Genomic DNA, 144,179 nt, shown 5'->3' on the forward strand with positions numbered 1-144,179 from the left:
ATTGTCAAATTGGCACATTTCAATGACAAGCAACATGTGTGGTCGTGAAGTGGTAAATTTAAAGATACTGGCTGCAGCGTCTCCGAGGATTATTCTTTCAACACCCGTCTTGCGCGTAAACGTCTCTATGAATGCCGTAAAAGTAATAAACACAGATTTAAACTACGATATGACAGGCCAATCTCCGAGGAAAAGTTATATTCGACCCCGCCAGTAATAACGTAACTGAGGTCAAACCCTAGCAACCACATAAACAGTAAAACAGCTTCATCCCTTACACTTATCATTCTTGTACACAAACATCTGTAGTACAATCACAAAGCGCGATGCATTGTGTAACTTGATAGAATCATGCAGCGCTAATATAGTCCTAATAACTGAAACCTGGCTTATACCTACAATTAGCGACACTGAGATTTTACCCTCGCTTCCTAAATTTGATATATTTCGAATGGATCGTAGTGACGTTAGGAGTGGCGGAGTCCTTATTACTACAGATTATTTAATATGTTGTTCTCGAGTAAACATTTTAAGCTCCTTAGAAACGATCTGGCTATTTTGTGACGCATCCTATCCACGTCTTTTGATAGCTATCTGTTATCACCCTCCAAATCATGACTCTTCTTTCAATTGCTTGTTTCATGACGCCTTGAGCAGAAAAACAACTCTCTATCCCAATACTCCAATTTTACCTTTCGGCGACTTCAACTTTACTTCTATCATATTGTCATGTAGTGGTGACGAGGTCGACGACACAAATGAAGGGGCGATGACTGCACTAAAGAAACTTTTTATTTGGGCTGACTTGCGCCCGCAAAAGAACTAAGCAACTCGGCGACGGCGATAGCAACAAACGCGCTCGTCGATCGTCGGACAAAGAATGCCCGTCAACTCGGCAACGCTCAATTTAAAGGCTGCACAGAACAATCTAGATAACGTCGCAAACAGCTACCAGCGCGGGCTGGAACATTGTGGAAAGACACCCAAGTGGCCGGAACCTTCGAGACAGCTCTCGGTGCATCTTGCGCTACAACAAAATTGATAAAGGTGTGACTCGCGACATCGAGCATTAACAAACAAAGACTACGGAACTGATACGCGGTCCAGAATCAGAGTGATAAGCCTGTATGCCGGCGGCTGTTAAAAAATAACAAATACAGTTTTGAAGGTTTCGCGGCATTACTCCCTCCTTAAAAAAAAAAACATCGCCTCGATGTTCCAAAACAAAGAAACATAAACATAAACACTGCAAAGTTTAAACACCACAGATTCTTTAACGCGCGTAATATGGCTTCAGTAGTACAACATGGACAATTTCTGGGCGTGCGCAGCGCCGTTGTGATGCTGACGTTCCGTCGGGAATGACTTCATAGTCCAGTGGTCCGACGCGGCGAAGGATTTTGTATGGCCCAAAGTATCGACGCAACAACTTTTCACTTAATCCGCGTCGGCGAATTGGTGTCCAAACCCACACTTGGTCTCCTGGATTGTACTCTGCATGGCGTCGTCGTAAATTGTATCGTCGACTGTCGGTGCGCTGTTGGTCTTTAATACGCAGCCGTGCGAGTCGTCGGGCTTCCTCTGCACGCTGCAGGTAGGCGGCGACGTCAAGGTTGTCTTCGCTGGTTACGTACGGCAGCATTGCGTCGAGCGTCGTCGTGGGCTCCCTGCCGTACACAAGCTTAAACGGGGCGCTCTGGTCGTCTCCTGGACTGCCGTGTTATACGCGAAGATCACGTACGGCAAGATGGTGTCCCAGGTCTTGTGTTCAGCGTCGACGTACATAGCGATCATGTCCGCGACCGTTTTGTTCAGGCGCTCCGTGAGGCCATTGGTCTTGGGATGGTATGCAGTTGTTCGTCGATGGCTTGTGTGACTGTATTCCAGGATGGCTTGCGTCAACTCTGCCGTAAACGCCGTTCCCCTGTCTGTGATGAGCACTTCTGGGGCGCCGTGTCGCAAGAGAATTTGTTCGACAAAAAATTTGGCGACTTCTGCCGTGCGGTACCATTTGGTAGTGCTCTTGCTTCGGCGTAACGGGTAAGGTAGTCAGTGGCCACGATGATCCACTTGTTACCCATAGACGAAGATGGAAAGGGGCCGAGGAGATCCATCCTAATTTGCTGAAAGGGCAGGATTGGGGGCGGAATCGGGTTTAGTAGTCCTGCTGGTCTGATCGGTGGCGTCTTGCGTCGCTGGCACTCACGACACGTCTTCACGTAGTGGGCAACGTTGGCAGGCAGTCGCGGCCAGTAATACTTCTCTTGGATTCTACGCAACGTGCGCGCAAATCCGAGGTGGCCTGCTGTGGGCTCATCGTGCAACGCCTGTAGAATTTCTTGCCGAAGGGTTTTAGGCACTACGAGAAGCTGCGCGGTCTTGTTGGGTGCGAAGTTCTTCACGCGGAGGCCATTGCTTAACGTGAAGGATAATAAATGTCGCCTGAACACACCAGGAGGGGAAGCGGTTTTCCTTCCAAGTAATCGGCTAGCGCTTTCAGCTCAGGGTCTGATCGCTGTTGTTCTGCGAAACTGCTGGCGCTTACCGGTCCCAAAAAGGCGTCGTCGTCATCGTCCTTCGGGGGAGCATCGACGGGAGCGCGGGATAAGCAGTCTGCGTCGGAATGCTTTCGGCCCGACTTATAGACTACAGTCATGTCAAATTCTTGAAGTCGTAGGCTCCATCTGGCAAGGCGGCCGGAAGGATCTTTCAAATTAGCCAGCCAGCAGAGCGCGTGATGGTCGCTTACCACCTTGAATGGTCGGCCGTATAGGTATGGACGAAACTTAGAAGTGGCCCAGATGATTGCAAGGCGCTCCTTCTCGGTCGTCGAGTAAGTGAATTCGGCTTTTGTGAGTGACCTGCTAGCGTAGGCGATTACTTTCTCCTGTCCGGCACTCTTCTGGACGAGAACGGCTCCTAGGCCCACACTGCTCGCGTCGGTGTGAATTTCGGTCTCGGCGTTTTCATCAAAGTGGCAAAGTACGGGAGGGCATTGCAGGCGGCGCTTGAGTTCGTCAAAGGCTTCTCCTTGCGGCGCTTCCCATTTAAAAGGTACGTCAGCCTTTGTAAGCTGCGTCAACGGTTCGGCGATCCGCGAAAAGTTTCTGACAAATCGTCGATAATAAGCGCACAGCCCAAGGAATCGGCGCACAGCTTTCTTGTCGGTAGGCGGTGGGAATTGTGCGATTGCAGCTGTTTTCTCCGGGTCTGGGCGAATACCGTCCTTGCTAACAATGTGACCTAGGAACCGGAGTTCTTCGTAGGCGAAGTGACACTTCTCTGCTTTTAGCGTTAGTCCCGATGACTTGATGGCTTCCAAAACTGTCTGTAGTCGTTTTAGGTGGTCTTCAAAGCTTGACGAAAAGACAACAACGTCGTCCAAATATACCAAACAAATTTGCCACTTCAACCCTGCCAGGACTGTGTCCATTACTCGTTGAAACGTGGCTGGTGCGGAGAAGAGGCCAAATGGCATCACCTTGAACTCATAAAGGCCGTCCGGTGTGATGAATGCGGTCTTCTCGCGATCTCTTTCGTCGACCTCAATTTGCCAATATCCGCTCTTCAGGTCCATCGATGAGAAGTACCTTGCATTGCAGAGTCGGTCGAGAGTGTCGTCGATGCGGGGAAGTGGGTAGACATCCTTCTTCGTTATGCTATTCAAGCGGCGGTAATCAACGCAGAAGCGACGTGTGCTGTCTTTCTTCTTGACCAAAACGACTGGTGCCGCCCAGGGGCTGTTCGATGGCTGGATTACGTCATCACGCAGCATTTCCTCAACTTGATCGCGAATGGCCTGCCGTTCTCGCGGCGATACACGATAAGGGCTTTGGCGCAGAGGTCGGTCGTGTTCGTCAGTTATAATGCGGTGCTTGGCCAGTGGTGTTTGTCGTACCTTCGATGATGACGAGAAGCACTCCCTGTAGTTTCGAAGAAGACTGCGAATCTGTTTTTTCCTGCTGTGGGTCAATACTGGGTTGATGTCAAATGTGGGCTGACGGAATTGGTCCGGTGCGTCTTCCACTGGTTGGTCGTGGAGGGCGAATACGTCTTTGAGGTCCTCTAATTCGTCGAGAAAAGCGATGGTCGTGCCCTTGTTTAGATGCCAGTATTCTTCAGTGAAGTTTGTTACCAGCACCTGAGCTTGTCCTCTCCGGAATTTAGCGATGCCTCTTGCAATGCCGATACCTCGTTCCAAGAGCAATTGGATATTTCCTTCGACGATGCCTTCAGCGGTTTCAATGCCTGTGCTACCTACGCTGACGGCGACGCTTGATCGGGGCGGCACGGTCAATTCTCCGTCGAGGACGTTTAGAGCGACCTGTTGCGTCGAAGTCGTCGTAGCAGGTAAGGCTTTGTCTGCAGAGAGCTTGATGAGCTTGGATCGGAGGTCGATGATAGTCCTATTTTTATTTAGGAAGTCCATGCCTAAAATCACGTCGCGGGAGCACTGCTGCAAGACCACAAAGCTGGTGGGGTAAGTACGAGGACGTTTAGAGCGACCTGTTGCGTCGAAGTCGTCGTAGCAGGTATGGCTTTGTCTGCAGAGAGCTTGATAAGCTTGGATCGGAGGTCGATGATAGCCCTATTTTCATTTAGGAAGTCCATGCCTAAAATCACGTCGCGGGAGCACTGCTGCAAGACCACAAAGCTGGTGGGGTAAGTACGCCCATTTACGGTTATTCTTGCAGTACACCGTCCCGATGGAGTTATCAAGTTGCCACCTGCGGTGCGAATCAGCGGGCCATCCCAAGCGGTGGTAACTTTTCTTAGCTGAGAGGCTAACGGTCCACTAATGACTGAATAGCCAGCTCCGGTGTCTACTAGGGCAGTGACTCTGCGACCGTCGATATCAACTTCAAGGTCACTTGTTCGCGTCCTCGCGTTGCACGTGGGCCTTAGTGTCAGATCTCGGCTGCGTCGTTTCTTCAGGTCATGGCCGGGGCATACCGTTGTTACTTCGCTGGGCGGTGGTGTCTGCTTGCACTCTGGTCGTGTTGTCGTCGATGTCGTCGTGTGGAGCGGCGATGAAATGGTTGCGTCGTCGTTAGTGGTCGTCGGCGGCGGAGGATCTTCGACTTTTCGCCGTTGAGCAACCTCACCTCCAAAGGTTGCTGCCTTCAGTTTCCCCTACGGGGGCTTGGGGACCTTTCGCGCACACTACCATCATAGTTACGTCCTGGCGACGCAAAGCGGGCCCTCTACGGTGATGGAAACCTGAATCGACGGCTTGGTGGCGCAATCTCACCGCTACGCACATAGTTGTCGATTTCTTGCGGTCGTTCACCTGGGCGTGGTCGTGGAGCGTCGACTGCAAATCCGCGGAGACCGATTCGTCGGTATGGGCAGTGCCGCAGAATGTGGCCGACCTCACCGCAGTGGAAGCATAATGGCCGGTTGTTCGCTGTCCTCCATGCGTCGCACTTCCTGGTGTTTGGGGGTCGTTGGTAGGCTTGGCGGGTGGGGGCCAAGGGGCGGTTTTCAGGAACAGGACGGTAGCGGCGAGGGCTGGGAAAGTCATCACGTCGGGGCAGAGGGCGACGTAATGCACCAACGTAGTTCATCGCTGTTGCTTCTTGTGCTGGAACAGTCGCAGCCGTCGCTTCAGGAATGCCCAGCGCCTGCTGAACTTCTTCACGGACGACGTCCGCGAGCGTCGCCACCTGGGTTTTTTTTTTATTGTTTTTTGGTGCGCTACAGGAAAATAGGCAGACACTGCTTGAACCCATAGCCAGCGGCTAGTAAAGGGTCCAATGGAAAAAGTTCATAGGTTGCAGGCACCCAATCGTCAAAGTTAGAGACATCAGAAGTAGTAACTTTACAATAAACATAACAAAGTTAGTTATCGCTTATACATTCGTAAAACTACCAATGAAGAGAAGAAAATATAAACTAAAACCTCACAAATCAAACAAAAGCGCGTAGAACTTATACAAGAAATAAAGCAAAGAAAGATGAATGCATAATGTCACCACACTATAACAATACATAATGTCACATGTCGCGGAGAAATAACGCATCAGATACAATACAGGTATACGTAGAGGTTACATGGGTAATACCAGGCGAACAATGTAAGGTTACAGTAGGCAAATGCAAGTATGGACTCAAAGTGTTTCATTCATTTTAAGGTAGTATTCTTTTATTGCAATGGAAAAATTCTTGGCAAGCTTTACGTCACAGGGTAGAGAATTCCAGATTTTGACGCCCGTAAACTGCAGCATACGCTCACCATAAACGTTTCTTTTTATGGGTAAATTAAAATTTCCGTAAGTGTGGCTTCGGGTTGTACGTGACGGGATGTTAAATATAGATATATCGAAGGGGAGGTTGTTACTTACTATTTTGTGGATACATTCAGCAGTGTTTTTCTGACGAAGCAGGTCAAAAGGCAGCACGCGTAGTTTAATAAATAGTGGTTTGCTGGGTCTAGAGTAGTCTGAAAACGAGATTATTCTAAGTGCTCGCTTTTGTGAACGTCTAATGGGTTCTAGGTAAGTATTGTACGTCCAACCGCACGACTCAATGCAGTATGACAGGTGAGTATGTACTAATGTGAAGTAAAGGACTCTCAGAATATTGACATCAAAATATTGGCGAAATTGATGAAGAGCATAGCAACCCGATGCAATCTTCGTGCAAATGGAGTCAATCTGATGTTGCCAATGTAAATGGTTATCTAGGGTCACTCCAAGGTACGTAAAGACAGTGGTTGGTTCAAGCTGGGTCTGACTGATAGTTAATCTAATATCACTCGAGTCCAGTGATTTTTTCCGTGAATGGAACAGTATGTATTTAGTTTTCTTAGTGTTCAATGTTAATTTGTTCGCGAGATACCAGTCTGCAATTTTTTTCAATTCTGTGTTTGCGATGCTTTCTAGTTCGGCAGTATGACAAGCAGTAACGATAATGGCAGTGTCATCGGCATACATGAGAGCACTGGCTGAGGATAATACCTGAGGAAAATCGTTGACGTAAAGTGAGAAAAGTAACGGACCGAGAGTTGAACCTTGCGGTACTCCTGTGTATAAGCACCGCACATTTGATGTTAGGTTATTCATTGAGACAACTTGTTTGCGATCAGTAAGGTAACTAGAAAAAAAGTCAAGCACCCTATCACGAAATCCATATATTCTTAATTTATTAAGCATGATGCCGTGGTTTACTGTCTCGAAGGCTTTTCTTATGTCCAGAAATATAACAGCGGCCAGCTCATTGTTATCTAATGCACTGTTAATTGCCTGGGTGAGTGTAATGACTGCTGAGCTAGTAGAGTGCTTTGGGCGAAATCCATGTTGCTGGGGGCAGATAATATTGTATTTCTCAAGAAAAAGGAGAATACGTTTGGACAGAATTTTTTCAAATATGTTATTAATAACGCTAAGTACGGAAATAGGCCTGTAACTAGAGGGGTCAGAAGGGTCACCATCTTTAAATACAGGGGTAACTCGGGCTACCTTTAAGGGTGATGGGTATGTGTAATTCAGCAGGGAATGATTGAACAGCCGGCATAGTATGGGCGCTAAGATATCAATGTTTTCCTTAATAAGCTTTGCAGGAATGCCGTCCAAGCCTGCTGCCTTGTTTGTTTTCAACTCCATGACAACAGACAACACCTCATTGATTTCAACTTCGTGCAGAGCGAAAGAATTAACAACTGACGCTGGAAGATTATTGTCTGCACTGGCATCAGGAAGCTTTGCAGCTAGATCTGGACCGACACTTGTGAAAAATGTATTGAATTCATCAACAGTTTTTTCAGTGATATTAGAGGGAAGTGTGGGATATCTTTTCAAGTTTTGCGTGACCTCATTGATAACTTCCCACATTTTTTTTGGATTTCCAGCAGAACCTTGAATTCGGCTAGTAAAATATTCTTTTTTTCGGGCTCTCATTAAGGACACAGATTTATTACGCACGCATTTGTACTGATACAGATAGTATTCGTTGCCTTTATGATGTAGCCATTTATGATACCAATAGTCCTTTCTTCTTAATATGTTCAATATTTCTTCGGTCATCCAGGGACAAATTGGTTTATGACGCTGGGAAGACGCTACACTTTGGCTGCTGCAATTTATAAGGTCAACCAGAGCGCTAATCAAGTTAGAGAACTCTATATTGACATCTTCATGATATATTAAGTCAGTATTGAGTAATAACAATTTGTTACGGAATAATTCATAATTTAACTTGGTTGTATTTCTTGGTTTCATACCTTTTACTTTTGTAGGTGTGTCTACCTTAACGAAAATTGGCAAGTGGTCCGAAATTGGTGTTTGGTAGACGCCAGCATGTACACCGGTGTCAATATTTGTCAGTGCATGATCAATAGATGTTGCCGAAAGGGTGGTTATGCGTGTCGGAGAAGCAGTCAAGTTGCGGAAGTTGTATGATTGAAGAAGGTATGTGTAATCTGGGGCACTCGTGGAGCTAGTATCAATATTCATGTCACCAACGATAATAACTCGGTTTTTGTAGCTTTTAGTTAAACAGGACAAGATTGATTCCAGTTTATCAAAAAAATCGGCAAGATTTGAATTCGGAGGTCGGTAGACTACGCCCACTATAAGTCCGCATTCAAGTTTCACAAATAAGGCTTCAAGTTCGGGTGAACAACAAGAGACTGATGATAAGATAGTGTAGTGAAGGCTTTCTGTCACGAATAATGCCACACCGCCACCGCGAAACTGCGTGTCCCGTGGGCGTGATATTGTTGCATAGCCGGGAATTGATATATGTTCATGTTTCTTGAGCCACGTTTCAGTGGTCGCTATGATTTCAAAAAACTCCCCATTGCTGACGATAAAAGAATTTAAAGAGTTCAAGTTTCTGTTTATGCTGCGAACGTTACTGTGAAGTACAGATATGCCTTTCCTGGAAGCCATCATGAGCTAGAGTCGGTGTAGCTAGCATCGTTTAGTAGCTGTTCGCCAGAAACATTGGCTATTCTTTCCAGATCTGCTTCACAGGTAACGTGGACTACTTTCGATTTTTCGGCTTTCCTCATTAATATTTTTCCGTCGGAGACCCAAGCAAACTTCCAGCCTTTAGCGCGTTTAGTTTGAATTGCTTTTCCCAGCAGTATCTTATTTTCTGGGCATAGGTGTTCGTTGACGAATATAGGATCTGTTCCTTCAAATCCAAGCATCGATGTGTTCAGTCGCGTTTTTTTTTGCCGCCAGCAAAAATCTATCTCGGTTAGCCCGTGAGGCAAACCGTACAACAACATTTGGTGGCCCTTTGGCTTTTGTAGGCACACGATGTGCGATTTCAATGTCATGGCTGGATAGTTCTGTGCACAAACATGAAGCGACTGCCTCAACAACCTTATTAAGGTCCTCATTTTCAACGACAGGTATGCCCTTCAGTTCGAGATTGCTCTTTCTACTGTACTGCTTCAGTTCGATCAGTTGTTTTTTGGTGTCGCTGAGTTCGTTACTTAGTTTTCGGTTTTCTTTCTGGCACTCAAGGCTCAGTTGTTTTGCATTTTCAAGTTCTTTACGGAGTGTCTTTACTTCGGCCCTGAATTCTTCAAAGTTCTCGTTGATGTAGTTCATTCCTGTTTTGACCGATGTGAGTTCTTCCTGTATAGCTGTGTTTGATGACTGCAGCTTCTTTACCTCATTCTTTAATTCTGTCATAACTTCCACGAATCTGGAAGTCATATCAGTCAAAACTCTGACTATTTCTTTTATACTACTTGGTGTTTTTTCGGCAAGTGTCTGTGCAAATTCGGTTAAAACATCCCTGGTTTTGCTTCCCATCGTTGCAGAGTGTACCGCTTACAGCATGTGCGAGAGTACAACACTGGCAAATTCAGAGCAGCCCAGCAGCCATAAACTACAAAAACAGAACAGATAATAACTTTGTTTTCCTACCTGCAACAAGCGAGGGCAGCGATTTAGCAGAAGTGGTAGCCACGGCTGCCGGTACCGCTCTGAATGTGCCTTGGTCGATGATCCATGGCTCTATATAGGTGAAGGTGACGCCTCCAGACGTTGGGCCGCCGCAGTAGAAAGGAACGTGTCTTGATGACGACGTCCGTGGCGCATGCGCGTAGCTCCTGATGTCCTTGCTGTTGACGACCGTTTCTTATCGGATGCCTGCAACAAGCGAGGGCAGCGATTTAGCAGAAGTGGTAGCCACGGCTGCCGGTACCGCTCTGAATGTGCCTTGGTCGATGATCCATGGCTTTATATAGGTGAAGGTGACGCCTCCAGACGTTGGGCCGCCGCAGTAGAAAGGCACGTGTCTTGATGACGACGTCCGTTGCGCATGCGCGTAGCTCCTGATGTCCTTGCTGTTGACGACCGTTTCTTATCGGATGCCTGCAACAAGCGAGGGCAGCGATTTAGCAGAAGTGGTAGCCACGGCTGCCGGTACCGCTGTTGTGATGATGGCAGCATTCGGCGGAGCTCCTCTCGCACGATCTCCCGGATTAGGTCCCGAAGGTTTTCTCCGCTTGCAGGTGTGCTGGGGTAGTGGCATGAGTAGTTTGGTTGAAGTGGTCGCTCGTAGTGGCGCATCCGGGTATCCAACGTCTTCTCGATGGTCGATGCTTCACTCTCAAATTCTTCCACAGTTTTCGGCGGGTTCCGGACAAGCCCCGCAAAAAGCGATTCTTTAATGCCTCGCATTAAGAATTTCACTCTGTCATCTTCGGTCATGTTAGGGTCGGCGCGGCGAAACAGGCGTTTCATCTCCTCTACGTAGGCAAGGACGGGCTCGTTTGGTAGTTGAATTCTTGATTGGAGGAGGGCCTGAGCTCTTTCTTTTCGAACAGAACTTGTAAAGGCCATCAAGAACTGTGCTTTGAATATCTCCCAATCCTTGAAAGAAGTCTCGTGATTTTCAAACCAAATTCGGGCATGTCCTTGAAGAACAAAGTAGGCCTGCCTGAGTTTCGCAGCGTCGTTCCAGCCGTTGAAATCTGCCACACGGTCGAAAAGGTCCATCCAATCTCCCGCATCTTTATCCGGTAGTCCATGGAAGCAGGGGGGCTCACGGGGTTGGACGAAAACAACCGGTGCTGTAAGCTGGGCCATTGTCAGCGTCGATGCCTTCCGAAATCGAATGGAGTCAGGCAGCAGACCGTGCTCGGGCTGTAGGCCTTGAAGTCGGCGGCTGGCTCGGTGACCTGTAGGCTGGTCTTCCAGGGCGACAGGAACACGGCTTGGTCTTCGCTTGAAGGATCAAAGGCAGCACCTCCACCAGATGTCACGTAGTGGTGACGAGGTCGACGACACAAATGAAGGGGCGATGATTGCACTAAAGAAACTGTTTATTTGGGCTGACTTGCGCCCGCAAAAGAGCTAAGCAACTCGGCGGTGGCGATAGCAACAAACGCGCTCGTCGGTCGTCGGACAAAGAATGCCCGTCAACTCGGCAACGCTCAATTTAAAGGCTGCACAGAACAATCTAGATAACGTCGCAAACAGCTACCAGCGCGGGATGGAACATTGTGGAAAGACATGCAAGTGGCCGGAACCTTCGAGACAGATCTCGGTGCATCTTGCGCTACAACAAAACTGATAAAGGCGTGACTCGCGACATCGAGCATTAACAAACAAAGATTACGGAACTGATACGCGGTCCAGAATCAGAGTGATAAGCCTGTATGCCGGCGGCTGTTAAAAAATAACAAATAAAGTTTTGAAGGTTTCGCGGCAATATGGTCTGATCTTTCTTCCACGCTTTCAAAAAGTAACCCTGCTAGTGAATTTGTTCACACCAGTCTTATTTTCAGGCTAGATGTAATCATTGACCAACCCACTCGAATCCCTGATCATTCCGGTAATATCCTAGACCTCGTGCTGACGTCATAACCAGATAGCTTTTCAACCATCACTTATCTAGAAGATTTTAGCGATCATTTGGCCATTCATGCTGCCTTCTCTTGTCATGTACAAAACAGCAAAAAGATAAAAAAACAATTACCCTTTACGATAAAGGTGATTACGCAGGCTTCAACCTTGACCTCGCGACTATTCTTGACAAGTTCACATCTGGTTTTTTATACCGCTCTCTCGAAGATAACTGGTTACTTTTCAAGTCCAAAGTTCAACGTCTAATTACCATATATGCTCCGACTAGCGCCACAACTGAGCGCCCTGGTTCCCCATGGTATACCAAAACACTGAAAGGACTATGCAACAAGAAGAAACGATTATTTCGTGCAGCAAAAACTATCGGCACAGCCCAGTCCTGGAATAAATATAACACTGCAGCTGCTAAGTATGATTACGAGGTAGCCAGAACTAAGAAACATTTCTTCTCCATCCCCTTGCCTGTTATGGCAAGGTGGTGGAGCGCTTTTGAAAACTATAAGCCCCCCTATTTCAAACATATAACTGGTTACTTTTCAAGTCCAAAGTTCAGCGTCTAATTACCATATATGCTCCGACTAGCACCACAACTGAGCGCCCTGGTTCCCCATGGTATACCAAAACACTGAAAGGACTATGCAACAAGAAGAAATGATTATTTCGTGCAGCAAGAACTATCGGCACAGCCGAGTCCTGGAATAAATATCACACTGCAGCTGCTAAGTATGATTACGAGGTAGCCAGAACTAAGAAACATTTCTTCTCCATCCCCTTGCCTGTTATGGCAAGGTGGTGGAGCGCTTTTGAAAACTATAAGCCCCCCTACTTCAAACATATTTTCTCTCACTGATAATTCAGGAGTCACTCTTTTCGAATCCGACGTTCCAGGTATTCTAAATGACACATTTTGCTCCGTACTCACACAGGAACACTTCGACAACCTCCCTGAAGCCCCTTACTTTCCCCATCCGCATATGAAAAGTGTCATCTTTGAGCCACACGGCATTGCTAAAATCATACATGTACTAAACAATTCATCAGCAGGTATGGACGCTATCAACGCAAAAATTGTAAAGATCGACAAAGACCATTGTAGTGTAATGTTATCCTTAATTTTCCAGCAGTCGCTTTCTTTGTGCTCATTACCACGTGACTGGCGGGTAGGCAAGGTCATTTCAGTTTTCAAGAAAGGTAGCCGATCTTCACCCCCGAACTACAGGCCAATCTCATTAACCAGTGTTTGTTGTAAAACCATGGAACATATAATGTATTCGCACACTGCCCAGTTTTTATCATCAAATAAATTCTTTCATCCTAATCAGCATGGCTTCTTTAAAGGTCGTTTCTGTGACACACAGCTTGCTCTTTTTCTTCACGATATACATGCATGCCTTGATCGCAACATTCTTACAGATTTTATATTCCTTGATTTTGAGAAAGCATTTGAAAGTCCCTCATAGACGCCTAATACTTAAACTGTCACGCCTAAATCTGCATCTTTCGGTTCTGGATTGGATTCATGCATTCCTAACTGGTCGCTATCAATTCGTCCATGTTAATTCACACTCGTTCATTTGGGCTTCGGCATGGGAGAGAATAAGTCGAACCAATCTTTTCCTTTCTGCCCAGAAGGGAGGTCTAGGGATTGTGCATTTATTTATGCGCCAGGTTGTATCGTGCTTTATTTATCTACGCGACCAAAACAATCCATTTCTCCGGACAGTGATTCAAGTCAGGCTCAGTAGACTCCTCCCAAGGTTCGTGGTGTCGCCATGTCAAAATATGGGCGGTGCCGTGACTGGATATCTGCGTGAAGTTATGCTTGCTTATAGGTTGTTAAATGTGCTTTTCTCTCATGAATATCTGTGCAATGTCACCAAGAAGAAACTCTATAGAGACCTCACTGACATCATGCTTCCCCAGCCATTGTACCGTTTGCCATACCGTGAAGGCCCCGGACAAGACGTCCTTAAAAGAGTTAAAAGAATGCCGGTAATATCTTCAGTCAAAACTGTTTTCTTTAAATTGCACACTAACACGCTACCCGTTAAGACATGGCTTCATAGCAAAGGCATCTTCGTACCCTGAACTACCAATTGTTTTTTATGCAAAAAACCTGAAACAATAGAGCATGTTTTTCTTGACTGCTGGCACCCAATATTTCACTGGGATGTTTTACAGTGCACGCTTAAGAAACAGTTACCACTCGATCCATATGGAATAAGGTTCTTGGCGATAGAAACATCACAGGATATACCATATAATTTGATTATGCTTCTGGGCCTGCACTCAATATGGAAAACGAGGATGCAATTTGAACATGCATGCTGATCTTGTCGTGCGTCCTGTTCGCGAGCATTTTGTTGAAAGTGTCGTTTCACTAAGAGAGTGTTACCGAGCACTCCCTGATCCACCAGAATGGATTACCTTGCTTGATGTTTTGGTGTCGATGAGAGAATTTTAATCCGTGTTTGCCGAAGCCTGGCTTACGCGTTTTATGCAATGTATTTCTGATTTCACTTTCAAATGTGAAAGTCGGCAATAAAGAAAAAAAGAAAAGCCGAGGTGGCGCAGCGGCTAAGGCGCTCGACTATTGTGCCGAAGGACGCGGGATTAAATCCCGGCGTCGGGGGCTGCGGTTCGCTGGAGGTGACACGGAGTGGCGTCCGTGTGCTGTGCGATGTCAGTGCATGTTAAAGAACCGCAGGTGGTCTAAATTTTTGGAGTCCTCCACTACGGCGTCTCTCATAGCCTTAGTTGCTTTGGTGCGTTAAACCCCACAGACCAAACCAAACCAAACTCGTCATCTCTCTCTCCTGTCTTGTCTGGCTTTCCGCAGAGTACCGTTTCAGGTCCTCTTCTCTTTCTTATCTATATAAATGATTTACCCTTGAACATCAGGTCTAACGGTCGACTATTTGAAAATGATTGCGTTATCTATCGCCCAATAAACACTCCGACTGACATCAGCATTCCTGAAGCACATCTTGTTCGCATCGAGGAATGGTGCAGAGTTTGGCTTATGTCACTAAATAGTACTAAAACATTTCTTCTCTTTTTTCATCGCAGGCGTAGTAGCCACCAGGATAATACTTACACAATAGCCTTTAATCCTATATTACTAATTGACACCTATAAATACCTTGGTATCTACTTAGGTAAAGATTTAACCTCGTCACATAACATACATCATGTTACTAATTCAGCAAATCAAGTTCTAGGGTATTTATGGCATAACCTTCAATTAGCCCCTCGTTCCATAAATCTACTTGCTTACCGAAATTTTATCGGTCCAAAACTTGAATTTGCATGTGCCGCGTATGATCCTTGCTATGCTAACCGTGGTGATAACCACGCTCGAATCTGTCCAGAGCCGTGCAGCAAGATTCATTTGTTCTGACTACTCTTATCAGTAGTAAGGTTGAAAATTGGGCGAGTTGAATATGGTTCATTTTGCACAATGACAAACAGTGTCCTTCTTCTCTTAGTCCGTGTGTTTTTTGCGCTATATTCAAAGTGTACTTTTATCACACTAGCGTTTCTGCACTAAAATCTAAGCTCCACCTTCCCACACTGGCCTGTTGTCGCAAAATTGCCCGTCTTTCCCTGTATCACAGATTTTATCATAGCTTCATATACAATGTCAGCACCATTACACGCGCTCGTAGAATATCCCGCAACTCCCACCCTAATGCAGTCTACCCTGAGCAATCTCGCACTGTAACATATCAGCAGTATTTTTTCATCAGAACAGCCAACGACTAGAATGACCTCCCTCCGAAGTAGCAACCATCATCAATCCACTTCACTTCAAATCTGCCATCGAAGATCATCTGTATCCACAATATTATTTTGTCAGCCCACCCCTTATGTAATGTCCTTTGTGTACCTTTGAGGAATAATAAATAAATAAATAAATAAATAAATAAATAAATAAATAAATAAATAAATAAATAAATAAATAAATAAATAAATAAATAAATAAATAAATAAATAAATAAATAAATAAATAAATAAATAAATAAATAAATAAATAAATGGAAGACAACTGCTACCACACTTCTGAAGTTTACCGGCAGCTCGCAAGCCAGCGAAAGCTGTGAAGCAACCACACACAGACTGTTGCTGAAGTATTGCCGTCTGCCGCTTGGTTACATTTTTCAGAAGCATTCCGCTCAGTTTGGCCGGCGGGTGACGAATGACAGATGCACAGAGGTAAAAGCAAGTTGAATCGACGCCGAAATTGCTTACGTGTGGTGTAAGCCACTAATAGCTCGAACTATTTTGGCGGAACATCCCTGTCGACATTCTGTTTTGGTGTATCAGCTGCGAGTAACATTTTAGCGTGAACACATTCAGACAAAATACAAGCTGAAATGCTCTGGTGAGGCGCCACCTTGCGCCTGCTTCGGAGAGCGTGCTCTAGCCGTGCACAGCGCAGATGGAGCCACGGTCGAAACGCGAGAGGATAAGCGTCGACGCCGGAGGAGAATAGAGGAGATGACGTTAATTTTAGTTTACCGGATATGCCCGCACGGGTATTCTATTTTCTTCTTCCCCTTGTATGCCTGTCACTATTCTCATTTCAATTCTTAGCACACGAATAAACACTAGCCCGTATTTCAACGCCTGCGGTTTATGAGTTTTTGGGCGAGTGTAAAGATTTGCATTTCCGCTGCCGAACTAAGGATGATGTTGTGATCAAGGATAGGATGCGAATAGCAGCTTTTTGAAGTTGTTAGAGGTGGGACTCGGCTGCCGCTGGACCCACGGCCGCACCGACGCCCGCTCCACCCAGAAAGAAGTGCAGCTGAGTAAAGGAGTTTGGAATAGAAGGATGAAAACATTGTTAATTTACTTTGCTAGGAGGAGTACAGAAGAACTACGAAAAACTGACGATGCCCGCGCACAGACACTGTTTGGAAGGGTTAATGTTCCCCAGGTTCCCTAGATGAAGGGCAGGCTAGTCGTCGAGGACGTGATCTTATCACCTTAATGTCACTCACATTAACACAGTTTCACTCTCGCACACTCGCCCCCTCAAAAGTTCACACTTGAGGGTGAGGAGGAAGCCATTGTGGCGGTGTAGAGACAGCACACGAGGAGCGAGGTATTTGCCGGCGTCTCATTGTCTGGGACACACCTGCGTCGATCGGGTCGCCCCGTGCTGATGGCAAGACGAATTGAAGAAGCATAGTCAGAGACGACACCGTCTGTCACTCCGCTCAACTTCTCAGAAGAGATGTCCGCGTGGCCGCCTTGAGGGTACCGACTCATGCTGGAGACACCGGTAGACACTTGAACCTTTTGTTCCCAATGGCCCCGCAGTTGACCGCTATCGCTGACCGCCACAACAACCCCGCGTTCCTTTCCGGCTTTCTTTTGTGATGGCCACTCCAAGCGGCGTCTCGCCGTTGCCGTTCTTGACTATTCACCTCTTTTGGTCGGGACTTCTTGTCTTGATGGTAGAAAGCGGCAGCTCCCGCATCGACTCGATGTCACCATCCTTAACAGCTCCTCCGTGGCCGGAGAAAATCTCGATCGACTAGTGGTCGCAATCACCTGCCGCAGAGAGATGGGCTCGCGTTCGTCTGGTGGCCTGTCTTGAAGAGATCGTCTTTCCAGGCAACAACACCCAAAGCCAACCAACACCAACAAAGGAAAGCATAGGTGAAGGAAGAGGAGGAAGATGAGGAGGAAAGGCAGGGAGGTTAACCCGTAAAAGAAACAGGTTTGCTAACCTGCACTGGGGGAAAAGGGTGAGTGGATATAAAAGTTGTGAGAGATGGATGGGTGAAGTTAGTAGAGTTACATCACAGACACACATAGCGTATTGCACAGACACTCTCTTTCCTCACTGTCAACAATGCGGCCTATTGACTCGTCGCACCCACAGTTTGTACATGCGGGGCTGTTTGCCATGCCTATCATAAAAGAATACGAGTTTGTGAATGCTACACCAACCCACAGGCGGTGCAGCAAAGTTTCTTCGCATCGGGGTAGGCCAGGTGGAAGCTGGAGCTTCAGGTCAGGGTCCAGAGATTTTAAGCGGCAGTTCGAAAACTAGGCAGAATTCCACAAGGCGAGTGCGTTTTCCCGCGCAAGTGCGTGAAGCCAGCCCGCTGCGTCTGCCCTGGAAAAGGGAATCAACACACAATCGCCGTCTTGGTGGGCTGTTCGTGCGACCTCGTCCGCCCGAAGATTGCCCGCTATGCCGCTGTGTCCTGGAAGCCATTAGAAGATGATGTCATGTCCTCCATTAATTGCATAGTGATGGATTTGTCGTATTTACGCAACGAGTTGTTCATGGGCTCCACGGCGAAGAGCCGCTTTTAAGGCTTGCAGGGCTGCTTTTGAATCTGTGAAAATAGACTACCGCTGCTGACTTATATGCCTAATTGCGACACGAAGAGCGGTTAGCTTTGCAGCTGTTGAAGAAGCCTGGTGAATTGTCCTAACTTTTTTTTCAGTATTAATTGAGGGTATGACCATGAAGCCTGAAGAACTCACGTCATTCACTGAACCATCGGTGTAGACGTGCAAACTATTTGCATGGTGCTCATAGAAGTATTGAAGAGTGAGTTCTGTTCGCGATAGCTCAACCTTCTTCCGGATGCCGCGTATTGAAATAAGCACGTGTGGTTTATGTAGGCTCTATACTGGACAGGACGGTCTAGATGCGGGTGTAAACTGTAAACGTGGGAAAGTTTTTTCCTTGAGAATGCAGCATTTTGGTTACTACGGCTACCTGCAGTTGTTCGAGACAGCAAATTTGGAGCCTGACCCTCAGTCTGCTTCAATCTCGCACTGGCTTTAGCTCTTTCACGCTTAGAGTGTTTCTTCCGCTTTTCGCCAAAAAAAAAATCGGTTTCCTGAGGATTTTGACACACACGGCGTAAACACTCTTCCTCCTGTACCGAAATGGCATCTATGTTCTCGCAGCGCAGCGTCATCGCTTCTGAATCGCCTGGCTGAACTTCACACTTTGAACATCCCGTCTTCACCTTATGTCGGCACTTGTATACATGTAAATCTGTCCCGCCGGGGTGGCGCAGTGGTTACGGTGCTCGACTACTGTTCCCAAGGACGCGGGATCGAATTCCGGCCTCGGCGGCAGTTTTTAGATGGAGGCGAAATGCAAGGCGCCTGTGTGCTGTGCGATGTCAGTGCACGTTAAAGAACCCCAGGTGGTCGAAATTTCCGGAATCCTCCACTACGGCGTCTCTCATAGCCTCAGTTGCTTTGGGATGTTAAACCCCTCAAACCAAACCAAACACCGACATCTGCTGCCCAGTCCTCCACAACCAGCTGCTCTGGCTTCTGTAGCTCAACTAGTAATGGCCTTTCGCTGTCAGCGTCCGTATGGCTCAAATTCGGCACACTCCTGCTCAGAATTCCGCGATTGTCTCACATTTTCTAGTTGTTACTTCTGCCAACTTAGTGCCTTCAGAAGACAATTGCCCATCACTCTTTCTGGGCTTAGCCTCTAAACAATCTGCACGCGTCGCACGATCAGAATTTATTCTCCCTTGTTTCTAACACGTAGTGCGGGTGTTTTCTTTGGGTTTCAAAACAACCCCACCCTTCCTATCAGGGAGAGTTAACACTGCTAACTCGAGAGAGGGGGCTTTGTTGTCATCCGCTGCCGGTAGTGGCGCTCTTTTCCCTTTTCGTGGCTGAGTGCCTTTCACGTGCACCTCGTGTTCGTTAACAAACCCCCCGGGATTCTCATAGGCACTGCAGGTACACTGCTCTCTCGGTCCCCGAACAACGTTCTCACTGTCCTCGCAGCTAAGGGAATACTCTAGAGCAACTACCCAACAAAGGATCCCTACCTCAAGCTCCTGAGGGTTGCTTTGGGCCGTTTGCACATATCCTGGCTGCCTTTTAGCTCGTCTGGTTGCCCTGTGTCACAAATCATCTGCTGGCCCTGCTCCAGACTGCCCTGTATACCCTTTTCAAGAGCAACATCAACTTCATGTTCGAGACCTGTACTTTTGGGCCCCTCTACCCGCTCTTTTCTTTCACCGCGCCTGATGGATGCTCGCTAAAGATTCTTTCTCACGTTTTCGCGCTTATCCAACTCGGTCTCGCATGCCGCTTTTCTTTGGACAGGAGTCACACTTTCCCATTTTACAGCTTTCTCTTCGCTGGACACTTGCATGAGGTCCCCTATCCTATCAACGCTCCTACGCAGCTGAGCCATGGTCTCTCTCATCTCAGCGGCCTCTATATTAGGAATTCTCGTTTTTATTTTTCATCAGTTCCAATTAGACGCTTTTTTCTTAATTGCAGCTTCGCAATTTGGCAAATCGGCGACAGTCGGAAGCGGAGCGGGTATCAGCTGAAAAGAAGTCGAATCGCGCTTACCTCTAGCATATAAGTGCGTCCTGCAATTATGGTGCTAAATTTTTAATTCGAAGTGCCGCAGCTGAGCAGTAGTTCTTATCCAGTAGCCGTTCATCCGTTCAACAGATTGATCATGACTAACTTCTTGTATCCCTGTTTCATGGCACTCTACTTTCTCGCCATTCCCGCCCTCTGAGGTTACAGATCTCTCATTTTGGACTGCCCTTCGCTTCATCTCAAGTCTGAGATAAGCACCTCTAATTCATGGTCTAGCCTTTCCATTTCTTTTCGGTGCTTCGCTAACATTGCTCTCTTGTTCTTTCTTTGCTGCTAGACTGCGCTCTATTTCTTCCTCTTCTTTTTCTTTTCGCTCCTCTTCCTCTTTCTCACGATCAGCTTTGAGGAGTCCCCATGAAAAGCCCCAATGAAAGAATCCCCATGAAAAGAATTCTTCATCCCCAGTTTGCAAGAGAGCTTTACAAATATCAGATTTCTCCATCTGATCATCAACTTCCGATCTCATTTCCTCGCACTTCACCAGCAAATCCGCCTCCGGCCATCTCATAAGATCCATGGTTGCTGCTCTGAGTTTTGACTTCGCTGACACACTGTTGTTGTGAGCTTATCACACGCATCTCACTTAACAACTTCCCTTGATTCCCAGAAGTTCAAATAAATAACCCAAAATTTGAAGCCAGGTGAATATCAAGCAAAAGCCAAGAACTGACCCGCAGAAGCAGTACCAGGTCACATGGTCGATCCCACCGCTGCCACCAGTTGTTAGAGGTCGGACTCGGGTGCCGCTGGACCCTCGACCGCACCGACGCCCGCTCCACCCAGGAAGAAGTGCCGCTGAGCGAAGGAGTTGGGAGTTGAAGGACGAAAATTGGGTTTATTTACATTTTTAGTGGTAGGGATGAACTCCGGAGAACGCATGATGCCCGCACACACATATAGTTTTAAAGAGTCCGTGTTCCCCAGGTTCCCTAGGTGAAGGGCGGGCTCGTCGTCGAGGGAGTGTCCTTATCGCTTTTAATGTCACACGCATTAACGCACTTTCACTCTTGCAGACCCGCCTCCTCGAAATTTAGACTTGAAGGTGAGGAGGAAGCCGTTGTTGTGGTGTAGAGGGCAGCACACGAGGAACTCGCTGAATGCCGGCATCTTATAGTCTGGGACACACATGCGTTGATCGGTGTCTGTCGGCGTCCCATTGTCGGGGGCACCCCTGCGTCGAATGCGCCACCGCACGCCGTCGGCAAGACGAATTGGAGAAGCTTAGTGCATATGACAAGCGAGGAGCTCGGCGACTATTGGCGCCTTTTGATCTGGGCTACCCTGCCGGCGTTGAAAGGGCGCCGCGCGCTGTCGGCCAGATGAAGGGGATGACCGCGTGGCCGCCGTGAGGGGGACGTCGGGATTTACTTGAACCTTTTTGTTTCCCGATGGCCCGACTTGGACTGCTGTCGCCTACCGGCCGAACACCACGCGTTCCTTTACGGCGAAGAATTCTTGTCTCGATGGTTGAAAGCGGCAGCTCTCGCGCCCGTCTCGTTGTCGCCATCCTTAACACGCTCGATTTACAGAACAGACGATCACTTTCATGCCATACGAAATCTAAAGGCTGTCACTAATAATTAAAAAGTTCAACTCTGGTATACTGCCAGCAACCGAAATAGTCCAACAAAGGTATGGAGAAGCGCATACAAACAACTCGAACGAAGGGTCGGGGCTGGTTTAAGTTGTGGCCCGATGGAAAGCAGCGGCGGTCGATCGAATTAAAAGTAAACTCAACAAGCAGTAACAAACCCCAGGGTGCTGGGGAGGTGGCGCTGGTGAAGAAGTCGCAAAGTAATAAGCCTGGTCGGGGATGGGCTGCTTCTTTATTTTATTCATTTGTTTCTTCGTACCTCATACGCCCAAAGAGCTTTGGGTAAGGGGGCATATCAAAATGAACATGCAGAAATAATAAACTGCTACAGCAATACAGTGCATGAGCTACAAAGCAAATACAGTCAAAAATCGATTTAATGAAACCCAATATAACGAAAGTCCCGATTTAACGAAGATATCGTTATTCCCCCTCAGATGCGCATAGGATCCAATGCTTTCACTAACTCGAAATAACGAAATCAATTCCATAATCTGTCCCGATTTAACGAACTTTTTGTCGAAAAGTGAAGGTGGGAATGGGCTATGTTTGGTCTAGTTTGTAGTTAGCACACCAAAATCTATTGCTTGCGAGCCCATGGTAACAGAAGGGGGACATTCGTCCCGCTTTTTATTAAACCGCGCGAAGTAAAACGAGAGTTGTAGTGTTGAACTGAATTCACCAGATGGTACCGGCGATACAAAAATAAAAAAGAAAACACCTCATGTCACATCCCATGGGGCGGTGTTGCAATTCGGTGCTTTTTGTGGCGTGCTTCATGTGGTTTGTTCGCTAATGCGCTTCTGCGAATATTTTCCCGTGCCTTTGAGTGCATGCATCTCACAAACTTAGGTTATTAGGCCTACATTGCTACGTATCTCTTCAGACCTACGAGAAATCGATGCGGTCATTGCTCACAAAGCGCACGCATGCAAAGGGTACCCACTTCTTTGGTGGAAAATAAACTTGTAGTCCTCTCGAACTCTTCTTGATGAGTAACAGTTTTTGTTTCTTGTGCGCTACCGGCGCCGGTCATTTTTGCTGGCCGCATTTCATTCTGGGGGCATTAAGGATTCGCAAGTGTGATGCCGCAGTAGCTTTTGGATACCGCCGCACTTCATATTCAAATACACCAAATTATAGGACCGAGAAATGCCTCACCCGATTTAACGAAGTTCTCGATTTACCGAAATAATTCACCGCTGCCCTCAGCTTCACTAAATGGAGTTTAACCTGTATCCGAAAGGATCGCAAAGTTGGTGCACAACATGTTGAAATGAAACAGAACACGAAAGTAGGAAAATTAAAACGAATGAAACGACCAGGCAAAACAGAGCTAAGCAGCTGCCAAAAAAACAGTGGGGCATCTGAACAACTGAATCTGATGCATCATTTGAAACAACAATAAAATGATAAATTATTTATTTCGCACCGATTGCCTAGTTTTGAGACCACAATGGGCTTGGATGAACAAGTGCACGAAAATTGGGGGAAAAGTTAAAAACCACAACAGAAGCAACAGTCTCACTCGTCCAAAGCAACATGGTGATGCACATGGTGACAATTCTAAGTTTTAAGTAAGCCAGGCAGCATGGAGCCACTGCCATCATCCTCCATGGGGACTTGGATGCTTGCAAAATAGCAAGCTAAAAATCACATCACCCCGCCCAACGGTTTTCTCCATGACATGACACGACAGCCCCAATTAATACGCTCTCCTGTGTATCGACTGGGGGCTTACACGCCGAGAATAACATATCAAAGTAGTCCTACGCATAAAAATGTGCGGAAAGCGTGAAAGCAATGGAATATTTGCGCGAAAAGTTAAAAAGAAAAGTTAAGGAATATAGCGAAAGGAAGGAAGCAATGTAACAAAGCATGAATAAAAATATACGGAACACATCAGCTATGCCTTCAAGGGTACGACGGGGTAGCGTTAAAAATTCCTGTCAACGACTCCCTTTGCGATGTCTCGTTCGTATACAGGTACTTCCGACGTGCTTATTAACCAATATCTCGCACAATTTTATTTATGCACCTAATTATACTCCGGGCCCGAAGGTAGGACAGAGGCGAGTGGGATGAAATATATTGCTTATAACACAGCACAACAGAAAAAAACTATTGGTCTTGAGGTGGCTAAAGAACAAAGCAACAAACGCACTTGTTAAATCGAAAAAGTGAAAGTATGTGCAAAGAGAAGAAGTGAAAACTTAGATTACATAAAGGTATTAAAGCCGGTAATGGAGACCCCGAAATGTGTAAAAACTAGAAGGGTCCTATTGATGGCAGTAGTTATCATGAATGCCAGCTATGATTCCAGTCAGAGATAGGGCGCACAATAGGACACGAAAGAGAAGGTGTCCTTCAGCGTGAAGCCTCTCGCCGCGGAGGGCGCACAAGAACGGCAGCGAATTATATATTATTAGAGCATATAGAAACGGAGATGGCAGAAATGTCAGGGCTGAGCGCAGTAGGCGGACAATGCGCACTGAACATGACGACCATGAATTAACTGTTAGCGTAGTGCCTGTAGGCCCCTTTCGAACTCCTGGTAATTTTCTCGACACACTTAGCCTCATAGACATGCCACTTGCAACCTACACCTGGTGGTGTCGCAGAGAAACGGCGACACCATCATGTGCAGGTTGCAAGAAGCAGGTCTAATGATCTGCGTTGTCTCTCAAAAGCAGTAACTCACAATAAGCTGTATGGGAAAGCAACTTTCATACAGTGGCCTGCAGAAGAGTGGCGGGATGGGCTTCAAAAGTCAGTCCACATTCTGTAGACGCTGTGGTCAACATAAGCGTGTGTGGCGTCCGTTCAAACGCGGGTATAACCGGTCACTGTTGCCGTTAAAATAAACGGCGGGTAAATGTCGACTAGTCAATGCCAAAAAAAACAAAGTATGGTTTGCAACACATCGTAATCTTAAGAATTTAGTAGTGCCTTGCTTCTCGTCCTGTCTGACTTGACAAACATAGTATCAAATACGGAGGGAATATTCACTTGAACTGCAGACATGCATGGGCTGAATGTTGATTTCTTATGATTTTTTTTTCTGTTGCTTAGCGAGCTGGCTATAGTTTTGCTAAGTTCGGCAACCTACATATGCTAATGCGTGTTGTAGCATGATTGATCTCGCTTGTGCCAAGGTACCTTGTGTCAGAGTATACAAAGAGCTTGCTCAGCAGTTATCACTCCTCAGTCAGTATTAAGGGCGCCATCAGGAGGAACAGCTGAGGTGCTATGAAATCGACACTGGACATTTGATATCCTCCGTTCAAGGCGCGCCGTACCGCGGTGGCTGATAACCTTACAACATGGCTGCAGCTCCGGTCACAAAGCGCGGGGTGTGAGCGACCTTGGGGAGCGCTAAGCAAGGCGTTACATGCCACGGCCGCTTAACAGGGCTGACTTTAACCCCATCGGGAATATCAGAGAAATTTTAGAACAGCTTGCTTTACGGCGCTTTTGCAGATGCGCCGCAGATGAGCTGTGGACTGGTCTCAAGGGAGAAAAAAAAGCACTGCGCCGATGTCCGGAGCTAGTGGTGGCGCTATACTACTCAATGCCATGACTACTGAGCCGACGGGAAGTCGACGGCAAAGTCACGCCGCACTAACAACACTTTTATAGGAGGCAAGTATGCTTTTTATCTGCTTTCGTGAAAAATTGATAAGTGACGCAGTAAATGCATTGGAACAACGCATAAGCGCTTCCGCGACATTTTGCTAATTACCTTTACGTTCAATGCGTTTATCCTGTTTTATTTCACGTTTTATTTATTTATGTTCATGTTATTTTATTTACGTTTTATTGTTGTTTTGGTGGATTTCTCTTTATTGATCAATAATATTATTACTATCATCAGTAATTATATTAATTTACATGGCCAAATAACGAAATTAGTTTACATGAAAGGAAGGGCGTTGGATCTGTTACACTTTTTATGTAGGCCCCAGACTGTCGTGGCTTCACTTTTTGCGTCCGCTGTTTGGCCTCACCAGCATAGCCTATTAATCCCTTAGCATTAATAAACTATCATAAAACTCAGATCTGAAGGGAAAGTTAGTACTCTATGCACAAAAAGTTTCGACTGGCTACTGCTCAATGAACCTGGAACCAGACCAAGGTAAAACTGCGATGTGCGCACTCGCAATCAGTACAATAGGGCATGAGAAGCCAGCGTCGCGCATATGGGCCAGAAAGTACTAGCGCACAGGCAGGAGATGATCGATGCAGAGAAGCGAGATGAGAACATGTCATGATCTGAAATGCTTACGTGTCACAAAACCGAGGAATGAATGAACCGATCGGAACGAGGAGCACGACATTCGAGCATGGAGGTGGCAGCTGATTGACTTCTAGTTCTTACTGCATTGCGTCTCCTTTGATCACCTGCGCTATGCTTGTGGCGTCTTCTACCGCGACACCTTGTACTCCTGAACCGCGTAACGCTTCTTCATCCACCGACCTCCAGATATTTATGGTGTAAAACCTCTTGAGGGTGTCCAGCTGTTCAGCCCGCTCCTTTCTCATACTGCTTCTCCCATTGCCTGAACCTTCGCCATTTTTCGCACACTTCGCAGTTGGATGAGAGAATTTATGGGCAATATGAGCAGCCCCTCAAGATTGCTGACAAGCAAAGGTATGAGCAGTTTGGATTCCTGATTGGAGCCCTCGACTATTGTATGAAAGGTCATTTCCATACACAGAGAACAGCCGACTTCATGTGCGACTAGGCCGGTGTGCATTTCGTTAAGGTGGGCGCTACGTTCAGTAGTGCGGCCTCGGATTTCTGTGTCCCTGGCAGGTAGGACACAAGACGCAACACGTCCTAGCTAGTTATATACAGATCATGCATGGGAAGCCTCGTCATTTCAATTAAGATCCGAGCCAACCACGTTGGACTTCGGCGCCAGGACGGCAGTGGGTGCCTCATCTTCATTGTCATCGGAGGTGTATAAGTGAGGTATTTACTGAGCAGGGCAGAGGGCTGGTTGCGGACTGTCACGGCAATGCGACATGGTGGCAGCATGCCATCCACGGTCGCGTGTCCGCTGCTACACTGTTCGCTTACACCTATCAAGCATGCGTCTTGTAGCCATACGCGGCACAGCGGTTGCAACATGCCATGGTACAGGAAGCACCGAGATCGCCCTTTGCGTCGCACTTGGTGCATACCAGTTGCATTCGGTGATGCTCCAGCATCGCACGCTGCCCAGCGACGGTGGTAATGTGTGATGCCTCCAGAATTTAGCGATTGAAGAGCTTCGATTCTACACGCCTATAGCTGCTCCTCTAGAAAACTGGTTAGGTAAGAGCGCGGACTTCGCCGAACAGACAGCGACAGTGACCGCGTCATCGCTCGCTGCCGATGGTAGACGAAAAATTGTCATGAAAACCGCTGGAGCAGCTATTTGCATCAACAGTGCTAGTCTTGCAGCTACGAGAATTCTCACTCCGCTGGTATTTTAGTTTCGTACGCCACCTATAATAAATCGACCAGGATCTTTGCTGCGCCGAGGGGCCGCAGCTACACTATCCCCCTAGAGTAAAACCGCTTTGAGCGCGCCGATCAAGTCGTCCGCCAGCACACATTCTGGTAGAGTAAACTGAAAGAATCTCGCGTTCGTAGGCCTACGAACTGCATGAGAGGATGCATGTTTCAGGTTGCTCTGGCACCCCTGATCGAAGCGCATCTCCTGGGCTTAGATAGCTGGTAGCAGGACGCGCTGTATCCGAGGTCCACCGATATGGGTGTCACTGGAGAGTTTTTGCTGCCTGCGATAGTAGTAGGCGTTCTGGCTGTTGACTAACTACACTTGGAACGCCTCTACTCTCAACAACACTCAGTTTATAGTCGACATGTAAACATTTATATAAAGACTTCAAATTCACCTATAGTTGGATTTGAAACAGTACAGAAGCAGTCGCCTGTGACTGTAATCGACCAAGATAAATCTCTGCGCATCTTTTGCTGTGATGTTGATAAGGCCCATTCCAGATGAATGAAGCGCAAAAAAAAAACTAATGACACAGCGGCACTGGTATTGTACAGTCAATCTACCTGTGGGTCATAATCCTACTGCAGCAGGTTGTCGCAGGTTAGGAAGAGACAGATGGCATGCGCTGTCACCACCATCGTCGAAAGCTAGTAAGCGCTGAGCGTGGGCAAAGCGAGTCCACTCATACAAACCTTAAGCTTCAGTAGATATTTCTCATAATGGCCTTTGTAGCACAGCGTAAACAGATATCCCATATTGGCCTCGAGATCAAGCACAGTCGCCACCTAGCGGCATAGCGGCGAACCCTACCCTGTGTGGATGCGTGTTCGCGTCGCGTGCCAGCCCGCAGTGCTGTATGCGCGTACGTGCGGCGTGTACAAGAATGCTTTTTGTTTTTTGCACAGTTCCTGTGCGCTTTTGCTTACCTATCTGTCCTTTTGCAAGCGACATGTGATGAGGCTATTACCCCACGCTAGATTAAAAACAACTTCTCTATATCGAGTATGTCACGCTGGAGACGACATAATCAGTCGTGGTCTTCGGCTCTTGAGATTCTTTGACAAGCGCGGTGTTTCAAACGAAGTGCTGCTGTCGTTAGGCCGCGTCAAAGCAAAAGAGGTTGCTGCGGTCAGTACAACCTAAAGGGACAAAACACTAGAGCACTGTTACGGCACAATAACGCACGCGTCGTACACAAAAGTTTTACTGGGTACTATTATCGCTTCATTCACGGAATTTCAAGCACTGTGGTGCCATCTAGTGGCAAAACCTGAAATCATGTCTCTCGCTGTGCGAAAGGAGGGGTGGTGTTTATATAAGGACCCAGTGGATAGAGCGCAAAATATAATGAATTATGACAAGCACTCGTAGAAGAAAAAAGAACACTGTGCTCTTGCAATTTTGCTGACATGTAGTCACGTGTTGTAATACACCGAAAGTGATAAGGTTTCTCCGCTAGATAGACCCTCAGTGGTTTTTATGTGATTTCCAATATCAAAATTAAAATTGTAAAGCCTCTTTTCTTTGATATTGTAGTGATCTATCTGTACTATATGAGAGAAGGTCTTTTCATCTCCACCATAATCTCTTAGAATATTTTGACCAATGTTCTGTCCCTTTAATGCAAACGCTCGAAAATCGTATATTTCCGTTTCTGTTTGGAATACCGCAACTACTCAAACATGCGACTGCAGACTGCTGCATAGCAAAATCCAGTTTAAACAAGCCACTCTGTGCCTTCTGTATCCACAATCAAGTTGTCTGAGTGCATTTTGTTTTTGCTTTTAAACATCTGTCGCGTTGTCTCAGTGGTAGAGCACTCGTTTGCTGATTTCGAGAACGGTGGGTCCAATCCCGGCCGATTTAAATGGCGCTCCTGGGCTGTGGGGTTTGACTACACGTTTAAACAATCCCACGTGATCAACGACACCGAGGCCTGCCCCTACATCATCTGTCATATAGCCGATGTCGCATGGTGCGTTAAACCCACATAGGCATTTCATTTCTTTTTTTTTTCTGTTGAAAGTTTCTGGGCATCCGTAACAGTGGTAATGAGTACATTTCGCTTTAGAGAAATGCTCGAACGTTTGAGAACCAAATCTTCCCAGCACTTGTTAGACTAAATATTACATAATACACATAGATCAATGTACACTGGTAACCCTTTGATTCATTAAAATCTATTTTCGTCTGTGCTGTCTTTCGAGCAGCTGGTTGTTTCTGATCAGGGGAATAAAATAGCTTCATACGGGCTTTTCTATCGCTGTTTAGTTTGGGAATAAATGCATATTTATAGTCGCATGATAAGATAAACTCGATTTCTTGCAGGATAGTTTTATATCCGGCGCCTGTTTTTGAAGTAAACGGCATAACCAACCCAAGTCACTTCTCAACAATAATGACAATGATAAAGAAATCTCCGCCGTCAAGCCAATCCCTAACATTACATAGACTTCATGGCAGCCGTAAGAAAATATACACGTGCGTTCCAACCCTAGGGGCGATCTGCACACGGCACTAGGATCCTTAACAGCCACACCGTTTCATATGTCTGTTGCTACGCTCGAATTCTAGCACTGAAATTGTATCTAGCCCACCGACTCGCCTGCGATATCGCACACAAGCCTCTTGCAAACATCTAGCCTTTTTCAACAATATGAAAGGTAATCGCTTTTACAATGTGCACTAGTATTGCGGAGGGATAATATGTCAGTGGAAGCTCCGTTGATGCACACCACCGGCGCGCTTTGTCCATGACAAGACTGAAGGATCAAGCGCCAGCGAACAGCTGTTACACCCTCGCCTTGACACTTGGTACACAGTGGCGAGGCTCAAAAGCAAGCGCACCTGTCGTACCTCTCCGAAGGGAATCTCATGGCGTGTCGTCATAGCCACACCTCACCTCTGATGGCTGGAGATCACATTTGCGACTCCAGATGCTCTTGAGAGTGCCAGTGCGAATATTCGCTCTTCCGCTCTACTAAACCCCAATGTGGCAACGTACGGAGGGCTTTCAAGCCACAATCCCTCCTCTCTTTACAGCCTGTGAGCTACCGCCGAATCCCTAACTGCCCCGAACCATACACACAAGTAGATAAATACCTTTACACATGGGCAGTGTATATTTTCATGTGGTAGTGACCATGGTCGTCACCCTCAAAAGAACTAAGCTATACGACGTCGGCGATAGCAGGAAGCCTGTTCGTCGGTAGTCGAAGTATGAATGCCCGTTGGACTCGTCAGTGACCAATTCAAGGTCTGCGAAGAAGCCTCTTAATAAAGAAGCAAAGGGGACCAGAGTAACCTGCAACGTTGTGGAACCGAGGGCGAGTACCTGGAATCATTCCAGATACATAACATACATAAGATACGTACAGGTAGCGATATAGCCGCGACTCGCGACAACGAGCATAAACAAAGAGTAACAAATTGTTTCGTGTGCTAAAGTCACAGTTATAAAGAGCGCGTAGCGGGGCTGTTGGAAAAGACAGGCAATAATGCTTTCAATAGTCCCCGGCAGTATCATTCTTCTACTTTTATTAATCACTTTTCCCCTTACTAGAGTACCTCCGTAGCGTCGGACGTGTGAGAGTATCAAATGGCCGCTGCGCAACAAGCTCGCCCACTACACTGCGGCTTAACGAAAGGAACAAGGTTATTTCCTCTCTTTCTGAAGTACCTACAAGCAAGAGAACCATGTGGGCGAGCGGAGATGGTTGCTTCGGAGCATTCCCTAATCTAGTTCACATTGCATGCCCTACCTTTATCCTTTATTGCCAGTCATCTTCCTCCCTCATCAATGTTTGCACTCGTATATTTTCGCAGTGAGATGCAGCACGTGAAGCCCTCACGATAAGGCTGAGCATGTCTCATAAGGGCTTACTCTCTTTGAAGTGTCGATAATATTTCTGTAATGTTTGCAAGCGTTCCGCAAAGACGACATGCTTGAGCATGTCATTGATTCTGTTTTGATACAGAACAATTACGGAATCAATGCTAGCAATGCAGTACGAAACATTGATAGTTTATTGCTTTACAAACCACTACTTTCGTCCCACAACCGAAATCTTCGTAAAGTCCTTTTCTCTTTATTGATGCTGGGCGTTGTCGTGAGGCTTCTTTCAGGCCATCTATTTCAACTGTTTCATGTTCCACGTCAGAGACTTGTTTTCGTATCCTTGCGGAATCCGTCCATTTGGCAGCCTGTCGCACAAACAGCCATAACCCTCTTGACAATAGCAACCGCAGCCGTTCGGGCATCCTTTGTGAAGTGTAGCGTAGTTGCACTGTTGAGACAATAGTAATCTCGTTTTATGCAATGTGAAAAAGGACGACACTTAGTAGTTCTTAAGTCGTGACGCTAAATTGCTGCATAAATTTCTCAATAAAAACTTTTTCAGTACTTCTTAGCAAACTACGTTTTTCCAGTTATAACTTCTTCAAAGAATTGCTAACTATAGTTACTGACCAGTTTAGTGCCATGAAATTGAACAGCTGCCTCCAAAATCTATTAAAGCTAAATTTTCATTACCTACCTAGTGCAAAAATGTTGCCACCTTGTAGGTTTCTAAATTTACAGGGGTGCGCTTAAGCATTCTTGCCTGCAGAAATGCGAAGCGAAAGTATTGCGAGTTCTCTCACGTCAACAAGCGCATTCGACCAATATTATACGCTTGCAGACCTCGCCCGCGCTAGCCCCGGTGGCTTAGGAGTATAAAGTAATTCATCATCATCCGCTAGACTATACCCCCCGCAGGCTGAATGCAACTACCATATTCCTCCAGTTAACCCGGCCCTATGCTAGCTGCATCCACTTGACATCTGCGAACTTCTAAACCTCATCCCCCCACCTAACATTCTGTTACCCCCTGCTATTCTTTCCTTCCCTTGGAAATCAATTCGTTGCCCTTTTTGACCATCGATTATCCTCTCTTCTCGCAACGTCCCCTGCCCATGCCCATTTCTTCTTCGAGATTTTTTCTAGAATGTGATTAACCTAATCTGGAACCCTCCCAAAATCTACCAACAAATGCACTCAAATCAGTTAAAAAGTGCGTCATCCGCTTCGATAATTCTAACTATTTGTATGCCATCAGCGTTTCATCTCGGAATATTTTCTCTCTCGAAAACCTCGAAACTTACCGCCGCATCGAAAGCGTTTGTTTGCTTCACAGGTTTTTTTCAACGCAGTCTGAATCAAACGCCTTACATTATTTGTCCGACATGTATACCTCACCGCACTGCACATCCGTTTCAGACTTCCTGGCCCTTTCTCATACTGCAACATTTTCAAGCTCCTTTTTCCTCGCACTTCTGTGGACAGGAATGCCCGACCCACCAACTTCGCCGCTTCCAGGTGCCCAACATTAATCTTATATGCTCTAACACATTCTATCTTAAGGCGATGGCGTGTATTTATTATTGTTTTATATATTAGCCCTTCCCTTATATAAATACTCTAAAAGGGGTCATTAAGGGGAATCAACTGAAGTAAGCTAAGTGAAGAAATGAAAGCATACTCTGCACTATTCTTATCTGTTAACATTACACCTGCCGTTTTCCGTTCCATAGCTTTCTCCGTTGTTATCAACTTAAGTATAACCTTCTTCGTTAGCTTCCACGTTTCAACCCCATAGGTGAGTACAGGTACGAAACTGTTATACACTTTCCTCTTTAGTGAGACCGGTAAGCTGCTAGTAATAATCTCTGAGTACTTGCCAAATGCACTCCATCCTGGGTTTTTTCGTTTAGTTATATCCTTTATTGGTCCGGACCTTCCGTTGCGACCTGTGCTAAGTGGATATATTCGCCTACCATATCCAGTACTTTGCTAAGTATTATAACCTACCATTCCTTGTCTACTTCTGTCCACATGGTGTGCACATATCCCACACAGGACGCCAGCTCGAGCACTCTAGAATTCTGGGAGGCCGGTCGTACCAAATCCGACAGCTAGGGCAGACGGAAGTGATGAACTTCTCTCCTGGCGTTCATTGACTGCATGGTGTCTCAGTAAACTTTCTTATCTCTCTTCCTTCAAATAATTCACTACGTAACACTTTACATCCAGTATTCCTACATAGCGTTCGCGACTTTTGTATGGGATTAGCATTTTGAGCCTATGCGTCGCCATAACCGGTTGCAGGCTGTCAGCGCTGGTACCCTTGGTCTAGTTGACCTGTACGTCCGTCAGATAGTTTCTGGATTCATATTTTCTTCACTAAAGTGGGGACAAGCAATTAATCAAGAACTACCGCCCTATTTCACTCACATAGACTACTTATAAGCTACTTGAACACATAATATACAACCACATATCAAAGTTTCTCGAAGCTAATAAATTCTTTACTAAGTATCAACATGGATTCAGGAAGGATTACTCAACTTGTACACAGCAAAAACTATTCATGATTTCGCCTCGTCAATTAACAACTGAACGCAGATTGATGCCGTATTTATGGATTTCTCGAAAGCTTTTGATAAGGTAACTCGCGAAAGGTTAATTTAAAATCTGCACACAATACTTCATAACAAACAATTAGTAAAATAATTTTCAGCCTACCTTTCAAACAGAAAACAGTTCGCATTTTTTTACGATCATTCTTCTAACAGGGTTACATTTAACTCTGGCGTCCCTCAGGGCTCAGTTCTTAGGCCGCTGTTGTTTTTAATATATAATAATGACATGGTTGTTAGCATTCCTATGAAAATTAGACTTTACGCTGATGATTGTGTTATTTATACAGAGATAAGAAGTGTCTCCGATCAACTACTACGTAATAGTGCGTTGTAAACTGTTTTCGCATGATGTGAAGCATGGCAAATGTCCATTAACGTAAAAAAAACTGTACTAATGAGAATCCTTCACAAAAAGAAAGTCTTACCCTTAAATTATAGTATTAATAGCATGATACTGACAAAAGTAACAGAATACAAATATCTAGGGCTCTGGAACACAAATAATCTTAGTCGGAATAAACATACCCAGGTAGCACAAAGTGGGCTATGAAGGGTGGTGGGCCCGATGTAGGCCCCGCGATGGTCCTACTATGGACCGATTTGGGCAGCCGCTTTGGAGGAACATTTTTTTTTTATTTCAGTTGGCCCCTCAGATAATGACATATGACCAATGCGGGTTCTATAGCGCTAGCCGCCCTTGGGCTTGCCCACATTATTCTCATAGGTGTCCGATGCAGGAAATTGACGGAAAGCCCAAGTCCAAGTTTTCCCAATAAATATTTATGCACATATATAAGTAATTATTTTATACCTGTTTGCACTTTCTAAACAGCCACAATATTAAATTTTACAATAATTCATAACATTCATCTAGCCGAAATGACTTCATGTACAACTTGTTCAGGCTATGGAGATGTGTGTTCTGAACAGTAATATTGTGCTGGCAGTTGCAGGCTGTCCAAAGCAACCACATAAGAGGCAGCAGTTAGCAATCAGTTTGTTTTAGTATTTGTAGCGCAATTTGGATGAGCGCGAGAACTAAAGCCGTGTAAATTTCTAATCGACTAAACATGGCAACAACTGTTATACAAATAATCTATAATAGTAATTTAGGGCAACATCTAATGCAAATAAAGGTTGGAAACAATGATTACGCAATTGCACGCACGCCTTCTAGCCCCATTACGGCCGATGTGGGACCTACAGCGGCTTTGTGTGGGCAGCCCCAATTGGGCTGGATGTTGGTTTTCAACCTTAAGCTCACTTGCTGTTGCACGTGCCTTCAAATTCCCCACAAGGGACCAATTTTGGTATCATGCGGGCTCTCCCGCCTTCAAGCCCCATTACAGCCCATGTGGGATGTAAAGCAGTTTTATGTGGGCAGCCCCAATTGGGCTGGACGTTGTTTTTGAACCAAGAGCCCACCTGCTGTTGCACGGGCCTTCAAAGTCCCCACAAAGGACCGATTTTGGTACCAAGCGGGCACGCCCGCCTTCCAGCCCCATTACAGCCTATGTGGGACCTAAAGCGGTTTAACTAAGGCTGCCTCATTTGGGCTTCACGAGGGCTTGCCCAAATTGAGCCCTTATTCATATTTCATCTGCCCTCAAGTAACCTAAAAGGGGCCGATTGGGGCAGCGTGTGGGTATGTCCGTTTTCTTGCCCCACTACGGCCGATGTTGGTCCCACAAAGATTTAATGGGGACGGCCTCATTTCGGATCTATGAAGGCTTTCCCATAAAAAGCCTACATTTAGGTTGGATTGCCCTCAAATATCCGGCAAGGGACCCTTGTGGTCTGGATGCAGGAATGTGCTCTGCATTAGCCCAATAAACGCCGCTATGGGACCCATGCAGGAGGAGCAGGGGCAAGCCCAAATGGGGCTTGCCCACGTTTGCCCCATCGGGGACCGATACAGGTTTTATGATGGTTGCCCCAGCCCCACTTGCCTGCATCGGACCTGCTGGGGCCCCACATTCTGTGCTACCTGGGTATTGCTATTATAACGTGTAACGCTTTTTGAAAACTATTTTTCTTGATACGGGCATAGCGGTTGTCTACCCCATCTGTACGCCTACTTGCTTACAAATGCATTGTTACCTTAGAATATGCTGCTATTATTTGGGATCCGTTCACACAAATTAACATGAATAAATTAAAGAAGGTTCAAAACAGGATGGCCCGATATATAAATAACAATTACCGACGCACATCAGTAACACATCTTATAATTCAAGCTGGCCTTCTGACAATAACTGATTGAAAATTTCTTGCACGACTTAAATTTATATAGCAATTAATTAAGAGACACTAGAAAACTGAACTCACAGATTCGCTTGTTTTTTCGTCCGGGTATGCAACCCGACAACGAAACCAGCTAACTTTAACTCCTTTTTACGTTCGAAATAACTGATTCAAATACTCATTGCTTCCACGAACTATTTCCGACTGGAATAACTTCCCTAACAATGAAGTGCTGCAGAAGTCGCTGACGTTGTCCTCGCAACATATCGCCTAGGTTTTTTTATTGCATTTGTTATTTCACTGCTGTGTTGTATATGTTTAATTATTGTGTTCCTAATGATGCAAAAAAGGTTCTACTTGCACTCTTATTTTTTTGCAAGTTTTGTTAAACTGCTTAGCTTTTATCCCCACCCTGCTAAAATCCCAACGCCGGGATTGCAGTATCAATAAATAAAATAAATAAATTCCTTGACGCGTCTGACCCGATAGTAAGCGCATTCTTGCAAGCCAAATTTGTTCAGGTTTTACCGAGTCTTATTCTCTCTTCTAAAATTTCTGATCGTCCCTGTTTACGGGGTGCACGGCGTGAGGTATATCTGGAGGCTCGATTCCAACTTTGTTTGTTCCCCAAGTAGTTATTTACATTGCGAGAAATCGTTTGCACATGGATTCCATTCATATTGCCGCATGCCTCTCTGAAAAGAGGACAAAGAAGAACAGAGGACAAAGAGGACGAAACTGAGTGTAGCGCGTGGAAATGTTCCGATCAGTGATCGCTACCTTGTACTCGTTACATTTTCTGGTGGAGCAGCCGGGTACGATTTCTCTTTTTGCTGAGTGCAACCCCTCAAGGGCAACCGAGAGCCACCACGGATTTGACACCGGTCCATCGCAGTTGCAGCCGCCGCCTTCGAGGTCAGTCGCCAGAGTTCGGGCCTCTTTCCTGCACGCCTGTGGCCAACATGCATAGGTCTAACACGAAAATTGCTGCTAACGGAGAGTCTTCACCCCAGTTCGTCGTCCTCCAGTCTCGAACGCCACCGTCCTTCCATGGCGAGCTTTATGAGGACGCTGAAGACTGGCTGGACCAATTCGAACGGGTCGCCAATTACAACGGCTGGGATGAGCAAAGGAAGATCTATAATGTCTACTTTGCTCTCGAAGATTCAGCGCGGACGTGGTTCGTGAACCACGAAACGACGCTATCAACATGGGACCTCTTTCGTCGCCAGCTGTTGGCGACCTACACCGCCAACGACCGAAGAGAGCGTGCGGAGTCGGCGCTGAAATCTCGTATCCAAGCCCCAAACGAGAGCATTGGAATGTTCTACGAGGACATGATCCGCCTTTTTAGGCGTTCTGATCCAAATATTTCAGAGGAGAAGAAAGTGCGCCACCTAATGCGCGGGGTGAAGCAAGAACTATTTGCTGGCCTTGCGCGCAATCCACCTGGCACGGCATCGGAGTTTCTAGCGGAGGCCACCACGATAGAACAAACACTTCGACACAGGGCTCAGCACTATAGCCGTAACGTGTCCGCCATGTCACCGGTCGCTTACGGTTCCGGCTTCAACGGTTCTGATGATGCCTTAATGGAGCTTATTCGATCTATGGTCAGAGAAGAGCAGAGACATATTCAGCTACAGGGTCTAACATCACCGTCGAGGCTTCCATCATTCGCGGAGGTCGTTCGCGAAGAAGTGAGGCAAGCCGTCCCGGAACCGTCTGTGCCTGGTGTGCAGCCACCGCCACCGAGTGTGCCAACGTACGCGGCCGTGCTTCAGCAGCATAACCTCTGTGATCCTCCAAGAGGGAACCCCACGGTGCCGCATCCAAACCAGCACCATAGTGGATACGGCTCTCCCAGAGCCAGAGTGAGCCCCCCTACTCTTGATCCACGCCCACGCCATCCTCCTCTTCTAGCCGAGGCACGATTTCGAAGGACTGACGTCTGGCGTTCTCCTGACAATCAGCCTCTTTGTTACCAATGTGGTGAGGCCGGTCACATGTTAAGGTTCTGTCCGTACCGCCGCGCCGGACTTCGTGGCTTCCATCCGCGTGCACGATGTCCTCGGAGTGGTGAACGACCACCCGAAATCGAGGAGTACCTGTCGACGCATACGAATCCTCCGGACGTCCCAAAATACGGGTCCCGCGTCATTACCTCTTCCCGTTATCGTTCTCCAAGTCCACGGCCCTCTACATACCGCACTAGCCGCTCGACGAGCCCCCGCTCCCCGAGGCTTCGGGAAAACTAGGAACAGCGACCTGCGAAGGTGAGGCCGCTGACGAGCGAAGTGCTGAACATCCTCCATCAAGTTTAGTACAAGATAACGGCTATCAGACGGCGACATGTAACGATGATCCTGAGTGCGCAGTTTCGGACATACCGATTTCTATCGACGATTGTCTCATTACAGCTTTAGTTGATACGGGGGCGGACTATTTAGTTATGAGCAGTGGGTTAGCCAGGAAATTGAAGTAAGTTTTAACCGAGTGGACTGGGCCTCAGATCCGCACTGCAGGGGGACACCTTATTACCCCGGCTGGAAGATGCGTTGAGAGAGTTGCAATTGACGGATTTGTTTATGTTTGCGACTTAGTTGTACTTACCCACTGTTCGCGAGACGTCATACTCGGGTTGGACTTCTTACAGGCTAATGGTGCGATAATTAATTTGCAAGAATCACGAGTGACATTTTCGCCGAGCCAAGCCATTGCGAGATCTAGCGTCGACGGTTCATCAACGTCCGCCTTACGTATTACAGCTGCTGACGTTACGGTCCCGCCACGGTGCAGCATTATGGTCTTGGTAGAGAGCGACTCACCATGCGACCGAGACATACTGGCAGAGACTAACGTGGGCTTGCTTCTTGAGAAAGGGATCCACGCTGCAAGAGGACTTGTTCACATACGGGACGGTTGCGCGAAGCTCTGGATTACGAATTTCGGGACCGAATTTCAGCACATTGCGAAAGGAACGGCCATCGCGTATGTTGCCGACATTATTGAGCCAGGGAACATCTGCACTCTCGCGCCGCCGTCGCCAGCCAGATGTAATGAAGCCGACATTCTATCAACTGTGGACATTAATGCCAATCTGTCGGTGGTTGAGCGGCGGCGACTCCTAGACCTCCTTCAGGAATTTGCGGGATGCTTTGCAACCTCTTCAAAAGTTAGGCGTACCCCAGTAGCCAAACACCGCATTATGGTTGACGCGGAGACCAAGGCGATTTCCCAACACCCATACCGAGTGTCGTCAACGGAACGAGAGCTATTCGAAGACAGGTGCAGGAAATGCTTACCGATGACGTGGTACAGCCGTCTACCAGACCCTGGGCTTCGCCTGTAGTGTTGGTGAAGAAAAAAGACAACACCTTGCGTTTTTGCGTCGATTATCGTAAGTCAAATCAGGTAACGAAACGGGACGTATACCCGCTCCCACGTATCGACGACGCATTGGACCGGTTACGCAATGCCAACTATTTCTCGTCTCTTGACCTCAAGAATGGTTACTGGCATATAGAAGTGGACGAAAGGACAGAGAGGAAACAGCGTTCGTCACCCCCGATGGGCTTTATGAATTTAAAGTGCTTCCTTTCGGTCTCTGTTCTGCACCAGCAACCTTCCAGCGAATGATGGACACGGTTCTCTCTAGACTGAAGTGGCAAACGTGCTTAGTGTAGGAGCGCCTTGACCGACTAGGAATGGTACTACAGGCACTGCGTTCAGCCCAACTGACGATAAAACCACAGAAATGCCATTTCGGATTCCAGGAGCTCCGCTGTCTTGGCCATGTTATTAGTTGTGAGGGCGTGAAACCAGATCCCGACAAGACTGCTGCTGTGAAAAATTTTCCGCGCCCAACCGACAAAAAGTCCGTTAGAAGGTTTTTGGGGCTTTGTGCCTATTACAGGCGTTTCGTAGAGAATTTTTCAGTGATTGCCGAGCCTCTTACGCGTCTTACCCGAGACAATGTTCCTTTTGCGTGGCAAGATTATCAAGAGGATGCATTCAACAAGTTGTGCCGGCGACTGCAGGCCGCCCCTATACTTGCCAATTTTGACGAAAACGCCGCTACGGATATCCATACCGACGCCAGTAATTTTGGACTGGGTGCCGTTCTGATTCAGTGGCAAAATGGCACTGAGAAAGTTATCGCTTACGCAAGTCGCTCTCTTTCAAAAACAGAGACAAACTACTCAACCAAGGAAAAGGAATGTCTCGCGGTAGTTTGGGCCATAACTAGGTTCCGACCCTATATTTACGGGCGACCTTTTAGGGCTGTGAGCGACCACTATTCGTTATGCTGGCTAGCCAACCTCAAAGACCGCTCTGGACGGCTTGCAAGGTGGAGCCTCCGTCTCCAAGAATACGACATTACGGTTGTATACAAGAGCGGCCGTAAGCACAGCGACGCCGACTGCTTGTCTCGTGCACCAGTTGATGCTGCCCCTCCCGACCGAGAAGACGATGACTTCCCGTTTCTTGCTGTCGTCACGACCACCGACATGGCCCAGCGTCAACGGGCTGACCCCGGTTTACGCCCGCTTATTGAGCATCTAGAAGGCCTTGATGTAGCTGTCCCACGTGCTTTCGCACGGGGTTTATCGTCCTACAGCATTCGCAATGGCGTCCTATATAAGAGAAATTTTCAGCACAACAAGGAAACCTTTCTTCTCGTTGTGCCGTCCGACCTCAGGCCAGAAATCTTGCACGCATGTCACCATGAGACTTCGGGTGGACATTTAGGAGTCACGCGAACATTAGCACGCATTCGACAAAAGTACTATTGGCCTAAGTTGCTGCCTTCAGTCCAGCACTACGTGAGAACATGCCGAGATTGCCAGCGGCGAACGACACCTCCACTGAAGCCTGCAGGGCTCCTTCAGCCGATACCTCCGCCAACAGCCCCTTTCCAGCTAGTGGGTATGGATCTTCTGGACCCTTTCCAATCGTCCGCATAAGGGCACAGATGGATAGTAGTGGCGACGGACTACTTAACGCGATACGCCGAGACACAGGCACTTTCCCGTGCAACTGCTGCAGAAGTAGCCCAGTTTTTTCTTAAGACCATCGTACTGCGCCACGGTGCCCCATCGGTTATTATCACTGACCGCGGTACAGCCTTTACGGCTGAACTAATGCAGGCTCTCTTCAGTCTTACCCGCACAAGTCATCGTAGGACTACTGCTTAACATCCGCAAACAAACGGACTGACTGAACGCCTCAATAGAACGCTTGCAGACATGATTTCCATGTATGTCGACGTTGAGCATCGCACGTGGGATGAAGCTCTTCCGTATGTAACTTTTTCATACAATACGGCTGAACAGGAAACGACGCGTCTTGCGCCATTCCAGCTAGTCTACGGTCGTCCGGTCACCACAATGTTGGACGCTATCCTACCCATAAGTCATGACGACGATGTCACCAACGCCTATGCCGACGTCGACATATTTCTACAGCGGGCCGAAGAAGCGCGCCAGCTCGCACGATGCCGTATTCAACAACAACAACATCGCGATGCCAGTCGGTACAACCTCTGATACCGAGACGTTCAGTACCAACCTGGCGATCTTGTATGGGTGTGGACACCAGTGCGCCGTCGAGGACTCTCCGAGAAACTACTTCGCCGTTACTTTGGGCCATACGAGGTCATTCGGCGTCTTAGTACCGTGACTTACGAAGGTGTTGCTCGGAGCCAACGACCTTCAACACGGCGACGCTCAAGTGCTGAAACTGTTCATGTAGTGCGGACGAAACCGTATTATGAGAGGCAGTGACCTTTGTAGCTTTGTGTTCCCTGCTTCTCCTGTGTGCATAATCTGAGGAGTCGAGTTGCCGCTTTCGAAGAGGGGGGGTAATGCCGCGTGCCTCTTTGAAAAGAGGACAAAGAGGACGAAACTGAGTGTAGCGCGTGGAACTGTTCCGATCAGTGATCGCTGCCTTGTACTCATTACAATATTCCTTTCCCTCTACTAATGCTACGTTCTTTGTATTTCGGCCTACCGGGACATGATGTACTTCAAGGATTAAGAAAAATGACTGTCTCGTGGTGTACGAGTACTTTATTTTATAAGCTATATACTGAGTCTGTCCGTTCAAACGTGGTTAGGAAAAAAGTATATTTTTGTGGCTATGGTAAATCACCGCCTTTGAGATCCTACATAAAAAACTGAACATTGTTTCCTTCACTGTACAGATACAATACTGCTCTGGGATGTTATGCGACGGACATTGAAAGAGTGGTAACATGACGCGCATTCCTTACATTACCTCACTGCACTGCCATTTGTTGATGAACTTTAGATTATAACAAGCTTTAAGTAGCGCGAGCTCATTTGCTAGGGCTATAGGTCAAAGTAGGCGCTTGCAGGTAGGCGCTTGCAAGGTAGGCGCTGGCTCGAATAGCTGGTGCTCGCGTCTCGTGCCGGTGCGCTGCCGCCAGGTCGTCTTCTTTACAATCAACCCCCCCCCCCCCCCTGAGGAAGAGGGAGCCATCCTGGCGACTTAAGGCCACAACAATACGTCTGGCTCGCAGTAGGGTTGCAATCGAGAAACGGACGGTGTCACACCCACGTCGTCGAAAATCTGGCGAAGGCGTGACGGGCTCGGCAATGCAATTGACGGGTGAGGTGCGCTCAAGGACACGGCAGCTCGGAGGAGGGGCCAGGTGATGACCAAGGCACATGTAGTCAAACAAGGGTTTGCGGAAGAAAGCGGTCGGCGGCGTGAGCAGCGTCAAAACAATTTTTCTGTCGGCCCAGGTCGGAAGACGTGAGCGAAAGGGCGAGCTTCCCGCACTCCTCAGCATATCTATAGAGGCTTCAGACACGGTGATGGCTTCAGAAAAATCGGGCCGGTAAGGAAGTATGGTGTCTGGTGGTGAAGATGGCTCACGTCCACATAATAGGAAAAAATGACAAGGGTTCAACGCTGCTGAACCAAATATTGAGCGAAATCATTAGCTGCGGGTGACCGAGCGTCCTTCTTCTCTTTTTCTTCTTCCTCAGCCCGCGTACAAAGCACCGCTTTAACCAAGCCGTAAGAACGTGAATGCCAGGGTCCTAGAAGGCTGATTCTGACATAACCGTCCCATGTGAAACGAGAGACCCAAGTTGGTAGCTCCTGCCGACCGCTTGAGTGGGTAGCCCAGCTCTCAGCCTTGTGTCACGTGGGGCGTGACGTCACAGCGTCATGTGGGTAGACGTGGCTACCGGCCGCGCTACGCTGAAGGCTCGAAACCTAGAGTAGTAATGCTTTCGCAATAAAATGGCAAGAGTCCCGTAGTGGTCTGCGTAGCGGAGTTGTATGCGTACGTGACGGAGGGTAGCAATGTGACCCGATTGGAATGGTCGGCAGCCACGTATATTGACATGTTGTCGCCTAGGTTTCGGTCGAATCTTTCAGTCAGACCATTATTCTGCGGGTGATAGGCCGTAGTAGTGCGATGGGTAAAGTTACATTGCTGCAGGAGGGACGGACCCACTTCAGATAAAAATACACAACCACCGTCGCTCAGCAGTTCCCGTTGCGCTCTGTGACGAAGGGTGAAGTGGTGGGAGGTGAAGGCAGCAACATCGCGTCCCGTAACAGCAGGTAAAGCGGCAGTTACGGCTTAGCGGGTGAGATGATCTACCGCTACAATGACCCAGCGGTTTCCGGTTGCAGTGTAAGAAAGCGGGCCGTAGAGGTCAATGGCTACTCGGTCGAAAGGCCTTGAGGGGCAAGGGAGAGGCTGGTTGGGGCGATGGAATCACGATGGCCGACTTTGCGGCGTTGACAATCAGGGCATGAGCAGACGAACTTGCAGGCGTAGGTGTACGTTCCGCGCCAGTAGAAACGCAAGCGAAGCCGAGTATCTTGAATGCTCCAGCGTGAGCGGCATGCAGCTCAGTGTGAAATGAAGAGCAGATTTCTGAACGCAAGTGTCGAAGAATGAAAAGCAGCCATTTGCGGCAGGAAGAAAGATAATTTCGGCGGTATAAGAGGCCGTCGCGAATTGTAAAATGAGCAGCCTGGCGGAGAATTGCATGAGCCGTCGAAGTGGGCGAAGGGGCCAAAAGGAAAGCGAGAAGGGAGGCGATCCATGGATCTCTGGGCTGCTCGACTGCTTTGTTGGTCAAAAATGAAGGAACTGCAGTAGTAGAGAGCGATCGAGACAGTGCGTCGGCGTTTGCTCCCTTCCAGACTGATAAACAACACGAATATCATATTCTAGAAGCCGTAAAGCCCAGCGAGCGAGGCGGCCAGTGGGATCCTTAAGGAGGACAGCCAACACAGAGTATTGTGGTTCGTAACGACATCGAAGGGTCGGCCGTACACAAAAGGGCGGAACTTCGCTATCGCTCAAACTATGGCTAGGCACTCCTTTTCAGTAACTGAGTAATTTAGCTCCGGCTTCGTCAAGGTTAGGCTCGCGTAGGCGACAGCATACTCAGCACACCCGGGTTTACGTTGCGCTAGAAAAGCACCGATACCTGTGCCGCGTGCATCAGTGTGGATCTTAGTAGGAGCATCAGGATCAAACTGCCGCAAATATACCGCAGAACACCAGCCGGAGAGGTCGTTGCTTCCATGAAGGAGGGTTGTCAATGGCGCGATAATGGAACCAAATTGCGGATGAAGCGCAGTAAAACAGACCAGAGACCTATGAAACTTCAGAGTTCCTTCATCGTGGATGGTTTTGGGAACGCAGTGAAAGCACTAAGTTTAGTTGGGTCGTGGAGCGCACCGTCCTTAGAAAGTACCTGGCCCAAAGTTGTCAGTTGTAGTGCGGCAAAGTGACATTTCTTTACATTTAGTTGCAGGCCAGGTGCAGTATGACTCCAAAACATGTTTCAATCGAGCGGGATACGTCGAGAAATCCGGTGAGAAACAATGTCGTCCAAATAGCACTAGCCCGTCTTCCACTTGAGGCCGCGCAATATGGGGCCCATCATGCACCCAAACGTGGCAGGTGCATTACACAGTCTGAACGCCATGACGTTAAATTCGTACAGTCCGTCTGGCGTCCCCAAATCTGTCTTAGCACGATCTGCATCAGCCAGCGCGGCAGACCAATATCTGGAACGGAGGTTCAAAGATGAGAAAAATTCTACTTGCAAACCGCCAAGGGCGTCGTCAATACGAGGCAAGGGATAGACGTGCTTACGGGTGATTTTGTTCAAGCGCCGATAGTTAACACAAAAGCGGATGGAGCCGTCTTTTTGGTGACGAGAACGACCCGAGAGGCCCAAGGACAGTGCGCAGGTTGAATGACGCCACGCTTAAGCATGTCGGCCGCTTAATTCGTCGACGATATGACGATCGGTCGCGGAAACGCGGTAAGGTCTATGGCGCAGGGGCGAATGGGTACTGGCGTCTGTCCGATGTGTAACAACCGATGTGCGGCATAAACTATGATGTGACAAATCACAGGAGGCACTGAACTGGTTAAGCAGGGCATGAAAATAGGTGTGTTGAGTCGGTGTAAGCTTATTGTCAATAAAGCTGTCAAAGATGTCTACTTGATATGAATCAGCAGAAGTAGAAGTAAGCGCAAAAACGGAATATGGCAAGGGTTATCATCGCAGTTGTCGCATTGCAGCATCGAGGCGAAAGGCTGGACGTGTCCCAGACAGTCGCCACGAAGAAAAGAGATGGGGCAATTGAATGGATTGATGACGGCCATGGCGCTGCAGCCCGCTGCAACAGTAAGCACGGCAAAAGGCAGGGGATGACGTCAGATGGCATCGTGGTAGCGAGGGTGAGGCTGCGTAGCTTCAGGATCAGTCCTCGCACACTCCACAAAATTATAACGAGCTTTATTGTAGGGCGAGCTCGTTTGCTAGGTAGGCGCTTGCAAGGTAGGCGCTGGCTCGAACAGCTGACGTGACAGTGGCGACGCGTGAAGCTATCGGAAGGCTTGAAGATGACAGATCATTTGGAAAGAGAATCTGATAAAACAGACATCAGAACGGCACAACAAGGTGGGTTTGAAACATCATCAGCCATAGCGAGTTTGGCGCACTGAGTAGAGGTTTCAGTCGTCGTGGCATCACAGATGGAGAAAAGCACTACTTCAGCACGATTGCAGTCGATAACGGTCTGATGATAGGATAGAAAGTCCCAGCCCAAAGGACGGTGAAATCAATGATGTAGAGAGCACCCTGAGTACGAACTCTCGCTGTACAGGCGGCGGCAGGGTAGATGAGCTGGGAATTGACAGCACGAATTGGAAAACCATATGGTGGCGTCGTCACTTTGCGCATCTGGCGGCACAATCTTTCGCTTAGCACGGACACAGCAGCCTCGGTGTCAACAACGGCAAGAACGTCGATACCTTACACGGAAACATTTATGAAATTCGGCGACGAAAAACGAGTTTAGATCTTCCATCGAAAACGAATTTTTTGCCTCTGAAAATACGATCAGTAGTTCTCCTGCGAAGGAGTTGACTGACGCTGCATGGGAGACACCGAGCGGCGACGCGGACATGTAGAGCGGCGACAAACAGACGGACGGTATTTGGGGACGATGGGCTCGGAAGTAGGGGTCCTGGTAAAATGCTGAGGAGGATCGTAAGCGTATGCTCGGTGGTCAGATTCGCGAAAAGAGGACATGACGCGGCGGCAGCAGTGACGCATCAGGTGTTCAGTGATGTCACAGGCGTAGCAAATCGCCAAGTTGTCTGGTATTTATCATGGTTGGAAACTTTGGGGGCGCAGCCGAACAGCAGGACCGGGAATGACTCGAGGGGGGGATCGAAAAGGAGGCAACATTGGCGGCGGCTGTAGGGCTATTTCAGCGTAAGTAAGCGGCGCAGCAACAGGAGGCGCTGCGATGGGAAGCACTGCAATGGGAGGCGGGAGACAAACTGACGACATGGCCTCAGAACTTTGCTCCCGGATCAGACGTTGAAGTGTTCGTACAAGATTTCATGACGGGTTCGGTACAGCGGGAAGCAGCGACAGCTGCCGGGCGACCTCCTCACGGACAAACTGCTGAATCTGGAGCATGAGAGAACTGTTGACTTCTCTCATTACGTCGAATTTATCAAGGGTCGCGGCTTGTGTTGAAGGCAACCGAGTGAAGACTCGTCCTCGGCGCAGTTCGTCATAACTCTGGCAGAGGTTGATGATCTCACTGGTAGAAGTGGGGCTTTTGGCTGCAAGCATGTGAAAGGCGTCTTCCTCAATGCCCTTAAAGCTCCACTGAAACGGCCACCTAGAAGCCACTGATAAACGTGTTCAGTGTGTAGAACAAATAATTTTGAGCACTAACCCAAAGTATAACTCCTTGGAACAAAGCCAGCGATTTATTATTAATTTTTAAAAACCGCATTTTTTTAAATTCGCGGGCAGAGAAGTCGTCGTTTGGTGGGGTCGCATTGAACTATTTCTTTAACCTGTGACGTCACGATTGAGCTGACTGGCAAGGCTTGCTAGAAGCTGCCATTCGCTGCGGCCACAGCTGCCATGACGTCACGGACACACTTCCGGCTGCTGCGAAAGTCGTCTGCTCGTGCGCTGCTCGAACTCTGTTCGGGCTGTTACACAGCTCGCCGTCCTTATCGGTTAAGCGCCCATTGCCCATCAAGCACAACAACCGAAGCGACGCAGTGATCGACGGAACGAAGCTGAATTTATAAATGTCTTATTTATATAACGTGGTTTCAGGAGTACGGGAGTGTCGTCCGACGAGGCGTCAACAGCACGGTCAAGCACCGAACGATGGCAGCACCTCCTCGACCGCCGTAAACACCGCCGCTGTGGCTTCTCCTCCCGCATACCGTATTGGCCTTGAGATCGAGCAGAGTCGCCACCTTGCGGCTCAGCGGCGAAACCTACTCAGTGTGGATGCGTTTTCGCGTCGCGTGCCAGCCCGCAGTGATTTACGCGCGCGCAAGCGGCGTGTACAGGAGTGTTTTTGTTTGTTTCGCAGTTCCTGTGAGCTTTTCCTTACCTATATGCCTCTTGCAAAATAAATATGAACAGTCTATAACCCTACGCTTCATTAAAAAATATATACTTGTCCGTATCGAGCATCTCATGCTTGGATAAGGACATCATCCATCGCGGTCTTCGGCGCTTGAGATCCTTTAACATGCAATGTCTCAAACGAAGTGGTACTGTCGTTACCGCCATGCCAAAGCAAAACAGGTCGCCGCCGTCAATAAAAGTTAATGCAAACGCTCAGAAATCGTATATTCCCATTTCTGTTTGGAATACCGCAGCTACTAAAATATATGCCACCGCAGACTGCTTCATATAGCAGAATGCAGTTTGAACAGACCACTCTATGCCTACTATGCCTTCTGTATGCAGGATATAGTTGTGTGAGTACTTTGTTGTTGTTGTTGTTTTGCTTTTCAACCTCTGTCGCGGTGTCTCAATGGTAAGGGCGCTCGACTGCTGATTTCGAGAACGGGAGATTCAATCACAATCGTTCCCAAAAGGCGCTGCTCTGCTGTGGGATTTAACTGCACAATAAACAATCCCACGTGGTAAATGTGGTGTTAATAATGAAAAAAAAAAGAAACGACACCAAAAGCAGCCTCTGCAATCATCCGTCATAGCCGATGCCGCTTTCATGCGTTAAACCCTGTCCAATATGCATTTCTTTTCCTTTATTTTTTGTTGTTGAAGGCTTCTGTGCATCCGTAAAAGTTTAGTGAGCACATTTTGCTTTAGAGAAATGCTCGAATGTTTGGGAAACATTTTCCCAGCATCTAATTCTCACCCTAAATATTACATAATACTACATTACAAATATTACATGATGTACTTTATTGGTAGCCTATTATAATCATTATAATCCCTTTTCGTCCAAGTGCTGTATTTCGAGCAAACTCGTCCTTTCTGACAAGGGGAGTAAAACAGCTTCATGCGGGCTTAAATATGAGTGTTTAGTTCGGAAATAAATACATTTTTATAGTCGCATGATAAGATGACTTCCATTTCTTTCGGAATAGTTTTATATCCGGCACCTGTTTGGAAGCTACCCTGATATTTTACTTCGCATAAGATTTAGTCACTGCTAAAGAATTAGTGATAGAGAAATTTTCAGCCTGTATATTTGCTTCCCAGAACATGACAGTGCCCATGCGCAGTTTATAACGATTTCTTCGCAGCGAGTAATTCGTAGCTTGCACCTTAACGTTACTGTAAATTAATCGCTTATTATTGTAAATTCTGTCAAATGTGTAAAAGTTCTCTCATACGGTGAAATTTATTGGCATTGCAAACGAAAATAATTACACTACTAATTTGTCGTTATATAATAAAAATACAAACATCAGAAATCCTTTATACTTTCCTCGGTTTCAGGAAATCATTTGCAGTTAGTGGCGCATGAAGTAATACACTATCACATTCTATGATAGTGGTCGCAAAAAGCATCTTGGCGAATTCAATCTACTCAGCGCTGTACACGTGAAAAATCAGCTTTCCTGTGCGGCGAGATTTCCTGTATAGTGTTTGCGTGATCTCATTTTTGGGAATACTTGTGCGTGTTTTTCTGGGCCAGAGTTGACGTGCACTCAGTCTAAAGCAACTCGTCATGCAGTGCGCTGTGAGTGCTACATTTAACCTGCTTAATCCTTGAGTCAAGTACGATATAATGAACCAGGCTTTCTCGATTCAATCTAAAGTACTGAGAAGGTCAGAGCACCAACCTTGTATCTGCGTGGGCTTGACACTAAATTAGCCGGTCTCATTCGCATCAGATACACGCAAACTGTTTAAAAGTCGATAAGAAAAACAAAGCTGTCATTAGGGAGGCCCAAGCATTAGGCGCGTCAGCGCGGAACAGCGCGAAAAACGTGTAAAGTAAACCTAGAAGACTGGTGGTTGGGTGCTGTTTTCCTAAAAACCGCTCTTCTTCTGCTGCATTGGCGAAATCCTTGGATTTTTTTTCTGCAGTACTGCAGAAATACTGCAGAAGACACGTTTTCATCGCCAACAAACTCGCCGTAAACTCGGAAGCAGACCTACGCAGCGTGCGTTTCTGCGAGCGCCGCCGGCTGCCGATCCACACTACCGGAGTGACGGTGGTGCCACCTCTAGGTCGATCTCGCGGCGAATACGAACGACAGGGCGGATCGTTAGCACCAATGTCCGAAATAAAGCGTGCTAAAATTTATTGACGTCTGGAATACTGAGCCAAATATAAAGCATGAAGCCCTCGTTAGGATCGCTGACTAGCAGCAAATTGCTGGTAAGAGCGATAGCCGTGATACAAGCAAGTTTCTGCTCAAGCCAGCTGCCGCTGGTGCATTTCGGCTCATCCGATCTGCTCGTACTAGCTCTGCGATTAATGCATCGCCAGAGTTAATCCTATAATTATTTTACTATGGCAGCATAGGATTCACAATAAGGCAGTTTCATAAGTAGAAGAGTTAAGACAGCGTTGATCAGTTCCAAAGCGCCGACCGCCACGGCTTCGAAGCGAAACAATTTAGGCATAGCGATGACTAGGGACGGTCACGCACGGCGCCAGCGTTCGCCGCGCTCGCGCGCCCCACCCCCGCGGTAATTGTGTAACGTGCCTCAGCCTGCTCGCGGCATCCCGTGCTGCAAGCGTTGCAAAGCTAAGGCCGCGCATTGTTTGACGTTCTGCTCAGCAACAAGCCGTTCAAACGATACTGCAGGCAAGACAAGGCTTCAGTACGCAGTTGGTGCGCTGTCAGCCGCAATCGAAGACGTCGGGCGGCGCCATATTCTATACACCGATCTTTAAACGTGATACAGTGGGCAAATGAATAACTTTGTGAAGCAGACCCGCTCGTACGTTTCGCGCACTCGGGCGCCGACGAGTAGCCTCCGTTAACAGATGCCGTCATAACCTCAAATAACGACGCAAACCGAGGTCGCCAAGCTCGGTTTTCGATAACCGCGGTTAGTGGTGTAACCATGGTTTGGTCGGCAGTGTAACATGGGCTAACCATGGGCTCGCGGTTACACTAACCGTCGCTGCGCGAACTGGCGAACTCCTCAGGCGTATGCGAGCGAGGACGGGTTGACGCGAGTACGCAAGCGAGCGAGCGCGCGTCAACCGGAAGTTCGTCGAAGTGACGAATTTCTGAGCGGAGCTTTGAACTCGCTTCTATTCTTAATTTTTTTTATGGCTCCCTTCGGCGTACGAGTTGAGAGGGAAAATTGGAAGGGTCACTTTTATTTGCCGATATCTCTAGTGTTACAGAAGCTAGATAGAACATTTTTGCGGGAGAATGATGGGTGGTTCAATATCTATCAGTGTTATGGCGTTCTTTACCCTTCTTGGTGACCCATTTCAGTGGACCTTTAAGTACATGCTTGATGTGCTCCGTCTCTGTGCATTGATGCATTGACGTGCCTGCATAGGTCGAAGACATCTTCGATATAACTAGTGAAGCTTTTACCGACCTGCTTGGAGCGAGAGCAAAGACGCTGCTTAGCGCGAAGTTTGCGCACGGCCGGACGCCCGAAGATGTCAATAAAGACAGTCTTGAAAGCGGACCAGGTGGCGAATTTTGAACCAAAGGTTGCCAACATCCGTCAAGTAGAAAATGACATTTGTCAGCTTCACGCCATCGTCCCAGCAGTTGTGAGAGCTCACCCGGTCGTATGAGGACAGCCAGTCCTCCGCATCATAGTCGTCTGTGACACTGCAAATGGCAGCATCTCGTTGACAAAGCGCACCTGGGAAGGTTGCGGGTGGCGGTAAAGAAGCGGTTGGTTGGATGGCGTCAGATGGCATCGTGGTAGCGAATTTAAGGCTGCGTAGCTCCAGGATCAGTCCTCGCACACTCCACCAAGATTACAACGAGCTTTATTGTAGGGCGAGCTCGTATGCTAGGGCTACGTCAAGGTAGGCGCTTGCAGGTAGACGCTTGTAAGGTAGGCGCTGGCACGAACAGCTGATGGTCGCGTCTCGTGCTCGCGAGCTGGCGCCAGGTCATTTTTTTCTTTACTAGACTTCCTTCTAATCGTGTTACACAGCATGTGGAAAACGCGCACGATTGATCAATGTTCTGAATCTGTTGTGTCTGCAGAGGGCACTTTCTATGGGATGATTATTCATTTAAACAAATTGTATGCACTAACTGAGTCATGTCTTGTCAGCTGGCGGCTAACTCCTACCAGCACCATGCTCGTGATTTTTCAATAAGAACATCGATGCCTATAACAACGAGGAGTACGAGTTAACATTGTGTTAATAAATACTGGAAATAAGGCCCAAAGCAGAGACCGCAACCATACCAGAAAGGCTGTCCAGAGCATGGGATATCGAGAAGCCAGACTAGCCCATTGCCGAAAAGTTACCAAGTGCGGAAGCACGATCGGATCAAAGTGGCAGTGGTCTATTTCCATCACCCTTCTATATGAAAGGAGCAGCCGGAGCTAGCAGCATCCCTCGACTTGTCACCGCCCTCGCACAGCATCTAGAAATGTGCCTGTCGACCATAAAGTCAGTAGAAGGGAACTACGAAAAACTGCGCTTACAGACAGGACAGAACAGAAGGGCCTGCCTATAAGCACTGTTTTTCGTCGTTTTCTCCCAACAGGAAACAACAAGGCCGACTCCGCCCTCTTTATCAAATCAGTGCTCCCACACGTGGAGTGAGCCGTGCCAATAGGTATGTCAGTTAAGAAGTCAAAAAAGAACTCGTTTCCCTCCGTTCTATCTCCGAGAATATTCGATGCCCAGTTTCGAACACACAAACCACTTCTCCCGTATCTACCATGTATGCCGCCAGATCGCGCACGCTTTCATACGTCTGTAACGGTATAACCTACAAAACCTGGTACAATTACGCTTGCAATCAGGCTGCAGTCAGTGACCACACCATCCTCTCCTGCATCTATGCACCTATATGGCAGAGCCAGAGCCTCAACTGCATCCACCACTACCGCCCTTCCGCTTGAGTACTGTAGCAACTTGGTTGTGGCATTTTGAGGCTTTCCTGCTTCTACATAACACAACCAAGTAAATTCTAGAGAACCAATAGCAGCTCTGTGTCCTTTTCCTCAATCTACATCCAGACCTCGCACCACTATTATCAAGTTCAAAGTCATACAGTGACTAAGTTCCAGCTAGACTCACTATGGAGTCAGGTGCTGAACTATTTCTATACTTGAATGTGCCACCTGAGGCATCCTTACGCCCTTCACTTCTGTTATGTCGCCCGTACTCACCATCTCGCTTCTCTGCTTTCAGAACTGGAACCTCAATATATGATCACCCATACTTAGAACAAGGCTCTCATCCGAAAATGCTATTTCCAGGCTGGACAACTTCCGTACTTCGCTCCGGATGTCTTTTGGTACTCTTGTTCTCTCCTTCGAAAGCTATGTACCACCTAGACCAGATACTAGTTGTCTTAGGTTCCGTTGTTGACGCCCCTGCAGCAAGGCCATCAGGTGCGGTCCATTTCTTACCGCTTCACTAATCTTCCGGCCCCAACCTGTGCTGTTCTACGTAGTCGCTGAAGAAACTGTTCATTCTAGCTTTTTCTAACTTTTAATCTGGCAACCTGTGTAAGATATACTCGGTCGACAAGGAGCAGCCTTACGGCAATAAACACCAGTCGTCCTTTCTAACTGAAACAATGGTGTCGTAATTTGTGCGCGTCTTTAAGTTTACACAAAATTCTGGTGCCAAAACCCGGGACTAAAAAGCTGCAACGTTCCGTAAACATCGAGGCCATCTAGCGTCGGCGAGACAACGAATCCTGAGTCATTACCGCAACGATGCTTGGAGGTGAAACCGCCTTGGACTGAAAGGTTCCAAGAACGAGGCCCAGGAAAGCCACGTCCGACGCTCTAACACGAGGCCTGGAGACGCCATACCCGAAGCCAAGCTTGGCTCTACGAGGACGATCGACACTACATCGATACAGAAATGGATCGGCTGAAGAAGAAACGAGGGGCATGAGATCCCAGGTGACAAAACTAATTTCCGAGGTGGATTCTTTGTTAGAGGCGCATGCGGACGAAAAGGCTCTGAACGTACTGTCAGCGAGGCTTAGCGCCCTCCAAACACACCTTAGCGATGTGGACGCTGCTATCGATCTACTTGTGCCTGATGAAGAAGCCGAGGAGAACTACACGCGTACAATCGCTTACAAGGACAGAATCGTCACCTATGCCGCAAAACTCAGCCAGCAAGCCGAAGCTCAGCGAGCGGCCGCCGGTCCAGGAGCGGATGCTACACGGGCCCCTCTCGACGGTAACCGGAGCGCTGCCGGTTCAAAGGTCAGGTTGCCGAAACTCGAGCTGCAGCGCTTTAGCGGCGCCACCACAGAGTGGCAGCCTTTCTGGGAGCAGTACCAGCAGGCGATCCACAGCAACGACTCCCTTTCCAACGGCGAGAAGTTTTTTATATTTGCAGTCGGCGCTCACTGGGAAGGCAGCGTCAGCGGTGGCCGGGATTCAAGCTACAGGAGCCAATTACAACACAGTCATCGAGCTTCTGAAGGAGTGTTTCGGGCGCACGGATGTGCTAATCCAGGAACACCTCACCCAACTGCTGGACTTACCGACAGTACGAAGCGAGCAGGAGGTAAGAGACCTACGTCGACTCTATGACCACATGCAGCGCAACATATCCGCTCTCAAGGCGCTTGGCGTCAAAACAGATGGCTACGGCGCAATGCTCTGCTCCGCGTTGCTGCGAATGCTGCCAAGCGACCTTGTCATAAATTATCACAAGCGTTGTTCAGCAGAAAGGCAGGAAGACATTCTTTGCATTGCAAGTCTGCAAGAATTTGTGAAAAATGAAGTGGAGATTAGGGAGAAGGCGGTGCAGGTTGGTCAACTGGAAAGCAAGAACCTTAAACCCCGATTCGAGAATGGAATGTCCAGAGTTTCAAAGGCTTCAGCGGCTTCGCTCTTTTCCGGCAGTGATATGAAACAGAATGAGCCCTGTGCATTTTGCGCCGCTAGGGATCATGTAACTAAAGAGTGCCAGACCTCGCTTTCTCTCGACGAAAAGAAAAGGGCACTGCGTCAAGCAGGTCGATGCTTCCGCTGTTCTGTTAAAGGACACACATCGAAACAATGTCGCAACAAGGGAGTCAAGTATAAGAAATGCGGCAAAAAGCATTTGACTCAGATGTGTGATCCTGCGTGGCAGCCAGCAGACAGCACATCAGCCGAACTGCATGCTGCTACAAGAAAGAAGAGCGGCAAAGCTCCCACTGTGCTGCTCCAGACTTCCCAAGTATGGGCAGAGGGACCGCAAAGAAGAACGCTAACTCGTCTTCTGTTTGACGGAGGTAGCCAGCGCAGCTTTGTGACTAAAGAGCTCTCACGCCAACTACAGTTAGAAGTTCTGAGTGAAGAAGGCATCACCATTTACCCCTTTTGGGGAGCCGGAAACGTTATTAGGCCGAAACAAAACCGTGTACGAGTTTGGTTGAGAAGTCAGTACAACCGAAAGGAGCATTCTATCGAAGCTTTAGAGATACCTGAGATCTGCTGTGATCAGTTGAGTCTTCCCGAAAAGGTGATTCAAGCAGTGCAGGCAGAGATAACGGAGCTTGCAGATGCAACCGTATCGCTAGGTCATCTAACAAAAGGCATCGGCATGCTTATTCGTTCTGATTATTATTGGAACCTCGTATCTGGCGACGTGCGGAAAATGCATTATTCATTAGTGGCACTGAAGACGGAATTCGGCTTGACATTGCAAGGTCCTATTCTTTTCAGCAGTTCGTCCGCCAGCTGTTCGTCCGTGGCTGTGCTGCGAGCCAGCGTAGGTGACGCGACTCACTGCCTTGCTGCTGACCTTAAGTCATTTTGGGAGCTCGAAAGCATGGGCATTGTCGAGCCTGTTGCCCAACAAAATGAAGACAAAGCAGTCATCCAAGCATTTGCATCATCTGTCAACCTCGTTGACAGACGCTACGACGTCGCCCTTACCGTGGAAGCAGGTCAAACTCAGCTTAGGCGATAACAAGGCAGTTGCAGAGAAGCGTTCGAACAACCTCACAAAGAAGCTAATGAGAAATGAGGATATGATGCACCAATATGATGCTGCAATACGTCAGTACCTCCATCAAGGTTTTGTCGAACGACTCCCAGCAGAGGAAGGCGCCAGCTCAGAAAACAGAATTTATTACATGCCGCATCGAGCAGTTATTAGGCCAGAGAGCCTTTCCACCAAACTCAGAGTTGTCTTTGACGCATCATCCAGCGAACCAGAATGTGCCTCTCTAAATCAGGTTCTGGATGCCGGATCTAACTTGAATCCTGATCTCCTGAAAATCCTGTTAAACTTTAAGATTTATCGCATTGGCATTACCGCCGACATCCAAAAGGCATTCCTGCAGATATCGGTCCGTCGTGAAGATCCTAGATACGTTGAGATTATTATGGTATGAACAGATGCCGACAAAGGAAGACCAAAGGCCGCTTGTAGAGACGTGGAGAATGACAAGGGAGCCCTTTGGAGCTACTAGCAGTCCATTTCTTCTCGCCGCTACCTTGCATCACCACTTGGCGACAACAGAAGTTCATCCCAAGACAGCGACAATTATGGCAGAATGACTTAATCACTGGAGCAGACTCGGAGCAAAAAGCGGAAGACTTTTACCGCGAAGCACTGCAGGTTATGAGCCTAGCGACCATGTCCCTCCGTAAATGGAACTCGAATTCGAAAAAATGCCCCAGTTGTTTGACGACGACGGGACAGGAGGTGCCCTGAGCCGAGTGGAATGTCCAACAGCAAGCGTGTCTAGAGTGTTAGGACTTGTCTGGAACAAGCACGATGACTGTTTAGGATTTTCTTTAGAGGCCGTATTGGACCTACTGAACCAAAACAGCAACACAAAGCGCTTTATTCTCCAGGCGTCGGCTCGAATATATGATCCACTTGGGCTTATCTCACCAGTCACAGTTACTGGCAATACCGCCAAAGTTTGGCTGATCACTTCTGGCGTAGGTGGCAGCGCGAGTACCTAACAAGTCTTCGCTCCGCTCACTTTGCTGTGCCAAGCCCATCTAGCGCCTTGAAAAAACGAACTCTCGTGCTAGTTCATCAGCCTCATCTGCCAAGGCAGTTGTGGAAAATCAGACAAGTTATTGATGTGCTTGTCGGGCGCGATGGACACATAAGAGCCTGCATGATGCGCCTACCTGGTGGGACCATCCTAAGAAGACCCAACCAGTTGCTCTAACCCATGGAGACTACCTGCGAAAGATCCCAAGCTCATTCCGGGGGGAGTATGAAGAAACTGTTCATTCTAGCTTTTTCTAACTTTTAATCTGGCAACCTGTGTAAGATATACTCGCTCGACAAGGAGCAGCCTTACGGCAATAAACACCAGTCATCCTTTATAACGGAAACAATGGTGTCGTCATTTGTGCGCGTCTCTAAGTTTACACAGTCGCCTCTGCCACGTCGCCACAACTGCAAGCTGTCATTGTCATGCCGGCGTCACTCAGTTGTCAAGTCGTGCCTGCGCCGGAACCCGACGTTGAAATATCTCCCTCGCTGAATTGGCACGTCTTCATCTCAACCACGTCATTCTACAACCTCCCTTCATGAACACAGGCTCTTATCATCCTGTCATGCTAGACACACAAGCTATGCTGACACCAGGGATAAAAGCTGAAAATACTTAAGACTGTAGATACGCCAATCGTGCTGGCCAAAACACTATACGTAGAACAGCAACAACCGCAAATTTGTGCACAAGTCCTGGACACTCAGTAGCTGAGCGTGCTTCCTTGTGCGCAATTCCGACCTCTCTGCGATGAGGTCCCGCAACTTCTTTGTTCACCCTGGTTGTCTGTCAGCGAGTTAAACGGTGATTTTGGTTCAGGATTGCCCCTTAACATAATATAAAAGCTAGCACATACCTATTCAAGGCGTTAAACGATTACAGTGAAGGTAATTACAATGTGAATGCTACCCTACCGCAATATTCAATGTATTTTGTTGGCTCCGTTCAACGCTGGGTCTACGGCTATTTAAATTCAACAGCATCACATGATGCTGGCTAAAGAGGAACACGTACGCGATGGAATATGCCTGTCATTTATTTGGTTGCAAATTAAAATAGTGCCAAATAACAGTCAATAAAGTCGATTCGAACCGATATTTTGGGTGTTCAAAAAGGCAGCGCTACTTCAATGCCCCAGAGAAACAAGAAGAATGTGGACTTTCGTTATATTCTTACTTGCTATTAATAATGTATTTGCATTTTCACTATTTGACGTACCAAGAGACCTTAGGTGAGAGAACTCAAACATACGATCCATCCTCGGGCTCTAGTTGAGATGTTGAGCAGCGTGCAGCATCCTTTACCTTATTTCCATCAAGTTTCGGTGCCGTCATTAGCAACCATCTATGCACACTGTACGCGCTGCGCTTTGTATATTACTGCATGTGATCACTTGTATTGGGCCTTGCGTAACACCTTTTCGATCATGTATTCTTTAGTCGAACGCCCAAAACATGTAATTCTTGGTTCTACGTGCGTTCCTTTAAAAGCTACATAGACGCAAATGTCTGCTACGTATTGCAAGGTGCCTTCGCATTGGCCACCACACTCTGGCCATCAGGGACTCTTGGGCAATGAGTTAGCCAATCAGGCGGCCCGCGCGCTCTCTCCCCGGCCACTCAAACTTGCTCGGGAAGTCTACTCCGAGCCCACTCAATGTCTTATTACATTCAAAGAAATTACCACATATTTTAAGGGCAGCCATCGCTGTTTTCCGGAACATTGTAAAGGTCTCCGGAGAGCGGACGGAAGGCTCCTTCCTAAAATTTTCACAAACACAATGCTGTACTCGGCAGTCTTGAAGCACTTCAATGCAGACTTTAATGGGGGCTGGAGGCTGTGTGGATCGACCTTTTCGGACGTTTTCCACATGGTCTGGGCCTATCCATCCAATCCCCACCGTTCCCAACCCTTCATTACCCACCTTTCTAGGGAGGCCTGGGAGGCGGCGCTGCTCAGCTGCCATGATCTACAGTCCCAGCGGACCTTCGTCGCCAGGCGGCGAGCGGCCTTAGACGTCATTGGGGCTCCGGAATAGGAGCTTCACCTCGATATATGAGGGCCTGGACCAATAAGGCCTCGGTCCAAACACCTCCTTGTACAAATAAATGTTTGTCACCACCACCTAAGCTTTCAAAGGCCGCCTGAAGATGGGCCATCCCTATGGCATCCCCGCAGGATCAAAGCCCCTCGCCTCACCCTGTACGTTTCCGTGCAGCGCATTAAACTTGCGCTCGCCTCTGTTTGTGCTGCTCTAGCTCTACTGGGGAGCACTGTAGAAGTTCTCGCACAGCAGTCAGAACGGCGCCCATCGGCGACAGTCCGCGCGTGTTCATGTGGTGCCATCAGCGCTAACAAAAGCCTCAGATACGAACTTTGCGCAGTGAGGTTAACCCTGTCCTCACCTTCAGTCATGTACCCGGAACACGGCGGCGGGAGCGGACAAGATCAGCAATGCCAAGTACCTAAACGACTCGCTATGGGAGAAGAATGAAAAATATAATCGCAATTCCGAAACCTGGCAAGAAGCCGGCGGTCGAAACGCTACGACCCATATCACTCACCTCGTGCCTGGGCAAGCTCTACGAGCGAGTCATCCAGACGCGACTTCAACACTAAATGAAAGATAGCGGCCTCTTCCATCCCTCCATAATCGGCTTCAGGTTGGGCCTGTCCACGCAAGAGGCTTTCCTTCCCCTCAAGGAGGAGGCAGGTTTTAACATTCTGAGAGGAGGCGAGCACCTCATTATGGCGCTGGATCTCAAAGGCGCGTTTGATAACTTATCCCATGAGGCAACCCTCTCCGCGCTCAATAACCTAAACTGTGGCGAACGCACCTTCCGTTGTGTCAAGACCTTTTTGTCCAACCGAACTGCTAGGATAGAATGGGTGACATGAGATCGGATCTTCAAGACATTCCAAACAAGAGCACGCCACAGGGATCGGTCATCTACGCGCTCCTCTTCAACATCGCCATGATAGGACTCACAAGGGCTCTGCAAAAGGTCCGGAGCATCGTATACACCCTATATGCTGATGACATTACAGCCTGCACAACCACCGGCTCTCTAGGGTAGAAGAAAGAAACACTTCAAGCAGCAGCAACCTGCGTGGAAAGAGAGGCCTTTCTATGCGTGCTCCGATGTTCCCCCGATAAATCCAGTCATCCGCATACATGGATGCCACTGCACATCACCAGGCAACCTTAACATTCCCTGCATGGGGTCTCAATCCGGGACGTACCACTTATCTGGATCCTGGGTCCCTGGCTTCAGAGAGGTGGAAAAAGTAAACACCGTGCTGCACCTCCTCATGACTACAACCCAGCATATCTCTAAAGTAATCCGCCGGGTGGCCAGAAACAGAAAATGCATGCGAGAAGACACGATCCGCCTGGTGTAGGTGCTTGTCATCAGTCGCCTCACCTATGGACATTCCTACCTCATCCTGCTCCGAAGAGATCTCAACAAAGTCAGTCTAATGAAACGTGCAGCTTACAAAAACGCATTAGGCCTCCCACTATGCACCCCCAACGTCAAGTTGGAAGCTCTTGGACTGCACAACACGTTTGGAGAAATTCAAGAGGCTGTCCTCCAGTCCCAGAGGGAACGCCTTCTATCAACTGAGACAGCCCGGCTCATTCTCGAGTGTGTTGGCTTTCCGGCGGACCTACAAGCCATCCACTCAACAAATAATATTCCTTTTTCATACCGGGCAAGAGTACATGTAGCTCCGCTCCCAAAGAACATGTCTCTAGTCCACAACGAAGGCAGAAGAAACGCCCGAGAGAATTACCTTAAGCACGCAGTGGAATGCAGTCCGAAAACTATGTGGATACCCAAGCATACAACGACCGGAGAAGCAGCCGTGGTGGTGGATTTTTCTTACACAGAAGTCTCCAACATCTCTATCTCGCACTGTACTATCACCGAAGCGGAAGTTGCGGCTATCGTCCTGGCCGTTACCTACAAAGGGGCGACCAACCGAGAGCTTCACGTAATCACTGGCTCACAAGTGGTGTGTCGGCTCCTTCTTGCAGGCAGAATTCCTTCAAAATTAGCTCACTTCACAACTAATTCATTGGCTACAAATTCACTGCTCAAACATCAGATCACTAGGGTCCCGGGAAACTCCGAGCTGGAAGGTAATGAGGGCGCGGACAGGCTAGGCTAGCTGTAGGTCGCATAAACTTAGCGGCCACCATCTCCGATCTCACAACTAGCCTTCCTGTCCCTGTGGCTTACGGCGCGCGACTTAAGTACCTACGCGAACAACGTCAGGTTTACCCCCTCCACACACGGGGCTAAATTCACAGGAAACGCGAAAATGTAGACAGCTCCAGACCAATACTTTCCCAACCTACATCAATACAGCACACAGACTTATGTCCTTGGTACAACGACCAGCCCACCGCCTACCACATCCCATGGGGATGCATAGCATCCGAACCCGCTGACATTACACACACCATTTGGAGGCGCAGTGGGAAGCGCAGTAAGAGACCACTCTGCTATGCTCAGACCTAGCGACGCGGCGTAGACTGGTAACCCAGGCAAGAGCAGCAGCCCAGGCCACAGGGGTCTTGAAATGAAGACTCCATTCACTTCTGCCCCCCTTTTTTCAAATAAAGGTTTCTCTCTATCTGTCCTCACCTTATCTCAAACTCCACCTTAGCATCTGCTGTAGACATCTGCCAGCTGTGTAATCTGCCAACTGCCACCTGCCATAGGCATGCTCCTAATGTTTCCAAAATATCAAACATCAAACGGTGGCTTCACGGAGATGGGTATTTTAACCGGTCAAGTGCGATTTGCGAAAAGCATGGTCGCCATTTTCGAGGCTGCGAGGTTCAAATAGAGGACGCAAGGATATCGGCCTTTGCAGCATGACAACTACCCCCTACCAACGTCATAGTCATATCTTTTCCAGTCTACAACGATTCAAATGGCCGACGGCGACCTTGCCGTAAATTTTGATCGTCATTTGATTGCCACCTCCCTCACCGTAAAAGCCAACCAGAGTCATGCTCGCGATTTTATAAGGCTGCGAGGTTTCAAAAAATCTAAGCCGCTGACACCACCCTCTTCACAGAAGGGCAAATATTTTCGAAATGCGAATGCTAATGCTTGTGCGTTAAACGTCTTGACCATAATCGTTTCACGCCTTCAACGGGAATGTGCTAGCCTTTATATTGTGTTAAGGCGCACTTCTGAACCAAAATTACCATTTAACTCGCTGACAGACAAGCAGGGTGAAGAACATTGGGGACCTCATCGCAGAGAGGTCGGAATTGCGCGCAACGAAGCACGCTCAGCTTCTGAGTGTGAAGGACTTCTGCACAAATTTGCGGTTGTTGCTGTTCTGCTTGAAGTGTTTTGCTCAGCACGACTCGGCGTGTCTACAGGCTTATATATCAGTAAATGCTTGTCAGCTTTTGTCTCCAGTGTCAGCGTAGCTTGTGTGTTTAGCATGACAGGATGACGGGAGCCTGTGTTTAGGAAGGGAGGTTGTAGAATGACATTGTTGAGGTGAAGAAGTGCCAAGTCAGCGAGCGAGGTGTTCCAACGTCGGGTTTCGGCGTAGGCGCGAACTGACAACTGAGTGACGCCAGCATGACAATGACACCTTCCAGCTGTGACGACGTCGCTGAAGGCGACTACGTAGAACAGTATGGGTTGAGGGCGGAAGATTAGTGAAGCGGTAGGAAATGGGGCGCGTCTGACGGCCTTACTGCAGGGGCGTCAAGAACGGAACATAACAAAAACTGGTATCTGGTCATGGTGGTACAGAGCTTTAGAAGATGAAAACAAGAGCAGTTAAAAACATACGGAGCGAGGTGAGCAAGTTGACCAGTCTGGAAATAGTATTCTTGAATGAGAGCCTTACTGTAACTATGGAGGATAATATATTGAGGTTCCAGCGCTGAGAGCAGCGAATCGAGAAGATGGATAAGGGCGACACAAGGGAAGAATCCGGTGAACTTAAGGATGTGTGAGAGGTGGCGCATTCAGGTATAGAAATAGTTCAATACCTGACTCGGCGTTGAGTCCAAGCGGCCACTCAGTCATTGTATAATTTTGAACTTCATGAGAGTAGTGCGAAGTCTTGAAGTAGATTGAGGGAAAGGGCACAGAGCAGCTATTTGCTCTACAGATTGTGCTTGATTATACCGCTTAGGAGCAAAGAAACCAGTAAATACCGCAAACAAGTTGCTACAGTTTTTTAAGCGAAAGGTCGGTAGCGGTGGATGCAGTTGAAGATCTAGCCACGCCAAGACAGCATAAATATAGGAAAGGATGGTGTTGTCATTTACTGCAGCGTGATTGCCAGTGTAATTGAACTAGGGTGTGCAGCTAGCACCGTTACTGACGTATGAAAGCGTTGGCAACCAGGCAGCATACATGGTAGACGCCGGGGAAGTGGCTTCTGTGTTCGAAACTGGGTTCTAAATTTTGTTGGAAGGAAGATCGAGCCCCGTGTTGACTTCGGAAGTGACACAGTGGCGCCGCTGACTCCACGTGTAAAAGCGCTGACTTCATGAAGAGGGTAGTCTGGCTGGTGTGTTCTTGGTGGAACGAAACGACGAAAAACAGTGCTTACAGGAAGTAGCTTCTTTTCTATCCTTTCTGCAAGCGCTGTTTTTCGTTGCTCCCTTCGACTGACTTCTAGCCGGGAACTGGGTTTATTTGTTTGTCGGTATAGTTAGTAATTTTGCCTTTCATCAAAGTTTTACTGCAGAAAAACTAATAATGTATACTCGTGCGCTATGGTGGGCGACTGCTATACCGTATGTTCTTCATTTCCCAACGCTGTTTTTTTTTATTTCGAACAATTCGAACAATGCCAAATTTTATGTCGTTGTCTACTTAACCTTAAGAGATGTTAACTAGAAAATGGCATGGGTGCAGAAAGCAATTTTCTTCAAGACAAGTATGTAGACGCATGCACGTCATCATGTGCAGTATGTCGCTATTATGTACACTCACACATTAATATTTTGTCAATGCAGAGTGAAAAACTACAGAAAGCAATTTGTGACACAATGCTCAAAACTTGCCGCAGATCCTGTGCGGTTTGTTATTTACCGCTAAGGAGGCTGCGGCAGCACGTACCGCTTGGTATATATTGTAACGGATTAAATGGTTTTAATACAGGTGAACGTCGAATAAAGGACGGACGCACACAGCTCAGAAACCCGGATCGCTTCCTATGCTTTTTCTTCTGCTTCTGCTGTTTTTCAGTAAGCCGCTACGTGGTGTAACAATTCCTCCCGGGCAAACAATTCTCGTCCTCGAGAAAATTAGGCATATCGAAGATGGCAGCGCTTCAGGCGAGCCACGTGAACAACTTGTGTCTTGCGGGATCGGCGGTTATCCGTCGTGACTTTGGCGATGACGTAATTCACGTGATTCAGTCGGCCCAACACGACGAAGGTGTCATCATACATCCAGAGAGACTTCTCATATAATCCTCGCTTGCGAATAGGCGTCCAAAGGCAGACGTAGTCTTCAGGGGAGTAAGCAACTGCATGATGATGCAGATCGTAGATTTCTTTCGAGCGGCTTTGAGAAGCCAGTGTGCGTAAGCGGGCTATACGACGGGCTTCTTCGGCACGGCATAGTATCTGAGAAAAAGACGCATCGTCGTTGGGGGAAAATGGGAAGATGGTGTCTGGGAAAAGGTGGGAAGTTCTTGCGCAGAGTAAATAGAAAGGAGAATAGCCTGTAACTTCATGATTTGCAGTGGTATAAGTGTACGTCACATACGGTAGCACTGCATCCGAGTTGCGATGGTCAGGCGAGACGTACATGAACAGCATGGTTGTCAATGTGTGGTTGGTGCGCTGGGTGAAACCGTTGGTCTGCGGAGAATACGATGTCGAGCGTCGGTAGTGTGAACCACAAAGTCGGAGCATTTCTTCCATGACATCAGGAGTGAATTGCCGACCACGATCACTTATAATAACACGGGGTGCGCCATGGCAAAGAATAACGGAATGCAAAGGAAACGACGATACATCAGCAGCCTTCGCGGTAGCGAGAGCAGTGGTCTCCGCATATCTGGTAAGATAGTCTCAACGCAGACGATAACCCAGCGGCAGCCCTCTACAGTCTCTGGAAAAAGATCGAGCAGGTCAATTCCAATCTTTTCAAAAGGTGACGTAGGTGGCTTGACGGGTTGTAAAGGTCCGACCAGCGTGGTGGTGCGTGCCTTAAGTCGTTGGCATTGTTCACATTTCGCAACGCATTGCTTGGTTGTCTTATAAATTTGCGGCAAATAAGAACGCTGGCAAATTCGGTGCAGGGTACGACAGAAGCTTAGATGTCTAGAGGTAATACCATCGTGCACGGCATGCAAATCTTGTGCACGGAGATTTCTTGGGACGACCAATAGACAAAAAAACACCTTCTTCGATAGTAAACTGCGTTGACTCTGCTCTTCCTTCTGCCTCTTGTATAAGAGGCTGCAGTGACCGGTCGTTGCGTTGTTCTGGCCTAAAGGTCGCCATACCCATACCAGGAAACGTCGACGCGATTGAGGCTAAACACCCGTCGAAGCCGCCTTCATTGTTAACGGAAGTCCGCAATGGGTGCCGTGACAAGCAGCCTGCATCACTCTGATGTCATCCACTTTTGTACGCGACACCAAAGTTGTATTCTTGTAGGTGTAATGCCCAGCGCTCCAGACGACCAGAAGGATCGCGAAGTCCGATGAGCCAGCATAGCGAATGGTGGTCAGTCTCTATGGTGAAGTATCGTCCATATAGGTACCCATCCTTCACCCTCAGACAGCGAGACGGACCATTGGACGTCGTTGTGGAAACTACGTCATTACTGTGGCTCGACGGGCTGGCGCAGGAAACGGGGAAGCTGGCTTCCCGAAGGAGGCATGAGAGAGCTTTGATTTGTATTTTCGTTGCTTTGCGGCGCGCGTGTCACTGTAGCATTTTGCACAGACTATCTCCGATACCTGATCGAAACACTGGGTTCCTTCGCCTAAAAGGTCCTTCCCTGGACAGTGGTCCTTTAAGTACGGCAAAATTGAACTTGAGGAGTTGATCGCTCGCACTGCGAATATAAAGATCACAGAGGTTGTGGAAGACACTTTCTCGGTCAGCACGAAACAGCAGTCTATCCTCATCGCAACAGACAGTGAAGATCGGAAAAGAAAATACGTCGCACTACGGGTCCTCGAATTCGAGGGTAAGAAAATTGAAATCACGGCGTACGTCGCTATGCCCGAAGACTGCGGCAAGGGGCTGGTACAGGACATTCCTCTTTGCATCCCCGAGGAAGAAATAGTGCAACGGCTACGCACGATCAAAGGCAACACCCCCCCGTGCTAGGAGCCAGGCGCCTGGGCAGGAGCTCAACCACCGTGCTCAAACTGTTTGAAAAACGAGAGGTTCCGAGGTGGGTGAAACTCTCACATACATGGCAAAGATGTGTATTATATAGAAATAAATACGAGGTTTGCAACGCATGCGGGCGCCTAGGGCACCGCAAAGATGTCAGCCCAGATCCCAATAACGCTAAGTGCAGAGGATGCGGAGAAGAGCGCCCAGATCAGGGACACACCTGCGAAATAAAATGTCAGCTGTGCGGTGAAGACCATCCGCTTGGCGACAAGAAGTGCAAAGAGCTCTACAGGACTCCCTAACACACCAAAAAACGTCAATGGGAGTAGAAAATCGCCGAACAGCAGCAGCAGCAGCAGCAGCAGCAGCAGCAGCAGCAGCAGCAGCAGCAGCAGCAGCAGCAGCAGCAGCAGCAGCAGCAGCAGCAGCAGCAGCAGCAGCAGCAGCAGCAGCAGCAGCAGCAGCAGCAGCAGCAGCAGCAGCAGCAGCAGCAGCAGCAGCAGCAGCAGCAGCAGCAGCAGCAGCAGCAGCAGCAGCAGCAGCAGCAGCAGCAGCAGCAGCAGCAGCAGCAGCAGCAGCAGCAGCAGCAGCAGCAGCAGCAGCAGCAGCAGCAGCAGCAGCAGCAGCAGCAGCAGCAGCAGCAGCAGCAGCAGCAGCAGCAGCAGCAGCAGCAGCAGCAGCAGCAGCAGCAGCAGCAGCAGCAGCAGCAGCAGCAGCAGCAGCAGCAGCAGCAGCAGCAGCAGCAGCAGCAGCAGCAGCAGCAGCAGCAGCAGCAGCAGCAGCAGCAGCAGCAGCAGCAGCAGCAGCAGCAGCAGCAGCAGCAGCAGCAGCAGCAGCAGCAGCAGCAGCAGCAGCAGCAGCAGCAGCAGCAGCAGCAGCAGCAGCAGCAGCAGCAGCAGCAGCAGCAGCAGCAGCAGCAGCAGCAGCAGCAGCAGCAGCAGCAGCAGCAGCAGCAGCAGCAGCAGCAGCAGCAGCAGCAGCAGCAGCAGCAGCAGCAGCAGCAGCAGCAGCAGCAGCAGCAGCAGCAGCAGCAGCAGCAGCAGCAGCAGCAGCAGCAGCAGCAGCAGCAGCAGCAGCAGCAGCAGCAGCAGCAGCAGCAGCAGCAGCAGCAGCAGCAGCAGCAGCAGCAGCAGCAGCAGCAGCAGCAGCAGCAGCAGCAGCAGCAGCAGCAGCAGCAGCAGCAGCAGCAGCAGCAGCAGCAGCAGCAGCAGCAGCAGCAGCAGCAGCAGCAGCAGCAGCAGCAGCAGCAGCAGCAGCAGCAGCAGCAGCAGCAGCAGCAGCAGCAGCAGCAGCAGCAGCAGCAGCAGCAGCAGCAGCAGCAGCAGCAGCAGCAGCAGCAGCAGCAGCAGCAGCAGCAGCAGCAGCAGCAGCAGCAGCAGCAGCAGCAGCAGCAGCAGCAGCAGCAGCAGCAGCAGCAGCAGCAGCAGCAGCAGCAGCAGCAGCAGCAGCAGCAGCAGCAGCAGCAGCAGCAGCAGCAGCAGCAGCAGCAGCAGCAGCAGCAGCAGCAGCAGCAGCAGCAGCAGCAGCAGCAGCAGCAGCAGCAGCAGCAGCAGCAGCAGCAGCAGCAGCAGCAGCAGCAGCAGCAGCAGCAGCAGCAGCAGCAGCAGCAGCAGCAGCAGCAGCAGCAGCAGCAGCAGCAGCAGCAGCAGCAGCAGCAGCAGCAGCAGCAGCAGCAGCAGCAGCAGCACAACGAGCAGGAGCTATATCCCGAAACCATACCTGAGAGCGGCCGCAGAGGACACTCAAAATTCAAAAGAGACCACCGTGACGCAACGCGGATATTCCCAAGACAGGGGCGGAGGCTTCCGGGCGCAAAGCGGGGAATTGCCGCAGTTGGAGGAAGCCGCCAACCGACGTCATCATTCGAGTTCCCGCCGCAGCAGGGAGCGGTCCGGATCCAAGTCCAGGTCGGGGTCCAAATCCATAGCCACGGCCAACTCCAGGGAACCAAAGAACCCGTCGGCCACCCGAAAGAGAAGCCCGGGCGGGGACAGTAAAACCGTGAGTTTCAGCAGTGGGGTACCCCAGGATAAAGAGGAGGAAAACAAAGAACACGATAAGGAAATAGAAAAGTTAAGAAAAAAAGTCGTGGAACTGAGGGAGATAATTAGGAAACTCACCCAGGACCTCCACCAAACCAAATCACGGCCATATTCCGGGTCTCCAACGCCTCCACAGGCTCCCCCCGCAAAACAAGTCGCCAAACTGACACCTCCACCTGCGACGCCAAAGATGCTAACACCACCCATGGTGTCAGACACGGAGAAGGAGGTAATGATCACTGAACAGTGCAAACCAGCTCTCCCACCGAAACGGAGAGGCAGAGAAACGGATCCGCTGGCGACAATAGAACGTAGACTAGACGCCAAATACGGGGCGAGACTCGAGCAGCTCGAAACAGTCATGACCAACATCATAGGCGCCCTAAACCGAATTCAGGAGCAATCTAAACAAACAACCGCGGCTCTTTCGGCTATGGCAGAAAGGCAAACAGCGAGAGAAGGGATACTTGACCAATTCCAACATGGGCAAAACGCAGCCAAAGATCAATTCGACGGTATGGCAGTGGAGCTGCCGAAGATTCCCGCGCGAGCGAGCGTTAGTGCAACAACATCTCAAACAAATAGTTGAAAAACCTCTAGCCGTAGCCCTGCAGGAAACTGGCAAAGGAGTGATTAAATTATCAGGATATCAAGCGTTTGCTAGTGGCCGGGGAGAAAAATCCCGGGTCACTACATTCGTCGAAAGGAACGTAGCGGTGATCGAACATGAAATTAGTTCTGGCGACATTGAGGCGGGTTTCGCTGAAATCATCACGGGCAGGAAGAAGGAACCCAGTATTTTCGTCCTAAACATATATAGCTCTCCTCAGCAGCGCAAAGTTAGGTTTAGGACATTATTTCGCGAAGCAATGGAGACAGCCGGAGCCAATCCCCTGCTAATTGTAGGAGCCGTCAACGCCTGCCACCAAAAGTGGGGATATAATAGGCAAGATCCGAAGGGCAGGCAATTATGGGAAGATTTTCACGAATTGAATCTCACCCTGCAGACAGACTGTGGCTGCCCGACCAGGGTGGGAAACAATGTGAGCAGACACAAACCCAGACTTAACATTCACCAAAAACATAGAGGAGCTTAGGTGGAACACAGAGCTCAACTTTGGAAGCGATTACTACGTCCTCAAAATAACGCTTAAACGGGCAGTGAAAGTAAGACGAGAAAATATAATCAGCGCAAACGAATGGGAGAAATTCAGACAAATTAGGGAATCCGCAAACATGGACGAAAATATTTTAAACATCGATGATTGCGCGGAAACCCTCATGCGCTACGGTAAATCCGCTACCATTACCTTAGAGAGGGACGATGCACCGAAAACCGTCGACAGAAAACTCCTACACATGTGGGAAGCAAAAAAAGGTACGGAAAGACACCTCCGGTGTCAGACATGGAACCGAAACCTAAGACAAAAAAAAAAGCCAGGCACAATAAGAAAATTGAGGATTATGCAATTAAATTCTGCGAGCAAAACTGGTGTAACAGGTGCGATGAAATGGAGGGCAACATGAGCCTTTCAAATACGTGGAGCCTGCTACGATATCTTCTTGATCCCGACAGTTCGAAAACACAAACACAACAACACCAAAGGCAAGAAACGCGTTCTAGGGGATTGACGCGGAACTGATAACTAAACTTGTAGATACATATGTCGGCTATACAACATCCCTCCCTCTTGCACAATAAGCGGGCCCTCCGAACGAGGCCCTCGACGCGCCCATCTCAGAAGCGGAGGTTAGAGCCGAAATCCTGAGCTTAAAGACGCGATCAGCACCCGGCCCCGATGAATGCTACGAAACCTAGAAGACGCTTCCATAACAACACTCTCCAACTACATGCAAGAAGTATGAAGTAGCGGTCGTCTTCCCCAGCAGTGGAAAACTGCAAACGTTGTGGTAATTCCAAAACCTGGCTAGCCACCGAAGTTGGAAAACCTCAGACCTATTTCTCTTACTTCATGCATTCGAAAGCTTATGGAACGCGTAATCCAAACAAGGCTAACTAATTTCATAGAGAAAAACGACCTGTGGCCGCACGAGTTGGTCAGGTTCCGACCCGGCCTCTGCACGCAGGACGTGATACTCCCAATACAACATGACATAATTGACACGAAATCCAGAGACGCGAAGGTAATTCTACACTAGATCTAACAAAAGCATTTGACAACGTAAAACACCAGGCAATTCTCGCGGGACTGCAGGAATTAGGAGTCTGTTAGAGGACACATCCCCTTCATGGACGACGGCCTTGTCGTGGCGGAGGGGCTTGCGAAACTCGATGAAGTCGTGACCTCTGCTGTGTAGGGCCACCCAAGATACACAGGTCACGTCTGAGAGTTCTGACAAAATATGATTTACTGGAGAAGGTAATGGCAACCCACTCCAGTATTTCCTGCCAAAAAAACCCTATGCCCAGTCACAATTGCATTATTGATATGGCGCCGGAAGATGAGCCCCCCAAGTTGGAAGGCGCCCCAAATGTTACTGGGGATGAACAAAGGGCGATTCCTAGTAGCTCCACGACGAATGAAGCGGTTGGCTAAAGCCAAAAGGACGCTCAGTTGTGGATGTGTCGGGAAGCGAAGGGAAAGTCCGATGTTGCAAGGAGATATATCACATAGCAACATGGAAAGTAAGATCTATGACGCAAGGTAAACTGGATGCCGTCAAGCGAGAAATGAACAGATTGAACATTGATATCTTCGGTATCAGCGAGCTCAAGCGGACCGGAATGGGAGAATTTAACTCCGGCGACCATTATGTCTTTTATTGTGGGCACGAATCCAAGAGAAGGAATGGGGTCGCTCTCATAGTAAACAGAAGAATGGGCAAAGCAGTGCTAGGGTACAACCCCAAAAACGACCGAATGATTTCGCTTCGGATCCAAGGTCACCCTTTCAACATAACAGTTATCAAAGTCTATGCACCAACCACTACTGCTAAGAAGCTGACGTTGAGAGATTTTATGCAGACCTGCAATGCCTTTTAGACCGCACTCCATCATCAGACGTTGTTTTTCTCATAGGAGGCTGGAATGCTAAGGTTGGGAGTGAAGAAATATCCGGAATTACAGGCAAGTTCGGTCTTGGTGAGCCAAATGAAGCTGGGCAGAGGCTAGTAGAGTTTTGTCAAGAAAACAACCTGACCATACCGAATACTCATTTTAAACAGCACACGAGGCGCCTATACATATAAATGGACTTCACCAGACGGTCTGTACAGGAATCAGATCGATTATATTCTTTGCCGGAAGAGATGGAGAAGCGCTATACAAGCATTAAAATCAAGGCCTGGGGCCGATTGTGGCACCGATCATCAGCTTCGTGTTGCCAAAATTAAGCTTCGATTGAGGAAAACGCAGAAACCTAAACGGCCTTTTCAGGTGTGATCTGGATCAAATTCAATCAGAATATGCTGTGGAAGTGAGGAATCGATTTCAAGAATTAGATCTAGAAGACAGAGAGCCTGAAGAGATGTGGACTGATGTTCGTGGTATAATGCAAGACGTTGCTACTAAGGTAGTTCCAAAGCAAAAGAAATGCAAGAAAGCAAACTGGTTATCTGAAGAGGCTTTGCAAATAGCTGAGGAAAGGAGGATGGCAAAAGTTATGGGGGAAAGAGATAGATACAAGGTTCTCAATGCGGATTTTCAGAAAATAGCAAGGAGAGATAAGAATGCCTTCCTGAATATTACAGTGTCAAGCAGTTGAGGACAACAGCCAATTAAGGAACACAAGAGCTGTGTATAAGACAGTCAAAGATATCAAAGGAAGCCTCTGTGTTAACCTGGGCGTGATAAAGGATAAACGAGGCAGGTACCTCACTGAAGCCTCAGAGATAAAGAAGAGGTGACAGGAATACACAGACGAACTATACAAGAAGGACCCGGATATGCAAACGCTACATAAGACGGTTGTGATTACTGATCTCTAGCCGGGCATCCTGAAGAGTAAAGTTGAATGGGCCTTAGCAAGCCTTGCTAATAACAAAGCTAGCGGAATTGATGTCATTCCAGCTCAGTTGCTTCAAAACCTCAATCATGACGCGGTTAACATTCTGCATACATTATGTCAGAAGATTTGGACAACCCTGCAGTGGCCACAGGATTGGAGGAGGTCAGTTTACATTCCCATTCCGAAGAAAGGCAGTGCCAAAGATTGTTCCAACTACCGCACCATCGTGCTTATTTCGCATGCTAGCAAGGTGATGTTGAAAATCCTCCAAAATAGGCTGCAGTATTATGTTGATCGGGAGCTTCCGGACGTGCAAGATGGGTTTCGCAAGGGCAGAGGAACTAGAGACCAGATTGCCAATCTTCCCTGGATCATGGAAAAAGCAAGAGAGTTCCAGAAACCCATCTACTTCAGCTTTATTGATTATGCGAAAGCGTTTGACTTGCTTAGATCACAGCAGATTGCGGCAAGCTCTCCAAGAGCCTCTGTGTTATTGAATACCTCTGTAGTTGCATGCTTAGCGTTGGTTTCTGTGAACCTCTCGTCTGTACATTTTTAAGTGATCGTCTTTATTTCTCTGTATAGTCTCTTGCTGAGTAGAAAGTGTGTTTTGTTTGTTACTTCTGACTCCGACCCTTACTCTGGCTTGAACCGGCGAATGCTGGGCACCAAATGGCCACCCCCTTCTGTCACTACGCGGTAGTTGAATTCTGGCTGAGGTCACGCAAGTCGAGCACATCTCTTTTGCGACCGGAACAGCTACCACCACTCACTCAAAGGGTGTCTGGGAGTGTGCGCACCGTTAAGGTCGCATCGTTAATAACCTTCTAATTATTAACGGGTGACAAATCCTGAACTTCAGTTGCATCTATCACTCTTTGTCAGAACCTAATAAACGTAATGTTGAAAGAACGGGCGGCTCAGAGTGAATTCTTCCTACATCGCATCAGGGAAATACCTGTTTTGTCGTGAAACAGGACCTTACAGGAAGAAAACTTCCCATACACGTTGGTTTGTGACGTTTCGAGCATGAAAGGTAGCCCAGTGTGGCTTTGAAAAGTGCACTGAAATGACCGTCTATGCCCTTTAAGAAGCCCCAACTTCAACCTAACTTTGCAAAAAAAATCTTTTACTTATCGTTTTAAAGCCCCCGTCACCGAAGCAGTCGACTAAGACCAATGCAAAACGTTTTGCACTTCACACAGAGCCACAAAATGTGGTTCACACTTTTAAAAAGCCATTATTTTTATTTAAATTGTACAAACAAACATCTTAGGGGTGATATGGTCTCTGTAAAGCAAATTTATAACATCCCTGAAATTTAAGCTCATATTCAAGTGACGTTTACTCATAATTCGTAATAAGAATAGGGTGGTGAACTCTGTGTGTACGAAGCTTTAATTAAGTCTGTTGTTGTTGCGAGGAGTTAAATTCAGTGAATTACTTTTTAGCGAAAGATGTAGAAAGAACACTCGTTATATAGAAACGGTCTTCGGTATGTTGCCGTGAATAATGGTGTAAAACGAGAGGTTCGTGATTTCTTGTCTTCCCGACGTTGCGCAAAACTTAAAACGTTTAGTTACTCACATTTCCCAAACATCCTGAATAAGGATTTTTAGCCTCCGGTTCACATGCCCTGAAAACCAGACAAAAATGAAAAGCAAACCGGTATTTAAACTTTCAGTAGAGTATGTATTGAACAGAAATAATATGACGTAAACACACACACACACACACACACACACACACACACACACACACACACACACACACACACACACACACACACACACACACACACACACACACACACACACACACACACACACACACACACACACACACACACACACACACACACACACACACACACACACACACACACACACACACACACACACACACACACACACACACACACACACACACACACACACACACACACACACATATATATATATATATATATATATATTGTAGTGCACTATATGAGCGCATATCACGAATACAGGGCAGACAACGACGAAGTGCCGCTGCGCTGCTCGAGCTCGCTTCTGTGTGCCTAGACTGGCTGCGTTCTTGTTCATTATTAATATAAACAGCGCGAACACGAAGACAAAGGACAAGATAAAAGAAAGCCACAGCACAACCGCTGACTCACAACTTTGCCTAAGCCCTTCACTCCAAGGCCCAGAAAAAACAAACATGAAGAAAACGAAACAGTCACGTGAAACAACGCCTGGGTTCACCTGCTGCATAAAAAGTCCCTTAAAAAGACACCTCTTTGCTCGAAAGAGCAAGAGAAGTCACGCTGACACACTTATTGTCCGTTGAAATAAAATATGATTCCACCATCTCTCTCGTCATCTTCTCTTTGTGGCGATACAAAATCCTGAACTTGTCAAACTTAGGAGTGCACTTCTTCTCCTTCTTCATTATTTCACATTTATGGCAATGTGACATCAGAAACGTTTTGTCCTTTCCACTTTCCAAGTTGTTCCGGTGTTCCTGTAGTCTCTTATTAATACATCGCCCTGTTTGTCCTATATAACTGGCTCCACAAGAAAGTGGAAGACTGTACACAACAGCTGTCTTGCATCCAACATATGGGTTTCTATGTTGCACCCCACATTCTTGCTTCTTCGCTTCTCTTTCCCTTTGAATAGCCGGGCAGATCCTCTTCATCTTGAGCGGGGCGGTCAATGCGACGTCAACACCATACCTCTTGCCTAAATTTTTGAGACCATGCGAAATTCTGTGCACATACGGTACCACTGCAACCTTCCTCTTCCTCTCACCCATGCTGGGCAGGGATTTCAGTCTGTGCGTTCTTTTAAGGCTCTTCAGTACCCGGCAACTGGCCTCAATAATAACCGACTCCCGATAACCGGCCTTTGCAATTCTTGTCACTTGTCTTTCAAAACTCTTGCCCATGCCCTGGTAACAAGATTTCTTCAACGCATTTAATAAGCAGGTGTTGATCATCCCATTCTTCACTAATTTGGAATGCCCCGAATTGGAGCTTAGCAACGGCTTCATCGATCTCGGGTTGTATTCCCAACAAACATGATCATCACCGAATCGAATCAATGAAATGTGCTAGTCCTTAACTACATCCTTTTTTTGCCACATTTAGTCACAGCTGAAAGAAATGTTGTATTTGTGCACCGAAACTTGCATCGCAGAATCGTAATATACTGGCTGTTTGTGAAAATCATCTTTCGGATCGTCAACTGTCATTGCTGCGGTGGTGCAGGAGCACCGCTGTGCAACGAAACTGACCGCAGTCGATCACTCGAGTGTAAAAAATTGCTGTAAATAGAAATGTGGTCCGGACCCGCTGGACCGTGGAATCAGTGGCCGATTCATGCCTCCATGTGTCCACTGGTTCTCCAACAGTAAATTCCAGCCCGGATCCACACTGAGTAAAAACATCCATAATGTCCTTCATTCGTTGATTGAATCCTTCACGGTCTGTGAATACTAAAAGTCGTCCACATACCTGAAGGTGGAATGATGTAAGCCCTCCAAGTTATATCCTTGAGGTGTCTGTCCACGTACATTAACAAGATGTCACCCAAGACCAGTGCAACACTCGACCCAATGCATACTCCAGCCTTCTGCGTATACAGCTTGTTCTTCCAGCCTATGAAGGTGGACTCCAGGTAGAAGCTCAAAAGCTCAAGGAAACTTCCAACACTTACACCTGAGGTGTCAATGAAGTCACATTCATTATTGTCTTCAGTAATGCACATTTGAACACGCTTAAGGAGGCAGTCATGGGGGAGGCTATCAAACAATTTTCTTGGGTTGTGTTCTTCAGAGTTCAGGGCTTCAGAGTTAGGTAGCCTTAGGGGGTCTGATAAAGTCAACGAGGAAAGGTCTTCTTGCAAATATTTGGACACCAGGTGCTGCCACGTGCTCTTCTCAGATACGATGGCTCTGAACGGAACATCTCGTTTATGGGGTTTTGCCGAAAGGAATACTTCCAAATGTAATTGCTTGCATTGTTTCACCTGTTCACGTATCCGTTCAAGCCCAAGATCATCTAGTAGAGCCATAGCCCTCTCTTTAATCATGGTCGCTTTCATAGGAAACCTTTTAAAATTCTTCTCAACAGCAGCCTCGGCTTTTTCTTGAAACTGATTCTCAGAAAAAATAGTAAAACACCCTTCTTTATCTTATAGTATAACTCTGAGGTCTCTTGAGGCCATCCATTTTGCAATATAGTTAATAGGGCACTGTTACCCCTTTAATCCTTCTTTTGTGTGCTCTAACACTTCCAAGCACTCATGGAGGCACCGCGACCTATCAGAATCTTCAACTCTATTTGCAATACAGCGTGACATGGTCACTGTTCAGCCTCATCAACTCTAGGATCAAAAGCATGCTTAGGACTCAGCTTCAGCATCTTATCAATATCTAGAGGTATCTCTTTATTTGCGAAATTCAATACCTTGCCTTGCTGATCTTTGTTCATCTTCTTTTTTCGTGGAAGCCTAGGTAGTACCACCTTCCAAAGAAATTCCATCAATCTTTCACTCAGGGCACTCACACTATGTGAACTTCTGAGAATCAGTTTCAAGAAAAAGCCGAGGCTGCTGTTGAAAAGAATTTCAAAAGGTTTCTTATGGAAGCGACCATAATAAAAGAGAGGGCTATTGCTCTAATAGATGATTTTGGGCTTGAACGGATACGTGAGCAGGTGAAAAAATGCAAGCAATTACATTGGAAGTATTCTTTTCGGCAAAAACACATAAACGAGATGTTCCGTTCAGAGCCATCGTATCTGAGAAGAGCACGTGGCAGCACCTGGTGTCCAAATATTTGCAGAAACACCTTTCCTCGTTGTCTTTATCAGACCCCCTAAGGCTGCCTAACTCTGAAGCCTTTGTTGTATTCCTCACGACCCAAGAAAATGTGTTGGCTTCAGCATGGATGTCAAGGATTTGTATTACAGGCTCCCCCATGACTGCCTCCTTAAGCGTGTTCAAATGTGCATTACTGAAGACAATAATGAATGCGACTTCATTGACGCCTCAGGTGTAAGTATTGGAAGTTTCCTTGAACTTTTGAGGTTCTACCTGGAGTCCACCTTCATAGGCTGGAAGAACACGATGCATACGCAGAAGGCTGAAGTATGCATTGGGTCGAGTGTTGCACCGGTCTTGAGTGACATCTTAATGTACGTGGACATACACCTGAAGGATAACTTGGAGGGGTTACATCATTCCACCTTCAGGTAGGTGGACGACTTTTAGTATTCACAGACCGTGAAGGATTCAGTCAACGAACGAAGGACATTATGGATGTTTTTACTGAGTGTGGATCCGGGCTGGAATTTACTGTTGAAGAACCAGTGGACGATCGGTTACAGTATTTAGATCTATTGATTCAATTCGGTGATGATCATGTTTGTTGGGAATACAACCTGAGATCGATGAAGCCGTTGCTAAGCTCCAATTCGGGGCATTCCAAATTAGTGAAGAATGGGATGATCAACAGATGCTTATTAAATGCGTTGAAGAAATCTTGTTACCACGGCATGGGCAAGAGTTTTGAAAGACAAGTGACAAGAATTGCAAAGGCCGGTTATCGGTAGTCGGTTATTATTGAGGCCAGTTGCCGGGTACTGACGAGCCTTAAAAGAGCGCACAGACTGAAATCCCTGCCGAGCATGGGTGAGAGGAACAGGAAATTTGCAGTGGTACCGTATGTGCACAGAATTTCTCATGGCCTCAGAAATGTAGGCAAGAGGTATGTTGTTGACGTCGCATTGACCGCCCCGCTCAAGATGAAGAGGATCTGCCCGGCTATTCAAAGGGAAAGAGAAGCAAACAAGCAAGAATGTGGGGTGCAACATAGAAACCCATATGTTGGATGCAAGACAGCTGTTGTGTACACGTTTCCACTCTCTTGTGCAGCCAGTTATATAGGACAAATAGGACGATGTAATAATAAGAGACTACAGGAACACCGGAACAACTTGGAAAGCGGAAAGGACAAAACGTTTCTGTATTGCCATATATGTGAAATAATGAAGAAGGAGAAGAAGTGCACTCCTAAGTTTGACAAGGTTAGGATTTTGTATCGCCACAAAAAGAAGATGACGAGAGAGATAGTGGAATAATATTTTATTTCAACGGACAGTAAGTATATCAGCAAGACTTCTCTTGCTCTTTCAAGCAAACAGGTGTCTTTTTAAGGGATTTTTTGTGCAGCAAGTGAACCCAGGGGTTGTTTCACGTGACAGTTTCGTGTTATTCATGTTTGTTTTTTCTGGGCCTTGAAGTAAAGGGCTTAGGCATACGTTTGAGTCAGCGCTTCTACTGTAGCTTTCTTTTATCTTCTCCTTTGTCTTCGTGTTCGCGCTGTTTATATTAATAATGAATACGTACCAGCTCGCCCACCAAAGTATCTTGGTAAGCTTTGTTTTTGTGTTGTGGTTGCCGGTGAGGCAGGAAATCCTCACCTCCACCAAGTGAAAGGGGTTTTAATGGGGGTTCAACAGGGAATATAGCCCTCTATAAGCTGCACGGCAAACAACACTAGAACGCAGCCCGTCAAGACACACACAAGCGAGCCTTGAGCAGCGCAGCGGCACTTCTGCATTCTCTTCCTCGTTTTCGTGACATCTGTTCGTAGTTCACTACTATATATTGAAGGCCTCGCCTTCAAAAAACGGGTCCGCGAGCCATGGTCTCGCCCGACGAGTGACAAATCCAGACTCTTAAAAACACCGGTTTATTCCGGATAAACAAAAAAAGGCAAAACAGAGAAACATAAGATGCTACTGCGCTGAGAACAGGCTGTTCTTGCGCGCGACACTAGAACAACCGAAAGCGGGAAGAATGTCAGGGCCTTACCGCGGCGAAACAACACACACTGCGGAGCGAATAAAACGAGCAATGGGGCCAAAGCGCTAACGGCGACACAAGAAAGATTGCCCCTCGCGGCACAGCAACTCACAGAAATACGCCTAGGCTGTTCCTGCAGGCACTGCTCCCATCTTTACGTCGGCGATCTTCTTTCGGTCGTCCGTTCTCACCCTGCTGGCCCATGACGCTCGCCGGTTGCCCATATATACCTTGGTTGCCCCGCGCCGGCCTTCCCGCCAGCGCAAAAAAGCCCCGCGCCTCGCTTCTGCACGCGCTTATCTACCCTCGTCTGTCGCCGTTAACATCACGCCCCCCCAAGATTATCTGCTTTGCTCATGCGCACTCGCGCTGCCCGTGCAAACAATACAAATACAAAGACGCTCGCGCGGTTTAAAACACCTAAAGGGGCTGCGGAGCCCCACACTCCCCCCCCTCTCAAGACGGGACACCTCCCGATGTTTCTAAGAACGAAACGAAGAAGGGCACTGGAAGGAGTACAAAAACAATGCTGGTTCTGACGAGCTGCCCGCTTGAAGGAATCCGCTGGATTGGTGGCATTCATCAGACGATGGTCCAGGTGGTTCACATCTGATAGACCGGAGTGCCGTTACGTACTTTCTGGCCGCTCGTAGTACTTTCTCAGGTCGGCGACGTTGACTGGTCCGATCGCCCGGCCACCCTGCACATGACGAAGCATGTAAGCCAGCCGTGAAAGACTCCTTATTACTACAAAAGGACCCGTCCATCGAGGAGCGAGAGAGGCGGCAAATCCTTTTGTGGCTTCACTTAGCAGGTGTGAGCGGCTGAGTACTTTATCCCCAACGTCGAACTGCAAAGGACGCCTGCCCTTGTTATACTGGCCGCAGTGCTCCAGGCGGGTGAGGTCCAAGTTCTCCCTGGCCTCCTTTAGAGTTCCAGCGAGACGACTGGAGAGATTCTGAGTGAACCTGGAATAACTGGGAGCCTGTAAATCAGAGTCATGGGTAAGGGCATGTTCAATGGGAAATCGAAGCTCACGGCCAATAAGAATAGCTGCCGGCGTAAAACCTGTCGCCCGGTTTACTGCGGTTCTTGTGGCGAAAGCCATCTCCTGCACTCGCAAATCCCAGTCTTTGTGACGTTCCGTGAAAGCCACGAGCATGTTTCTCTGGTTTCTATTGACCCGCTCTCTGGCGTTGGCTTGAGGATGGTAGGGCGTAGTCTTTTTGTGCTGCACGCCAAGAGCTCTGCAGGTGTCAGCAAATATCCTGCCCGTGAAATACGTCGCATTATCAGTGATTAGCTGCGCCGGGAAGCCGAACCGAAAATGCGTCTAGGAGTTTATCCCAGACTACTTTTGAGTCCAGTTTACGCAGCGGGTATACTTCAACCCACTTAGAAAAATGATCAGTCACCACTAGCAAGAAGCGATTTCCTTTCACAGATCTAGGATAAGGGCCCATTACATCGCAGGCAACAATTTCCCACGGGTAACGGCTCTCCACAGGTTGCAAAAAGCCCGGTGGTTTACCTCCCCTTGCCTTCGCTGTCTGGCATGTAAGACAAGTACGGACGTATGCCACGACATCCTTTCTCATGTGGGGCCAAGTCACGATGCGACTCAACTTTTCATATGTTTTCTTGCCATCGCTGTGGCCTGCAAGGCGTGTGTCGTGAAAATACTCTAAAAAGAGCTTGCGCAGACTCTTTGGTACAACACGAAATGGAGACTCACCACCATTGGTGTCGGCAGCGGGTATATATCTCAGGAGAAGTCCATCCTCTGCTTCCAGGTAGCAGTCATAGCTGCCGGTAGGTGAGGATCGCTTAGCTGAGCTTGGAGCAGCTGTTGACGGGATACCAGCGTTCCCCAGGCATCAGCGGCTTCTGCGATCACTAGGACTTGCGGTGCTTGCTCGCCATCTGCAGGTAACGGAGCTCGGGACAGGGCGTCGGCTGCCTTGTTGAAGGTGCCTTTCTTGTACTCTACCCTGTAGCCCCGCCCGGCTAGCTCAGTCGGTAGAGCATGAGACTCTTAATCTCAGGGTTGTGGGCTCGGGCCCAACGTTGGGTGCCAGATGAAGGCCTCGCCTTCAAAAAACGGGTCCGCGAGCCATGGTCTCTCAAGACGAGTGACAAATCCAGACTCGTAAAAAACCGGTTTATTCAGGATAAACAAAAAAAGGCAAAACAGAGAAACATAAGGCGCTACTGCGCTGACAACAGGCTGTTCATGCGCGCGACAATAGAACAACGGAAAGCGTGAAGAATGTCAGGGCCTTACCGCGGCGAAACAACACACACTGCGGAGCGAATAAAAGGAGCAATGGGGCCAAAGCGCGAACGGCGACATAAGAAAGATTGCCCCTCGCGGCACAGCAACTCACAGAAATACGCCTAGGCTGTTCCTGCAGGCACTGCTTCCATCTTCGTGTCGGCGATCTTTTTTCGGTCGTCCGTGAACACCCAGCTGGCCCATGACGCTCGTTGGTTGCCCCGCGCCGGCCTTTTCGCCGGCGCAAAAAAGCCCCGCGCCTCGCTTCTGCACGCGCTTATCTACCCTCGTCTGTCGCCGTTAACATCACGCCCCCCAAGATTATCTGCTTGCTCATGCGCACTCGCACTGCCCGTGCAAACACAATGCAAATAGAAAGACGCGCGCGCGGGTTAAAACACCTAAAGGGGCTGCGGAGCCCCACAATATACATATAATGTGAGCCTTCTGTGGACCTTCTTTCATTTGTACATGCCATGATCTTCTTCTTTCATTTGTACATATCATCATCATCGTCCCGCGGCGCCGGCTCGCTTGGGTTCGGGATCGGATTGAAACGCTAGACAAGGCTTCGCTGTCCTTGCCGTCACGACCTCGCCGTCTCGACCTAGCATTCTTTTACAAGTGGTGGAGGTGAAATTTGATCCCCTTGCTGCCTTGGGCCCTGCCTCTCGCTGGAGCTACGTTCCGGTCGCCGTTTGGCAACTGCCACCATCGCTATGTCTACCGACAGTACCCACGAACAAGCCGGACCCTCTACCTCGGCTGCACCGCTCCCTCCGACTGTGCCCACACGACAGCGCGACCCGCCGCTGTTCGCTGGTCGTCGCGACGGAGACGTCCATGACCTGCTTGACACCTACGAACGCTGCAGTGCCTACAACCGGTGGGACGATGCTCTGAAATTTCTCAACATCTCTTTCTACCTTACTGAAGTCGCCAGGACTTGGTTCATCAACCGCGAGCCCCACACAACTAACTGGACCACCTTCAAACAGCTGTTCCGACAGTACTTCGCCGACCCGGCGGTTCGGACTGAGATCGCGAAGACCAAGCTCGCTTCACGCCGTCAAGGTCCTGATGAGTCATATGCGTCTTACATGGAGGCCATACTTGCACTCTGCCGGCGTATTAGTCCCACCATGGCGGAACATGAACGAGTACACCACGTCTTGAAAGGAATCATTTCTACGGCGTATAACATCCTAGTTGCTCAGAATCCTTCAACTATTGATTCCATTATTACGACCTGCCAACGCATCGACCAGCTACAGTCCTCCCGATTGCAGCCCGCCAACGCTACTGGCCCGACCTATGCTGATCTCGATCTGCGGGCACTTATTCGAGCCATCATCCGCGAGGAGCTCATGGCGCTCAAGCCTGTCTGTCGACACGGGTGCGAACACTCTTCCGCAACATCTAATGACGCAGGTCTTCGCAGCATCATCAAAGAAGAGCTGGCAACAATCACCGAACCTATAACATCTGGCCCTCCGGCACCCCGCTCAGTACCGACTTACGCGCACGTCGCAGCATCCCCCCCTCCTTTAGTTCCCCCGCCTCGACCGGCACCAAACTACAATCACGTCAATGCAATAACGACGGCTCAACCTGCACCACCCTATTACGCACCTTGGCGCCCCTCCCGACCAATTTGCTATTACTGTGGCATTAGAGGACATATATCTCGCGTCTGTCGTCGCCGCCTCCAGAACGAGCGCCGTGGTTACGATAACTTTGAAAGTGACATCCCTCCAACGTCATATTATCAACGCCGGTTTACTCCAAGCCCACCTCGAAGATCATCCCCACCACCAGAATCCTCGTCTGAGCCTCGTGGAACCCATGCATCCCGACGTCGGTCCCTATCCCCATACCGCCGCTCAGTTTCCCCTCTCCGACCCGCAGCAACTATCCCTGTCCGCCATCCGGAAAACTAAGCGTTGCAGTTTCCGGAGGTCAAACTGCGCTCTGCGAACTTACCAAAAGTCCTCCAGATCGCCCGTATAATGTGATTTCTGTTTTCGCTGAAGGATTACCGGTCGAAGCATTGATTGATACAGGAGCTGCAATTTCTGTCATTCACGCTGATTTGTGCTACCGTTTGCGAAAAGTGACGACACCATATGATGGGCCTGAACTCCGTGGAGCCAATGACGTCCCTTTGCGCCCTTTAGCAAAGTGCACCGTACGAATTGTTATTGACGGCGTCCGCCATCATGTGCAGTTTGCTGTGCTCTCACCATGTGCGCATGTGATGATTTTAGGATGGGATTTTTTGTCAACCGCTTCGGCGTCAATTTCTTGTGGCGACCGCGTTATCCATATGACAGACAGCTATTTTTCATCTGAAGTTTCTGATCGACATCATCCCCTAGTTGCCGCCGCTGATACTGTTTTGCCTCCTCAGTGCGAAAAACTGCTTACCGTTGTTTCTGACCACATCACTGACGAAGACGTACTCATCGCACCATCTCATCGTCATCTTGCACGCGGTATCGCCTTCCCGTCTAGTCTTGTGAGGTTCTGCAACGGCTCAGCGACAGTAGCGGCCACTAACACTTCACGTGAATCCCTCGTGCTCCCAAAAGGAACTTCTCTCCCCTGCATGGTGGATGTTCAACCTTTGTCCTTGATGGTGCTCACCGCCCCTCTGCCTCAGCGCCGGGTTTCGCCAGACGTCTCTCTTTCTCTTCTCACAAAGACTATTAATCCTAACATCACGCCGAACCAACGCCAAGAACTGCTGACATTGCTTCGACACCACCAAGCCATTTTTGATGCCACTTCTCCACCACTGGGACGGACTAGTGTTGCGTACCATCGCATCATTACTGAAGGTAACTCTATCGTTCGCCGACGGCCTTATCGAGTTTCCCTCTCTGAACGAAAAGTAATTGAAGAAAATGTAAATGACATGCTCCATCGCAATATTATTCATCCCTTGACAAGCCCATGGTCCTCCCCAGTAGTATTAGTTAAAAAAAAAGGACGGCTCGGTACGCTTTTGTGTTGATTACCGGGCACTCAACAAAATTACCCGCAAAGATGTATACCCAATGCCAAGAATTGATGACGCCCTTGACTCTCTCCAAGGCGCCGAATATTTCTCGACTTTGGACCTCCGCTCAGGTTATTGGCAAATACCTATGCACGAGGACGATAAAGAAAAAACCGCTTTTTTAAACTCCCGATGGCCTTTACGAATTTAATGTTATGCCTTTCGAACTTTGTAACGCACCAGCGACATTTGAAAGAATGATCGATACTGTGCTTCGTGGCCTAAAATGGAGAACCTGTTTATATTACTTGGATGACATTGTCATCTTTTCGTCAACTTTTAACGACCATCTCACGCGCCTGAATGAGGTCCTCACGTGTCTCGCTTCAGCGGGCCTTCAGCTCAACACCAAGAAGTGCCACTTTGCACAGAAGGAAATTAAAATATTGGGACATCTAGTCAGCCATGACGGCATTCGTCCAGACCCTGAAAAAATCATCGCGGTCTTGAACTTTGCTCGTCCACAACGGATTACAGAATTGCGCAGTTTTCTCGGCCTGGCGTCTTATTTCCGGCGTTTTATAAGGCATTTTGCAAGTATTGCTGCTTCACTTCATGAACTACTGAAAGCACGCAGCACTTACTTGTAGACTGAACAGTGCGAAGCCGCTTTTAATAATCTGAAGCACGCCCTCACATCAGACCCTGTTCTTGGCCACTTCAGTGACAGCGCTCCAACCATCCTGCACACTGATGCTAGTGGTCTCGGTCTTGGAGCTGTACTCCTGCAGCGCGATGCAACTTCGCGTGAGAAAGTGATTGCCTTCGCCAGTCGGAGTATGACTCCAGCTGAGAAACACTACACCATTACCGAGCAGGAGTGCCTTGCCGTCGTCTGGGCTGTCCAAAAGTTTCGCCCTTACCTATATGGTCGGCATTTCACAGTTGTGACCGATCACCATGCTCTTTGCTGGTTGTCTTCGCTCAAAAATTTGACAGGCCGACTTGGTCGTTGAATTCTACGCCTACAAGAATACAATTTCGACGTCACTTATAAATCGGATCGCCAACACCAAGACGCCGACGCTCTTTCTCGCTGTCCACTTTCGGAATCGGCTTGCTGTTTGTCTTCCCAATGCATTTCCACCTATGACCACAGCCGACCATCTCTTTCCCCGACGTATATCACAACAGTTTCATTTGACGACTCAGAGAACAAACACGCTCTCCGCTCATAGCAATTAGCCGATGCCTACTGCCGTCCCATCATCGACCGCCTTATTGGCGCTTCGGACCCACCCAATGCTCGGCTTCGCCGACAACTTCGCAATTTCAAGCTCGAAGATGGCATCCTACTCCGCTTCGTGTATTGCCCTGATGGAAATCGCTGGATACCAGTCGTGCCGCGTGTGCTTCGTCAACGTATACTGGCGGCTCTCCACGATGACGCTACTGCAGGTCACCTTGGGGTTGACAAAACCTACGACCGCGTGAAAAAACGATTCTTTTGGCCTGGCCTATCGTCCAGCGTTGCCAAATACGTCGCATCCTGCCCTCTGTGCCAACATCGCAAACGGCCGACGTCTTCGCCCGCTGGCCTTCTACAACCTGTTCCCTGTCCCGCCACGCCATTCGACGTAGTCGGCATCGACTTATATGGTTCCCTACCTCTCTCCGGTGGGGGTAACCATTGGATTATAACAGCTGTCGACCACCTTACACGCTACGCTGAGACAGCACCTGTACCGACCGGTTCCGCTCAAGAAGTAGCAAATTTCTTTTTCGATCAATTGTATTGCGTCATGGCGCTCCTCGGGTGCTCCTAAGTGACCGCGGGACGGTCTTCTTATCGGCAGTCGTTGCCGAAGTTCTTCACGCGTCATCCACCCCTCATAAGACAACCTCAAGCTACCATCCCCAGACTAACGGGCTGACTGAGCGATTTCACCGCACCTTATCGGATATGATCTCCATGTACATCACACCGGCTCATCGAAATTGGGACACTGTTTTACCATTCGTCACTTTCGCCTATAACACAGCAGTACAGCGGACTACCGGTTATTCTCCATTTTTCCTCGTTTATGGCCGTCCTCCCACTAAAGGTCTCGACGCTTCCTTCTTCTCTACGTCTGACTACTCCACACCAGTACCTACCCAGTTCTTATCTCGTGTGGCCAGATGCCGTCGTCTTGCCCGCCTCAACACAGCAGCGTGCCAGGAAGACCGCAAGAGTCGCTACGATTCTACGCAGCGCGTGGTCTCTTATCGTCCCGGTGACGAAGTACTGCTGTATACACCACTGCGCACCCCTGGCCTTAGTGACAAATTCCACCACCGCTACCTTGGTCCCTACGAGATTATCAGCCAAACTTCTCCAGTTAACTACAAAGTCACGCCTGTTGATCTCCCAGCCGATCGACGCCACCGTGGAACTGAAATTGTTCATGTTTCTCGCTTGAAACCGTTTGTGCGCCGCGGTACATCGGTTAATTAGAAGCGACCAGGCTGGCCGCTTCCGACCCCCCGGGCAGATTGTGTGAGCCTTCTGTGGACCTTCTTTCATTTGTACATGCCATGACCTTCTTTAATTTGTACACACCATCATCATCGTCCCGCGGCGCCGGCTCCGGCGCGCGCCTGGGTTCGTGATCGGATTAAAACGCTAGACAAGGCTTCGCTGTCCTTGCCGTCACGACCTCGCCGTCTCGACCTAGCCTTATTTTACAATATATATATATATATATATATATATATATATATATATATATATATATATATATATATATATATATATATATATATATATATATATATATGTGTGTGTGTGTGTGTGTGTGTGTGTGTGTGTGTGTGTGTGTGTATAGATAAATATAGCAAAACAGCCGCCAATTTAAAACGAAGAAAGGGTCACGGAGGTTTGTCCTTTAAAAAGCAGTTATCCGAGCGTACGCTTTCTTAGGCATGGCTATACACCAACCTGACGTCTGCGCCGATGCGTTGCCGAACTCGGACCACAACACGCACCTCAACTATGGCGAGATTGAGTAATCAAGTGTCGGCGGAGCAGTTGTTAAACTCCATAGTCACGTGGTGCACAGCGGAGAGCCTACGAGCGAGCGCCTCTTCGCAGCTGGTCACGTAGAGTGGCTTCACTCACCGTACCCCCTCTCCTGTGGCTCAAGGTCATAAGCACAAGTGACGGACCTTATGGGTTGGAGAGCGGAAAGTAGAGCTCACGCTCTGAAAATAATTTATGGTACATGTGCTCACGCAGCATTATTTGCAGTTAAACCCATCTTCGTAAGCTCAATGGAGCCCTGAATAAGAAGATAACCATCATTTGCTATCAAGAAGACTCCGCTGTTTGAAATATGTTAATACCGTTCCTTCATGAATATAGGTATTTGATCCAAGTAACTGCTGTCGGTTGGCTAAAACCATTTTGACAGTTGTGATCAGCGAATGTGAACATTGTGGAAATGAAGACGCCAGCAAGAAAGTTCCTGTCGGGAAATTGAAGTCTACAACTGAAGTTATTGCGTTAAAAATGAAGGAACACAACGGCATATGAAGAAAGCACGGAAAGACAACCACCACCACATGCCCTTTTTTTAAGGCAGTGGCAGGAAATATCTCGTGATAAGAGCGATACGGCAATCAGCTCCCAGCGTATATCATCGCGTGGGTGGTGAGCTTGCACTCGGTGGTGAGCTTGTCGATAGGCGATGTATCAATTTTTTCCGTATTGTGAATGAAGCACCAAGGCACATCATTACCGCATGCTATATGTATGCGTGACACTAAATTGTTTCCCGCTGGTGGTTAAAACATTTATTTACAATTAAATGGTTAGAGAGGCGTTTGGGTTGGAAACGTATTGGCCTCCTCCCCTCACAATATTAGGTGGAGCCCCTATTCCGGGGCCCCATTGGCAAGCAAAACGCCGCCCGCGTCCGTTGAACCAAGGCCTTTTGAGCCTTGAGGTCTTGACAGCCGAGTAGGGTCGCCTCCCAGTCCTCTATAGTTAGATTAGGTTTGGGGGAAATGGATGGGTTTGACTGGCACGCTCAGATCATGTGGAAGGTGTCAGCCACCTCCCCACAGTACTGGCACGCACCATCAAAGGACGGGTTGAAATGTTTAAGCACCGCCGGGCACAGTACAGTATTGCTAAAAATTTTGATGAGGAGGCCCTCGTCAGCGCGATCCAGTCCCTTACAAGGGGCCGGGTCGCGCCTGTGCTCCTCCTTATAGTAATCAGTGATGTCTTTGAATGTAAGGGCCAGATTGTCTGATTGGGAGTAGGCTTCCAAGGACAGGGAGATAGCCCGGGGAGAGAGTGCGCGGGCGGCCTGATCGGCCTGTTCGTTTTCCTGAGTCCCTGGTGACCGGGTGCCCAAATGAGGTTATGCGGAGTTGGGTCTATTTATCGGCAGCTAGATTGCAGTATACGCCGGGCAAGCGGGGGAGCCCATCCCAGCCTATAATTCCGACAGGCCCCTTGCGAATCGGTGATGATGTGTTTCGAATCGGGAATACTGAGAGCCAGAGCGACAGCAATCTCCTCCGCGTGAATTGTGCTGTAGGCTTTGAAAATTAGCCCGTTAACCATATTTGAGTTGTGTACGCCTGCAGCCATATACCACCCCCGTGGTAAGCGCCAGCAACATTTACATAATGCACGTGTTGCTGGTGACCATAGTATCGCTCCAACGCTTCCGCGCGCACCTGGCGACGACCGTTATGGTCTTCTTTGGACATGTTGCGGGGAAGAGGCCGGACCCAGAGGGCGCGTCCCCAGAGTTCTGCACTCTCACCCTTTCCTCAATGTGGTAATCGTGTTTTATGTGTAGTCGGTCCAAGAGGCGGCGACCGGACGTGGTCTGTGTACGACGCGTGTATTGGCTTAGTAAGTGGGCTTCTCGTAGCTCTCGGAAGGTGTTCACCACGCCCAGAGCCCGAAGTCTCTGGTTGGACGTGCTGACCGGAAGGTCGAGAGCCCGCTTGATGACGTTGCGGTGGATGGCCTCCAATTGATCCTCATCGTGTATACGCAGGTACAAGTAGGATGTGGAGTAGAAGATTCTGCTCGTTACAAAAGCATGGGCAAGCCGCAGTGCATCCTTGCTTCGTAATCAGCCCCGCTTGTTGGAGACCCGGCGGACCATACGGCCCACCTGGTCTCCCACCATGCGAAGTTTGGCCAGAGTGGTGTCAACTCTGCGTTGGTGGTGTATGAAGAGGCCAAGGACGCGGATCTCTTTGGCCCCCTGGATCGGTCCCGAGGAGAGACTGATGCAAAGCTGAGTTGTGTCTCGAGGGGAGGGACGTACGTGCACAAATTCAGATTTAGCTGGGGAGCACTGGAGTCCGCAGTAGGTCGCGTAGTCGTCGACTACGGTCGCCGCTGCCTGCAGGCAAGACTCCACGTGGCCCAGGTTACCTTGCGTGGCCCAGATTGTGATATCATCCGCGTAAAGTGCGTGATGTATCCCGGGAAGAGAAGCCAATTTGGAGGGAAGATGAAGCATGGCTAAATTGAAGAGGAGGGGACAAGACAGCGCCTTGATGTGGTCCCCTCGAGCCGATGGTGTATGGCCCGTGTTCCGCATCTTGTATGCGTATGTAGGCTTGGCGGTCTGTAAGGAACTGTTTTATGTAATTGAATGTTTCATTACCACAGTTGGTATGACTCAGGTGATCGAGGATTACTTCGTGCTTCACATTGTCAAATGCGCCTTTAAGGTCCAAGGCCAGGACCAGCTTGTCATTATGGGGACATGCGACAGGATCTAAGATGTCATACTGGAGCTGAAGGAGTATATCCTGTGCTGATTTTTGAGGGCGGAAACCGAACATTGTGTCCTCGAAAATGTGCTGTGTTTTGAGAAATTCGGAGAGTCTGTCGCGAACCATTGTCTCCATCAGCCTGCCGACAAAAGACGTGAGAGAGATGGGGCGAAGGTTCTCCACATGAATAGGTTTGCCGGTTTTCGGGATAAAGGTGACGAGAGCCGACTTCCAATCGAGAGGGAGAGGAGTGTCTCCGTCCCAAATACTATTGATGTATTTGAGAAGCACAACATATGCTGCATCGGGAAGGTCGGCCAAAAGCTTGACCGTAACCTTGTCGCGCCCGTGTGCAGTGCCGCGTTTCATCTTGCTTAGGGCCGCCCGGAGGTCGTGCAGCTGGAACGGAGTGTCCAGCTCCTTGTTCTCTTTGCCTACATACGAGTAGGCAAACGCCCGGGGGTCCTTGGTGGTGCTCAGGTATCGGTCCCTGAGCGTGTGCGCTAGCTGTGTTGTCGTTCCTGTGAAGTTGTGCATGACTTGATGTCAGTGGCGTTAGGTTTCCGTGCGTGTTTGTGTTGGATCGATGAGCGCGCGGAATAGACGCCACGTATTATGACTAGACATCTGGCGCGCAGCCGTGTTGTACCTGTCTACCCAGTTAGTGTCGTCTAGCTGAGCAGCATATTCTGTGGCTTGACGTGTGAGTTCGAGGAGGCGTTTTTTGAGGCGTTTGTAATGTTTCTGTTTTTTCCATCTTTTGGTGAGGCTACGGCGGGCCTCCAAAAGATGTAGGAGGTGGTTGTCTACATCCATTTGCGTTTCCGTGAGCTGTATCTTCCTTTCGTGTTGTTTCAGTGCAGACGTGAGTGATTTGTACCAGGTGTCATATCCCGACTGGAGGGGGTCTGCGGTAGACAGAGAGGTGCGGAATTTTGTCCAGTCCGGGACACAAGCTTGTATTTGTGTGCGTTTCAGTGGACGCGTGTAGATGGTAGTGTATATTATACAGCGATCACTACCAAGAGATTCCTCTGTGTTCAGCCAGTCGGCATGGCGTATGTTGCGTGTAAATGTGAGGTCCGGGCAAGTGTCTTGTTGAATTGAATTTCCTACACGTGTTGGGTTGGTGGGGTCAGTGTGGAGGGTGCGTCCGAGTGTAGAGAGAAGTTCTCCCAGCTTCCTCCCACGTGTGTTCTCCCGGGGAGACCCCCAGAGCCTGTTCTGAGCATTAAAATCACCGACAATCAGAAGTGGGTCCTTTCCCGCTACCTGCATAGCTTGCGCGAAAATTTCGCCTAACGTGACATTCTTAAGTTTCGGGGGACAATAAATGTTTAGAATGTGTGCAGGTGTGTCAGACCGCCTTAGGGGCAGTACCGACACCATCGTATACGCGAACGGTGGTATTGTGGGCAGTGTGACTTCCTGTGCAGTATATTGCCTGTGAACAAGTATACATGTCTGCAGGTTGCGATGAAATGTAGTGTAGTTTGTGAGCTTGACGCCTGCGCCGAGTTCCTGAAGGGCAACCGCGGAAACGAGAAATTCAGAGGTCTCAAGGTAGAGGCTGAGTTCATCCCGCTTCTGCTGTTCTTGAGACCTCTGCAATTTCACTGCGTTAGTGTAAGCGGCTGAGTTGTTCTGGCTCTCGACTTAGGGTTGGGGCCATGGTCGAATACGGAGGGCAGGAGGACAATGTTAAGACCTCCCAGTCCGCTAGTGCCCGGCGCAGACATGCAGGAGTCTTCAGAAAGGTCGGACTTATCGGGAATGACTCTGTTAAATTTTGAAGGGCAGTTAACTTCCCTCATTGCACCCGTGCGTTTAAGAACTCGAGGATTTACCTGTATCCATTATTGGATAATGTGAGTTACAGCTCATGTCACCTGTGTGATGACACTGTCCATCTGATGCGCGATTGTGTCATGGATAATTTTGGGAAGATCAGCCAACTGCGTTTCAATCGCGGCGACCCGGGTCTATAAGGTTCCAAAGCGCGTCTCCATAATATTAGGAATCTCCCTGTCAAGTTTTCTTCTTCCTCGCTAGGGAAGGGTGACGTAGTGATTTTGTTTTTCAGCCAGTTAAGCTCGCTGGCTAGTTTTTCGTTTTGAGCTCGCCCTTTCCTGCGTCTCGGCGGTGTTGGTGAGGGGGGGAGGGGAAGAAGAAGAGGAGGCTGCACTTTCTAATCTGAGCTCTTCTCATTGCCGCCCACTTTGCGCATGTGCATTAGGCGGTTAAATTATCCGTTGGTGCTCTCTGTGTCATATATTTAGTTGTTACGTTTTGTCACTGTATTTCAGTTGTTTATATAATAAACCATAAATATATACCAGCCGTATTTGTTGGGCACTCAATGGCGAATAGAGGGCTTACGCCCTAGCTTCAAAGGTGATACGTTGCTATGTTCTGAGGCACGGTACTTGAGAAAAAATATTCAATAAGAATTACACTAATTCTCTTCTCTTGGTGACGACGAGTCACGAGTACGCCGTTATTACGCCGACGCTCCTTATGAAGACGCCCTCGACGCACCCAGACTTCTAAGTAATACCGCCGCTACGCACAACATCAACATCCATGACGACGCGAACATGCTCCCAGCTGACGCAGCCACACAGCGAAGTGACGACGATGTGCCCCTGCCGCGACCTTAGTATAAGCCGAAGCAGAGATCCAATACCGAAGCCAACATTCAGTACGAGGACGCGAACGAGTGACCTCGAAGTTGCTGTCGCCGGTCGCACGGTTACCGCCTTAGTGGACACCGGAGCGGACTATTCTGTAATCACTGGAGCGTTTGCTGCCCAGATAACAAAGTGATGACCACTTGGGATGGCCCGCTAATCCGCACCGCTGGTGATAGCCCCATTACGCCTTCCGGGAAATGCACCGCAAGAGTGACGGTGAATAGACGTACTTATCCAGCGACTTTGTGTTGCTCCAGAACTGCTTGCGAGATATTATGCTGGGTATGGATTTTCTCAGTTAACTTCGAGCGATCATCGACCTTCGATCAAAGCTCAGCAAGCTTTCGACGAACAACGCCATAGCTGCTACGACGACGTCAACGCAGTGCGCCAGTCTGAACGTTCTCGTCAAAGAATTGATCGTGCCACCCCGATCAAGCGTCGTAGTCAGCGTGGGTTACGCATACATTCCAACCGCTGAAGGCGTCTTCGAAGGAAACACCCAGTTAGTCTAGAAACAAGGTCTCGACATTGCAAGAGGCATCGCCAATTTCCGGGGAGGACAAGCTCAGGTGCTGAGGACGAACGTCAGCGAATAATACCGACACCTTAACAAGGGCACGACGAGAGCATTCCTCAATGCACTAGCAGACACGAGAGACGTCTTCGACTAATCCGACCAGCCCGAAAATGGCGCAACCACCCGAAGAACTCTGCTAACGTTCGACGTCAACCCAGCATTACCCCAGTGCAGACAGACCAGATTCGCAGTCTTAAAAGCTACAGAGAGTGCATTTGGTCAGCGTCGAACGTGCGACAAACTCCATTGGCGAAGCACTGTATTATCACTGAACAACACGCTAGACCTCTTCGTCAAAGCACCTATCGAATATCGCCCCGACAACGCCAAGCCATCCGAGAGCAAGTCGATGAAATGATTTGTTGTCTAGCCATCTCAGAGCCCCTAGGCAGAACCCGTCGTCCTTCTGAAGAAGAACGACGGAACACTTCGTTTTTGCATTGCTTACCGACGCGTGAAATGAAAACGAAGAGGGGTGGCTACCCTCTTACCCGCATCGACAACACACTGGATCGGCTCTGCAACGCTACGTACTTTAGTTGATGGACCTGAACAGCGGGTATTGGCGAATTGAGGTCGACGAAAGAGACCGTGAGGGAGGCCGCGTTCATGCGCCAGACGGCTTTTTCGAGTTTAAAGTAATTACATTCGGTCTCTGCTCCGCACCAGCAACATTCCAGCGAGTAATGGATACCATACTGGTTGGCTTAAAATGCCAAATATGTGTGGTATATTAGACTACGTTTTTCTTCTCTTCGAACTTTAAAGACCATCTGAGAAGGCTTCGAACAGTGCTTGACCATATTTGGGAGCACAGCGCGGAACAGGACGCAACACAAGAGAACGAAGGTAGACAGGACGGAGCGCTGACGCGTGAATACGACTTCAGAGTGCTTGACGCAGTCAAGGTATCAGGATTAACATTAAAGCAGAGATGTGTCACACCGCCTACGAAGAGACGTTTCTGAGTCGTATTGTTAGCAAGGAATGAGCTCGCCCCGATGCTTAGAAAAAAGCTGCCATCGCATAGTTTGCACAGCCTGGTGACAAAAAGCTGTATGCCGATTCCTCGGACTATGCGCATATTACCGACAATTTGTCAAGCCCTTTTCGCGCCTCGCCGAACCATTGAGGCAGCTTACAAAAGCAGACGCGCCATTTCAATGGGAAGTACCGCAAGCGTAAGCCTGCGAGGAACTTAAGCGCCGCCTACAGTCCCTTCCTGTCCTAGGCCACTTTGATGAGAACGCCAACACTGAGGTACGCACCCATGCGAGCAACATGGGCTTAGGCGCCGTTCTCGTTGAGAATAATGCTGGACAGGAGAAAGTAATCACCTAAGCTAGCAGGCCCCTTTCAAAAACCAAAGCAAATCACTCGGTGATAGAAAAGGAGTGCCTCGTGATCATTTGGGCCACTTCAGCGTTCCGTCCGTACCTCTACGGTCGACCTTTCAAGGTAGTAAGCGATCATCATGCGCTCTGCTGACTCATCAATTTGAAAGATCCATCCGGCTGCCTTGCTCGATGAAGCTTATGCCTGCAAGAATGCGACGTCACAGTGGTCTACAAGTCTGATTTCAAGCATTCTGACGCAGAATGCTTGTCCTGGGCCCTGTGGACGCGCCCCCAGAAGACGACGACGACGCCCTTTTGGAGCCGGTAAGCGCCAGCAATTTTGCTCAAACGCAGCGCTCGGACCTTTGTTGAATGACCTGGCGGACTACTTAGAAGGAAAGATCGCTTCCCCCTCTTGCAGTGTTCAGACGTCAGTTGTCGTCCTTCGCGCTGCGCAACCACGTCCTCTGGAAGATTTTAGTGCCCAATGAGACCCATGCCACCTTGCCATGTTTAGGAACCCCGAAAAGAAATTTTCCAGACGTTCCACGATGAGCAGACAGCAGGGCACCTTGGGATGGCGTGCACGTTGCATCGGATCCAAGAGAGGTATTACTGGCCGCGGTTACCTGCCGATGTTGCCCATTACGTGAAAACGTGCCGTGAGTGCCAGCGACGCAAGACGCCACCTACAAGACCAGCTGGGCTACCGAATCCCATCCGCCCCCGACCAAACCATTTCAACAACTTGGAATAAATCTGATCGACCCCTTTCCGACTTCATCAGCGGGGAACAAGTGGACCATCGTGGCCACTGACTGCCTTGCCCGCTACGCCGAAGCGAAAGCCCTGCCTAATGACGTATCGCGAAAGAAGTTGCCAAGTTCCTCGTCAAGCGTATGCTGCTGCGACACGGCGCCACCGAAGAGCTCATCACGGACAGGGGAACATTGTTTACGGCAGAGCTGACGCAAGCCATCCTGCAAACAGTCATACAAGTCATCGACGAACAACTGAGTACCATTCTCAACCAAATGGACTTACGGAGTGTCTCAACAAAACGATAGCGAACGTGATTGCCATGTACGTCGACGCCGAACACAGGACCTGGGATGCCATCCTGCCGTGCGTATCATGGCGCATAACACAGCCGTCCAGGAGGCAACTAAGGCGACCCCGTTCAAGCTTGTGTACGGCAAGGAGCCCATACAACGCTCAACGCGATGCTGCCGCACGTAACCAACGAGGACAACCTTAAGGTCGCCGCCCACCTGCAGCGAGCACAGGAATTTCGACGACTCGCGTGGCTGCGTATACAAGACCAGTAACGGACCGACGCCCGATGATACAACTTGCGACGACGCGACGTACAAGCCGGGAGACAAAGTGTGGGTTTGGACGCCGAGACGCCAACGCGGACTGAGTAAAAAGCGCTTGCGGTGGTACTTCGTCCCATGCAATGTCCTTCGGTGCATCGGACCGCTAAGTCGTCCCAGACGGCACGACCACACCCCAGCGGCGCTGGGTGCGCCCAGACGTCGTCCATGTTGTGCATCTAAAGCCTTATTAAGCGCGCTAAAGGACCCTAGTTATTTTAATTTCTCGTATTTAGTGGCCCTTTATGTGTTCACTTTGTAAGTATCGAGGCGATGCCTTTCTAAGAGGGGAGTAACGCTGCGAACTACCTAAATCTTAATTTGTTTTTTTTTTCGGCAGCCGCTGGCATACGGCCTTATTATTATAATTCTAGCGCGCGGATCGATTCTCTATTCGGTGCTTGTTCATGCTCGTTGTCGCGAGACGACGCTTTATCATTTTCTTTGTCGCGCAAGGTGTGTCGGGATGTCTCTCGAAGATTCCAGCCTCTAGTGCGTGTTTCTATCATGTTCCAGGTCATGCTTGTCATCGCTTGCTGCTTTATCTAGATCTTTCCTCACCGCCTTTAAATTCAGGCTGACAACTGAAACTGGCATTCTTAGACGACCGACGAGCACGTTAGCTGTTATCGCCGCCGCCGATTTTCTTAGGCCTTTCGCGGGCGCAAGTCAGCCCGATAAATAGTCTCATTCAAGTGCAACATTTGTAGCTACTGGATTTGTCACCGCTACGTGACAATATTGACTGGCCTTCCAGCACAGATAGTACTGAGGACCCCATTATCCACCATCTTTTCGGTTTATAGGCAGGTAGGGAAGCTTTGCTATCAATATTTAAAACCAACTTGCCGCCGCCGCAAGCCTATGTCGGTCACATGGTGCATGACGTACACACTTCGCGAAGCCTCATTAACGACCCATAGCGCATCACTGGCTCCGCAGCGCCACGAGCTACGTAATACACACGTTCAGATACGACGGCCGCCAGCTTCAGTTCATGATGCTCATTTAACACTAACGTTAACAGAATGATAGATAGGGTGGTCTGTCTCGTTTTTCCTCTAGCATCGTCCTCAAAACAGATCCTCACGCTTTTCTTCATCGACAAGCGCAAATACATCGCTGCGTTTTGCACTGTGATGCGGGGTTAAGTGCTATGTAGAGCCGATTGTGTAGTCACATGTTGGGAGCTCATATTGTCCTCCGCTAAACTTTACTATATGCCGATGCAATATTTTTATCTCTAAATGTGGAATATACACTTTCAAGGCTGCCAATCGTTAAAGTAAATGCAGTAGCTACATTGAGCAGTGCCTACACGGAGGTGCAATATTTCGTTTGCTGTACGAATTAGCTACACTCTAAAACAAAATGACTAAAAGGAGTAGTGCGGTTAGTGCTTTTGGGGACCAACCGGTTTGCGACAACCATTAATCGACTTGCAACTAAAGTTCTGGATGCCTATGCGCACTATTTGGTGCCCTAGAATCATTTTAACATGTGGAGTTCGACATCGTTGGCAACTATACCAACGCCGGCTCTTCGGTTGTGCTCTGCTACCGTAGGCGTAATTCTCGCTGAACACGGAGCTTTAGTACAAAACTTCAAAGAAAAAAGTACGACAAAGCTTCAATACCGAACAACGCAACAGCGACGACGCTATTTTGCTGGTAACTAAATCTTATTTGTATGTAAACATTTCCGGGAGCGTTGCGATGACCGAGGGCTCGGCTTGTTTATGCGCAGAGCAAGGGGAGCAAAAGCTTGCGAAACACGCAAAATATTATGCATTACAAGCGCTGTATGTTTTGTTTTCTCTCAAGGTGCCAATCGCTTTCTAAACTATTCTCTTCCTCGTTTTATTTTTTTCTTTCTGTTGTTTATACCGGGCCGCGGTGCAGGCTACGCTCGCTGATGTGTAGGCCTGCAATTGCCTGCGATTAAGCCCGCATTGAACATTTTGGCAGTAATCATTGTGTTAGAGTGCCCTCAAGATCAGCAGTGAAGTTTGCTATGCATAGTAGCCCACATTATTCAATTCCAGTTTTAGTTGTAGGGTAATCGTCAGTGTGTCATGAAATTCGGGGCGCGGCTATTGTGGTCTCTCTCGAAACGCTCGAAGCGTCCTATCGAAACATGGAAACTCTGGAAAAAAAGATACTGCCTTTCTTTTATTACTGGTGCTCAGTGACGTCGTAGCAAAAAAGCGCTTATTTGATCCATACTTTTCATATGCGCATTAATTCACGCCTCCCAGTTTCCGGACTTCCGACTGTTTCCAAAGCGATGCTGGGACCAGTGCGGCCCCAGTCCACATAGAGCATTTCTCCGAGAAAATCGCGGATGCCAGCGACACACCCAGCATCAAAAAGCTAATTCCAGCATGTAGTATGGAATTCCAGCAACATAGTATGCACGTTTTGTCCATCGAGCCAGAAACCCATTCCCTGCACCTGAAACGCGCGACGAGAGAATTGTAAAGGGAGGCCAGGGATCAAATGAACAGCTCGTCTTCCCATTCCTCCTCTTTTTAGTCTTTTTCGAGCCAGGACTAAACATTAATCCTCTAAATTTGCACGCGAGACGCTTCTCGCCGCAATGGCTCTTCTCGCGGAATAACGGCCCGATTTGAGGACAAAAGGGAACGTGACTCCCCACTTCAGCAGGTTTTTTTCTTAAAGTGTATGTAGTCACTTTATGGCTCGTCTTTTAAGCCCATATTAATAGGGCGCGCGTGTTGCACGCCGCTTGGAACTTCGTTTCCTGCTTTTCCTTCAGGCCAGCCTTCGGGACTAATGGAGGCGAGGTCTTTTTTTGCGTTGGCCTTGCTTGAGCTGCGGGTGGAACAAAAAACCTAAAAGCGTAAAGGATGCAATGAACAGAAATTTTTATTTCTGAACTTGGGCCTTCATTAACCCCAAGAAAGCTGCATCGCTAACGCTTGAGGATAAGTGTAAATGACCAAAGTTTCGGCGATGTGCGCTAAGCTCATGACTGCTCTGCGGAGACGCTCAGAGGACTAACGGCGGAGAGGCTTGAGCATATATTAGCAGACATAGCCAAAGGCTTCTCATGCAGGAAAACAAAACGAGGGCAACAGTCTCCGAAGAGAAGAGCATCTTTCAATATGTAAAAATAGCGGTTGGCACACGTCAATACCAAGATAAAATACATTTTATCTGGGTATTCACCGTAGGTCCATGTAATGAGAGTAAAATATTTACAGGAATAAAATTTGGATTTTACAAATTTGGTCGGTTCTAAGATAATGTATGGTAGTTTAATAGTATTCCTCAAAAATACATATATAACAGCTTACTGATAATTACATATGGATTCATATGTAATTATCAGTAAGATACAGGTGTTACATATAGCTCAAACATAGAAGCCAGTGAACTGATTCCAACCTAAACATAAGAAACCACCACGAACAATGAAAAGAATGGTAGGTGTAAAATCTGACAACAGTAAAAGAGCAGATGTGTTGTGAATAAGTTCGAGTAAACTGTATTCTAGCGAAATTATTAAGCCCGCCGCGGTGGCACACTGTTCAAGGCACTCGACTACTGTACTCAAGGATGCGGGATCGAATCCTGGCTGCGGTTCCATGGCGGCCCCTTTTTGATGCAGGGGAAAAGAATGCCAGGTGGTCGAAATTACCGGAGTCAGTCTCTATACGGTCTCTATCATTGCCTAAGTCGCTTCTGAAATATTAAACCTCATAAATCAAGCTAACCAACTATACCAAAATAAAGAAGCAATTGGAACGTGTAGGCCATAATAACCAATTGTCGCGTGATGAACTGAGGGTATTTATGAGAATTCAAGAGTAGTGAGGTATGGCATAAACGAAGGTGAATTATGTGGCTACCGGAACGACTAAGCCGGACTAATTGGAGGGATACAGGATAGGCCTCCACCTTGCAGTAGGTGTAGAGGGGCCGATGATAGCCATGATGTCGTCGTAGCATTATCAACCTTGGAGTAAAATTTTAAAAATCAGGCAGCAACGTTCCCGCGCAAAAGATATTGCAATACTTTTAACGTTCAGGTAGTACCGGTTATTTTGTGCCAGCCACAGCAAGAGCTGATAGAATAAATAAAACCCAATAAACCATAAAAATAACTGCGATACCGGTATAAAAGCTACTGGTAAATAGGCGGGCTGCTAAGGACAAAGGAAACTAAAACTAAGAAAAGAAGCTACATAGGCGTACAGTTCCTCTTTGTTGGACACGAGCAATGAAACAAAGCTACTTACCCGTGTCCACACCCGCTGAAAAGGAAACAAAAATCCAGTTAATACGCCATAAATTTTGTGGCTTCGCTACTTTGATAACGACTGGTTATAGTAGGAGTGAGTCCGCTATAATGGTAAGAATTTTATTCCAGTGCTATTTTATAGAATATATTTAGCATAACTATATCTATTAAACTTCTTGTGCGCTCACAATCTCTTGTGGGAGTGTGCTGAATCCACCAATTGATTGCGGAAATGCAAAGATGGTTACGTGAACGTTCCCATGCCTCATGATCACTTTTCTTTTGAAGCCTTTCTGTCTATTTGGTGAAGCACATTTAATGCGCTCTTGTCAATACAAAGGGCAAAAAAGTTTTTTTTTACTCTTAACCGTTTTATACATCAGTTAAGACTGAGAAATGCTATTTAGGATTTCATTTATAGAATCGAATTTTTTGCCTAATATTTTTCGCTAATGATACAATCAGAAGAATTATCTGATATCTTTGTTTCTCGCTAAGAAACAAAGAGGTAGAAGTGCTTATGTTCTTGTGCATTTATTTTTCTCATTAATATATTTAGAGTGTGTATCCTCTCGCTCAGAACTTGCAATAATACCCTCCAGGTGAGACGCACATGCGCCGTCTGCAACTTGTAAGCACAAATACGGATGTGTCAGTGCCAGCTATGGGGTCCAGCCCATTCCCGCAATAGCTTACTCAGTAAACACTGTTGCGGGCGCCGTTAGAGCCCCAGGTTCTCATAGAGTGCACGAGACGCACATGTGTTTGGAAAGTTTGCTTTGTGTGTAATAGGGCGTTTATTGACGCTCAGATGGAGAGCTGTGAGGAGAGGACCTTGCAACGGCGAGCCCAGCGTACTTCTTCTTTGTCTTTGTCGCCCAACGCACTGGTGCATGTCGATGGCTGAAGTGCTGACTATCACAGTACAATTTCCCCCCGGGTAAAAAAAAGGAGCCATCCTGGCGACTTATGGCGCGGAAAGCACAGCGGGGTCATAGAATGGCTTCAATCGGTTCACGGTTTCACGACCACGGCGACGCAAGTCCGCAGAGGGCGTGACGGGCTCAACTACGTAGTTGACTGCAGATGTTTGCTGGAGGACCCTATATGGCCCGTGGTAGCGAGCAAGAAATTTCTTTGAAAGGCCAGGGATTGTGGAGGGCATCCAGAGCCACACCAGAGAGTTCGGGAGATATGATGAAGCTTCGCCGATATCACAGAGGTATTTTTGTTGCCACTGATTTTCTGTTGTGAGAGAGCGGGCGAGCTGACGGCATTCTTCTGCGTATGTGACGGCATCGGATAGCGGGGAAGATTCGGAAACGTCAGGGCGGTAGGGAAAAAGTGTGTCCATGGTACAGGGTGGCTCGCGCCCGTAAAGGAGAAAGAATGGAGAGAATCCAGTAGTGGTCTGTGCCGCGGTGTTATATGCGTAAGTAACAAACGGTGGAACTTGGTCCCAATTGGAATGGTCGGTGTTCACGTACATAGCCAGCATGTCACCGAGAGTGCGGTTGAAACGTTCTGTCAGTCCATTCTTCTGAGGGCGGTACTAGGTAGCGGTGCGGTGCATGATGCGGCATTCTTTCAGGAGAGCCTCAAGAGCGTCTGATAAGAAAACGCGTCCGCGATCACTGAGCAGTTCGCGAGGGGCACCATGGCGAAGAACTAGGTTTTTCAGAATAAAGGCAGCCACGTCCCGTGCGGAAGCAGAGGGCAGTGGTGATGTCTCAGTGTAGCGGGTCAGATGATCCACTGCCACGATAATCCAGCGGTTGCCAGCTGAAGTTGTAGGAAGGGGACCGTATAGATCTATGCCGACACGATCAAACGGACGGGCAGGAAAGGGCAACGGCTGCAATGAAGCAGGAGACTTGAGAGGAGTTTTTCGGCGTTGGCAACACTGGCAAGAGCGGACAAAATGGCGGACAAAGCGGTACATTCCACGCCAGAAGAAGCGTAGACGCAAGCGCGTGTAGGTTTTCAACACTCCGCCGTGGGCGCACTGGGGATCAGTATGGAAAGCAGCACAAATTTCGGCGCGGAGATGACGGGGGATGACTAAAAGCCACTTCCTTCCGTCGTGAAGGTAATTGCGGCGATAGAGCAGCCTGTCACAAATTTAAAAATGGTGAGCTTGGCGGGCTAGCGCCCTAGACGAACGACCTGGAGAGTGACTTGAAAGAAAGTCCAGAAGTGTAGATATCCACGGGTCGCGCTGCTGTTCCGTGGCCATGTCGATAGTGGCAAGCGAAGACAAATCGTAGGTGCAGATCTCATCAGACAACGAAGAGGGAGGCAGCGGTGAGCGCGAAAGAGCGTCCGCGTCAGTATGCTTGAGGCCTGAGCGATATATTACACGAATGTCATACTCTTGGAGGCGAAGAGCCCAGCGAGCAAGGCGGCCGGACGGGTCCTTGAGGGACGCCAGCCAGCACAGAGCGTGATGATCAGTGACCACCTAAAATGGTCGGCCATAGACATACGGACGGAATTTGCCGATGGCCCAAATAATGGCCAAGCATTCTCTTTCCGTAACAGAATAATTTGACTCTGCCTTGGTCAAGGTGCGGCTTGCGTACGCCACCACATAGTCTCAGATACCAGGTTTGCGTTGGGTGAGAACGGCGCCTATCCCAATACCGCTAGCGTCAGTGTGAATCTCAGTTGGCGCATTTGGGTCGAATTGGCGGAGGATGGGAGGCTAAACCAAAAGACGGCGTAAAGTGTTGAAGGCGTCATCACAAGCAGGTGTCCATGCGGAGAGGTCGGAGCTGCCGGAGAGGAGCTGGATGAGAGGAGCAATAATAGAGGCGAAATTTAAGATGAAGCGGCGAAAGTAGGAGCACAGGCCGATGAAACTTCGTAGCTGCTTCAGTGATTTTGGGCGTGGGAATTCGGCAACTGCACGAAGTTTGGTGGGATCGGGAAGAATGCCATCCTTAGAAACGACATGATCTAGAATAGTTAGTCGGCGAGCAGCAAAGCGGCACTTCTTCAGATTCAGTTGGAGGCCGGTGGTAGCGAGACAAGTGAGAACGTCCTTCAGTCGGAGCAGGTGGGATTGAAAATCGGTAGAAAAGACTACGATATCATCGAGATAGCAAAGACAGGTTCGCCACTTGAATCCACGAAGCACAGTGTCCATGAGGCGTTCAAATGTGGCCGGGGTGTTGCAAAGCCCAAAGGGCATGACGTTGAATTCATATAATCCATCTGATGTGATGAAGGCAGTTTTAGAGCGGTCAGCGTCATCCATTGGCACCTGCCAGTAGCCAGATCGTAAATCCAACGAGGAGAAAAACTCGGCGCATTTTGCGAAGGTGGTGGCCTAGCCGTTACTTGGGCATACGTGAGAGGTGCCGTCACAGGCGGCAGCACGGGGTTGGACGGCAAGACATCAGCGACGTGTTCTTGCACGACATGGCGTATAGTAGGGGCCAAAGATGGAGCCAGTTCAGGAACGAGGCGGCCCGAGTCTTGAAAATGGGGAAGGAGTGAGATTTGACGTGCTACCTCTTCACGAATAAAATCTTTGATCTGTTGATTCAGCGGGCTCCCTTCAGAAGTTGCCGGACCACCCAGGGCTAATGCGGATACGCCTTCGTCGCACACACTGGAGCGGCGCCTAGAAGCGCGCCGCTTGCGGAGCTCGTCGTAGCTCTGGCAAAGCTTCACGAGTTCACTAACGCTGGTGGGATCTTTCACCACCAACATCTGGAAGGCGTCCTCAGAAATACCCTCGAGGATGTAGCGGATTTTGTTCGCTTCCGGCATGGCCGGGTCGACTCGTTTGCAGAGATCAACAACGTCTTCTATGTAGCTGGTAAAGGTCTCATCAGCGCGCTGAACACGATCGTGCAAACGTTGTTCGGCACGAAGCTTACGCACTGCCGGGCGGCCGAACACTTCCGCGAAATTCTTTTTAAATGTCGACCAAGATGACAGGTCAACCTCATGGTTGCGAAACCAGAGGTTCGCCACGTCCGTCAGATAGAATATGACGTTACTGAGCTTGTATGAGTCATCCCACTTGCTGTAGCTGCTTACTCTTTTATACGATGACAGCCAGTCGTCGACATCTTGGTCGGCCGTGCCACTGAAGAGGCAAGGGTCACGCTGGCGCACGACGCCAGAACAGATGATCGTGGGTGGAACGGCCGGCAGCGTAGAAGTGGACTCATCTTGCATGGCGGTTGTAGAGCGTAGTGTACGGCTTCGCAGTTCCAGTTTGGATGGGATCGTACCCCGCACCTCCGCCAATTGTAATAGGGCGTTTATTGACGCTCAGATGGAGAGCTGTGAGGAGAGGACCTTGCAACGGCGAGCCCAGCGTACTTCTTCTTTGTCTTCGTCGCCCAACGCACTGGTGCATATTGATGGCTGAAGTGCTGACTATCACAGTACATGTGCACTAAACTCATTGAAACTCCTAATAATTCTGTATCCTTGCACTTCATTTTAATGACACCACTTCAGTAGACACTCCAAATCTTGATCCAGTCATATTAAATTAAAGTTTTTATGTAGTTTCCATCGGTTTGTGCTCAAGTGAGCGTGACCACTTCAAAACTGGAGAACCTTTGCATTAATAAATAACTAATTAATTTCACTTGCAATGAAATATTTAGCTGACCGTACATGCTAAGTAAACTTCTACGTATACGCCTTCATGCTAGTTTTTTTGCTCTTTGTCGGAAGTGCACCAGAGATTTTTTTTTTGCTTAATAGTTATACGAAGCACTACTCAAATTAGTTTGTAAAACGATGCTTGGCGTCAAGCTCTTTGTAATCCATAAAATATTTCTGTTGATATATTATCAAAGCCGCAAAGAAACTGTGCATATACTGGGGTTTCGATATTATCTGCAGACACTCAGAAACTACTTTTACGTTAGAAAACAGCACCAAGGGTATGCACACATTTTGTGGTGTGCTGTCTCTCAGTTATTGCCGTATTGCTTCTGGCTTGGGGACTGCTTTGCATTTTACGCTAGCACATACTCTTCAGAAAGAACTGCTTTACGGCAGTGTAAGGCTGTTGTAGCTGTACTGATTAACTAAGGCTGCACTGAGCAAGAAGGCTATGTTCCGTACTGGCATGGTATCATTGCTCAGTGTTCTGCTCAAAAGGTCTGAACCGTTGTTCCCTCTCCACAAATTATATCTGTTACTGTGGTTTTGCATGCAGTGCACGTGAAAGAAAATTTAAGTGGTCTAAGTCGGTGTTCCTGTCTTATTATACACGACACATGTGAAATAAAATATAAGAGTGCCTTGCGGGCGCTTGTGCCGACGAAGCATTTTTTTTAGAGTTGCTAAGCAGAATCTGTCATGTGTTTGTAACTGGTTAACCAGAGGGCGGTGGCTTTGTCGTCATTTTTTCATGTCTGCCGTTCACAGTTGATGTATGCAGCTGTGTGGTCTGCCCTGCTGAAGACGCACTTCTGATGTATGGATGCGTACTTGTAGTACATATTACAGCGAAGCCTGCACTATTGCCTACCGGACACCTACACAGAATCATATCAGCCGGCCGAGCTCGCAACAAAGAATTGAGAAGTAGAGGTAGCCAGAAAACAAAACACAAATGCGCACTTCCCTCAGAAGCACCTATCACGTGTAGCCACAGCAAAAACTTATGCTGAGACTGTGTTCATTCAAGGAAGGACAAAAAAAAAACAAGATGGGTGTAAAAACGCACACAAGAAGTCATCGCTTCGCCTGCACAACCTTTTCCATCGCGCCTTTCGTTTTCACACACGAATGCAACCACCCACAAAAAACAGTAATTTTATATCTTATCCAATGTACATTTCACAGTGTTATTTGTCTTTTAACGCTGTCTCATATACTCGAGAGACCACGAACATAGAAAAGAACCAAACGCACTAAAGCGCGCTGGTCGGAATGCCGTATAGACCCTTTGCAGCGCGAGCGCATGGGCGCTGCCATATTTGATCATGTGACCCTTCTGTCATCGCCGGCCTTCTGGCCTTCTGGTTTGACGGCTTCCGGCGCACTGGTACTCAGATTTTGGTTGGTTTGTGGAGTTTAACGTCCCAAAGCAACTCAGGCTATGAGAGACGCCGTAGTGGAGGACTCCGGAAATTTAGACCACCTGGGGTTCTTCAACGTGCACTAACATCGCACAGCACACGGGCGCCTTGCTTTTCGCCTCCATCGAAAAGCGGCCGCCGAGGCCGGGATTCGAACACTGGTACTCAGCTGCACGGTGAATCGTACGCGCTATCGCTGAGGACAACGAGCTTGTAGACATCCAAAAAACTTCATTTGAATGCCTATAGTATGTGTAGGTGCTAAAAATGACTTGCTTGCATCAGCCGTCGACTTGCTTTATTTGTTTTTTTTTATCAATTCTTTCTCCAGCGTTATTTGTGGAAAACGGGAGTATCTGTAAAACTGAATAGATTACAAACTGATTTACCCCTCAAACTTTTCTTTTTATTTTCTTGCGCACAGGGCGAACGCATGTTCAGACCGCCCTGGCTGAGACGCATTAGGAATGTTCCCTTAACATTGTGAACTATATTCACTGCTCAATATCGACGCACGTGTAATCCCAGACAATCGATAAGTTATAATTTTACCTCCTGTAAACGTCCCTGGTTCAAAAGACTATTACGCTGCTTGATGGCCGCATCAGGCGCTCAGCGGCGTTCACCTGCGCTCGGCCGAAGGTGACTGAAACTGCACCGGAATTCAGAACCCACAGTAGGCAGCCCAAACAAGCGGGGATATAAAAAATCTTATCATGGTAAATTTCATCATTGGCCATTGCATTAGTTTTATAAAAGCAGCAGTCATTACATGTATTGCCGCAGTGCTTGTCTAATTAAAGTCTGGTTTTGTTTGTGAGGTTTAACGCCCTAATGCGACTCAGGCTGTGAGTGGAGGACCGCGGAAATTCAAACACTCTTGGGGTTCTTTAATGTGCACTGATATCGCAAAGCACACGGACTCCTGGGTTTTCGGCTGCATCGAAAAGCAGCCGCCGAGGCCCATATTTGATCCCGCATATCCTTGGGAACAGTACCTAATTAAAGTAAGCAGATTCACTGACTGATCACACTGAGTTTCATTCTCTACACAATTAATTCTTATAACTGCATAGACATTAATAGCAACGTCAAGGTATCTCGTAACGTCCTGCGAAAATTACGCGGCAGCAGTGCAAAGACGCAATATACAATTCGTCAGAAAACGTCAGGGTCGTTCTCGCATTCCCATGGCTACTGCCGGTGCTAAAATGAGCTGGTGCGTGATGTATAGCCTTTCTTTACAATTCACAGGCGCTTTTTTGTCCCAAAAAGGGACATGAACTCGTGATACATCTCTGAGAAAAACAGTGGCTTAGGCAATGATGTGCACCTTATGTAGAAAGCATCGTCTGTTCTTCCGCCAGTAAACAACAGGGTCATTATCTCTACTTCCTCGCAGAATACTTCGACTATACAGATGACACCTGCCTCAAAGCAGCGCTGTTTAAAAGTCAGCCGGCATTTTTACGCAGGATGCACAACAGCAGTCCGCACTGCGCGCCGGTGCGTTCCGAAGGCCAACGATGATGGATGGATGGATGGATGGATGGATGGATGGATGGATGGATGGATGGACGGAATATAGGAGCATCCCCTTTGAAACGGGGTGGTAGAAGTAGCCATCACGCTCATTTTTCTCCCTATATATCTTAATTATTGATTTCGAATGGGTAACTAAACCATCATTCAATTTATTAAATTTTTGTTCCTACATTACTAACATTATGTCACTTCTCTGCTTTTAGGCCACCAATCTTCCAGTCGTTTTTTGCTAGTTTCCACCGCCGGTTTATTCACCCGGCCACTGTTATCTCTAAACCTCAGAGCTTGCGCCTGCATCAACTTCCGGATGGATACCATTACATGCGAGTATAATATGACGGCCGTCCTAGTGGCGCCACCTGTTGCAAAAGAGTTGAACTACTGGCTGCAAACTGTCTATAAAGAGCCGCTTGTTCGCGCTTCTGCCACACTTGAAATTCAGGCAGCCCGATGAAAGACAAAACGCACAGGCTGCAGAAAGCTCCCTTCGTGACTTTCGCATAAAAGATCGACAGGCAGTTCCACTTCCCTACATTCGGGAAATACTCGAGTAGTAAAAACCAAGAAAGAACAATTTCTTCCTTGACGAGGCCATGACGTCGTCCTCTGACGTACTCCACCCAACTGTACGCCTCCTGCTAAAATCGGAGGAGGAAGCCATATTTCACTTGCAGAGGCTACTCGAACAGGCAGCAGAGAGAGTCTTCGGAGACGGAAATGAAAGAGAAGAGTATGGCAGTGTAGATTGATCTTGATACCTGTAACTTAGTAATTCGCAGATGTTAACACCTGATAACGTCAGATTACAGCATATTTTCGATTTTAGAGTGGCCGGTGGTCCTTTAGGAGGCTATACCTCACTGTTCAGATCTTTGAGAGCAAAATGTTAGCATTAAATCAGATTTTGATACTTCGTCCCATGCAATGTCTTTCGGCGGGCGCATCGAACCGCTTACCTAAGTCTTCCCCGACGGCACGACCCCACCCCAGCGGCCCTGGGCGCGCCCAGACATCGTCCATGTTGTCCATAGTGTCCGCATCATGTTGTCCATAGTGTCCGCGAAAAATGTTGCACATTAAATATAGATGGAAGTCCTCCGCTTTTCATAATGCTAAATCATTACTTGTACCTTTAGGCGAAAAGCTGGCGGCATGCTTTCTCGGCAGATGGCTAGAAAAATACATATGGAACTGCACAGCAAGAAGGTCATTAAGCGGCCACGTGGCGCACAGGCAAGCTGAGCATTCACGACGCATCATTTGGATGCATTCAGATCTATACGTGACCGAGGCTGCTGCCAATTCAAAGAATCCTATACAGAGCGCAATAACTTAAGAATCATGAATACCTTCTTCAGCAAACGGAAGAACCGGAAATGGACATGGAAAAGTCCTAACGGGGAGACTAAAAATAAAATTGACTTGATACTGTGTTCAACCCCCGCCATTATGCAAGATGTAGAAAATGCTATGCAGTGACCACAGGATGGTGAGGTCCCGTTTTAGCCTAAATCTAAAGAAGACACGCAACAGATTAGTAAGAAAAAAAGACCCATCAATGAATTAGCGGTGAGGGGAAGGGCATAAGAGTTCAGGATTTCGCTACAGAATAGATATTCAGCTCTAACCGAGGATGGCGACATTACCCTAGAAGCAATGAACAATAATTTCAGAGATATCATTACTAAAGGCGCTGTAGAAGTAGGCGGTTCGATCGTTAGAGAGCATAAAGGTAAGCTGTGTAAGTAGACGAAATATTTGGTTAAGAAACGCCAGAGTATGAAAGCTTCCAATCCAACAGACCAGATCAAATTTGCAGAGATATCATAGCTGATTAATAAGCGCAAGGTGGCCGATATAAGGAAGTATAACATGGAGAAAACTGAGCATGCTGTAAAGAACGGGGGAAGCCTTAAAGCGGTAACAAAGAAATTGGTCATAGGCAAAAACTAGATGTATGCGATAATTAAGGCACAAGGCGGGTAACGTCATCACTAATATAGACAAAATAGTCAAAGTAGCCGAGGAGTTTTATACAGCTCTCTACAGAAGCCAAAGTAGTCAGGATCGTAATGAGATTGGCGGGAGGGAAAAACAGTCAGGCGTTCCACCAGTGACGAAGGACGACGTCAAGAAAGCATTAGAAACTATGAAAAGGGGAAAATAAGCTGGAGAGGATCAGATAACTACAGATTTGTTAATGGACGCAGGGATATCGTGCTAGAAAAACTGGCCACCCTGTATACACAGTTCCTGGTGTCATCGACGGTACCGGAACCGTGGAAGAATGTGAGCGTTGTACTCATTCATAAGAAAGGGGACACTAAGGACATTAACAATTACAGACAAATCAGCTTACTGTCTGTTACGTATAAGGTATTTACTAAGGTAATCGCTAATAAAATCAGGACAACCTTAGACTGCAATCAAGCAAAGGACCAAGCAGGTTTTCGGAAACGGTACTCTACTATCGCTCATAACCATACCATCAACCAGGTAATAGAGAAATGCTCGGAATATAATCTGCCCTTATACATAGCACTGATTACGAGAAAGCATTTGACCCAGTTAAAACCTCGGCAGGTGATGCAGGCATTGCGAAATCAGGGGGTAGACGAGCCGTACGTGAAAGTGCTGGAAGATATGTATTGTGGCTGCACAGTAACCATAGTTCTACATAAAGAAAGTAACAAAATTCCCATAAAGAAAGGTGTTAGGCAAGGAGACACGATCTCCCCAATACTATTCACAGCTTGCATAGAGGAAGTATTCAGAGACTTGGAATGGGAGCAGTTAGGGATAAGAGCAGATGGAGAATACCTCAGTAATCTGCGATTTGCTGATGACATTGCCTTGCTAAGTAACTCGGGGGATGAACTGCAAATAATGATTGAAGACCTAGACAGGTAAAGTACAAAGGTAGGCTTAAAAATCAATATGCAGAAGACTAAGGTAATGTTCAACAGCCTCGGGAAGGAACAGCAGTTTACGTTAGGTAGCGAAGCACTGGAAGTAGTGGGCGAGTATGTCTACTTAGGACAGATAGTAACCGCAGATCCGGACCGTGAAAAGGAAATAACAAGAAGAGTAAGATTGGGATGGAGCGCATTTGGTAAGCACTTGGAGTTTATGACTAGCAGCTTACTGGTATCACTCAAGAAGAAAATATACAACAGTTGCATCTTACCTGTACTCACCTATAGGGCTGAAACGTGAAGGCTAACCAAGAGGGTTCTACTTCAGGTGATGACAACGCAGAGGGCTATGGAACGAAAAATGGTAGTGGTAACATTAAGAAATAGGAAGCGTGCAGAGTGGGTCTGAGAAATAACTCAAGTTACTAACATTCTAGTGGAAATTAAGAAGAAGAAATGGGCATGGGCAGGACATGTAGTGCGAAGAGAGGGTAACCGATGGTCACATAGGTTAACAAAGTGGATTCCAAGGAAAGGAAAGCGTAGCAAGGGGCGGCAGAAAGTTAGGTGGGCGGATGAGGTTAAGAAGATTGCAGGGGTCAATTGGATGCAGCTAGAACAGAACCGGGTTAATTGGAGAAATATGGGAGAGGCCTTCGCCCTGCAGTGGGTATAGTCAGGTTGATGATGATGATGATGATGATGATGATACATATCGTCCGTATATTAGAGTGAACTATGCTCAATATCACCGACCAAGGATGTTGTTCGATCATTTTTGCGCTATCGCTCTCGTTACGTATTCTGATTCGTGTAGTCATAACAGCCTAGCCTCACGCAGGTAATAAACTAAGTCCTGTATACGGGTTCCAACGTGCGAGTCTCCTCCGACGTGTCTTTCAAGTTCGCCGCCAACAACGAGAACAATGGAGCCTATGAGTGGCCATGATCTCGTGCTCCGCTTGAGCTCTTCATTAGAGCAGACGAGAAGGATGTTCATTCATTGGCCCACTCCTAATGCTCGTAGCTTGGCATCGTGCCTTCGCTTGAACCGTCTAGCCTCCCTCATATAGATCGTTATTCTCTGCTAAAATTCTCGGCATCCGTCTTGCCAAGTCTTGGTGGTAGTAGAGTCTCACCACCCCAAGAAGACACACAAACGTAGCCCCTTCATTATTGCTCGCGGCTGGTACATCATCAAAGGACGATGCCCCACTAGCACCTGCCATATGTTAGATCCCAGGCGCTCAAACTGAGCTACGCAAGTACAATATTCGTCTACGCCACGCTTCTATCATTCAGGAATCTAATCATACAGTCAACCAAACACACTATTAACGACCGCTCAATCAATGAACCAACACTTCTTACAGAAGGCGTGCATCACTTTGAGGCATGCTTCTTGGCTCTAGAGAGGCATTTTAGGATACCTATTGCCAGCGCTGCTACATCGAAGCACCCTAAGCGCAGTTTGCTCTATAGCGCATCCATCTATCTATCTAGGAAAATATGTACAGGTCAGTCTCGGTAGACGCCTCAACGGAGTAGGTGCCACTCAAATGTTTTAATTACATCATCATCATCATCATCATCAGCCTGATTATACCCACTGCAGGGCGAAGGCCTCTCCCATATCTCTCCACTTAACCCGGTTCTGTGCTAGCTGCATCCACTTGACCCCTGCGAACTTCTTAATCTCATCCGCCCACCTAACTTTCTGCCGCCCCCTGCTACGCTTTCCTTCCCTTGGAATCCAGTTTGTTACCCTCAGCGACCATCGGTTATCCTCTCTTCGCACTACATGTCCTGCCCATGTCCATTTCTTCTTCTTAATTTCCACTAGAATGTCGTTAACTTGAGTTATTTCTCTGACCCACTCTGCACGCTTTCTATCTCTTAATGTTACCCCTACCATTTTTCGTTCCATAGCCCTCTGGGTTGTCCTCAACTTAAGTAGAACTCTCTTGGTTAGCCTCCACGTTTCAGCCCCATAGGTGAGTACAGGCAAGATGCAACTGTTGTATAGTTTCCTCTTGAGCGATACCGGTAAGCTGCTAGTCATAATCTGCGAGTGCTTGCCAAACGCGCTCCATCCCAATCTTATTCTTCTTGTTATTTCCTTTTCATGATCCGGATCTGCGGTTACTACCTGTCCTAAGTAGATATATTCGCCTACTACTTCCAGTATTTCGCTACCTAATGTAAACTCCTGTTCCTTCCCGAGGCTGTTGAACATTACCTTAGTCTTCTGCATATTGATTTTCAAGCCTACCTTTCTACTTTTCCTGTCTAGGTCATCAATCATTATTTGCAGTTCATCCCCCGAGTTGCTTAGCAAGGCAATGTCATCAGCAAATCGCAGATTACTGAGGTATTCTCCATCTACCCTTATCCCTAACTGCTCCCATTCCAAGTCTCTGAATACTTCCTCTAAACATGCTGTGAATAGTACTGGGGAGATTGTGTCTCCTTGCCTAACACCTTTCTTTATGGGAATTTTGTTGCTTTCTTTATGTAGAACTATGGTTGCTGTGCAGCCACTATATATATCTTCCAGTATTTTCACGTACGGCTCGTCTACCCCCTGATTTCGCAATGCCTGCATCACCGCCGAGGTTTCAACTGAGTCAAATGCTTTTTCGTAATCAATGAATGCTATGTATAAGGGCTGGTTATATTCCGAGCATTTTTCTATCACCTGATTGATGGTATGGATATGATCGATAGTAGAGTACCGTTTCCGAAACCCTGCTTGATCCTTTGCTTGATTGCAGTCTAAGGTTGTCCTGATTCTATTAGCGATTACCTTAGTAAATACCTTATACGTAACAGACAGTAAGCTGATTGGTCTGTAATTTTTAAGGTCCTTAGAGTCCCCTTTCTTGTGAATGAGGATAATGTTTGCATTCTTCCATGCTTCCGGTACCGTCGATGACACCAGGCACTGCGTATACAGGGTGGCCAGTTTTTCTAGCACGATATCCCCCCCGTCCTTCAGCAAATCTGTAGTTATCTGATCCTCTCCAGCTGATTTCCCCCTTTTCATAGTTTCTAGTGCTTTCTTGACCTCTTCCTTCGTCACTGGTGGAACGTCTGACTGTTTTTCCCTACCGCCAATCTCATAACGGTCCTGACTACTTTGGCTACTGTAGAGATCTGTATAGAACTCCTCGGCTACTTTGACTATCTTGTCCATATTAGTGATGACGTTGCCCGCCTTGTCCCTTATCGCATACATCTGGTTTTTGCCTATGCCCAATTTCTTCTTTATCGCTTTAAGGCTTCCCCCGTTCTTTACAGCATGCTCAATTTTCTCCATATTATACTTCCTAATATCGGCCACCTTGCGCTTATTGATTAGCTTTGATATCTCGGCCAATTCGATCTGGTCTGTTGGATTGGAAGCTTTCATACTCTGGCGTTTCTTAATCAAATCTTTCGTCTCCTTAGACAGCTTACCGGTATCCTCTCTAACTATCCTACCGCCTACTTCTACCGCGCACTCAGTAATGATATCTCTGAAATTATTGTTCCTTGCCTCTAGGGTAATGTCGCCATCCTCAGTTAGAGCTGAAAACCTATTCTGTAGCGAGATCCTGAACTCTTCTGCCCTCCCCCTCACCTATGACGGACTATAACTATGACGGACTACAACTGTGACTATAAATAATTATGATTATGCATAACTGGCCATGACTATAAGTAGGTAAACATGACTGTGACTAACCATGACTGCGACCAACATTGATTATGCAAAGATCGCCTATGACTGTGACGATGTCTAATCAGTACTATGACTATGACTGTAACAGACTATGATAATGAATAGCCATGACTGATTATGATCATGATAATGACTACTGAAATATATGAAACCAATGACTATGAGTATCATTACCAGCTATATGACTATAGCTATGACTTTGCATTATGAATAACTACGATTGTCCACAACTATGATTATGCCTATGACAGTGAACAAGTGACTATGACTAACTATGACTGACTAATCGTTACTATGACTATGGTTAACCACGACAATGACGAGGAAGAATTATAAATATGATGACTGACTAACTGTTACTATGACTAGTACTAACTTTGGCAATGACGATAAAGAATTATGACTATGACTAGCCATAATTATGGCTATCCCTAAGAATATCCACGGCAATCTCGACGCATTGTCATAGTCATGGCCAAATTATTGTCATATTGTAGCAATCTTAAAATATGAAATGCGGCTGATTACAATACGTTATAGAGACAATAACTGTTCTCCGAGGAAGCCAAGAACAGTTCAGGTAAACAAGAGCCAGATTGATCATGGAAAATTATTTATTGATACGTCGGTCAGCTCTGCAATGCATATAACAATCGAAGTTTCAGCAGCAGATCTCGAAATCAAGATTCATAGAATTCGGCAGAGCCGCGCAACGTGACTGTATGGGAATAATTGAACAAAGCCCTGGCCGCAGCGCCACAGGCACAAAGAGCTTGGCCGTTGCGGGCACTGGGATATGCGCATATACCACGAACAGTCAACAGAGGAGAGGAGAGCATGGACTCTTCAAGACGAGCGGCTCGCTTCGGCCGATCTCAGTGCGCAAGAGGCGTATGCCAGTGAGGTTCCTGCTTTACCGCACGTAAGCCGACGTCGATGCGCGCCGTACATCGGTGGTAGTAGCCTGTATGTTGCAGAGAGCATCTCAGGTGGCCGATACCCTTGCCACAATCAACGGTAAGTTCAGTAAGACTTCGTGAAACTGCAATATGACAACAAATCTTGGCAATGTTTTGTACCACGCTTCGTCAGACGCCGCTGTGAGACCGTTTACTCGATGCTACCAGACATTCTAAAATATCTGACAAAGCGCCTACGCTGTAAAAGATACGCGCGCGTGCCGTGTCCAGTAACGATGCGTCAGGACCGCAGCACTAATCATAGCAGCCAAAATTAAGCGTCCTACTACTTTCTTTCCATGTGTAGGCTATACGGAGTGTCCTCTGTTCGGCCACTTGGCTGAGAAAAGACGTTAAGTCAACGCCGTCTGCTTCATGGCTCCAAGCAGGCTCCACAGCCTTCTGTCGTGGATGCGCGTCCTGGCACAAGGATGCTGTGGCATTTTCAGACTATTCAGAATTGGTCCTTGTGCCCTAGAAGGCGTGATGATCTCGCAGAGTTACTGTGGGGAAGCGCCAGTACCACATGGTACCCAGTCGAGGCATACGTCACTGGTCACACAAGTCTGCGGCGCACCTGCCATTTCCAGGCCACAGACTAGCGACGCGCATTCAGAGCAGTAGTGGAATTTGTAGCAATCTGTGCTATGATCCTTCGATATCAGGAAATATCTTTCTTAGCCACTCTTTCTTTTTCGTCGATACACCTCGTCCCATTCATGCAATTATACCCTCTCGTTATGCAATGGTCGTCCACCTGGCCCACTGCTACGCAACGTGCCCTACGAGGTAGCATATGGAAAAGAGCGCTGGCACACTAACCGCGTACAACCAAAAAATATATATTTCAGTTTTCAACTTCGATCATTTTTCTGCACTAAAACTTGTATGAACTTAGCGGGAAGACCGCGTCACAGTTTTTACGGAGTGTACAACCAAATTTATCCCATTATGAAGTGAGAGTGTGTGCCGGTAGAAATATTTAGCCAAAAGCTTCTTTGACACTGCATGAAAGCACTGGCGATCATTCAGGCTTTCATGATTAAATGAGACACAAATTTTAAAAAATAACTATTCACTATAATGTACTGCCGTCCGCACTTCGTTGGCGACCACCACTTGTTGGCGACCACTTTGTTGGCGACCACTACTTGACAACAACGAAGCACGGTGTCCAAAAAGCTCCGATATTTTCACCATCTTACAGCAGTAGACACAAATGTTCGCCCTGCTCGCTTTTGTGTCCCTCGGATGACAGAACAAGCTGATGTAAAGATAATTCAAATAATTTCAGCACACTGGTTTGGCTGCGTCATAAAGCCTCTCCTCTACTTGAAAGAATTTTTCACACGCATAAAGGCGTTTTTCGCGTCGCCTTTCTGCTTAAACTAATATCCGAAAACCATAGTCGTGCATCTCTCTGGAACTACATAGCCTAATAAATACCTTTTGGTAACCTTCTACGGCTAATGCAACTTGAAATTAGCAAAGGAGAATAACGCCCCGAAAAGTTGAAGCAGGTACCTTCCATAACGCTCGCGCCTGTGGGGTTAAATGTGAGACGTTGTCGACAAGCTTCTATCGAGCTGCTTTGGAGTGGTGTGTGTGTGAGTGTAAGGGGGGGGGGGAGGGGGGAGAGTATGCATTGAATACTATTATTTTCACAAGTAACAACTTTGACTCGACTAAGAAAATCACTTATTGCAAACTCCACCTATCCCCGGAAGTGTTTATTTAGCCATGCCATCCTGGAATGCCGATTTCTTTCGCAGGTGCCAGGCAATTAGCTGCGATTCAGTTGGTTTGATCGACAGATGGTACTTGGCGTTACACAGACCAGAATCGTTCCTTTAAATATTGATAGGAGGGAAAAACCTTTGTAGACGTCTATATTAGAGTCGTGAGATTTCGAAGCTCGGGCGAACAATGCCCTTTTCGAGAGCTTACTTTGTCGGCCTGGTTTGTCCCGGCAAACATCGAAAAAATAAACCTCTTCTGTGTCTTATTCCACCAAAGCGTACAAATCTTCCTACCGCATTGCTCCAAAATCACGTAATATTTTTGGCGTTTCCTAGAGTTGCACTGGCTGAAAACGCTCATAATTGAGCCATCATTGTGACTCGATGTCCTAGCTGTCGCTTATAAAAATATACATTGATACAACCCCCCCCCACCCTCCTTCCCCCGAATTTATCTCTTGAAATTGACAGCAATTTTTCAACATCTCAGATCAATCGGAAGATGGATGCGATTGAAATAGCCCATCAATAAACGATAAAAAAACGAGTGCCAGTTGCGCCCAGTTAACTCCTAGAACAAGAAAGCGCATTATTGCACCAAAATATTATCTGAAATAGCAGAATGAGAGCATAACTCTTGTCTAGTTTGAAAGTTTTCGAAAATGCTCAAAATATTATCTTTGTTCACAACTGCACGTCGTAGTGGTATACGAATAACGCCCGGTCTTCTAGGACCCGTCGATAGAAAACGAAGAAAAATATAATTTTCTCTCCTGAGAGAGTCTCTTGTAATTTGAATGTTTGCTCTATTTCTATTCTATTCTATTTTATATTCTATTTTCTAAGAATTCTACTTTGCCCGCCTTTACTTTGTAATGCCTTATGCTATTTATTCACGAGGAAACCAAGCCAGAAATACAGAGTTTACAATGTGACTTGTACTTACTGCACAGTACTGAAAATTTCCAACACGATAAGGAAGCAGAACAAAGTGAACTTCATCTTCCTGTCTGCGACAGCCACAACTGTTATGACGGTGCCCTAAAACGTATTCTAGCACAACTCGGTAGGTCTTTTTATACCATGCTAAGGAACAATTTTTGTTTGAAGAAAAAATCTCAAAAGCGATCGGTGGTTAATATCATCATAAAAAAAGCGATATCGATCACAAGCTGTCATCTCCGGTAGAGCTAGATTAGAGGAAATATTAAACAGTGCACAAGGCATAGAAAGAGGAACAATAATATGCACACGTGTGTGTAATTAGGATGAGCGCTCAGAACAAACTAGTTAATAAATTCGCAAACCCACGCTATATATGCATTAAGCGCTAATTCTACGCTAAGCGCTCCAGAGTTGTCGAATCTTTTTCATCGAGAAATAAAAAATTACATGGGTGCACTTAAGTCTCCCTAAGTGCGAAAACGCGAAAGCAATGCGGGTTCAGTGCCTAGTTCCGTTATGAGCTCACTTTCTTTTTCGTTCCTTCTTGCGTGTAACACTTTATTTTTGTTTGTAAGGATTTCGTATTGAAATACCCAAAGTACGATGTGGACATATCAAGGTCAATTCGATGCTCAGGGATCATTTACGGCTTCTTATTCTTCTCCGATGAAGGGCACATACCCGCGAAGGGGGATTGTCCAAGGTTCAGTGTGGACTGCCAAATGTATTACAGCTAAAGAAGTAGTGTAGTGCACTCAATTATGAACTGAGCAAAAACATAGTATTAAAGATCACAGAAGTGAATGAAAGGGAAAAGTACGGACCAAAAATTTAGAAGTTTGTAAATTTAGAATACAATTAGCAAGGGAATCTATTCTTAGCTGTTACGTAGTTATGTAAATGATGACAAATTTGAGGCAACGCAAATCCTCTTGCACTCGCACCGAAGGAGAGAAGTGAGACCAACAATGTAAAGGAAATTCTCTATATTTTCATCTCAGCCTCACAAAGGTTTATGGGACTGAACCCGCCTCTGCATAAGTAAAGGTTAAGGAGAGGGGGGGGGGGGAGGGGGGGGCGATACATTGCATTAAAGTCATCGTAACTTGACATTGCCGTGAATGACATGACCGAAGTTTCCATAAGTGCATGAGATGTTGCTAGTCTGCTCTAGATAACAAGAAATCATTGCAGGAGGCGGCTATGTGTTGATTGCGGTCAAAACGGGACATTGCAAAAATGATGATATTGACACATGCCATTCATAGATGACGAAGATTTGAACGGGCGATTCGAAGAAGATGACGAAGCAATACGGTGCTCCATGCGAGGACCCTGCGGCTCCATTGCTGGAGCTGCGGCGTTGATACTATGGTCTGGCGGGGGAGCCTTACGTAGGACGGACGCGTAGGTGGGCCTCATGTCGAACGTCTGGTGGGAAACGCGCTGCTGGGGAACGTCAGCAACTTGCTCAGCCGCCATGCGCACCTCGTCCCGGATGACTTCAGGCAGTGAAGGAAAAGGTGTTGTGTTGCAAGGCATCCGGAGCGCTTGCAGTTCCTCCCGCACGACAGAACGGATGAGATTTCGTAATGCGTCCATGTCGCTGCCGACCTGCACAGGCGGAGCGTCGGACTCAATGATGTTCACATCACGGTTATACTGACGGGCTCGGTGTTGCAGCGTTGTCTCCATGGTCGCTGCCTCACTGAGAAACTCTGCCACAGTGCGCGGTGGACTGCGCACAAGTCCCGCGAAAAGTTCTTGTTTAACGCCCCGCATCAGGTGACGCAGCTTCTTATCTTCTGGCATTTGTGGGTCTGCACGCTTGAAAAGGCGTGTCATGTCCTCAAATGCCTCGGAGGACCTCTACCCTCGGAATGCAGAACGGCCTACTGAGATTGCATGCGACCTTGCAGCGCGAGTACCCCGTCACATCCGGTTACCAAGAACGTCGGTCTACGTCCCCGACGAGCAACCGTTCGACAAGTCCCCACTCTTCCCGACGCCGCTCTCCCAGCCCTGGCCGGGAAAACTAATACCAGCGGCCTGCGGAGGCAGGGTCGCTGATGTCGGGAAATGTGAAGATCCTCCGTCATCGTCAGGCCGACCCGACGAGATTTCACTTGTGTCAGGTAGCGACAGCATCCGGCATACTACCTCCGATTTGTGTGTAACGATTGATGGAGTGGATGTCACCGCGTTACTCGACACTGGTGCCGATTATTCTGTAATGAGCCGTGGTCTCGCCCGAGAATTGACGAAAGTTTTGACAAATTGGTCCGGCCCGAAAATTCGTACGGCGGGAAGTCACTTGATTGAACCTGCAGGCAAGCGCACAGCGCGAGTCGGCATCCGTGGTTTTGTGTATGTCGGAGAATTTATCGTGCTTCCTGAGTGTTCGAAAGACTTGATCTTTGGTCTAGACTTCCTGCAGACCAACGGCGCTGTCATTGACCTGAAAGAAGCGCGTGTTTCCTTTTCGACGAAACGAGCCGTGGCGCGCATTTAACACGAAGATCCGGGTCTGAACGTTTTGCGTACAGTTGACGATGACGTGAGAGTTCCGGCACGTTCTAGTGTGCTGGCTCTTGTAAAGCATGATTTGTTCCACGATTACGAGGGCATCGCGGATGGGCACCTTCCGCTACCACTCGAGAATGAATTAGCCGTTGCTCGAGGACTCGTACAACTCCAGAACAGTTGTGCTACTGTCCTCCTGACAAATTTTGCTACGGAGATGCGGCATCTCGCCAAGAACACGGCTGTTGCCGTCCTTCACGATGTTACTGCCTTACCTCATTTATACACCGCCGGAGCGAACCCTAAAGAAGAGGCCACACCTTGTCATCCTCTGCAAACCGTTAAAATTAGCCCCGACTTGAGGCCCGATCAAAGGAATCTTCTCTCGGCTCTTCTGAGCGATTTTGCAGACTGCTTCGCCACAGGCTCTAAGGTCGGTCGTACTCCTGTCGCCAAGCACCGCATCATCACCGATGAGACCACGTTACAATGCTTGCGGACGACGTGATCCAGCCTTCGACGAGCCCATGGGCGTCGCCAGTGGTCCTTGTAAAAAAAATGGGACCTTGAGATTCTGTGTCGATTACCGAAAGTTAAATAACGTGACCAAAAAGGACGTCTATCCGCTGCCCAGGATTGATGATGCCCTCGACCGACTACGCGATGCCAGGTACTTCTCCTCATTAGACCTCAAAAGCGGATACTGGCAAATCGAAGTGGATCAGAGACAGAGAAAAGACTGCATTTGTGACGCCCGACGGCCTATACGAGTTTAGGGTGCTTCCGTTTGGTCTTTGCTCTGCACCGGACACGTTCCAACGTATGATGGACACGGTTTTATAAGGTCTCAAGTGGCAGTCGTGCTTGGTGTACTTAGATAATGTCGGTATTTTCTTGCCTACTTTCGAGCAACACTTGGACAGGTTGCGCATCGTGCTTCAAGCACTCAAAGGCACGCAACTAACGATCAAGGCTGAGAAATGCCACTTTGCTTTCAAGGAACTACGCTTTCTCGGCCATGTTGTCAGTGCACAGGGCGTTCTCTCTGATCCCGAGAAGACTACCGCAGTGTCAAATTTTCCACGTCCCACCGACAAAAAGGCACTTCGACGATTTCTAGGTCTTTGTTCGTACTATCGACGCTTCGTCCAAGATTTTTCTAAGATAGCTGAACCACTGACAGCACTAACCAGAGATGACATACCCTTCCTGTGGGGAGACGATCAAGAGCAAGCCTTCCAGGAGCTTAGAAGCCGCCTACACAAACCCCCAATACTCGCTCATTTCGATGGAGACGCCGCAACAGACGTACATACTGATGCCAGCAACGTTGGCCTCGGCGCGGTACTCATTCAGTGGCAAAGCGGAGTAGAACGGGTTATCGCCTACGCGAGCCGAACACTCTCACGATCAGAGGCGAACTATTCGACAACGGAGAAGGAGTGCCTTGCGCTAAACTGGGCCGTCACCAAGTTTCGACCATATTTGTACGGACGACCCTTCCGTATTGTCAGCGACCATCATTCCTTGTGCTGGCTGGCAAGCCTTAAAGACCCGTCTGGACGCTTCGCTCGTTGGAGCCTCCGTCTTCAAGAGTATGACGTTACTGTTGTCTATAAGTCAGGACATAAACATCAAGATGCGGATTGCTTATCACGCGCGCCATTGGACTCCCCTGCAGTAGAAAACGCCGACGAGTTTCCCTTTATTGGGGCCATTACTCAATCCCATATGGCTGACCTTCAACGCAAGGACCCGGAGCTGGCGCCGCTCATCGATTATCTGGAAGGACGCGGTGGTAGAGTACCGCTTGTTTTTCGTCGTGGCTTGCAGTCATACGCTTTACGAAGTGTAGTTCTCTACAAGCGCAATTTTGAAAGATCAAGAGAGACATTTGTACTCGTAGTACCTACGCACCTACGGCCTGACATCTTGAGAGCTTGTCACGACGAACCGTCCACCGGCCACTTGGGAGTTAGTCGTACGCCTGCAAGAATTCGGGAGAAATACTATTGGCCGAAATTATTACCTTCAGTACGATCCTACGTTAAAACCTGCCGCGACTGTCAACGCCGAAAGACTCCAACCGTGAAACCAGCTGGATTTCTTCAGCCGATCGCTCCACCGCAAACTCCATTCCAACAAGTGGGAATGGATCTTCTTGGTCCTTTCCCCAAGTCAACTAATGGAAAGCATTGGATTGTTGTCGCGACAGACTACTTGACCCGATATGCTCAAACCGCGTCGCTCACAAATGGAACTGCTACCGAGGTAGCAGAGTTTTTTGTCCACGACATCGTGTTGCGTCATGGCGCTCCGGCTGTTATCATTACCGACCGCGGGGCAGCTTTTACGGCCCGCCTGACTAAGGCTGTACTGAACCTTACACATACTAGCCATAGACGGGCCACGGCATACCACCCGCAAACTAATGGCTTGGTGGAACGGCTAAACAGAACTCTGGCCAACGTACTGTCTATGTACTTGGATATAGAGCATAAGACCTGGGTTCAAATTCTCCCATATGCCACGTTCGCATATAATACGGCACTTCAGGAGACGACGCGGCTCACACCCTTCGAGCTTGTCTTCGGCCGTCGGGTGACCACTCCACTGGATACAATGCTGCCCGTATACACCGACGACGAACATGAGCTTGACCTGGACATTGCTAGTTTTACTCAGCGTGCGGAAGAAGCGCAGCAGCTGGCAAGACAGCGCATATACCTACAACAGCAACTAGACACTGACCGTTACAGCGAGGGATGCGCTTCGCTGCCTACGAGCCTGGAGACTGTCTGGATTTGGACGCCCGTTCGTCATCGTGGGCTCTCTGAAAAATTGCTGCGTCGGTACTTCGGCTCATACCGTGTCCTCCGCCGCCTCAGCGACGTTGCTTATGAAGTTGAATCCGCGACCCAAGATCCCTCAAGCCGCCGACGACGCAAGTTCACTGATGTGCACGTCGTCCGGATAAAACCCTACCACGATCGCCCCGCTGACTAATCTTGAGACTGATGGCGCCCCGTTTTGTGCTGTGGTATCCCATACCAACCTAGCATACTATCTGTCAGCTCATCGCATCAAACAGCATTTGCAGAATCGAGGCGATGCTGCCAAGAAGGGGGACAATGACACATGCCATTCATAGACGACGAAGATTTGAACGGGCGATTCGAAGAAGATGACGAAGCAATACGGTGCTCGGCTTTTGTGCTGCCTTGACTGGCTGTTGGTGTTCTTCGGTGCCAGAGTGCCAGAGCGCCTTCTCTGTAACGTTACGTTACAAAATTAGGGATGGTAATGTAACAGGTGCATCAAGAGCTGATTTAGCCAAGAAGTCTGCCATTTTATTCTGTAAAAGGCCGCAGTGACCTGGAACCCAGACCTAGCGTATTTCTTTCACTCATCGCCGTTTTAGAGCGCAGCTCTTTGGCGCCCGTTCCTGGGTTTCGCGTCGGCGTCGGCCGCGTCGGCCTCGTAACCAGCTCCGCCCCCCTTTCATCAACCCAGTTCGTGTCGGCGCTTCGGCAACCGGAGCCTCGCAGGAAGAAGAGGGGGAGGTAGGTACACTTAGCGGCGAACAATGGGGGCACGAGCGCGCGTAGCAACCGGAGAACATGTGGAAAAGAAGGGGGTGGGGGGGTCGCCGGAGGCAGCGCTAGCAGCGACTGACTGATGCCGCTGCCGCCTCTAGCGAGACAAGACAACATGACTGCGTAGAACACCGTTGCCGCCATGCAGAAAGGGGAAGAGGGCGTCCCCCCTCTTCCTGCGTGGCGGCGAGGGTGCTCTCCGGTTGCCGAAACGCCAGCTCGCTATCAGTGGATCACGGTGCGTGCATCCCGTTCTCACTCGCTTCACTCGCTAGCGGCATCAGCGATATCAGTAAGTCCCTGCTATATGCTCGTCGTTCAACGTTCCTATGGGCCCACGCCCTGCTTCCCACAACCTCCCGATAACTCAATTGCTCTCTTCATTTCTCCGGCCACAAAGCTTCTTCTATGACAGCCAAGCCAAGGACTGTTAGTGGAGTGTGTTTTGAAGGAATACGTGTGAAAACAATTAAAACGTTCTCTGTAATTGTGCACACGTGTCTTGCTCGAAGTCTTTGCCTCAATCTATTCAAAAGGGGAAACAGGTGACGAGCTGCGCTCAAATGCCGCATTAGGAAGTAACGTAATAATGGGTAATTGTTTAAGGTGAGCTTTTAATGGCTGATATTGTAGTGGACAAAGTGTGTCCCGCTTTTGCGGCGGCTGTCGCGTAGCGTTCTTTGGCGCGCGTTGAAGTGTGGGATTGCAGATGGAAAGAACACTAGACAAGATGAGACTTCTGGAGGAAAGGCGCAGTATCTGTCACACTTCCTCCGACAAGTGTGCGTTTGGATAGTACGCCATGACTCCTGTCGCGTGGCGTTCTTTGGCGCGCGTTCAAATGTGCGATTGCAGATGGCAGGAACGCTAGACAAGATGAGACTTCTTAGGCTTTCGCCTTTCACTACTTTAGTCTCTGAAGTCCCTCGTAATTTTTTGCCAAGATAGCCTTGGAGCCTTGGTGGATTGCGAAGCAGGCGCGAGGTTGAGAGGTGGCGCTACGATCAGCGTCGCTCCTCTTCGGCGGCGAATTTAAGCTGGCTGACGCACGGATGCGTCCTTGCGACCTTGTCCTTGCTCTTATCGTGATATCATAAAAAGTAAGCGAGAGTCATGTGCGGCGTGCCTTCAGAGCGCGCTTCCTCTGAGGAAGAGCACTCCGCATAGCATAACTCCCTCAACTTCCTTTTTGGCTGGCGCTGCAAAGTTGCGCTCTTTGTTGGAACACTGCGCGTTCTCCCGTAGCTGCAACAAACTTCTTTTTTCCTTGTTTTGGAGTCTCTGGAAAATTAGGCAGGGAATACACCTGGAAAACTCGAAGCGCTTTTTCTTCCAGTTCCTAGTCTTCTATTGTTTCCATTATTGACTATGATGTGACGCTGCATTAACCTGTAGGTGAGAAACAATGAGGCAAGGTTTCCAATTGTTTCAAGCGCACCTGTTCTTGCATAGTGCATTTCGTGTCATTTGATAGTGCATTTCGTGTCCTTTGAATGCTTTTCGTATTGTTAATTCTCTTCTTGCATGAACCTTTGGGTAGACTTTCCATTTCATGGGCGAACTGTGCGAAATAATGTCCCTCTCACAGCTCGAACACACTCCCATCATTATCACAATAAATGTCGCTGATTCCTTAGGGGAACATTATGTCCCGAACCTAACAGCAATATGTACTTAAAATGAAAAATAAAGAGCACTGTACAATCTGCATTGAAGTAATGCGAAAGCAAGGATGCTGCTGTTGGTTACTTCTGGTTGTTTCTAGTTGCTTAATTCACTTCTTGTTTGCCCATTTTAGTCTGTGGTACTTTCAAATTGCGCGGCAATCCCTTCCTATGTCCTTTTTGTCGGTTCTACTTCCGGTTGCGTGACATCCCATCCTTGACGTCATATCCACTACGGCACCCCTTTCTCTCTTTCCTCTTTAACTCCCACCTTCCTCCCTTTTCTTACGCGGTTCAGGTGTCCACAGAACAAGTGTGGCAGATACTGCGCCTTTCCTTTTCTGTGAGGTACTCTAATTAATTACCTAATTATCTTATTGGCTTAATTATTTTTTCGGCCACAACAATACGTCACACTATATTATTGACACCACTCATTAACCTCTACCACTTCTCAGTTACTCACAACTGCTGCGGACACAATTTTGCGGACATGGTCTGGGGACACGGCCTGCGGACACGGTCCGCGGACAGAAATCTGCGAACACAGCGAAGTAATGCTTTCTCTTTAAAAGAGAATCGGGCACATGGCAATACGACTGCGAACAGTTTTGGGTTACTCGCTATTACCTAGCTACTTAATTGGTAGTTACGTGCCTGCTGGCACAGTGATGCCGTCAGTATCCCGGTCGTTAAATAAATTGCTTACTGCAAACTTCAAGTGCATCGCAAGATTGCCTTCACAACATGACACTTATCCCGTTTTTGAAGTTCTGCGCTCAATGGAAACAAAAAATATCGCGTTCCCACAGCACGTCATGTTAAAGCATAAAGTGTGAAACCACTGTGGATCAAGAAAAAAATCGTTCTCCTACTGAAACAATTTTCTTTCGATTTTACTAGATTAATGCTCACTGATACACGGTACCAACCCGATTAAAAGATGCTAGAGCTGCACGGCTATAAAAACTGTTGTTCTGCCTTAGAACTAGAAAAAGCCGCAGCGGTGGCATGATATTACAGTCGCGTATAAAAAGTGCCAGATTTTGCCTAGTCCTAACGAAGTTACAAACCATTGTGGCCTTGACTCTTCACTACATTCTGTCCACTACAGTGAACAAATTTCTGCGATCTTTGAGCAAGTTCAATCAATCAGAGATGCGCATATGCATACTGCTGTATGCATATGGTAGAGAGAGAGAGAGAGAGAGAGAAAACTTTATTTACACCGACATTGACATCGGGGCTGGGACTCATCCAGGGGGGGGGGGGGGGGTCCTTGCCGGCTCTCCTGCGCCGTGACCGCAGAGAAGGTCTTGAAGTCTCCTCGCTAGACGTAGGACGATCTTTTGTTCATCCGCATTTGGGTTGCGGATGTTGGACTCCCAGGTAGTTTGATCAAGGGGATCCGTTTCTTTAGCTCCAGGCAAATCGGGGTATTGCCAGATTAGATGATTATGACTCAGAGGTACATTGCAGAGATTGCCAGCCTCTGGGTCACTTGTCAACTCATTATGCAGAGTAACACGAGGAAAGAAACGATTAGCCTGAATTTTTCGCCAGGCTCTGCATTTTGAGGATGTTAGGGACCTATCTGGTGGTGGATAGATCCATCTGCTTAGTCTGGGAGTCTCAGAGAGCTCCTTTTAAGTGAGGAGGGGATCTCTGTCTCCAGATAACGGGGTCTCTATGGCCGTTCGATGTATACATCGGCCCTTCTATCCCGCATCGCAATAGGCTGACTACCTGAGGAATCAGCCTATTGCGATGCGGGCTAGAAGGGCCGCCGTCTAAACCGGGAGGTTTCAGTTAGGGTTCCAGCTCACGAGGGTTACCAGATAATGAGGATGCATATGGCGGAGGCGGAGAAAACTATATTGAGGAGAAATGGATGTGTTCTTTCTTCGTGAGAGGACGCTTCTCCTCAAGCCATCCCTGGGGTGGTCGTCGCTCGATGGCACTCGATGACCTCCTTGACCCAGACCGTTATGACGTGTTGCCGGCCTAGATCAGAGCTAAGCAATGCGGCTTCCCACTGTTCCGAATTGGTAATCTGCGGGCCCTTCGGCGGTTGCATGTTTTCACATTTAAACATGATGTGCTCTAGATCTGCCCTCTGATCACCGCAAAGGGAACATTAGGGGCGGTATTGGCCTGGATACCGTTGTGCTAATTTATATGAATTAAAGCATGTATGTCTGAAGTTTTCTGAGTAGTGTTTGTTGTAATTTGCTGAGATTTGGATGGGGTTCTGGATATTTCAGCCTTATTTTTGTACCAATTCGTTATCTCTCTCGCGAGCCGATCTTAGTTCGGGGTAACGCACCTCCTGGTCTACGACGAATCCTCGGGCATACTGATGCGCCGCCTCGTTCCCAGGATGACCCGCGTGAGCGGGGACCCACAAAAGTTTAATCGAACGTGCGTTTTTAGAGTGATCAAAAGCCTTCAAAATTTCAGCTGCTGGTTGATGAATTCTACCTTTTGTGAAATTTCGGATCGCTGTTTTCGAGTCGTTAAAAATAAATTTGGAGTTCGTCGTGACAATCGCCAGAGCTACAGCCGCCTCTTCTGCCTCCTCTGGGGTTCGTGCTTTGTTTATCTTTCCTGAATTTTGTAAGCGATACGTGTGATCGACTAGTGCCAGGGTGTAGGCTCACTTATCCCCGTATTCTGTCGCTTCGACATATGTAGTTTGTGGTAGATTATAAATAGTGTTTCTCTAATCATTGGGCTCTTGCTATCCGACGCTGCAGGTGAAACTCCGGGTGCATGTTTTTAGGTAGCGGTGGGACTTCCACCGCTACCTACGGTGAACAGACGTTACCTGGGAGTGTATGTCGGTCTTTTGCAGTACCTCTCCTCCAATCGAATTGCTGTCAGCCGCTCGTACTGCGCCGTGAGGTGTGCTTCGGTAATTTCTTTATTATTTTATTCTTTATTCAATGATTACCCCGCTTAGCGCGAGGGCGCTACATTAGGGGGATTACAGAGTGGAAAAAAACACACCTTTATTTATGGAGCACACTTGATGACCTGAAAGTCGATTCCATTCACTGATGGATCGAACAAAAAAGGAACTGGCATACATGTTGGTTCTGGCACGGTATTCCAAAATTTCAAAACAATGATCTTTGCGAGCAGAGACATAATGTGGCCTATGTAGGTATATTTCCTTTCGAATGCCTGTTTTGTTGTGGTATATTTGGTACAAGAGTTTAAGTCGTAATTTCCTTCTTCGAGAGGAGAGGGTTTCCCATCCTAATTCATTTTTTATGACGGTGCAGCTATCAGGTCTCGAGTACCGACAGAGAACAAACCTTGCTGCTCTATTTTGGATGTTTTTAATTTTCTTGCTCAGCGTTGTTTGCCAAGGGTTCCATACGGCACTAGCGTATTCGGGCAGTGGTCGAACGTACGTTAAGTAGGCTATTGATTTTAACAAGGCGGCATGTGTTTCAGAGTTCGCCTTATAAGGTTTAAGGTCTGCCGGCTTTTTCCAGTTGCATTAGTTTCTCGGCAGCCGTATTAATAGTGAGACCGAGTGCCGTTTTGAAGAACCCGAATGATGGAGTCGATCGCTGCTCTTTGCTTAGCCTGAAGGAATAAATAGGTCGTGGAGTATGTAATGCGGCTGAGAACGAAGGCTTGCACAAGTTTTAGTGCCTCCTCTTTTTTTAGTATTTCTTTGTTTGATATCCTCCGTATAAGACGATATGTTTTATTACTTATTGTTCGGAGTTTTTGGACTAAATCGGCGTTTTTGCCATTTGATTGAATGTACATGCCCAGTATGCGTAACTTTTCTACACTCGGAATGGCGAAGTCATCGATGTATATTAAAGGGGCCCAAAACAGCCATAGCAATTCAGTTTCCCTATGCCTAGTATGTGAAAGAATGTCGATGTAAGATAATCTTCCCGCAAAAATTTTTTAAATGCGGCATTTGGAAGCAGAGTTATTTGCAATCAAATTTTGAATATCTGCGCCTTCGCGGCTTTCCTCCTCTTTTCAACTTTTTAGCGCGCGCAAAGGCTGGCCCTCCTCCAAGGCCTCGCCCACTGACACGTCACAACTGACGCATCTGCGCTTTTACTTTTTTTGCTTAGCGCCGCACGCCGCAACTTCCGTTTTGTCGCTCTTGCTTGCCGACGCGCCGCCGGGGGCCTCTTGTCGTCTGCTTCATCGTCATCGCCCTTCGGCACGAACTCGCAAGTTTTGTTGCCACGACATACATCCCTGGCGTTGACCTCACCTTTGATTTTGTGTTACGTCGTGTGCGCGACGGGTGCAGGACAGTTTTGGGCTAGACTGGTCGCTCTCTTGAATTCGCGAAGGCAGTTATCGAAGCGCTGAATTGTTGACGGGACATGAGCGGGAGGTTGTTACAGTGTGCAGTCCCTGACTGCGAAGGTATTGCTAGTGACGGGAGGAAAAAAATTCTGCATCAAGTGCTTCAAAACGCCAACCTCCGGAAACAGTGGCTACAGCTCATCGGATAGCCAGCATCGGTGAACAAAGCGTTTATCTACGTTTGCTTTACCAGGATATTTGGTTCGCGATTGGGGGATCCCAACAAGACTGAGTCTGCGTGGAGGAGCGGTACCAACGCTGTTTCTTCCAACCCTGCCGGTAAGTGTAAATGAAAAGATTGTGATATTAGCTTTAGACGCGTTATCACAGTAGTGTGGATTTTTTTTTTTTAGCTCGGGCGATCTTGCTCGGCGTTGTGGCATGCATATAGCAAGATTTGTCATGATCACTGTGAACTACACTGCTCAAAATAAACCAGTGGCGAGCTTACGATGGGATTTTATTTTTTATTGTTACGCTAGTCGACCCCACGCACAAATGCACCCATATAAGCCGTATACTATCATCGTCGGGGTTCAGCAGCGGATTCTTCAACGGCGTGTACTTATGGGGGTCGAGTCCCTTCTCGGTAGTCATTCGCCGAAGTCGCTTTTCGAGCTCGGGGTCCATAATATCCGTACCGCAGCAAGGGCATGAGATGTTAGCGAAAGACTAGAAATTCAGAATCGAGATCGCAGAGAGCGGTCTTCCGGGCGTTGCGGAGGGAAACTCTCTCGTGCACCTTGCCCGAACCGCCCGAACCTTGAAACCTTCGTGTTTAGGCTCCTCTTGCGTTTGACTATACGATGCCCCTTCGTGAAAGATAACGATCGATTGTAAAGAAAAAAAAAAGGAAGGGGATGAGGAGAATGGGACTGCGTAGTTGTGCGCTGTGGTGTAGTTTGTCAGCCGCGGTTCGGCGTCAGCTGACTGCAACGGAGAACGCGCGCGCCGACAGGAAGTAAACAAACTCTGTTCGGTGCCCGATTATTATCGCAGCATGACTCCCGCCCTGTAGCATTTTTTTTTTTTTACGCCATGTGGTGTTTGTACAGAGCGCACTCTGAAATGTCGCGCGAATGGAGCCGCGTCCAAGTTCACCAACCGAGGCAGCTAGGAAAGAAACACGTGAAACCGAGATGGGCGTTGATAAGAAGAGAAGAAAGGAGGGACACTGTCAGGAATGAAGAGATGGAAACAGAAAAAAAAGTGCCAAGAGGCTTTACCCTTCAGCAAAAAGGGGAGGGGGGGATCGCAAAATAAACGTTATCACTCGCGTGAACTGGGCGTGAACTGGCTTAGTCACTCAAAGTTGTGCCTCTTTATCCCTAAGCGATCAGCTGCCGATCGGAAGTGTAAGAGTTGGTTTTGACAGGAGTTATACACAACTAGATTTTTCCTGCGGAAAAGGCGGGGGGGGGGGGGAGATAAATCGCAACAAGGGAAGAGGACTTCTCCAAATGGCTCACCGACAGCAATAAGAGCAGGAGCCTTCTCCGGTTCCTAACGGAAAATAATTTGCACGGGTTCTTATAATATGCCTTATGGCAAGCTTGCGTAATAAAAAAAAAAAGAAAATACAGCGCGCGCATGCAGTAGTGCAACGATCGAGTGACACAGTTCGGCACAATGTTACAAGTGGCTCACAAATGCATATTTATTTTTGTCCCAGATTTTCCAGGAACAGCGGGTGCAGATCATCAGCAGCTGGATGGAATGGAAGTGGACCTCGCATGGAGATGGGCGTTGCGACTCCCCGGGCTACAGCGCCAAGTACTGCACGTACAACGTTGTTATCATTCAGACTGACCATATTCTACAATGGGAACAGGTAAGAATAGGAGAGGTAAGGCAATACTGCGATACGAAAATTGGCAAGCTGCAATTCCTATTAACTGTGTGAAGTCAGCTGCAGTGCCCAATAGTGCGAGCATGGGGCCTGGCCTCAACTAACGAGTCTCAGTGCAGTCTTTAACAAAAGGCGCCAATTTCTGCATATTATTAGGAGAAATTTATTTCAGCCTCACCAAGAATGCCCTTGGCAAGTGCTGCTTGCATGTCTATATATAAAAAGAATCAAATTAATGATTATATAATACAAACAATTGAATTACAAAATGTTTCATCGTTGCAAACCATTGGGGAAGAGGTACATTTGCTGACATATATTATTATGTAATGAGGTTTTAATTTCATCTATCTACAAACTGCCACCCAGCTATCTGGACATATTGCAAGAGCAGCAAATCGCCCATACAGCATTACTTTGATGCTTGGCGCATTACTAAAGATGCATGCAGTTGCTTTCTTTATTAATTAGGGCAAATACATGGTAATAACATTATTATATACTGCATTTAAGAAGTTGGAAACTGTGAGCAGGTCAAAGGGCTGTGAAGCAATAGAACCCTGGATCCAGACGATCACAAGTCTATGTTGCTGCCCTGGGCCAGGGTAATGATGACCTGATCATCAGCATGTAGTGCAGCCTATTGAACCACATATGCGATAAGCGTGATGGCCATGATAGACCATACAATAAATGCCTGCATTAGCTCCTTGCAAACAGGCAATGAATGAGCAGAGGTAATCTGTTTTGTATAGGTTTTTTTTTTCTAAAGTTTTTCACTTTGATGTTGTTTGGAAGGTGCACGGCTCACACTAGTGGCATTTGTCATTCAATGATAAATTTAAGACATAGGTAATGCAAATAGAACTTCACGGAAAAAACTTTTTACACATCCGCACATTACAGCAAGACATAGCCAAGAAAGAAACCCATAATGAAGTGAAGAAACCACATAATGTAAATGTGAGTGCTGAGACTGCGAGATTAATTTAATACTGAGGCAGCTTGGTTATAACGCCAGTAAGAAACACAAAAACAATGGGATGTTCTATACTTTCTTATACTGACAATTGTTTGGATAACAACACCTCTTAGATTTCTTGTCACAGCAAAATAGCAGTACAAGACCAGGTGTCTTTTAACGAATATGTTGCTAAAACTGTTTTCAACTGCAATGCAGCAGCTGTAAGCAGGTTCAGCATCTATGATTGACTAGAATACACACCAACACTACCAACTCATCAGTCAAATATATATATATATATATATATATATATATATATATATATATATATATATATACACACTCGGCGCGTTGTTTTTCCTTCCACTTTGCATTTAATGCTCTTTATTCCAATAATCATCATAAGAGCAATTCCTGTAAATGTCAACAGTATAAACATAAAAAAAAATGTTTGCCTTGCACTCGCAGACTGTTCGCTCCTTTAAATGCTATATATATATATATATATATATATATATATATATAAAAAGGAAAGAAGCCAACAGTCGGCGAGGCCAAGGAAAGCATTGGGGATTATGTTTTATGTCTTTTTTTTAATTTTTACTTGGATAATCACAGAAATGAGTAACGCAATCTGCTTAGGTGAAAGATAATTAAACACAAAGTATATATATATATATATATATATATATATATATATATGTATATGTGTACATTTTTACACATTCATGTGCTTTCAGGAAGCTAAACTGCATTCTCATGAACTCCCTGTTCCTGAAGGACATTCGACAACTCTCCCCTAAAGCCCAAACATCCTACCTTGAATCATTTCATAATTTGGTCATCAGATTTGCTCCCAAATCAATTGCATACTCGGATGATGGGATGCAAGCAAGATAAGTTGAATGAAAGAGATGGATACGACATTATTTTTTACTCCAGTGCCAGTACGCATTCCAACTTTTCTACATTGCATATGCAAACAATCAATCCTTGCATGAAGCATTTAATGTATGTTAATAATATTGTCATTGTAAAAGGAACAGAGGCCAGAGGAAATAGAACTCAGTAAAAAAAAAAATCAGAAGTTCATCTATGAAAGCCTGTGCTTCATTCGCACCTCCTTTCGATTCCTCAACTTGCTAATTAGCCCAACTAAGCAGATCGCGTTTAGTTAATGCTACAATAGCCACTACGACCAGCACTCCCCTTAGTACAGTGCTTGATCTGGAGCTGTCATGTTATCAGGCCAGGTAATATGAGACCTTACAATTACGACTCACAGGAGTCAATTCTGACGTCTGCCAAAAAAGGGCACCCACTATGTCAAGTGAATCCCAACTCCTGCTCAAAGTATGCACCCAATGAGAAATTTTCCACAATCCTTCCATCCTGACATTAAATACTCTGCTGTAAAATTAGCTTAACCTATCTTGTGTCTTTCTCTTCGAATCTCAAGACTGCTGTCATGTCAAAGGTAGTTTTCATACATTTTGAGGAGACTGCGGTGCACACTTCTGACATTCTAAGAATGCTTCATATAATATCGTAAACACATATTTGCTAGCATGGTAGCACTAGCCATTCTATAATCCCCTTCCATAGAAAAAGTGAGACAGGAGGCTGCAGACTGCACAGGCCATCTAAGGGTCCTCATTGGAAGTCACTGCTCTTATGTTAGAATAGGCAGATGGGATGACATAAAGAACGAAGTTGAGGACAAGCATGAAGCGCAGGCTGAAAAAACACCTCGTCTCTTTTGTGCTCCTCATTTTAGTGCAGTCCCAAGACAAAGGCAGTTTTTAAAGAACTGGAAGTTATCAGCGCAAGTTTCCGACCCCTCTAGAACCATCTCGAATGTCCCGAGGCTACTGTATTGAAGCTGCAAGAATGCTCAAGGTTCACTTGACCACCTGAACTAATGATGATCGCTAGAATACAACAGCAGGGAGAACACAGGTGATTCAAGATATGATGTTGTATATAGCCCATGTCATACATTCATTTTGCTGCTTGGAGATCATTGCATCACATTCTTAATTCTAAAGGCGCTGAACATAGTAGCTAAATCAGAAGCAATTTCTGCTGCAGTGTTGTGAATATAATGCATAATGGTTCCTTATGGTAGCCTCTTCTGTATAATTTTGCTGGTAGGCAACAAGAAACACATTTTTTTCCAAAGTATGAAAAATTAATTCATATTTACCTTCTTTATAGGTCACATCTGGCTGTAATTCACTTTAATCAAAATTCCTCAAGGCTCCAGGCACAGACAAAAAAAGGAGATAACCGCTGGAAAGTAAAGATGGCAAAAGCAAGGAAAGAACATTTCAGTGTCGCTCCAGTGAAAACGCAGCCTACGTTTTGTATGTTCAAAGTTTGTTCTACTTATAATATTACACGAAAAACTAAGTGCACTGTTGTAATCTCGATAACTATTTCTTGCAGCGTACGTCCACAAGCTCCTCCAAGATGTGGAGAAACGGTCTGAGGGCTCTTCGCACAGAGAGACAGCTGCAAGCACAGCTTCAGAGCGTCACTTTATGACGGATGCCTATGAAAGACCGTCAAAAGAAGAACTGATTGCTGCTCACAGACACAGATTTGCTCTTCACAATGACTAGTCAATTACACAGTACAACTGTCAGTGTGCTTAACCTAAATGCTAAACAGACTGGCATCATTTTTTAAAAATACACAGCGCAACAAACATAGGACAAGCGAGTAGACGGGAACAGCGCTGACTATCAACTGCATGACTTATTGAAAGAACACTAATATATACAAAAATGCTCTGACAACCAAGTGCGCATTTTCGCAGATAAAACAACATTTTAAGTTTTATCTACGAACATGCGCACTTGGTTGTCAGAGCATTTTTGTATATATTCGTGTTCTTTCAATAAATCATGCAGTTGATAGCGCTGTTCCCGTCTACTCGCTTGTCCTATGTTTGTTGCGCTGTGTATTTTTAAAAAATGATGCACCAACTAGCTCAACTCACAGTTCTTTTGAGACTGGCATCAGCGCCGCAAAGCATTGGCCACTGGAGCCAAGAAAATTGTTTCAATATGTTTGCTGCCGCTGACAATAGCTGGAGCGCAGTTTCATATGACTTTTGTTGTCTGAGTGAGTGCAACCTTGTACCCATATCTCTGCGTTTTCCTTGTGGCTGCGGCTAAGCAAAAGTGCACACAAAACATGTTGCTGTTTGCTTGTCGCGGCAGCTACACATGGTGTGCGACCGCTCGCAGGCCTTTCAAGTATTATATCAAAGCTGCCGCTTGAAACAAAAGTAAAAAAGGCAGAGCAACTGTGGGTTCAAGGTGTGCAAGGCTAGATTGCGAATAATTATGCCAGTCAGAGTTTTTGAGGCCAAACTAGAAGTAAATGAAAATTTCAAGTGAGCCGGCTTCACAAGTGACCATGTAACATCTCTCTTTTCATGGGCTTGCTGTTCCCAATCCGTTAAGCTACACAGTTTACAAGACAACAGTGTAATTATGCTGATTATTATTATGTGCGCGAAATGATACAGTGTTCTTAGCGGCAATTTAAACTGCTGAGCGACTCAATCAACTTCAGATTTTTTTCCTCCTGTCGACAGAAAAACAAATGCTAAGGTAGGAACAAAACGCTACTAATACAGTAGCTTGACGAGGTTTTTACCCCTGTTTGACATGGACGACAGACAGTCATATTTTTACAGTGATCTGCTAGCGAAAAAAAAAAAAGATCAGCAAGTAAAAGAAATGTGCAATATGGACAGGTGCTGTGTCGGAAACAAAGTGTGAGAAATGTACATGTATTTACATTCACTTGCCACTGACTCTTGTACACACTTTGAGTATCTTTAACGCGCAGAACATAAAAGAAAGACATGGTGACAAAAAAATAATAAAGTGTCACATACATTCGAATGTACACCGGCTCAAGCATAAGAAACAACAAGGTGGTCAGTTATAAAACTAAGAAAGCACAGTTTTTCGCCGAGGAGAGCAATTCTCTAGGAATAATCTCGAAATAAAGTCGTTTTCTTTGTTTCTTCGGTGCGTCCTCATCACTGCACGTCATGTGAAACCTTGCAAGGGCCAGATACAGCATGCGTATCCTAATACTACATGTTTACCGCGGCGGCTTGTATGTATACCTCTCCGGCTCTACCGCTCAGTCGTTTGTGGTGAAACTGCGCACGGAGCTTTGATATTACGGTAAACTTTATTTACTCGTAGGAAGTTAGGTAAGGGTGCTTAATTCGTTGCTGCTGCGTACAATGCAAACCCGCAGTCTGTACCGGGATCGGGGCCGAAAGCCGCCAACGCCGGCGCACGATTCCGCGGGTTCGCGCACGGCCGAGCCAGGTAGGCGCAGTTGTCTTAGGTAATTTACTATAAGGCAAAAGTTTATAACCTAAAAACTCACTACGAGACAAAATGCAACCTCCGTGAGTAGTTTCACGCAATCAAGTCAACGGTTAAGACGGTAGGATTTTAATAGCCGCCACAGTAATGATGCATCACAACAATGACTAACTCATTGCACCTGTGAAACCATCGCTTATCTGTGCGCTATGTTCAAGCTAGTAAACACATTACTTACCAGCGTATGTTGTCGCCTTGACTTGATCCGAGGTGCGTATTTTGGTTTGGTGGACACAGGAACGGAGCAGCGGTTGCCTCCGAAATTTTGCTGCACTACGTAAGGCGCAGTGGATTGGGGCCCGACATTTAAAGCACCGACTTAATGCTGTAAACCTGTAAGCCGACTTCGAAGTTCATTTCGCATGGGCGACACAAGAAACGAGAACATTCACAGGCGGAAAGTGCCCCGCAAGTACACTGCCAGTAACTGAAACGAGACCGCCGCTTGCGACCGCGCCGCGGACCTTGCCGCGATTGCCGTGGTGCCTGCGCGAAGGGCAAAGATGCGCGCGCGCGCGAGACCGGAAGTGCAGGAAAAAAAGCTTTGAAAAAATGTTTCTGTCTACAGAACATCCTAATTTTCTTTCCTGATAATTAAAAGTTAAGCGTATTTCAATTTTTCTGGCATAAGCGATAGTTTAATGGCTGTGTGACGTCGCAAAGAAGCAGACCAATAGTCATTCGAAAACGCATGCACGTAGCAGCGTTGCACAGAGGAGAAGGAGGACTGGCAAAAGTCGAAGGAAAGAACGCGCCAACTTTCGAATGGGATTGTGGGACCTGCACTGCGCGCAGACGTGTATTATTGCGTTCAAATGTGTATCGCAGCATAATCTAGCGACTGAGATAGTTTGTGAGGAGTGCTCGGGAGGTGTTTGTGGGCCCCTTTAATGTTTGTGTTGATGTTTTTTTGTATATCTTTTCGGTTTAATGATCAGAAGTTCCGATTTTTGAGATGGGCATTCCAGCCATCTGAGATGGGCATTCCAAGCCAATTTTGTTCGTCTCCTCCACTACCGCATCTGCTGCTTGCTGCAGCGTGTCCTCAATTGTGCCGGCGTGACCCTTGGTTCTCCATAGAGTAATATCGTTTGCATAGAAAGAGTATTCTAGATCTGGAATAGATCTGTTAAGTGACGACTATCTCCAATATGTTTCTTAGACCTAGTATGTACTAGTACCAATCTGCGAGGAACAACTTCATTGAAACTATTGCTACGAAGGTGACGAAGTGGGAAGTGGAGCGGGGCGGAGCGCTCGCGCCAGGCCCGCTGGCCATTAAAGCATATTTCATCGTCATGTCATCACGTCGTTCTGTTTCCGTTGTGTCGCCGTGTTCCATCGCTTGTCATGCCACTACGTAACATTTGGTTGGAGGTGCGGTTCATCCCCATCCTCGCCTTGCACCGTCGAAGCCAACCGCACGCCGGGTCCATCTGCTGAAAGCCCCTAGAGATCGCCGCTCAGCTCTGCCCCGGCCCGTTTTGCTCAGATCCAACCAGCCGCTGTCCCCAGACTCGTCCCCAGCCCTGACCACAACACACGACGATCAGGAAGAGCCCAAAGCCGACCTTACCGACCCCACAACGAAGCGACCTCATGACCACTCGAGCGAAGACAGCAACCCCGCCCAAGCCGTTCGGCGTGTCCATGAGCCGTGCCCTTCGGCAAACGGTGAAGATTGGACTTGATGCTCCGGTGCAAGCGTTCTTCCGATTTTCGCATTCATTGTGGTGTCCAGCGTTTCATGTCCCAATCCTGTGCCTGTGTTCATCGTCACGTCATGCATTGGATTTCTATCAATCGATCGGGACGATCGCTCGGTGGCCCCGGGTAATGCTACGAAGATGACGAAGCGGGCAGTGGCGCGGAGCGGAGCACTCGCGCCAGGCCCGCTGGCCATTAAAGCATATTTCATTGTCATGCCATCACGTCGTTCTGTTCCTGTTGTGTCGCCGTGTTCCATCGCTTGTCATGCCACCACGTAAGAGTATAAAATTCTAGAGGGCACTTTGGACCATTAAAGTGCGATGAGGTGAAAGGCATTATAGCGGCGTGGATCGTAGCTCTCCACTACGGCACCTCTGTCTCCCTCTCTTCTTTTACTCCCATCTTCCTTCCTTCATTTCCGGCGTGGTGCGGATCCTGGCCCTGATGTTGCTGGGACTGTTAGGTCACCGCTGCTTGCGGCGTGGGCAATCCTGCCACGGAATGTTTATTTGCTGTAGGCCGACATTGCACCCGCCACCGCTTCGGTGGTGGTGGACGATGGTTGTTGTAGCGGCGCGCGTCTTTCTCCCACTCTTCGTTTTTCTATCTTGTCTATTTTCTCTTCTGTCCGCACGAGGCAGTGGAGGTGGCTCAGCTACAGAGCCAGTAGCAGGCCCGTGCATTTTTTTTCTTTCTTCCTACAGCCACAACAATGGCGTGGTACATGTGTTCGCCGTTAATTGTGACAGATAATTCGCCTTTTCTATCCTGTAAACCAATTTGAAATGCCGTTGATGCTTGCTCACTAACGCCTCCTAGATATCTGGGTCTGCTTCTGTTTACTGTGTGGTGCGGCACACTACACAGTAGCAGAGGCCGAGGAAGTAGCCATTGCCTAGCGGTAGCAGAGGGCTATAAAACCGGGAGGTCGCTAACGATAATCAGGGACTGCCAAACAGCCTGTCAAAATTACATGAATGGTAGGATAGGTCGTCACGCGCTCTATATACTCCTCGAAGCGAGCAACAGAAAAAAGAACACCGGAAGAAAACAAGATCAGACACAACAATTTGTGGGTACCGGGGCACATGGAGGTGGCGCGGAAATAAGAGGCCGATAGGACAGCTCGAGCACACACTACTTTTCGAGCATCCGACGACTCCGCGGAACTTTTCCCAGCACCCAAGGCATACTCGGCCATACTATAAAACAATAGAGGCAGAAGATTGCGATATTCCCCACCGCACAGTTCTCTCAACAGAGAGGAAGCTATAATAGAGTCTAACGATGAGCTAGTTCGTCATACATCTCTTGGAAGAAGGCAGAAGAGCAGTTAACACCAGCACAAAGCACAAGAGGCACACACACGCACACAAGGACTACGCTGCATTGATAACTATATTAACTGGAAACCACACATCTTCTTCCTTCACTTTACGTCAGCCAACTTCTTCCTTGTAACACACTCCTGCCGGTTTGCGCAAAAATTCTACTTCCTTCTTCAACAAAACCACCAATGGCATGCTGACACATTGGTCTTCCAACTCACAGATTGCATATGCTTCATAAATCTCTCTGGCTAACTTTTCCTTCATTCTTTTCATAACCTTAACATTGTGAAGGTCAGCCGGACATTTTTGGTCTCTACAATGAACGCAGTCTTTGCAATGCACAGCCAGATTTATGCCAGACTTCTCCGATATTGCCTTAGCGTGCTCTCTAATCCTTTCATTGAGGCATCTTCCTGTTTGTCCAATATATTTCTTTCCACAATGCAAGGGAATCTCATAAACAACCCTCTGAATACACTTTGAGTATCTAGTACGGTGCGAAGTTTTGCATCCAGAGTTGAAGTCCTGGTTATTAACCTGCACACACATCCCTTTAGCCCTGTTTGGTGCCGTCGGAATAATCCGGATGCCATGTCTTTGACCAATCTTCATTAGATCATGGTTGAAGCCATGCATATATGGTGCCACGGACCACTTGCGTCCTTGAGTAAGGCTTTCTTTCCGAATCCTCCGCTTGATCGGCAGGACAATGCTGTCTATTATGCTACACAGCAAATACTCAGGATACCCTGCCTCCAGAAGCCTCTCAGTCTGGCTTACAAAAGTGTTTTTAACATGATGGTGGCATGATTTGTTGAGAGCCGACGTCAATGCAGCCTTCGCAACACCTCTTTTTATAGTCTTTGAATGTTGGGACATATACGGAAGAAACTGCTTGTTCGCTCTTGGCTGGCAAGTCCAACATAAGTGTTCTGGTAAGAATTCAAGACTCGTATCCAGGAAGCGCAAAACACCTTCCTTTGGAAGTTCCCAGGTGAATCTTAGATCAGGGCAACTTTCTTCAAACACAGCGAGGGCTGTGTCTTTTAGTTGATCAGTCGCCGTTCCTTTCTCTAATTCACACAATACCAAAAAATCGTCAACGTAACGAACTATCTTTACAATCCCTTTATTTTTAATAGCCGTCAGAATCCTTCTGTCACATGCGGCTAGGTACACATCGCTCAGAACGGGAGCAACTCTCGAACCTATGCATACACCACTCCTTTGTACATACAATATTCCACCATTGCGAAAGTTGACTTGAGATAGGCTGCAATCAACTCCACGAATGTATCCACAAACAGCCCCGCTGAATTCTGGAAAACAATAGCTTGCTTCTCAATCGTTTCTCGTAGTTCTTTTAACAATCCTTCTTGTGGGATAGAATAGTACATGTCTTCAATATCGAGTGAAAATCCAGAAGGTCTCTTATATTTCTTGATCTCCGATATTATCTCCTCAGAGTTCTTTATTCTAAAGGGATCATCCACATGTACTTGGCTGAGATGCTTGACTAAGTATTCCGAGGCTAGCATCTGCCACGTATGTGCCTCTGACAATATTGCACGAAAAGGTATATCAGGTTTGTGTGTTTTTTGCACTGAAGAATACCGACAAGGTATCACGTCTAGTGTCCTTAACCTTGCGGCAAAGCTGCCTCAGTTAAGTTTCCTCGAGAATCCGTACAACCTTCCTATTAGCAGCTTTTAAGTCGTTAGGTTATACTTTTCGAAAGTTCTTATTCATGGCCGCCAGAGCCTTTTCTCCGTAATTGATAGAATCCAGTACAACAAAACCACCTTCTTTATCAGAAAGGCACAGCTTGAATTCCTTGCTCTTGAGTTCTTTAATTACTGTTTAAAATCGCAACTTGCATCTCCCGCGTCCTTTTGTGCGGTTCAAAAGGTCAATCCCTTCAGCTACAATTCGGCTGGCCTCTTCTTTATCAGCTTTTTCTGCGACATGTCTTACAATGGCAAGCTTCCCTGCGGCGTCAATCTTAGGGGGAAGAGCAAACGTAGGCCCATGTTCTAACACTTCCGTTGCATTGGCCGATAACTGTACATTACCTACAGTAAATACAGGATTTTTCGCACTGGAACGGACTGCTGCTTTTTGCTGCAATTCCTTACCAGAGGAAGGAACCACACATTCCACATATGCTCAGTGCAAAATTTTATGGAATAATAATATCTTCTATATGGCATCCAGATTGTTCCGACAGCACCAAACACGGCTAAAGGGATGTGTGTGCAGGTTAATAACCAGGACATCAACTCTGGATGCAAAAGTTCGCACCGGACTAGGTACTCAAAGTGTATACAGGGGGTTGTTTATGAGATTCCCTTGCACTGTGGAAAGAAATATATTGGAAAAACAGGAAGGTGCCTCAATGAAAGGATTAGAGAGCACGCTGCGACAATATCCGACTAGTCTGGCACAAATCTGGCTGTGCACTGCAAAGACTGCGTTGATTGTAGAGACCAAAAATGTCCGGCTGACCTTCACAATGTTAAGGTTATGAGAAGGATGAAGGACAAGTTAGCCAGAGAGATTTATGAAGCATATGCAATCTGTGACTTGGGAGACCAATGTGTCAGCATGCCATTGGTGGTTTTGTTGAAGAAGGAAGTAGAATTTTTGCGCAAACCGGCAGGATGTTAACAAGGAAAAAGTTGGTTGACGTAAAGTGAAGGAAGAAGTGAACGAAGAAGATGTGCGGTGTCCAGTTAATATAGTTGTCAGTGCAGCATAGTCCTTGTGTGCGTGTGTGTGCCTTTTGTGCTTTGTGTTGGTGTTAACTGCTCTGCTGCCTTCTTCCAAGAGAGGAAGCTGTCATTTGGAGACAATTACAGATGGGTTCATACCCAAATTTACAAATACTAAACAAAATGCACCCTACCATATACGCGGACAGATGTCCGTGGTACGATGAAAAACCCACACTATATCACATCACATTGACCTTGCAAAATATAGACGCGGTCCCCACAATTCGAAATCCTAGTGCGGAGCAATGGGAGACTCTGGTGTCCAGCGACCGCTGCGAAGACCAGCAAGGTCTGGTACAGTGAGCTCTACGGGCGGCCGTAGCCAGCGGAGCCCTGGATTGAAAGCAACCGACCATGGTGTAGAAGTGGACGAGGTCGACGGAGAAGAGTCTTGTGGATGCAACAAGCAGACATCTCTGAAGACGTCCCAAAGACCGCCAAAATAATATAGGGCTAAATAAAGTCCCTTCCTTCCTTCCTTCCTTCCTTCCTTCCTTCCTTCCTTCCTTCCTTCCTTCCTTCCTTCCTTCCTTCCTTCCTTCCT

The 144,179-nt window shown here is 47.7% G+C and overlaps 1 protein-coding gene across 6 annotated transcripts; it reads right to left on the reverse strand.

The window, feature by feature from the left end:
* Nucleotides 1-31,344: 31,344 nt before the first annotated feature.
* LOC146188191 (uncharacterized) lies at nucleotides 31,345-118,599 on the reverse strand. 6 transcript variants are annotated; one of them, XR_014707490.1, is made up of 6 exons: nucleotides 118,452-118,566; nucleotides 111,366-111,430; nucleotides 100,563-100,577; nucleotides 73,974-74,022; nucleotides 39,350-39,390; nucleotides 31,407-31,627 (listed from the first exon to the last, which is right to left on the reverse strand). XR_014707490.1 is itself a non-coding variant. In XM_084603667.1 (5 exons), the coding sequence occupies exons 1-5, from the start codon at nucleotides 118,505-118,507 to the stop codon at nucleotides 31,498-31,500; spliced, it is 348 nt and encodes a 115-aa protein (XP_084459793.1). In that variant the 5' UTR covers nucleotides 118,508-118,599; the 3' UTR covers nucleotides 31,345-31,497. The 6 variants fall into 6 exon arrangements, 2 of the variants coding, with proteins under 2 accessions (XP_084459793.1, XP_084459795.1); XR_014707487.1 differs by lacking the exon at nucleotides 39,350-39,390 and having other exon boundaries at nucleotides 31,345-31,627; XM_084603667.1 differs by lacking the exons at nucleotides 39,350-39,390; nucleotides 111,366-111,430 and adding an exon at nucleotides 68,497-68,594 and having other exon boundaries at nucleotides 31,345-31,627; nucleotides 118,452-118,599.
* Between the last annotated feature and the right edge of the window lie 25,580 nt (nucleotides 118,600-144,179).

Source organism: Amblyomma maculatum, chromosome 5 (assembly GCF_055883805.1).
Source record: "Amblyomma maculatum isolate TAMU_Amacu chromosome 5, ASM5588380v1, whole genome shotgun sequence".
NCBI lineage: Eukaryota > Metazoa > Arthropoda > Arachnida > Ixodida > Ixodidae > Amblyomma > Amblyomma maculatum.

What these genes read in the sequence shown, in the direction of transcription:
- LOC146188191 (XM_084603667.1), bottom strand. Translation starts at nt 118,507, where the DNA reads ATGAAGTTCACTTTGTTCTGCTTCCTTATCGTGTTGGAAATTTTCAGT. An exon ending in ATTCAGGATGTTTGGGAAAT is followed by an intron (nt 68,595 to 73,973) that starts GTGAGTAACTAA and finishes TTGGCGTCGCAG; the next exon opens with GTGGAGGTGTCAGTTTGGCG. An exon ending in TGGTTTGGTGGAGGTCCTGG is followed by an intron (nt 31,628 to 68,496) that starts GTGAGTTTCCTA and finishes TTGTCTCAACAG; the next exon opens with TGCAACTACGCTACACTTCA.